This window comes from Trachurus trachurus (assembly GCF_905171665.1).
Source record: "Trachurus trachurus genome assembly, chromosome: 8".
In the NCBI taxonomy this organism is placed as follows: domain Eukaryota; kingdom Metazoa; phylum Chordata; class Actinopteri; order Carangiformes; family Carangidae; genus Trachurus; species Trachurus trachurus.
In genome coordinates this window covers 23,810,698-23,922,753 of record NC_139905.1, presented here as the reverse complement: position 1 = coordinate 23,922,753, position 112,056 = coordinate 23,810,698, and the positions used below count along the sequence as shown (strand labels likewise).

At 44.3% G+C, this 112,056-nt stretch overlaps 1 protein-coding gene across 1 annotated transcript; it reads right to left on the bottom strand.

The window, feature by feature from the left end:
- Nucleotides 1-2,552: 2,552 nt before the first annotated feature.
- On the bottom strand, nt 2,553-109,613 carry grin2ba (glutamate receptor, ionotropic, N-methyl D-aspartate 2B-a; the record flags this gene model as incomplete). The annotated part of the gene is made up of 15 exons (XM_083976379.1): nt 2,553-4,886; nt 9,191-9,429; nt 13,294-13,481; nt 14,560-14,720; nt 14,865-15,094; nt 17,730-17,855; nt 18,747-18,900; nt 24,106-24,277; nt 24,740-24,948; nt 29,402-29,516; nt 41,117-41,309; nt 47,487-47,757; nt 48,066-48,209; nt 85,737-86,447; nt 109,587-109,613. 15 exons carry the CDS (start codon nt 109,611-109,613, stop codon nt 2,553-2,555), a joined length of 5,274 nt encoding a protein of 1,757 aa, XP_083832505.1.
- Nucleotides 109,614-112,056: the final 2,443 nt, after the last annotated feature.

Here is a 112,056-nt window from a genome sequence, read left to right as displayed (position 1 = left end):
CTGTTATCATTCAATCGTGATTTGCCTCCCTCCCTCCACACACACACACACACACACACACGCATGCACACATGCACCAACCAATAACATTGGTGCATTTAGATCAGGGTATAAGATAGAAGTACGCACTGACAAAGATCACACTCTCCACCCTCTAGCAGCTCCAATCTCAGGCCAGCAATCCTGCGCAATCTCCTGCAGCCCTTGAACTTCTGACACCGGCAGCTAATCGAAGATCAAACCTTTAAATAACTAATAGAGGCTTCCTTATTCTGTACGGCAATATGATGAGTCATCATCAGACAGCTCGGGGGGGGTGGGAGCGGGAGGAAGAGGGGTGGGGGGGGTTGATGGGATGATAAGGCATGTCTACTGAGTGCCTGAACCTACACTGAGTAAAAAGGTCCTGTGCAATAAATGAGGCCTCTCCAGCTAAAAAGACTATCTACATTAGTCAAAGAGAAAAAAAGAAAGAAAGAAAGAAAAAAAGCCTGAAAGCTTTTGCAAGATGGCCGCCTTACCGACGCCTCAGTCAGTGTTCAAGAGGCCTCTCCCAAATAGACATCCTCCTCAGCTCAAGCTTTAATCAGCATCATTGTCATGGGGCAACAGCACTTCTACACATTTTGTAGCATTTCACCTACACATTAAGGACAGTGCATATCTTGTCCGGACAAAGCTTCCCGTTTGTGCCTCTCGGACTGCTTACGTGAGTGAAGAGTAATGCAGTCTACGAGATACTAGTGAGAGGCCGAAAAAAGTAAGTGCCTGGTGACTGTTGTTATGTAACCTGAATAAAAGAAGTGGTCTAAAGGCTGCCGTGTTGTGAAGTGAGACCCGTCGGTCTATCCGTGACAGTGGGACATCCTGAATACAACTGCTTCATAAAGCACTGCCCATACTTGACATATGAAATTATTTTACGAAGTTATAAAACATCTCCAACAGCGTCTTGTATCTAAACCATCGGGGTGCGGCGTCTCCAGCCTGCTGTAAAATGTTTACTGCAGTTTTGGCTCATAAACGTGAAGAAAGAAGAGAACGCTGCAGCAGCAGCAGCAGCAGCAGCAGCAGCAGCAGCAGCAGCTAAGAGCATGCTGGCCTGTCCCGGTGCTCGTCGCGTCGAGGGCCGCGTGTGAACTGGAGGACACATCCACTGGAGACCATTAAGGCACGTCCTTCCTCTCAGTATCTTCAGCCTCTGACGAAAAAAAAACGTGTTGTTCACAGTAACACAAGTTCAGACCAACAAAAACTGTATGTGTTCAAGTGTGTGTGTGTGTCGGTGTGTGTGTGTGTGTGCGCTTGATTTGTAATGTCTTGAAACATCAAGTAAGGATCTGTCAGCTCAAAACGTCCTCGAGATCCGCTTTCTCCACGAGGAGGAAATAAATGAATGAGCATGAAGTAAAATATTCTACAGGAAACAGAAAAACAGGAGTTTAAGGACTCAGTCTTTCTGGCTTGTTGGTTGAAGTAGGAACAACCTTCCTGCTGCCGCCAGGGGCAGACAGACAAAACGTCAGGTACTAAAACAGTAGTGAAATATCCTACCAACAGAACATAAAACAAGAAAAACTTAGTGATATCATAAGCTGTGTTATCATAATCAATACTAACATCTTTGTTATTCACAATGTTATCAATATTATTGTTGTTCTTATACCCTGTTTTTTTTCTATAAGAATATCTTATGATCATTCGTGATTGTATTTCTCATAGCAAACAAGATCGGCTCTTTTGGCGTCAGGGATGAGGAGGAGGAGGAGGAGGAGGAGCGGGGGCTGAGGGAAAAGAGGGAGAACAGAGGAGTGGGGCGAGTGCAGGACGGAGAGAGAGAGAGATGGACAGTCCGGGCTGTCTTCTTCCAGAGAGGGAGAGAGAAAGAGAGAGGGGAGGAGAGAGAAGCACTCGTCATCTCCTGTGTCGCGGCTCTTGGTAAACGTGACAATGTCTCCTTTCTGTGGTGACACAGGGGCAGATGGGCAGTTCGCTTCTCTCTCCGCTCTCTCGCATGTCTTTCTTCATGAGTGCTCAGCGGGAGCTCCCAGGCAGCCGTCGCATCGCACCAGGCTCACACGTCCAATATCAAACTAAGATGAGGTGTCGTCTCTTTTGCGATAATAACCAAGTACATCGACTCCTGCCTCACTGGTGGATGAAGTGATGGACTTGAGCTGAGTGCGTATGTGAGGATGATAGGGGGGGGTTGTTAATCGACTGTGTTTGGACATAAAAGTAGAGTAGCTTTGGCCGTTTCTGAGGGAGGGGTCACACCCCCCACACCTCCTCAGAGTGTCCTGATTTTTTTTAACCCACATTTTCTTGCAAAAAAATTCAAGACTTTCTCATTCTCCCTCAATCTTATTTTTCCATTTCACAGTCTCTAACCTTTCAGTCTTTTCCTCGTCTCGGTCGGGCTCGGTTTGCAGTGTGCGTACAGCGTCTTTAAAATCATCCCTGATCTCCTAACACTGCAGGCCTCTACTCCGCTCCTCCTCCTCCCTTGCCATTATCCACTCCTCCTCTTTCCCCCTTTTTTTAAATTCCTCTCACACGTCAGACTCAATGCTGGACAGTTTCTCGTACACATGGCCATTGCTTCCGTTGAAGGGACGTGGGGGGCCGACCCCCAGCATGGAGCCGTGGTGGTTCATTCCACCCAGGCTGAGCTCTTTTGGGAACCGCGGGGCGACGTTGGACATCACCCCGGCCGTGGCGGACGCTGGCAGGTATGACGTCGTGCTCATCTGGCCCCTGAAGTCACTTCGGCTGTTTTTGGCAACTTGTTGCTGCTGCTGTTGCTTTTTCATGTAATACTGTTTGGCTCCGTGCATCAGACACTGGTCGTCCCCGAAGGTGGGTATAAAGGGGTTTTGGTTTACCCGGTCAGGGTAAAGAGATTTGGATAAAGAGAACGCTGCCCCTCCTTCCATCAAAGACCTATCCCTGTCTCTCATGTCTCTCTCTCCGATGGAGCGGCGGTGGAGGCCGTCTCCACCTCTGAACAGACCGAAGGGCGAGCCGGGTCCTTTCCGACTGTCGCCTCCGTAAAACAACGGGTCCCTGTCTCTTTCCCTTTCTCTCTCCGAGCCCCCGTGACGCTCGAATATGTGTGCGAAGGGGCTGGTCCCCTCCATGTAGCGTTCTTTCTCCTTCAAGCTAACACTCCTGGGTGGGGGCAGCATTCCTCCCATACCTGGACCGCTCACCCCCCCGCCTCCTCCCAGACCCCCCATCAAACTTCCCATCCCGCCCGACTCCTCTTTCTGAAGGTCGACAAACGCGTCGTACGAGTGCTGCCGCCTGAGTGGCTTGCCGAATCCTCCGCTCTTCCTCCTCTGCTGGGCCTGAGATTGAGACTGAGGGCCTGCGCCCATACCCCCTCCTCCTCCCCCACCTTTGCCTCCCCCCATCTGTTCCAAGAGGTGGTTGTTGTCCTCGCTGATATCATAGAGGTTTCCTGTCTTTTTACAGCCCTCGCAGCGCATGCAGGTTGCGGAGCTGGGGCGGCTGTTCCCTCCGCCTCCCGAGGACCCACAGCTCATACCGCCACCGTACCCGCCGCCGCCCCCTCCGTGCATGGACATCTGCTTGCCCCCTCCTCCCCCGCTGGCCCGACAGTTCCTGCACTCCCACTCTCCCCCTGCCAAGCCAGACCCTCCCCCGCTCTTTGAATCTGACTTTTTGGGTTTGCTTTTAAGAAAGTCATCCACTGGAACCAGCGAGGTGCAGGCCCCCACACCACCGTCTCTACCACCGGGACCCTCCGTCAGGTCCACGTGCTCCCACTGAGGGACGCCCTCTTTGGGCCGAAACTGGTCCAAATAAAAATCCCTAACGCTCTCCTTTTCTCTGAAGAGGTAGGAGTTCCCGTCGTTGTTTCCTCCTCCACCACCTCCACCTCCACCTCCTCCTCCTCCTCCTCCTCCTCCTCCACCTCCTCTCTTACGCTCAGCGGGCAGAAGCGGCGGGGAGGAGGTAGAGCGGTGGCCGTGGTAGTGGTGGTGGCTTATGTGGTAGGGCTTCCTCCTGTAGCCCAGCTCGATTTCATCCAGCTCCCGTCTGGACTTGGCGGAGGCTGGCCTCTTCTTCAGGCTATCGCGGTACTGTTTGCGCTTCTTTGCGTTGCCCTCCAGGTTCCCGTAAGTTACCGTGTGCGTGGAAATGTCCGAGACATCCGAGCGTATATTCCCATCGTCGTCTCCTCTCCCTCCACAATAGCCGTGTCCAGGGATGTAGGTGGAACTCGAGGCGCCTCCTTTGAAAGAGAATTTCCCGTACAGGTCGGGCAGGCCTCCTTTGAAGCTCTGGCCTGAGGGAGGAGTCTGTCCTGACAGTAGGTCAAACTTGCTCATGTTCCTGTGGGTCAGCGCTGAGCAGGGCTGGGTGGTGAAGATAGGAGCCACCCCTCCGCCGAGGCTGTCGCAGTCGAACATGCCGCCTTCCAGAGAGCTGGCGCTGCCCAGACTGTGGGGCCTGTTGGCGGGAGGGCCGGTGAGCCCCAGCGTGGAGCCGTGGTGGTGCAGGTAGTGGTCCTGGTAGAGGTTACTGTCCTTCAGGTGGAGGTTGCCAAACGTCCTCTCCACCTCACTGATGTAGTCACTGAACATGTTGTCTTCCGGTAGGTACGGAGCCTTGCAGTCCGAGTGGCCCGCCAAGCTGCGCCGGTGCTCGGAGATGTCGTAGACGGAGGACTCGCGGCGGATGAAGTCCAGGGCGCTGTGTGGGGAGCCGTTCACCCCGGACAGGGAAGCCATGTTCTTGGCCGTGCGTAGGAGGCGCATGATGTTGGAATGGGTGTTGTTCATGGTGGCTGATGGAGAGTTCAGTGCCGAGCTGCTTTTCTCTTCAATCTGCACCCCGTGGATGCAGCTGTAGATGCCCTGTGTGGGGGGGAAACACAGGCAGGAGACAGCGTTAAAGACTGCACATTGTAAACTAGTCACCACATTCAACTATTATTTCTCTCTGTTATTGTATTCTTGAGCAGTAAATGTACATTTACTCTGACCGCCCTGCCTTCTCAATGGGGTAAAGTGAGTGCAGCTCTTTCTGCTGATGCTGTCGATACCTCTCTCAGTAAATACTGTGTATGGCATGTCCATGAAATTTATGGGCAGTAGAGATAAAGTGAAACAGTGCGAGTGAGCGGCGCATGGAGATTCGGAGAAGATCGTGTAACAGGATGGAGGATGATTGATAAAGGCAAAGAGGCCGTAAAAACCCTCGAGTCCCACTGGTCAATACCTTTAATCAATGTGATTAGAATTCAGCTGACAATATCCTGAGGCAGTTATTAAACACCTCAGTTCCACTAAACCCTCGGAGCCTCCGGCCACAACGCAGTCCCCTCTGAAGATAAAGGCCAGGCCAAGGAGACACCAGCTGAGCTTTACAGTGACAGAAAGATAAACTGCCCCATTTGCATTCAGTGATGTACGATACAATATTCAGATAAAAATGGATGTACAGAGGGGAGCAAAGCAGGCATGACAGATGGGGACGGTAAAGGATCAGATCAATTCAAAACAATGATTTTACTCAGTTTTTCTGGGCGTTTGTAGATGGCTGTGGAAATAAAGGGACGCTCCCCACTGTTAGAGAGCAAAGATCAGTTCACCTCAGCCCCTGCTCTCCACGGCAGGGGTCAGGACTCTGCCAAGAGGTTATAGGGTCAGCAGCCGTCAAATATTCTCCACTGTTAAGCTACGACTCGCTCCCCGTCTCGTCCTTTTATCCACTAATATGACTCGTTGACCCTTGGTTCTCCTTTCCCCGGCCACTGGTTTCTGCTAGTTAATTAGCTGCATGGACATGGACAGTGCCTGCATTGCAGCAAAAAGGCCGACATCCCTCATTCCGGGTTTATAGATAATGTTATTACTTCTTTCAATTTCACAGTCTGTTAACAGCCAAGTATGTAAAGCTTGACACGGTGGCTAAAAGCAAGAGAGGTTAACATAAATACAAAGTGACTCAACAGAATTTGAGAGATCTGGGATTTGGATGGGAATCTTGAATGTTGCACCCACCTGCGTGATATTTTTTCACTTGGAGCATCTTTCAATGTTTGCCTGGTCCTTATCTGTCTCATCTTTGTTTCTTTTTTCCATCTGCCTGTTTGCATAATTTGTCAGCACTTCGTCTCTTTTGTTTTTCTTCTTTTATTGTCCTGATTACAGCCCACCTGTTGTTGAATCTGTCACTGATCTCCCCTCCCGTGAGATCTGTGACATAATCGCATCTTGGGCGGAATTTTTTTCCTCGAGCATCCACCTTAATCTGAGGATTATCTTTCCCCATTAGGTTTCCACCTGTATAGACGCCAAGACTGTGCTGTACTGAGCAGTGACGGTGTCGGGGGCCGCAAGGTCAGAGTGAAGATTTGTGTGCATTTTAAGCCGTTTCTGTCGGACAAACGCGCACTAATATACCGCACTCAGTCGGACAGAGTTAATACTGTAGTGCATCAAATCTTGGACATTTAACAAAGTGATAGCTGCTTCGTGTTCAACGGCAGATTTTGTCTACTCCACATGCCCACATATTGTAACAGTTGGCAAACTACTGCCTGCCTGGTGCTACAGTAGCTGGTAATTTGGAAGGAGTGTGTGAATAGCAATAATTGGGGCCTGAGGGTTCCGAAGAATTTTCAATCCACCGGGGATCACAGTAAAATCTATAAGTGATTACACTGGTACAGAGAGGCAGGAAATCAACAAATAACCAGGAGCCCACTGTGTACCATTGCGTATAGGGCATCTACTGTACACGCAGCAGCTTATATCTAATACTGGTGGAGGTATACGATGCTAAATGTGAACGAACATAAGCATGATGTGATGTGAGGGCTGTGAGAAGAGGGTTGATTAAACCTCTAATACATTTACTGTTCTAAAGTCATTAGAGGCTTTTTAAATCAATATAATTAATTTGTTTCAGTGTTGCAGGTGGGACCGGGAGGAGCAGGTAGCCAGAGGAGAGCCGCTCACAAAGCTGCCAAGCCCCTCTGAGGGAGGGAGCGTTTAACCAACCGTGAAGCCGTGACTGAAGCCACGTGACTCACGCCGACCGTGACAGATGTCTCATTTTTTACACTGCCGGGCCTAAATGTTAATTGCGGCAATAACAATAAAGTTTATTGGATTATGCTGTGAAATTAAAAAAGCGGAATCAATCTGAGTGGCAGCGCAAGAAAGAAGAGAAGAAAAAAAGGGGGGGAAGCGGCCGAGGCTGGAGAGACAACGCTCCAGCAAAGGAGAGGGAGACAATGTGAAGCTGTGGCCAAGGATTGTGGAAAGATAATAAATGATAATTTCCACCGTTGTTGTTTTGTAATGCCTGAGCTCTGTGCTACGTATGCAAATGTACATTGGATAATACTCCACCCCCCCTCCTTGAATATTCTAATATGGTGAATCGTTTGGCTTTATTTGTGGACACACAGTGTTCATTTGTGTTGTCACATTGTAGCAAAGACAGAGGTAATTTCTGTAAATGAGACCAATCACTGAATGTTATACAAAGCGTAATTGCTCCCAGATCCAGTTCCCATTCAAATTATAATGGTGTGATAATCAAAAACAACACCAAGCAGCCTGTCTTTGGAAATGAGAAGTCAACTGACATTTTCGCAACTGGTACTTTATACTCTTTCTACACAAACAGACACAGACACGCGCACACACAACCATAAACAAGGCAACAGCAACAACATAAAATTAACACCATAGAAAATAATCAAAGTTGGGCACTGGAGCGTAATATTAGAGCAGAGAGGGGAAAATGTTATGTTGTGTTTTTTTTTTTTTTTCCTGTAGCACCGCTTTCTTGGCACAAGCAGCGGCGGCACCACGGCAGCATATCAAATGGAAGGAGAGAGAGAGCGGCAGTGTGCGGCTCTGTGCTGTAAATTAGCCACGTGGTTTAGCCCGCAGCGGTTCACCTTCAGAGGCACACAGTGAATTACACTGGAGCCATGTCAAAACAATTGGAATGCAAATCAAATACCTCGGGGTGACTTTGGTCCCCTGGGATCCGGTAATCTACCCTCACCGGTTCTGTGGCTGATTTTAGTTGAGTGAAATATTGATTTCGGCTCAACATTTTGTAAATATTTACCTCATGGAAGTCAAGAAGGCCTAAGCGTCAAAACAAAACAAAAAGAGAGCTCCGGTATCGGTTGACACTCCGGATGTGACAATTTGGTTTGGTTAGTCACGTAGATGCAAGCTCACTCACAGTGTTAACACGTCTAAAGCCTTGAGGAGTCCAGCCCTGTCATTACAGAGACACTGGAGAGAGCAGAGGGATGAAGGTGACAAGGAGGATTCAGTGAGGAAGAGGTTAATTGAACCTATTTGGATGTTTTTAGTATTTCCTTCCTGTCCCTGCCTGATGATAAAAACCAAACTTAATGAAATAAGGCAAAAACCATCACATAAAACACAAGTGAAGTGCTGAGCCTGTCGGAGTTCTCACAGTAATCATCAGCTCTCACGGGGCTGGAGTTGAGCCCAAAATGGCATCTCAGATTGTGTAAACAAACTTTCAATGTCAGGATTTCTTCATCTCATTCTCCGAGCAATTTAAACGCGTGCAAAAAGTTACCACCTTTAGTTGAAACTTTGGCAAAGGAGGCAGAGTAGTTGCTGAGGGATGTGTGGAAGTTTGGATGGAAGCTTCTGTTGCTTTAATGTGTGGTTTCCCACCTTTCCTCGTCTCCTTCTGTTATTGTGCTCCATGTAATATATTGTGTTGTTTCATTTGTGTGGGGGCTGAGTGGATGATCAAGTGACCGGAGGATTTTTGTGCTATTCAGTTTTATTTGTCAGCATATAAACAGGGATCGCCTCCAAAGACATCCTGGTGTCCTCTTCATCCAAACACAACAGACACTAACTGGTTTATTATATCAGCCACAGTACAATCTGGAAAGTGCTCCAGGTAGAAAAGTGTGAATGTACTGGGCTTACGCTTGATTTTGATGCTTGGAAACACTAGCTACGTGTTATATGTGTCAGCGCCAGTGTTTTGGCTCTGTCTTGAACAGACTTTATCTGAATCTGTAAATCTGAAAGTACAAGCCGTGGCAAGCTGATTAACACGGGTAATTATGCTGCACCATCCACATCAACACATCTGCTTCAAATGTGAACAAAAGCTGTGTTTTCTAGTCATTTCTCACCCTGCTGATGGAGAAGACGAAGCCGGGCTGGCCGGAGCAGACGCCCATGAAGCAGAAGCGAAGCTGCCAGTAGAACCAGTGTTCACAGATGAAGGTGATGAGCGACAGAGCCATGGCCGCACCGAGCATGTAGAAGACGCCAGCCATGTTGTCCACGTCCAGCTGGCTGGACATCACCTCGTTCTTCTCGTGGTGGCAGATCCCAGTCAGCCACAGGGACTCCAGCTCCTCCATCTCACCTGAGGAAATGTAATGACGCAGAGAGGCAGGAGTGAGGGAGGACAAGGAAGAAGGAGAATGAGAGGATGAAAAGGAGAAACAGATGGTATGGGGAGAGAAGAAGGCAGGGAGAGGTGGATGAGGGGGCAAGAGAGAGAAATGGTAAAGAGATGGAGGAGGAATAGGGATGGACAGATGAATAAAAGGAGACAAGGCAGAAGATGGGGGCACGATGACGACATGGGGAGCGGTGTTTTTATAATTCGTGTGGGAATTGAAATAAAGGGGTGAGAAAAAAGTGGGAAGGAATGTAAAATATGAAGTAGAAAGGAGGGATATGATGTAATAAGAGGATGGGTATTGGAGGACACGAGGGATGGAGAGATGATGCAACAGAAGAAGAGAGGAGGAGAGATGGAGGGCAGGCGGGATGGAAGGGGAGTCAAGAGAGTTAGAAGTGAAACTCAGCTCAGTTTTGCGGTAGGTTTCATATCGACAGGTTGAGAGTAAAACACACACATGCTCCTGGTCACATGTTCATTTCATTCATCTGATCTGAATCTCTGTCATTACCTGTGCGTCTGTGGGTTTTTAAACACGCATCTAAATAAAGTGTGGGGATCTATGCAAATGATAAAGAACAGGTGTTTGCATGTGTGTGTGTTTGTGTGTGTGTGTGTGTGCGTTCGAGCGGCTGCCCGTGTGTCTGATGCTGGTCCCTGAGCTTGTGGTCTCTTTGTGGGTCACCTTCTGTTTCATCACGAGCTGTTCTCTATCAAAGCCGACTGTGGCAGGACAGGCCTCGCTTAATTAATCATACATTCAGCCGCTGTCGCCGCACGTCAGCGCGACTCCTGCACCGGAGCGCTGGCTGGCCTGTGAGCGACAACTACGCCGCTCCACAGCATACAAACTCAAGCAGAGGCACCGCACACGTGCATGCATGCTGGCAACAACACGCAGACACAGGCATGCAACAGCCTCCAGTCATATCTGCTGATTAAGAGAGAAGTGGTGACTGCGACCATTTTGTGTTCGTTCTCATGTGATGTTTTATGCTGTTTATTTATCATCTGACAATAGAAAGTCAGAGCATGCATTGTGTGAGAAGGCAAAACTGTCTGTGACTGGGTTTGAGTGCAGGACACCAGAGTTAGAGAGTGTGTTTTCTGTATGTTAAAATATCTTCTGTGAAAAGGACGATTACAACATTTCATGAGTTTCATTCTTGAAAAACTCAACTATAAGAACAACCATTTGCTATTTGTGCTAAAGGTAGGCTATTTCTTCATGCTAAGCTAAACTAAGCAGCAGTTTAAACTACTGTAGATTGATGTCAGAGTGATGCAAATCTTCTCATCCACTCAAAAACAAATGCGCGTAGTTGACCAAAACAGTTCCTTTCAGTTTTTAACTATCTCCCTTCCTCTGTGTATGACAATGTAGGGGAAGTAAAATAAAAGACACTGGAAGATTGAACTGATGACAGTGAAACATACAATCATATTGGACAGTTGTAAAATGTCTGATGTTGTTCATCAAATAAAATCATTTTGTGCCTTTTCCTATGACTTTTTATTGGCTGTCATCTTGGTTCCAGTTTCCCTCCTCCTGCCTCTACCCACATTACCTACTCTAATAGATAAAAGTATTCAATTCAGTCATTTACTAATGAGAATGGTTTGGACTTTAAAGTCAGATGGAGTTAAACCCTTCTACTGCTTCTTCTTACTGAGGGAAAAGTCTCATTATTTTCAAACTGATGTCTGCTATCTCTGAAATGATGCAACAGGCATTTCATTGACTTCAAGGGCAAAGAGTCATTAAACTGAGCTCAGTGACTTTAAAACTTTCCATCCAACAGCTAATTAGTAAATAACCAATCAAAACTGCAGTTTCTTTTTCACGACAGCTGTGATATATTTTTTGCTCCTGTCTGCGTCAAGGTAGCCAGACCCCCTCCCAGCCTTCGCACCAGGCCACTGGGCTTTCCACGTGAGTCTGATCACTTTCTAGGCCACCAGGAGGGGAGTGGATGGTGAGACGTGGCAAAGTGACATTGAAATCCTGTGAGGGGCGAGACAGGGCCGCTCGGTTCGTGTATGAATGTTGTTGCAGAGGCACAGGGGGGAGTGTTACAAGCCGACCCATATTCAAACACACATATACACATCATGTGCTCATACAAAAAACATGCACAGACAAACGCACACCTGAGTCTTTTATACACATTTGAAAAATATTTTTTGTCATAAATAATCAAACCTATAATCAATAAGGCAGAGACAATACACACACATACACAACTCTGAACTAACTGAACTGTATGTAGGTTAATAAAAATAAACCTGTGTCACAAATAGTCAGAATCTCTACTGCTCTCTCTTTATCTCTGTAACACACACACACACACACACACACACACATACACATACACTCCTCTCTCTTATACACAAAGGCACTCTCATTTCAGAAGCATGACCCATATTCACATGTGCGCACACACGCACGCACACACACGTGCATAAACACATATACACACACACACACAAACTCACAAACACATGCACACACGCTGTTGAAATACACCAGGAGCAATGCTGGCACCCCTAACTGGGACGCACTATAGTGGGCCCCGGAGGGCCCTTGGTTCAGGATGCTCACAACACGCTGGCCCACGCCCAAATAAACTAGCTACAACACAGAAGCCAAACTTCCATTACATTTCCCATTTTGAATTGAGCTGTATATCAAAGCTGGACATTGTGAAATTAGAGTGTTAAAGTCGATAAACTCGATGAGCGGCCGCTGTCCGTGACATTTTGACTTGTTTACGATGAGGAGTTTTTGCTTGAAAACCATAAAGCATGTACTCTATGGGTTAGGAATGGACATTTTGAACACATTTCATTTCATTCCGTGCTCGTTCTGAGATTCATTAATGCTCCAGCCAGAGCTGACAGGAATGAAGTGTGTTTCAAAAGAACAAGCCCTGGAGAGCTTGAACAGTCTCCCATAAAGGCGAGCGTGATCATAAAGCATATGGCCCCCACGGTGGAGCTAAATCTCAACTTATATTTTCAAGCAGCACCTTTTCTTTCTGCACTGGATGTTTGAGAGAGAGAGAGAGAGAGATTACTGTACTTTTGACTTGCAGAGCCAATTAAACACTAAAATTTCAGTCCCACACACAAATTCCTTACAACAAACTATTGAGTTTCTCCTCCCTCTGCTAGTTCTTATTCTGAACAGATGGGTGTGGGTGAAACCTTAAGTATGACTAACCTTGTTTTGCATAAGTTAAGCATAGCTATTCTTGCAAATATTGTGCTTTACAATGATATAGATAACAAATAAACTTGTGGGCAAACTGAGCAAATCAAGAGCTGCTAATTGGCTTATTTACATATACGTGGTCACTAGTATGACGGCTGTAATGACGCTGTTCTCAATGAGTTCATCGCTCAGATCTGAGATTGTCTCACAATGGTAAACTATCTGCAGATCCGTCAGACTTTACTTTGACTTTGACTAACTCTCAATAAAGTGGTTTAGATTAACTCTTGCCAGATTTCAGCCGTTAACTTGCTGAGTACCATGTTATCATTACAAACAGTAAACTGTTGCCAAAGCAAATAAGATAAGGACCACATTTGAAATGAACCTTGAGTGTTTGCTACAGGGCTGTCAATCAGCCTCCTTCCCCGGCAAAGTAGAGTATTATCTCAGTGACTATCTGGTGCATCGTCGAGTAATTAAATATACAGCTCATCACATCAGTGCGGCTGCATGCACGACAGAGTCTCTGCTCACTGATGGCATTAAGCTGTGCAAGTATCTATGAATAAACGAAGAAACGAAAAGAGAGCGGCGCACTGTCTCACCGTCTCCAAAGAGCTGCAGGATGGCCAAGTCCACATGTCTCTTCCAGAGCGACTCCTTCTGGATGGCGATGCCGTACCCCGTGGTGGCGAAGATGTAGCCGCTGCCAATGGTCACCAGCTTGCAGCCCTCGTCCCTGCCAGCCATGTAGTTCAGGACGGCCGCATCATAAATGAATGCGTCTAGTTTGCTAATGAAAAAGAGACAGAGGGAGAAAGGCAGAGACAGAGGGAGAGAGAGAGATAGGTTACAATTAATTAGCACTTAGGAGTCAGACATCACTGCTACAACATTCCAATTAACCTGCTAAATAGCACTAAGCTGCTGATAAGTGTAATAGACTTCCACTTGGTTTGCCAAAGGCTGGAGCTGGCACACAGACTGGCGAAAAGGCACACTCGACAAAAACTGAAGAGGGGGAGTCCAAGTATTACTGGAGTTTTTCAGCTACAATATGTTTACATGAAAACAAGTAGAACAGACCTAAACAACACACTGTTGCATTGATTATTTTTTAACCCTTTCTCATCACAATTTGCTTCTTTTTTTTTTCCAGTACATGACGACCAAATCATGAATTAATTCCTTTTCCCATATTTTCAAGATCGTGCTCATAGGCACTAGTATTTGTTGCTGCAAACTTCCTTAAAAGCTATAACAGCTGCTACAATAAAATTGATTTCAACCCTTGAATAGGCGTATAAATAGTAAAAATGAGCAGGATTATATATCAACCCTGTTAACAGAATGAAATTGCCAGCCCAACATATGCCTTGGTCTTTGGCCCGATTACAGCCCATATATTCTCCCACCTGGACAGATTCTGGCTGTGACCTTTCCGTATTGCCAGGATATTTTCTGTGTGTGTGCCAGAATTGGTCCAGATGTGGAAATAAATCTGAATCATGCTGAACACGGGCCAGAACAAGCCGTAGATTTAGACCGTAGACTGTGTACCCTGGCCCAAAAGGAAACAAGCACGCAACCCAAACATGAGCCAGATTTATTTTGCTCTCTAAACTAAACATGCACAAAAAGGCACTGGTTAATATCTCAAGATGACAGTTTGAATTATTCTTTGTCTATCAGGGGTTTGACTTTAAAGCTTTTCGACTTTAAATTCATTTTGGTGTGTAAAATCGGTGTAATGTTTAAATCTTTTTGTTGGAATTGCAACAGTCAGCTGGTCAAAGCTAATGGTTTTACAGTGGTTTTAAAATGACTAAACTAAATGAACCACAGCCCTACGTCACTGTGCAGGTCCTCACCCCGCCTTAAGACTCTGCAGAGCCTCATTGACGTTTCTCTGGTGAAACTTGGTCATGTAGCCGTGCATTTCTGCATAGTTGTTTCTGATGTTCCTCTCTGTGCTCCCATTTGGGACGGTGCCGAACCGAAACGGAGGCGAGAAGTCATTGGGACTCTGGAACTAAACCCAGAAGACAGAGCAGTTCAGAGAGAGAGGCATGTAAAACATCTTCTTTACACACTTGAGATACAGATGTGAAAGAGAAGACAGAGATTAGAAGAGTGTGGCTCTGGAACACGATCGTAGAAAAACCCTCCATCTTACCTTTTTGTCTGAGAGACCAGTTACCTGGTCCACGTATTCCTCCTGGATCATGAAAGCAGCCAGGTTGGCAGTGTAAGAGGCCAGAAAGATGACAGCAAAGAAGGCCCAGACTGACACCATGATCTTACTGGTGGTGCCTTTGGGGTTCTGCACTGGCACAGAGTTGTTGAAGACCAGACCCCACAGCAGCCAGATGGCCTTACCGATAGTGAAGGAAGGGCCGTGAGGCTCTGAAAGAAACAGTCATGGTTACAGAATATGTAACAGATCCGCTTTGGTTTCTGAACTAGTGCCTGGGACACACAACTGGACTGGTTTTACTCATGGGCTCCAGCTGAACAGTTTTATTTAGGAGAAGGAAAATGAATGTCATATGTAATTCTCATATGTTCAAGTTACTTTAGAAGGGAAACATACTGATTCACTAAGTCTATCCTGTGCCATCCCATGCTATTTGATACTTCATGATGCAAAGCAGCAGAGTAATGTCTGGTGACACTCCCACCTAACTCAGTTTTTTGTTTTAAGTGTTGGTTTGCAAAAGTTAGCATGCTAACAAAATGAATATGATAAACAATAGCTTTCTAGCTTGGTGAGCATATTATCGTGTCGTTAGCATTTTGAGCTGTTAACATGGTTTTTGACTCTTTTTTGTTGCTTTAGGTCACTTTCATTGACAATACACAAACTTCAAGTTTATTCTTGTTTATCCACCAAGGTAAAACTATTACAACTAATACAGTCTGGTGTAACAAATGAACCTTCTATTTTAGGGGCATTTGACCAGGATGCAGTTGAATCAATATCTCTTTATAGAACAGTTTTGACAACAACTGAAACTCATAACACTCAATAAGGGGAAGATTTACTTTTTAAAACTGCCTACTGAATGCAATTAATACACATTTTATTTACATAGGAACTTTGTTGATTTCATTCATCCACGAACCGACTGGTTCATTCCAGCTTTCAGGCTGTGATTAGGACTTTGTTCATAATGTTTGTGTGTGTATATGTGTGTGAGAGAGGGAGAAAGAGAGAGAGTGTGTGTGCAAGCATGTGGGCGTGTATTGTTTTATGAGTCTTTTGTTCTTGGACAAACTGACTTTATCGTGCCAAATATTTCTGTGAATTTGCAAGAAAGTGGGTACAGTAAAATGAATTGGGCAAAGACTTTGCAAATAAGCGGTCAAGCCATTGATACATTATTACATTGAATCCTTTGAGTCCAAACTTCGATCTGCACTCCTCATGATACCAAACTCCCACAGCGCTACAAGCAGATAAAACAAGAGGCACACAGAAGAGAACAGCGCTTTAGGGAGGGCTACATCTCCTCCAGAACATGATGAAGGATGAGAGGGATGAAAAAAGATAGCCATTGTCTATATATAGCCGCATCAGAGACAGAGTTGTGGGAAGACATTGATTTTTTTTTTTTTTTTTTTTTTTGATTCTTATCTTTTTGGTGAGGGAGATCAAACACAAAACTAGCCCCTTGCTGTCAGCGCTGACATGTGATTTTGGGAAATATGGAAATGAATGCAAATGACTGATCCGCTGTGAAGGAGGCAGCACTAAAGGTGTGTTGAAACCAAAGCAGTGAGACACACCTGTAAATGATAAAAAGAGAGCAGCGTGGAGGAAGAGGATGAAGAGGAGGAGTGAAGAATGAAGTCATTGGGTCAGCAGTGATGGCTGGTCTATATGTGGAGGCGGCCGGCAGTGTTTGTGTGTCTGTGTCTCTGTCATCTTTGTGCAAAAAGACAATTCATACGAGCCGATCCACAGACGGAAAGCATTAACCTGCAACGCTTCTGTACCTGCGCTTGCTTGTTTAGAGACAATTACTGGTTGGTGCATTACTCATCGAACACTCTCTGACTAAAGGATTAAACTGCCCGCTGCCATGTTCTCTGCAGACTTTGGATCCTCATCAAACCTCACCAGCTAAGATGAAAGTATTTCATGTTTTCATCCCTGGACAGATAATACTTGGCTTGATTTGGACCCAAAATACCACCATTGGATTTTTCTTTGCCAAAACTATTGTAGTGCTTTCACGTGCTGGTGGCTGCCTCACATCCAAGTCATCAGTCAAGTTGGCTGCTCAACATCCTCCCTTTGAGACGCCAATTCAGAAAATCTGAAACCTTGAAAATGTCCCAGCAGGGAACTAAACACTGGTGAGTGTGTAAAAGACACCAGCATTCTTGTCCAACATTTCATTGATCAATTATGGCAAATGGTGAAAAATGAAAAGAAAAAAAAGTAATGTCAAAAGAAAGTGATATGTCATTACATGTATTTGCTTTGGTTACCAGTTTTCCTTGAAGTATGAATCTCAGAGCCACTGAGACCGTTCATCAAGATACAATCCTGTCTCCTATACACCTATATACAGGACTCATCTGCTTTGGCAAATATGTTTTGGATTAAACATGTTGCATTGTCTGGGCACACAGAGCACTGATCTGATGGCCATTAACTGTGCTCCGAGCTGACTGTGTTCAGTATGACTGCAGTGACATTCTGCTGTTACGTAGATACAGAAATTCACATATCCTACAAAATGGACTGTGCACACTGACAATGGAAACTTTTTTTGCAAAACCAAACACATGGAAATGCAAAACAGATTCACACACGGCTTAGAGAGCTGCAACTCTAACTTTTAGTTTTCCCACAGTAAAACATCACGTCACATGTTGCAGAGGCATAATTTCACTGCTAAATTCAACCTATCGCGCCCTCCCATCTGGTGTGTTCTGCATTTATTTGCATCTATATCCTCAAACAGTAGTGTGGGTACCATGCCTGTGTGTATGCGAGTGTCTCTGTGTGTGTTGAGCTGCGGCCTCTCACCTCTGCCGTCAGCCAGACAGCGGTTGTAGCCCACAGGGCTGAGGTACTCGAATATAAACACAGCCATTGCTGACACCAGCAGCAGCATCACAAACATCATCACCCACACATCCGCACTGAAGGGCTCTGGAGGGAAGAGAGAGGGAAGAGAGGAGAGGGAAACAAGGGAGGGGAGGGATTGAGGGAGAGCGTGTGGACGGGTGGAGATAAGGAAAAGAGAAGAGAGGGGGGAAAGGAGGATGTGAGGAGGAAGAAGATGAGGAAGTGGCGAGGGACATCGGGATAGCGGGAGGAAAAGGGAAAAAAAGAGTGAGGGCGGCAAAGAGAAAGAGAGGAAGCGAAAATGAAGCGAGAGAGAGGAAGAGGGCAAGAGAGATATGCAAATGTAGTGCGCCAGATTGAGAAGAGGAAGGAAGAGTAAGAGAAAAGAGAGAAAGAGAGTGGGAGTGGGAAATATAAGAGGGCAAAGAGACAGGGAGTGGAAAAGAGATTAAATACACAGTTAGTCATATTTTCATGTACTCCATGGTATGAATGTATTAAAACTGGGCTCTAATCTCCTGGTTTGTCCAACAAAACACTTTTAACTCAACTTTTAGAGGTGAAATGACCAGACAAAGATCCATCTGACACTGATTTCTAAGTCAAAACAGCAAAACGTCAACATGTAGATACAAAGTATTTGTCAATGTGATATCTTTGTCTTTATCATAGCAGATCTTCCTGGAAATACTCATAATTTTTGTGCACATAGGGTCTAAACACGCAATTCAACACCATGCAACCAGAAAATGGAAGCATTACTGGACATGACCTAAGGTGTAATAATGATAACAGCTGTCCAATACACTGAAAGAAAAGATAACAAACCTACACACAACTGAAGGCATCACTTTTATGATACGCTCATAGTTACAACGTTCATAAATATGTCAAAATATGACCTTGAGTCTCTTCCTTTCACCAATATCTGCCGCCAACCCTCAGTTTCCAACAGATGGCTACTGCGTTTCTCACCTAAGAAGGCCGAGGGTGAAACTGTGCCGTTGCTGCGGGATACCATGACACTGATACCCGTCTCGATGAAGGGGACGGAAAAGTCGATGACCTCTGACCTCTCCTCGTTGATGGTCAAGGAGCCGACGGCCATGTGGGCGTTCTTTAACACCACCTAGGCGAGAGGGAGAAAACAGAGAGAATGAAGACCATCCATCATTTCAACTTCCATCATCTCATCCAACCGCCGACAATCTATTGAAGCACAGTGAGGTAATGAAGGGAGATCACTTTAAAGGAAAAATCTGTTCTCAAAATGTAGTTTTTCCCTCCGGGGGAATGTCTTGTGTACCGCAGCAACAAAAAACATTCAAAAACAAATTCTAGGTAAGAATAGCTTATATTTGAAAAAGAAAAGCATAAAAATAGCATCATGGCAATCAGTTCATTTGAAAGTGATGGTGCCGTCTTTGTGAATATGAGTGATTTTTGTTGAGATATTTGACAGGGACAAACTGGACATATTTATAGTGAGCACCTCGACAAGGCTGAAAATGACTTGGCGATGTCCCTAGAACTTCTGTTGCTGGTTCAGATCTTATTTCACCGGACAAATGAATGAATGTGAATAAACCTCTTAACAGCAATGCAATCTATTAAAGTAAAGATCAGGTTTTAGTGTCAAGTCCTTAGAGCTGAAGTTCCCAACCTCATTTCTTAGATCCCTTGTTGATTCACCATCTGTCTCTTTTAATTGTTGCTGTTGCTAACCAGCTATCCACTTTGGTCTGATGCCATGGATGTAATGTTCTAGGACATAATCAGACTGGAAGAGCAAACAGGTACACAATGTGGTCCAGCAGCCTCAGTAGCAGCATAAAGAGTTGGCTCATCACTTCATTTATAGGCCTTATAATGAGAAGAAAAAAGAGCAAGTGTCTATTAAGTTTAAAGTTAATTTGGTTTCAACATTTAAAATGTTACATATATAAAGATTTACACATTATTTAGCATCATTTTACACTGATGTACAACATTACACAAAGTGCTGTAGAAGAGGTAACCTCACCACACTGCCTTTCATCAACAAGTCTGTTCTGAGTAAAAGGAAAAAGTTGTTAGTGCCACCAGCTGCTGTCTCCTTCAACATGTATGAGGCAGCTGACTCAGGCCCTCTCTCTTTTTGATGGCAAAAAGCATTTTGGGAAATGTAGGAAACCAAATCTAACACGGGCGCAGAGCAGGGGACAGGGTGAGGAGACGTGTTCGCATTAAAAAAGAATCAGAATGAGCAACATGAACATGAGAGGTAAGAGATGAAGCACGGCAGGTAGAGACCAACACACCCTCCAAACACGCACACACTGACACACACAAGCAGCGCTCAGAGTGGACACTTGTGATGTTCACCAGGGGAGGTAAAGAGGGAGAAAGACAGAAGGAGGGAGGAAGAAAGTGGGTTACCACAGTGGGTCATGGCTGCTTGAAATAGCCACCCTGATGCCTCTCCTCCCTCTACCTGCCCCCCTCTCTCCCTCTCTCCACTACCTCTGCACAGGTAGTATATTTAGCCCCAAATTTTATAGCCCTACAGCACAGGGGTAAAGTGGGACGAGGCTGTCTCACTGAGTTAATAAGGCATGTGTGACTCAAAGCTCCAGTATGTGCTTCAGCTTCAGCGAGTGTGTGTCTGTCCGTGTGTGTGTGCGTGTGTGTGTGTGCATATGAGTGAGTCATAAAGGGAAAAAGACAGAGTAAGAGAAGGGAGTGAACCTTTGTTCTCCACCTGTGAAGTGGACCTTTACAGGCAGGGAGAATATTACACATCCACTCTGCACTTCTCCAAGTGTTTTTTGTCTGCTGGTATGTGTATGTGTGTAAGCGTGTGTGTTTGTGTGTGCATCTTTAACTTCTCGATCTTGTTTCTTCTATCAGTTTGTAAGTATGGATGTACATCTTCGCTTTTGCTTGTGTGTGTGTGTGTGTGTGTGTTGAATGTGCGAACGTCTCCCCGGGGAAGAGAACAAGTCCATCCAGCAGTGTACTCACTTCCTCTCTCTCTCCATTCGCTCTCTCCATCTCCCTCCTACGACTTGTTCTCTCCGTGTTATGAAAGTGACCCATGTGGGTGTTATTGAGAATGAGTGAGCGTGGATATGCGTTTGTGTGCGGGTATGTGTCTCAACTGGTGTGTGTGTGTGTGTGTGTGTGTGTGTGTGTGTGCCACCGTCTTTATGTGCTTCAGCTGCTGAGGCCAAACTCATGTAATCAAGTGTATTGCCTCTAATATTTTAGATTAAGAGCATCGGGGGCAGCACAAGTCAGTGCAGCCCATGAAATCTGACACCGACTGGCAGAATCAAATTAGGACAAAATGTAGATCTTCTCACAGCGTTCATTGATTTTTTTTTTCCTTTCTTTTTGATCTTTCCGAGCTGTGGAAAATAGCATAAAGGCCCTCAGTGAGCTCAGTGAGTGTCCATGAGTGTGCCGAGGCACGTCCTTCTGTGTGTGTGTGTGTGTGTGTGTGTGTGTGTGTGTGTGTGTCAGCATCAGTCCAGATCTCTGTCCATTAAGAGTGTGACATATACTGTAGTTTTGGCTGCATTCCAGCTGGAGAGTGATACGGGTCGGGTTTTGTTAGATACAGCAGATATGGCTGAACTACGGTGACACGTGTGTGAGTGAGAGAGAGAGGGGGGGTGGGGGGGAGAGAGAGATAAGTGCAGCCTCACTGTGCGCATATGGAAGCAGTCTGGATGTGTGTTCCTGTGTCCATGTGTCTGCATTCATGCACGTATTCTCTTATTTCTGTGATCATTCATGTGGAAATGTCCCTTGTCGGCATGTGTGTGTGTCTGTGTGTAAAAGAGAGGTAGACGGATGTGCCCCCCCACCCCCCCACGACTGCCCCTCCTCCTAATGACCATCCATCTGCGGAGGTGAGGAGGAGACGGCACATTACAGCGCTTTTAGTCAGGGTGATGGAGTTTATTACAGGTGACCACACTTACAGCTCAGCGCCCACTAAAGACACAGGCTGACTGGCGGCGTCGCTGAAATGGCTTTATATAATAGATTAAATGGGTCAGTTTAATGTAAATTGAATAGCAAAAGTTTTAATGCGGGGGCAAAAAAAAAAAAAACACACAGACACATTATCTCGCCTGTGCCTTGTGAAGGTTGTTCAAACTTCAGTGTCCACACAAAGAAGGACACGTGACGCGTGTTTTCAACCTGTGACCTTTGGGGTGCCATCGATCCGTTTGCCTCCTCCTTCATTAACAAATAGCCAAAGTCAGACACAGCACAAGCGCGGCTCGCTCGTCAAGGTGGAAGTATGAGAACTGACAACGACCTTACCTTGGGACCAATGTCGATTAGAGAGTGTTTAAAGCCCAAAGTGAATTGTTGCAGCTGACTGAACTGTACACACCCCTGGGTGCAGTGCTTAGCCCATCTGACACCAAGTGTTAGGCCTGTAAGGCAGGGGGTTGACCCGGAAAGGAAAGCTCATAATTCAAGGTATGAAAACACACTTCAAAGAGGAAATGAAGCCTCCAGGCAGCTCCTATGGAAGCTAAATATAGCACAGGTCATTGGGCTCAGAGAGGTGAAGACTGTGACTGTCTTCTCTTTGATCTCTTCTTCACCTTCACCTACACCTCAGCTCTAACTCCACCTGTCTCAGTCTGAGAAACACAAACGAAGCAAAATCCAAAATGACAGTGGCTGCATGGTGATGACTATTTACATGATCATTTTGAGGGCTTAAATAAACTCAAAACGATGCTTCACCTGCACAGACTCACATGATGTAGATTTATGGTGAAAATCTGACAGTTTTGGACTTTTGGACGATGTGGAAGAATAATTCAAACTTGCTTCAATTTCAACAAACGACCTCTGAATCTAAATGGGAGTAAATTCATCATCTTTGGCAGCAGATGTAAAATTACAGTAAGTGATGTTGAAACTGAGAGAGTGTCTAAGATCAATATTTGGGAGTGATAATGGATAATATATTATGCTGGCAACCACAAAGAAATTATGTCAAACCAAAAAAAAGTGACAATCTATTGCAGAACTGTATTAAATTAAGTACTCAGACGACTGCGCGGATGTGAAACGCATAAATCAAGTACAAAACCGTTTTTGATACTTGAAAAGAGGAGTGCATCAGCTGTAAACAAAACAACTTTTCAAAGGCTGAATAAAACTCAGAGACTTGGTACATTTTGAAACTGCACAAATAACATATAAGGTCAAGAGTGAAAGTAAGTGTGATGGCGTCTACGAAGAGAGAGTCAGTTTGATCTGAGAGCGACGGAGTAAATGTGTGAGATTAAAATTGAGCGGCACACACAAAAATGTCAAATAACAATCTAATGGACCAATATTAAAGTGTCTGATCCAACTGGCATGTTAATGTTGGTGGAGCAGTTACTCTCCAGTCAATCCCCACAGACTCCCATGTTAAAGCTTTACAGCAGAAATAAACATGTTTACAGCCTGGTGCAAAAAAAACAAACAGGTTTTGGTCTCTTCAGTTCATTTCCTCCTTCATGACAACTGCACAGGGAGTGAATGTTTTTATAGAACTCACCTGTTTAAACTTAATTCACTACTGCATTATTGAGGGCGTGGCCACTTTGAGTGACAGGTGGGTGATTGTTTGCCTGCTACAACGTCTGAGCTCCACAGATCCCCCCACCCCGGATTAGCTCGGAGTTAGAGTTAGATCAGCCAGTCACAGCCGACATGGCAGCAGCAGAGCAACTCACTGTGGATGAAGTTATGGAGGCTACATCCATCTTTAAATATATGCTGTCTATGTTACCTCTGACACTGTATAGGAAGCTTCTGCAAAGACACAGGAAAGCACAATAAGCTGCACCTTCACCTTCACACTCCACCTTTTTAGTCGAAAGGGGAGAAACTCTATGTTGCATTGTTGTCTACTCTACTTTAGACCTGAAACAGTCATTCTCTTTTTATTTCTCCACCTGACATTTTGCCAAATATGTAGTTGTGTTTGGGCGAAGCACACAGCCACGCTGATAGCCCACATGCCTTTAGATCTCATTTTAAACAGCATTAACATCAATAATGATGAGATAGTGTTGCAAAGAGTGAGGGCAAAATCTTCATTTGCAATATTTTCCACCAAATTACAAAAGACATTGTTGAATAATTTATAATATAACACGAACAAAGAGGCTTTATTTGTTGACCTGCGATATCTGGCATCCTCCCACTCACTGAACACTTGCAGTGGTGGATAGCAGGATTTGGCAACTTTGATATCTTTTAGTCAATCTAAGACATCTGCCAAATAAATAAATAGGACAAAGACACAAGACATGCGTTATCTCCTCACCTCGCCCACCATGCCGTTCCAGGTTCCATTGATCTTCTTTCCATGTTTGCCGTTAGTCACCAGGTAGAGGTCGTAGGTGAACTTGACAGTCTTGGCAATCTTCTTCAAGATGTCAATGCAGAAGCCCTTACAGCAGCGCTTGATGTAGATCCCTGAATCCTTTGTCTGATTACTGCACCGGCGCACACACACACACACACACACACACACACACGGATAGATGATTATTTAATCAAATATGTACTTCTGTCTGAACCGCTAATTGTAATCATGATTTGGTGTATCTGGCACTGTCACTCTCACACTGACTAAGTGTGAACTGATTCTACCTCTGGCTGTGCAAAGCTGCCATGGGAAATTAGCATCATTCATGAGCAACATTTAGGTGGCTGCCAGGTTTTTTCTTTTCATCTCTACTTTGGTCAGTTCTACAGGAGGTAAATCTGTGAGCCACTGTGGCAGATGGACAGAGACAAAAAGCTGCCTCTATCAATATGTACTGATGAATTCACACTATAATTCCATTCACTACTCATCGTAAATTACTGTTTTGTCTTGTAATGAATTCTTATTCGGGTTTTTTCTGGCGTCTCACTCCAGATCCTGACAGTGATTGGATATATTCGAGTCTCACAGTGTCTTGATCTGTTTCCGGCAGGGGACGGTGTTCCTCATGCAGGTTCCACTAAGCGGATCCACGTCCTCCACAATGACGAACGGAGCCTCCTCCAATGTCACAATGGACAGGTGGTCATCCTCCCTGTTTGCTGCCCCACCATACAGTTCATAGCGAGGCCACACATGGTACTTCATGGATAGGGAACGGTTCTCCCATTTACCCACCTGCACAGAGAAACAGCAAACAAGCAAATTATACACAGTTTAAGATTATAAACATTTTTCATCCAGAACTGTATTCTTGTTTTGTTTTTTAACCACTGGGTACCCACAGTTATGGAGACGTGGACTTGAGTTCTTCTGTGAGTCAGTCTGAGTCTGTAGCTCATTGGCTCAGTGATAATAAATCTAACAGTAAAGTACACAGATGAAATGATTCACTGGATAGGAATATGATTCAAATGGGATGGGATTCAATTTAAATTTTACACTTAAATAACTGCAAACATTTGCTAAAGTTTACTAGACCAAAAATGCATAGTAGAGGTTGTATGTTTGTTCTGCAAATACATCTCATTTCCCCCTGATAAGAGGAGAGGAGAGGAGAGGAGAGGAGAGGAGAGGAGAGGAGAGGAGAGGAGAGGAGAGGAGAGGAGAGGAGAGGAGAGGAGAGGAGAGGAGAGGGCTGGGACCCAGTGCGGAGAATGAGAGCAAGGTTAACATGAAGGGCGAGACTGAAACGGTGGAAAGAGCAGAATTCAGATCAGGAGGAGAGGGTGGGGAGAGAAAGCGTGAGACCGAGAAGTGGATGGAGAGATATGAGGATAAGCTCAATTTGCAGAGGGAACTGGAGAGACAAAACTATAGATGGAGCAAAAGAGCGAAGTGAGAGAAAGAAGGCTGGAGAAGATAGAGGCTCATTCAGATGCAAAATGCTGCCTCTTCTCTCGACGAGCGTCCAGCTGTACGTCTGGAGGGCCCTCCGGCCCTTGTGGCTCTACTCCACAGAAAAGCGCCATCAATTAGTCAATTTCGCCCAGATGCTGGTCACATGGAGCCATACCTGGAGACTGTCTGTGCCCTTTTCTCTACAAGTGCCTGGTCCGCCACTTTCATCAAGGGAAAGATGTGGGTGGAAATGGATATGGATCATCAGATAATTGGACACAGCATAATGGGAGATAGGGGAGGACAGGGAGCTGTGGGGCCAGTGTGTAAAGTCAGGATTGCACACTTGTAAAATATGTAAATGTACACACAGACACACACACAGACACACACTTGACTCCAGGGAGCACAAACTTGGCAAAGCTGCCTGGAGTGGACAAGCTGAGCCTGTGTATCCCTCGGGCACAATGCAGCCTTCTTCTATCTGCACAAAAAGAGTAAGTAAGTGATAGAGACAGACAGGGATGGGGAGAGGAGGAGGGGGGGAGGAGGTGGAGAGGAAAGGGTTAAAATCAGCCTGGAGGGGAGTAAACGGGACTGGACACTACAGAGTCTTCACACTACTTCAAAGGTGCAGTGGAAGGATGGTTGTAGGAGCTGGAACTCATTAGGATCCAAGAAAAGTGGTTCAGCTGGAAGTCAAGCTAAGAATTAAACATGAGTGAGGGAGTGAGAGGAGGAGGAGGAGGAGGAGGAGAGAGACGGGGTGGTGCAGGCTGCGAGAGGAGAGAGAGAGAGAGAGAGAGAAAGAGAGAGAGAGGGTAGACGAAGGGGAGCGATTCACCTTGTTCTCTGATCAGAGGACAGAATATAGATTAGAGAGGCAAAAGAAAGAGAGAAATACTGAGAATAAAGAATAGGTAGAGTCAAAGGAGTCAGACTGCAGAACACACAGACAATAGAGAGAGGGAGCATCAGGAAACACAGATGCACGCGGGTGACTTTGCAGGTGGTTTAAGGTTGTTGGTTCAGAGTGTGACTCAGGATTATTGTTGCCCAGTCTGCACCACCACCTCCTCTGACACCCATACACCCATACCTCTCCACCTTGGAGAAACATTTTCTAACCTTCATTTATCTAGACACATATACATCAGGTCTAGGTCTACTGTAGCAGCTGCTCAATACAGGCGCATTCTGAAATAAGTTCAGCACCTAAAAAGAAAATATAAAATAAACTGGTTAAAGTGAATTAGACTGAAGTGAATCTGTGCCCAATGTCTTTTTTGGACCTCTTTATTTGGCCACCTTCAAAGAGCAAAGCCTTTATTCTCCCCAAACTGTGTCTTTATTAACTGATGCTTGAAGCTTGTGCCAGTGTCAGGTTTAACAGTGTGGTTTTTTTAGAGCTTCAAGCGTTTTCAGAAACAAGATGGTAAAGGAACAAAATGTTTCCATTATGTGATCAATCTGGGAAAGCAACAGCCCTCACAACGCGTCACTCATACTTAGCTCTATCTACAGTGGGGAGAGGTTGACCAACTGTGCTCAACAAAACACCCACAGTCCATTCACAGTCTGTAACAACCACTTGTATGATAACAAATGAATAGTGGAAAAAATATCAATGTGGTAAAATCAAAGCCGCAAGCAGCATCGTGTTGGTCATCGCCGTGTCGTGTCACCATGTGAACCACTGCCAGGAGGCCACTGTCGACACGCATTGTTGTGCTTTCATTGTATTTTCTATTTTATCTGTTCTTTCATCATTGATTTTCTTTTTTTTTCATTTAAAGTCTTCAGCCCAGAACTTTTATGAAACATATAAGACACCAGGAATAGCCATGGGCAGGCCATTAAACAGGTCTTAAGCAATTTATTACCAACTTCAAGGAAGGTGTGATCGACTTGTAAAACATGATATCTCCTGTCAGCATAAGGTGACATTATGACTATTAGTGAAAATTAGCATACACATATCTTCAGGCCGGTACTCTTATCAATCATATAAAGTCTGGACAGTTTAAGAACAATGAATGGCGGAGTGGTAACAAATTTTCATGGTGAATCATCAAACTTCCTTGGACAGGCTGTTTAACGAGAACTGAAAAGCTCTCCAGTTTTTTAACTTTGCAAAGGTCCTAGAATGAGGCCAACTAATAATCTATAGTCAAATTCAGTTTAATTCCAAAGTCTGTGTTCAGAAATGCAACAAAATTGCACAGTACTGAAAATACAAAATATCTCCTTTCAATTTTTTTATTTTCAATACTAGATAGTGCCGAGGCCCTGATAGAACAACAATGACAATGCAGTCACACATGTACAGTGAAACAAGCCACCCAGTCTGTTCTTGTTTGCTACTGTAGTTACTTTAAGGCTACTGAACCAAGTGTACAGACTGAAGAATAAACTTTATAGTACTTTAAAAGAAGTAAGATTTGTTATTGTTACTAGTGTGAAGGTGAGAACTTGTTTGATGTATGATTTGATAAACGAGGCCCCTAAAGGGGCTCATCATGGTTCAATGCCACCTAAACCTGAGGACCTGCAACAATAACTCTTCAGAGTGTCACTGGACTACAAATTCTCCTTGTCAGCACGACAATATATAAACGGTTTTATAAAAGTCAAATGCTGACAATATAAGCAAACACAACCACGACAAGCTTATTCATCTTATCTGTTTTTGAGACACTTAGGGAAAACACCTCCAGAGACATACAGTAAACTTCACTTACGATCTGAATGATCATTAGTAAATACATCCAAAATCACAGCTGTTGTCTTTAGCTTACGTGTTTCGTGACTTTGTCAGACGATAGTACAATTATAAAGTCAAGATTTAACCAGCATAATGGTTTTAAAGTGACACCTGGTTAACATGTAGTCTTAAAGGTGCTATCTGTAAGTTTAGTTTTTTGCTCCATGTCCAGTGTTAACATTAACAGCAGTTTGCTCACCAGTCTACAAGAAAAGTTGCAAGTTCTGCATCAAACTTCATTCCTTTACTTGCCAAGAAATGTCTCCAGAGGTGGAGAAACTCGTGTTGTGCCTCTATTTCTATTATTTTCTTCTACTATAGTTAAACACGACATATGTGAGCACAGAGTAAAGGAGGGAAGCAAACATATAAAGAGCTGAAACCGTCTGACACCAAGAACAATGTAAATGTAACACAGTTGATCGGTACACTAAGTTTTGTCAAGTCTTGTTACTTCACTTGCTCTGTTTGTTGGTTTTCTGAGTTCTCTTTGTGGCCAACTGAGTTTAGAATGAAAAACTTTTTTTTGGCAGACAAAGATCCCCATAGTGAAGGATGATTTTGTAAAAATACTACATAAATAATGGTTAATGTGAAATAGTTTATCAAAGTTTTAAAGTGAACAGCTGTGGACTCCTGCAGCATTCTTCATGCATCACCACTCTGGGGTCTGTGCTGCAGTATATTGCTCAAAGGCACCTTAGCCTAGTTGATAATATCTAATCAGAGTTGCGCCTATAAAGCTCAAGGCTTAAAAACGCTTAAAAAGTGAAAATCAGTTGATAAGAGATGCAGATAGAGAGACGCAGGCAGGTACTGGTGGACCAATCAGGTACTGTACTTACAGAATACAGCTAACTCCCTGCTATTACTCCCACCCTGTCATTCACTCTTTAACAGGCTGTTTGTTGGACCGTTTTTGGACAAATGTAACCAGCAACATGAGAACAGAGAGCACACGCATATACACACACACACACACACACACACGGACAGTCTCTCCTCCTCTCTGAATATCTCACTCACCCTGTCCCACTGTCTCTCCTTGTTGAGCAGAATGATGACCAGCTTGGGGTGCAGCTGGTATCCGTCCTCACTGAACGACAGATTACGTCCCTCAAACGTCACATTCATCAGGTACCTGCAGAGGGACACATCGAGGAGAGAGACGGAGAGTGAGACTCATTGAGGTGTATATCACTTACTGAAAAATATCTTTGGCAGCGGCTGCTCGCAAATGTTTTATTCACTCTATATCCTTTTCTTGTTTATCGGCTCAATTTCCCCGACATTAAAGTTTCATTGCGTGTCTGTTTATTTTTTAAACATTTATCTTTTCAGACAAACACGCTGACATTACTCAAACTCATCAACTGCCAGAAAATAGCTATCCTCTGATGTCTAACCATCAGTTTTCCCATTAATAGATGAATGTATTGTACATTAGTCATCAGTCCCAGACAGACATTTGAGCAGAACAGCCAATGATGAGTTTAAGATTGAGGTAAAAGATTTTTCAGCAGATGATTTCTCCAATCATTCCATATGTCCAGTGTTACAGGTTCAGTCAGCACATCCTCTGTGTTGAACAGATTCATGCTTATTCTTGTTGGACATCAGGTGGACAGTTGGATGAGAGAATCAACACCACTCACACACACATACACATTAAATACAAAGCTAGACTCAGTAGCTGATTGGCTGTGAGCACTGATGACACTTGGATCTTCATCTGGCCAGGGGGACAAGGTGGTTAGTTTAGCTTAGCCTAGATTAAAAAGACTGGTTGCAGGAGGAAATGGCAAGCAAGGATCTGCTAACACATTCCCTCTACCAATACTTCTAAAGCTCAATGATAAACACATTATATCCAGTTTATTTGATAGCCTAATCTAAAACCAGTTGACTGTAAAAATGTATCTACAAATACCTTCTATATCTTTGATGGAACCAGCCGGATGATGAATTATACTGTAATACTATATAGCCTAATACTTTAGTTTAACACACGGGCTTTAGCATATTAATCAGTGAGTTTTAAAGGTGCTGGTAAGTGGATTTTGTCAACTGAGAACAGTCTGATCACTGAATCTGTTTCTCCCTGTTTCCAGGCTTTGTGCTAAGCTAAGCTAAGCTAACCACACTGACTGCATGGATATCTGCATGAAGTGTCATTGGCTACTATGAAGGAAGTGATAATAATACAATTACTGTAACACTCATGGATGGAGTATTGAGGTTTCTACAAATACAGCATTTTTAAGACGAATAATTTCATACTAATTAAAAGATGATTTATCCATTAACATTTAGTTCATTTGGCTGCTGGACCTACACTGTAGGTATGACTCAAATAGCATGAAGCAGTAGAACAAACGATCTCTCTTGACACATGTATGACCAGTTCAGAAATAGCTGAAATTGTATTTCCATCATGTACAAGATAAATTGACCAGTCCTGCTGTTCCCCATTGACAAACCATACAGCCAGCTCTGGAGAGAGGAAGCACAAAAATGAGCAATGCAGTTTATACTTGGCATCAAATGTAACAAAAAGTACTATATAATACACCAATAGCAGCTTGTCAGATCAGTGTGTGTGTGTTGGTGTGTGTGTGTTTCTGTGTGTTTGTGTGTGTGTGACTGTGACTGTGTATGTGTCTGGCTTTGTGTGTCTACTTCAGACGGTGTGTTTGTGTGGTGGAGAAGGAGAAACCGAGAGAAAGCAGCATTGTTTCTGTCAGGTGAAATCATTTCACCTCCCTTCAACTAAACACAACACACACAGGCACACAAACACACACATACAAAATACACACTCGCACAGTGTGTGATTATAGTGAATGTGTGTGGGAGTGTGTAAGTGTGTGTGTGTGTGTGTGAGAACAGGAATGTTTATGTCAGGTGAACTCAAGATCACTTCACTGTTATCCTACACACACACACACACACACACACACACACACACAAATACACAATCTCTTAACTCTTTCATTCCCTCACACTTCATTCTCTCTTGTTCTAGCCCTCTCTCTCTCTCTCTCTCTCTCTCTCTCTCTCTCTCTCTGTGACTGTTGCCATGGAAACACTACCTCAAAACTGTGCACACCATACATATGTAGATGAATAAATACATGACAAGAGAAAGTGTATGCATGTGTGTGAGTTACTGGTTTGCCGTCGGTGGGGGTGTAGTGTGTAACTGGACTGGGTTGTGTAACGGGACTCGACCACCGGCAGAATCTGTTTGTCTTGAGCTTTTTGTCACAGTGACGCTCAGCCTCACTGCAGTTTTACTCTGAACGTTACACACCTCCTCTCTGCTGCACTCACACTGCTTTAGCTTCACACATGTCAGACCTCTTGCTGGAGCGGTGGGAAGCATTTCAGATATATAATCGTCTCCTTTAAACGAACTTCCTCTTTGTTTCTGTGCATCTACCTCCTGCTCGAGGCGGGTCCAACGTACAGCATGGAGTGACTTAATAATCCAGAAATTACTCTAACGCCAGCTTCCTTATTCTATTTCCTGTATTAAATATTGATATTTTCAACGGGCTGTGATGAGCAGAATCATCCAGCTTCATACCGTCTCATGCAGCCCCATGTGTCCGGCTAACAGCCCCTTCCTGTAGAGCCTTGGCACTGATACAAAGTGCACAGAATCTGCTGCATAAATCATAAGCCATTTACAAAATGACTTGACGCTGCGCCCCCTTTAATCTTTACCGAGCAAGCTATTGTTACATGCTACAATATGAGGCCTTTGTGTGTGTGCGTGTGTGTGTGTGCGTGTGCGTGCATGTGTGTGTGTGTGTGTGTGTGCGTGTGTGTGTGTGTGTGTTTGCACGCGCGCACACGTCTGCATCCTACACATGTTGACAGCAGTAACTGAGCGAAACACAAGCATATGTGTGTTGCCATGGCACCCACAACCACTGTGACTTCCAAACCCAATCTGTTGCGTTACTATGGTAACGGTAATCTCGCAGAGGGTGGGAGGGAAAGAGAGAGAGAGAGAGGTTGGATTCAAATAAAGAGAGGGAGGGGATTGGACACTCTCCTCTCCTCACGCTGTGAACACTGTGGTTAAAGGACCAAACCTCCTCTCTGTCACCTCCGCTGAACTTCCTGTAGCACTGCCAATTAAACTGGACACACACACACACACATACCGTACACACACTTAAGAAGTGCTGTTTTACACTCACAGAGGTGCACAGAGTGAATCCACATCTGGAGGCTCCACAGTCGGGCCTGTTATGGGCCACTGAGCAGCTCCACTGGGGCCGCTCGGTGTGAAATGTCTTGCTTAAAGCAGGATGACAAACAGTCACTGTCACCGCCTCCCTTGCCATGCCGGAGACACAAATAAACATGTGAACATAAACCTGTACCCCAAACCCCCCTCCTCCCCTGCCTCTGCGTTTCCGAAGCTGCTGTATGTGCCACGAGATGGCATTAAGTAACATGCATGCTGTGCACATAGTGTGTGCGAATAGCATGATAAGGCGGAGGCACACATCCACCCACCTCTTAAACCCCTTGTTTTGAGATCCTGTTGAACCCGTCACTTTCCAGCTCAAGCTAAAGGAGAGTGTCTCAGCTGTACTGTACAGCAGGTGAATTAAAATTCAGAGCGCAGCAGCAGCTGTCTCCACCTGGCGAATGAGAGCGAGCGACACTGACTGGACTCCAACAGGCAGCGCTCTGATCAAATCTACACTGTCCTCTTCACACGCTGCCTCCTATGTGTTGCCATTTAGGACATTTCAGCGAAGCTAGCCTTTCTTGTTATTTGAGGAAGATACTTGTAATTGTAAATCACAACAGCACAATGACACACACACACACACACACAGACAAATAGCCATGCTCACTCCACAGCCTGACACAGATACGTTTTAGCACATGTTCTGATGTGAATAATGGACGAGTTGTGTGAAATATTGATAAGTCATTTTTAATAAATTAACCCTGACATGAATTAGTCATGAATTACACTCCTTCACAATTATTGTGGTGCAATGTACTTATTGGATTTGTAGAGGGGGGGAATCTATATGGAGAATGATAACATGCCCCAGATGGCACTGTGTGGTCGAGGCAGACAAACATACTGTGGCTTCGCTGCATGCACGCTTGGGGTATACCGCGCGAATGTGGGGGGAGGTGTGAATTTGTTGTGCATGCATGTGTAGGTGCACATGTATGCATCTAGGGGTATTCAGTACATGTGTGTGTTCAGACCTGGGAACAGAGTGTGTAAACAGTGTAATAAATTGTGCTAATGGGAAGAAAGCAGAGAGATGACAACAAAGGAACAGAGGTATAAAAAAGAGGGAGGTTGCAGAAGGCACAAGGTATCTGCTTTTGATCTGATCCACATGGACAATTGAGGCTAATTGTCGTGACAAGAATTTAAAATTGTAACCAATACTGACCCACATTAGGAGATATCATTCTTCCTCTATGAAGTTATCATCACTTACAGAGGAAGGAGTTAAGGGAATAAAGGAGTAGAGTCCATGAAAACAGAAAGCAGAGATCAGCAGCATGGTTTGACTTATATGTTTCAGAAATAGGAAGTTGCATGAAGCAGTGTTGCCAATCTGGATCTGAATCAATGACCTTGCTGCCACACAGCATATGTCTGCAAAACTACACCATCAGGACAACACAGCTCTCCATGACAACAATGCGCCGCACATATTAGTTTAGTATTGTTTGGTGGATTTACTGAGCATTACAAAGTTCTACAGTAAAGTACGACAGTGAAGTCATCACGACACAGACATGAAGAATTGCTGTGCCGGTGATCAGTGAGTGAAGTATTACACCCAGTGGACATCAGTAGAGGTCAAGGGACAGAGTTTCAGAGTTGAACCCAGGACCTTGTGCTTCTAAACAGATTGATCTCTAAACTATCTGCTCCTTTCTGTTCTGATTTATCTCTGCATTTGTTTTATGATAGTTATGGGTTGTAGCTGTAACTATCATTGACCGCAGTTAAGAAAAGTTTCACTCAATGTTTGAATGTCATGACATTTAGACAGAAGGACAACCTGCACACTGCTTTTGCTTAGTATCATCATAATGTTTGGGTCTAGAGCTACATCAGAAAGTCAGGATGGTCAATAAGCTGTGATTCTTAGCGAGTGACACTTTACCTTTACATTTGTATGTGTGAACATCCTGATCAATAGGTTTTGCGTTTTAAAGAGATATTAATACTGCCTGAGCAGTGGGTAAGGGTTTGAATGTATCTGCCTGGTTTGGTCTCTGTGGTTCTTTTTAAAAATCCAGACACTTTATGCTGAAATTAACCATAATAATAATGATAATGATGATGATAATGATGGCCACGAAGAGGACTCCAATAGCTGCAGTGCTTAGACCACAGAAAAGAAACAGAAAAGTAGAGAAGTGAATAAACCTGCTGGGGAAAAAGAGATCTGGAGACAAAGACGGATGAAAAGATTTAGGAGGAGAAAGAGAGACAGAAACAGGAGACAGCGCAGGAGCATCCTGACCTAGTTCCAATCAAGCCCCATCACAAACAGGTGCCTCTTTAATGTCTGCTGCCGGCCTGGCCCATAAACACACACTCACATGGCCTTTATATACTCAGACTGAAATAGCTAGAAGCACAGACACGCACACCCAGGTGGACACGCTGTCCATTGAGCTGGCGCACACTCATCCCTCAGCTCAATAAGGTCAAAATGCTGCTTCAGAGTATTTTGCACACACACACACACAAACACATACACATGCAAACACACAAACACATACAGCGTACACTCTATTGAAAGCATCACTGAGGCAACAAAAGTTCAGAAATGTCCACAGAGCTTAAAAGGACTTGACACCTTTCCAACTCCGAGCTCATTTGGAACCTGTCCACGCCTGGCAAGGTCAGGGCCACTGTTGTCAAACTCATGATTCTCACACTGCTGTGTATTGCTCACCAGTGGTCTCTCTTTCCCGCCTCTGCCTCGCTCTGCCTTTCGTTCTCTGTGCTCTGCTCTCGTCTTCCTCTTTCTGCTATCTTCACTTGTCAGGCTCAGACTGTAGCATTAGCTGGAATGTCACAGTGCTGGCTACAGTGGACTTAATTTACTTAGTGGAGTGACATGTCCTTCTCTTGTGGTATTCTATGAAGCGCTAAGGGCTGGACAAGGAAATGCTAAGCAGAGAGGGATCAGCATAATGTATGGCTTATAAAGTCAAGTAGATGACCGTGACCATGCAGCAGTTCTTCATCATTCAACACTGGACTTAAATGTAAACTAGATAACATTTACATATTAACACGCATCCCATACTGAACAGCTTTGTAACGCACATTGTTAATAACATGTGTGTGATTTTGCTCATGTGTTTTTGTCATAACATGAAGAATTCCATAAGGCTGCAAAGTTCCTTTCCTCCTTCCTTCATAATTTGCTGTGTTGTTCGAGATTTTCAATATGATTTTTTTCAGTGCCATGTTTTCAAATATTACAGTCAATCAATCAATCAATCAATCAATCAATCAATCAATCAATCAATCAATCAATCAATCAATCAATCAATCAATCAGATTTTATTTATATAGCACCTTTCAAAGCAAATAAATTCTGTTCAAAATGCTTTATATTTTGATTGAAAACGTATATATACACACTGTATAAGAAGTGAAACTAGAATAATGACATGGAGACTAACGCATGAAGTGACAGTGTCTTAACTTTTTGGCATCTTTGTCAAATTCTTTTGTTCAATTAATTATTAATAGGTTACTTTTGTGTTGTTTATGTGCAGGTGATGCAATGACATCACCTTTATCAATAAATATAATTTGAGGGATGATCTCATATTTGTATGTTGTGTTTTGTGGGGTCCCAACTTTTTCACGTGACTATAGTCCACTGTGGACACTGGTGTGCACTACTGTTGTGTACTAACTGGGGTATGACTGTTGCTCACCTGCCACCTGCTTTGTTCACTTGACTTAAAAATGCTTCACTGTCTTGTACTTGCTCTTTGTGTCATGCAACTTGGAAATCAGTCACCATCTGCACCAATGCACCCGCGATGTGTCCTCTTCCTCGGTCGCCATTTTCACAAGTTTGAAAACACATCAGTGGGCCGCCCCCTTCTGTTACACAGCCAAGATGGAGACTGTTGAGGGTGAGAAGTGTCCATCATTTTAGTCTACCGACATAGTTGTGTAATCAACGTGCATGAATCTTGTCTGAGTCTGGACTAGGGCTGGGCGATATGGACCAAAAGTCATATCCCGATATATTTTGTCTGAATATCGATATACGATATATATCCCGATATTTTTCCGCAAAGTGAGTGCAAATGTTCAGTCAAAGTTAAAGCCAAATATGACAAGTCACAGGTAGTTTTATTGAAACCGGCTATTTCACTGAACAGTTGCAAAATCAAATGAATAAATAATAAACAGGTTTCTTCATCTGGTTCATGAATAAATGTTCAGCTGCTCAAATAACAAAATGTAAACATAAATACTGCCTGACAAGAGTACCTTTTTTGAATTCAAAGTAATGGAGTAATGGATTTTAGAAGGCGTGATTGCATAAGGCCTCTTCTAAGATCAATGTTAAAGGTGTACAGAAATGGCCGTTTGTCCTGTTTGTCGCGCCGAGTTGTCCCGAGCTGCAACACGAGTTTACCCGAGTGAGGAAAACGAATTTGATTGGTCGTTATCGAGCGGGCGGGATATTCAAAGCTTGGGGCGAGCCCGAGCTCCGTGTGTGTGTGCGTGTCTCAGACGTTGAATGACGGATGACGGATCCAATATCAGTGGCTGGTGAATCGTGTACAGGCTGACGTATAATCCGTGCGCCTGCATTATCCAATGCGAAAAAAAAAATACACACTTTCATCCCGGATTTACTCAAAAATAGAATTTTGCACAAAGTTTGGCCTACATCGTCTGAAAGATGAGTTATCACATTAATTTTATTACCCAAAGTGGGCTCAAATTCAATTTTCTTTTCTGTACACCTTTAAAAGTTGGCTGGAAATTTGAAAATATTGTCATTATCATGTATAATTTATTATAAGACATAAAAAACTATCAATTTTCTGCACTAAAAACTAAAAAACAACAACTGCCTTGTGTCTCTGTTATTTCTCAGAGATTTCTTTTTTTTAACCTGGAGTCACGTGACGTGCCCCACGTCTTTTTCCGGTCAGTCGTCATGGAAACGTCACGTGACACTCACGGACCCACGGTTTGGACCAGAGTGAAAACAAAAGTGTGTAAACCATGGATGTATTATATTATCATAGATCCATGGGGTAAACGCGAACCTTCCGAGCTGAATCTGGTGAAAGCACCGCGGCTCACAGAGGTCTGGAGCTCTGACGCTGCTGCAGGGGACGACGTGCTAATGGCTAACGGCTAATAACAGCTAACGGCTAACAGCTAACAGCCGTGCTACAGCAGCTGACTGAGCCTCTAGAGCCGCGGCTCGGCTCGTTAACGGCAACGAGGTCGACGTGGACTCGGTGCGACTGCGTTCCTCTCGGTCAGCTGGTGAAGCAGCGGTCTGATAAGCATGAATAAAATAGGAGGAGGAGGGGCGGCGGCGCGGAGCGCGGCGAGCAGTGCAGGGAGCTCCAGATCACACAGAGCTACAGATCACAAGGATCACAGCCACATTTGACCTATATCGATATATGCGATATGGTCAAATTCCATATCCCATTAAAAAATATATCGATATATTTTTTATATCGATATATCGCCCAGCCCTAGTCTGGACGTATGTGCGATTGAAAACAGCTTCTAAATTCCATTAGCCTCAATGTCTACAAGTGAATTGTGACTCAAACTGATGTGTTGACGACTTTCCTTAAAGGTCTCTCTTTGAAAATGTATAAATGGTGCTTGAATTCTTTGGAGCGTGAGAGCGTATCTTAGGTTTTCCCACCCTACGACACAGAGAGCTCTCTGATTGAGTTGCTCTCCTTTCTATCCACCTTCCTTCTATTCATCTGCTGATTCACTTAGTAGTGAATCAACCAAGGCATCAGGTCACCCAGCAAACAGCCAGCCAAGCCAGCAGCCAGCAAGCCAAGCAACCAGCCATTCACTCTGTTTTCCTGTATATAGACTCTAGGCCAAATGCTAATCTCTTGATTGAGCACCTGAAGACAAAGGTTATCACCGAACAAATTTAGTTAAGGCGGTGAGGGGCGAAGGATCTTAGCAGCGCTCGCAACTGATCTAATCAACAACACAGCTAAGTTGATTATAAAACTGCAGGTCTGGAGCGCAGACAATGGTTGGGGAGGAGCAGAACAGTGGAGAAGAGAGGAAAACCAGCAGAGGAGAAGAGAGGAGGAGAAGGTGTGAGCAGATGAAACAGAGCAGCGTTTAACAAAAGAGGCTAAAGTGGAACAAAGCAGAGAAGAGACGAGCGGCTGTATAAAAGGGACGGAACAAAGGAGACGACTACGGGGCAGGACAGGACAGGACAGAGCAGAACATGATGGAGTCGAGAAAGAGCTGAGCAGAGAGGAGAGCGGCACAGGACAACCACAGCAGAGCAGAGCAGAGCGGAGCACAGCCAGGCACACATGAACAGAGCAGGGGAATTGTATTCTGGGGCAACGGCAGCTGCCATAAACTCCACTCTTATCTCAAAGCAGTAAGCAGTGGTGAAACAAATGCAAAGCTTCAGAAAGGAGTGAACCAGCAGACAGGGTATTGAAATGACATCTAAAGAGTTTGCTGGAACAGACAACAAAGCGTCGCTGCCATAGTGCGAGGCTGCAGTTAAGTGTGAAGTATGAGCAGAAAATGCATCCACATCCTGCACAATCCAAAAAAGGTGTGCATGTGTTCCTACAGTAGTAGTGCTGCAAGTGTGAATGTGAAAACTAGAAAGCAGAAGAAGCAGATACTTTGTATTTAGTCTTTGTAAAAGTGTCATTCTGTGTGTGTGTGAGATTGAGGTTCTGTTTAGCTGCCATACAGCCGCTTTTATACCAAACCATGAGAACAAAACAAGATTTATCAACAGCAGCAACTAGACACATGTCCTCAAAGATGACTGACAATCTCCTTAACACACACACAAACAAACTGCACAGCATCCAAACACACACATCTGGCCCACACGCATCACTCTTTTAGCACAAACGAAAAACACACAGAAGCGCGAGCAGAGCTTCCACAGCAGACAAACAGAGCAGCAGAGGGGTGAAGCAGCCCTCGAGTATAACATGTGCCGAGCTCTGGAGCGCAGCACGACAGGGGCCAGTGTTCGCCGGCTCAAACGCCATTGGGACCAATTAGGTAGCGCGCGGAGCAAAGCAGCGCCGAACGCCGCGCTTCGCCACCAGTTCAAAAGGCCTGCTGCTGAGACGGACAGCTTGGGGGGTGGGGTTGGATTTTCCCGAGGAAGGGGGGTGTGTTTGTGTGTGGAGGGTATTATTACATGGAGAGAAGGGGGGGATGATCACAGTATGCAGAGGGATAAAGGTGCATGTGTGCGGTGGTGTTTGTGCACGGGTGTTTTCGGCATCTGCTGCTGCTGCTGCTGCTGCTGCCGTGGATGTGCTGATCTACGCCAGAACGCTCCTGTTGAGCTCCACCTGAACCTGTGCACAAGCTGAAGCTGCTGTGCGTAGCGTTTTAATATCCATAAATCACTGCCTGATTAATTTGGAAACATTAGTGTAATTGTAAATAAATAACAACAAACAAATGAGGCCACTACTGAGACACGTGGCCTCTGCACTGTGTTTTACGCTGCACACCACAAAGCTGCTGTTCATTGAGTTTGTGCTGGATGGCTTTAGGGCAGAAAGTGAGCTTGTTATACTGCACATGAAGCCGGCTAACAGGACGTCGTTCCAGCAGTGCACTCAGACCTTCTCCCTGATAGACTCTACAGTGATTTAAAAGCTGATAGAGACTTTAAGTTGGACGTATAATGGGACATTCATTTGCTATACAGCTCATCCTTCCAGGGTCACATGGGAGCTGGAGCCAAACCCAGCTGACGGTGGGGAAAGCAGGGGGAACAGTCTCTCACTGGGCCGACATACTGTACTGTCTAGAGACAAACAACTATTCACACTAACATTCACACCCACTGGACATGTTGGCGTTGGCAATTAGCCTGCATTGTCTTTGTACCTGGAGGAAATTCAGGCTCATGGAGAACATGCACAGAAACGCACCACACCGGCATTATGGGACAATACCATTCAAATTCTTGAATTTTTTAAAAGGCAAATACACCAAGACGTCCCAATAAAGACAGATTTTGGGAAATTCATACAAACAACATGAAAAATAAATAGCAAACAATGAATCATTAATCTGTTAGTCATGTTTTGAAGGCTCTTGAAATGCTGCTTTTTTTTTAAAGAGTTTGACAGATGAGAGTGTTTAGGAGGCAGAGAGGGTCTAGTAAAAGATATTACTAAGTTGCATCATGGTAAATGTAGGATCCAGCATTTTTGGAGCATTTTTAGAGCATATAGAAACCAGATGTCAGGAGATGTGCCCCAAATAACAGATTCCATTAAGAAGTCACCTTGATGTATAAATAAGGTGGGACGATGTTACACTGCTTACCAACCAAGTCATTTTCTGCTGTATCATAATATGAGTTTACAACTGATGCAGCATTTATGGCTTTGACTTGTCAAACTACAGTCAAACTGCCTCCCAGAACTAAACGGCTCCATCCAGCCTCCACTCACCTGAGCACTTCGTTGGGGTTGCCTGAGATGGGGGTCTTCTTGTCAGGAGCTCCGTGGCACTCGGACTTGAGCAGGGTGTGAGGTCCACGGTCCATCATCATGGTGGAGGTTGCCATAGTGATGATTGCCACACCGTCACGAACGCGGGCTTCCAGGCCGTAGTCCCACTCGTCATAGGACACCGAGAGCAGGCCTGGGCAGAAGAGGCAAGGAGAGGAAAAGAGAAGTGATCAGTGGATATGTGATAGAAGAAAGAGCTGAAGAGATGAAGAGGTAGAGGTAGAGGGAGGCGGAGGGTTTAGGGAGAAACAGACAGGTGAGTACAGAAGGATTCGGAAATGCGCTGCAAGTAAGGTATGAGAATGAGAGAGGTGAAGAGAGTGAAGCCACAGACGGACAGATGGAGAAAAGTGAAGCAGGAGCAGATAGGGAGAATTCTGTGAGGGTCTACAGAGCGTACATGTTTTGAACACACTCCAAGAGACAGAGCACTCATTACGTGATGACTCAGAGAGCAGATGAAAAGCACTCCCACCCTGCTTGACTAAGCGTCTATCACCTTGCTGTGTTTGTCCATCTGTCTGTCTAAAGCCCTGTCTGTCTCTGTTTGTTGGCCTTTGCACTGTCTGTACGTCTGTTTATCTGTCCTTCTGTCTGCCTGAGTCCTGTTCTCTTTTGACAATCTGTCTGTTTGTGAACATTCGTTTGTAGGTCTCCCTCTCTCTCTATCTCTCTTTCTCTCTCCCTGTGTCTCCATGCCCATCTCCTCCGTTGCCCTTCCAACCACGCATCAGTTCATTCAGCTATTTGCCAGGATGCTTGTCCTTCCTCCACACTACCGTCCCTTTCTGCTGCGGATCATCAAGGAGTGAGTAGTGAGCAGATCGACAATATTTCAAGTATTCCCAAAGCTGGGGACAGCACTTGACCTTAAAAAATTGGAAGGCTGTCTTAGGATGTTCCCTTTGCTTAAATTCACACAAACACCGATGACACTGATTTATCTGTACGGACCCTAGAGGACACAACTCAGTTCATCACTGCGCTTTTTTTATTTATTTATTTATTCCTCACAAACACACGGGAAGCACTATGAGAACAGTTCATTTATGAGTAAAACTAGACCAATTATGCATCTATTCAGACAGACCTGACATTTTGTTAATGAGTTTCACTGATATTAAACAGCTGTTATTGATAATATGATTAACACACGGCAAACAATTGCCGTTAATTGATGGCACAGTGCATGCTGTCCAGCGCTGAGCCTAGTGTGCTCAATCTCTTTTTAATGACCCATCATTTAGTTCTCCTGTTCACCACTGTCAGGATTTTATCAGGTTAGCGCTAACAGGTGGGATTATTACAGGGCTTCGGCTCACCATGGGTCTAATTATTCTAGATCCATTTTAGAGCTTGGATCTTCATTTGTTTCTTAGCATTGTTATTTATTTAGGAGAATCACTGATGCACCATGAGTTTGGAGTAGGTCGAATGTCTCAACCACCCAAATACAGTAATTACAAACTTGCATTTCTGGGAAATCAGCACATCCAGCAGAGCGCCTGGACGCTCATTACCTTTCCTCAAGGTTCAATGCAGCTGTTAAGAAAGTAATTTACCAATTTACTTTTCTCTAGATGCTCTTTGTCCCATATACCTACTGACCGCTAACTGCTACATGTCTGAACAGTACTGTAAGCATGGTGCCTTATGGGGTGTTGGATGCTAAGTATTTGCTAGCTAAAGCCTTTTTTTTTTTTTTTTTTTAGCATTATTGATTTCTTGTAATGTCTTCTCAGTATAACATAAATCATCTGAAGATATTAAATAGTCCGCTAGAGACTGAGTTTCCAAACAACTGACTGAGTTTTAGCATTTGCATTAGACTTAGACTAGTTTGCTAAAGCTCATAAAATCTGCTGGCAGCAATCCACCGTCACAGGATGTGACAACCCAGCTTTGGTTCACTTTTTGTTTAAAATCAAAGCCGTATTGTCAATTTCACGTGGAGACCTTCATAAGCCCGGCCTTATCTAAATTCTCAGCTGTAACTGCCCTCAGGACTTTTTTTAAAACAGCCAATAACGAATTGTCCTCCCAGGTCGCACGGCTCTCAGTGAAGCACGTCCTGCTGCCTTCAAGTCAATTTATCAGGCTATCTGTTTCTCTATCTGCCTTTTAATCTGTCCCTCTCTGTCCATCAGTTGGCCCGCATCTATCTGACAGCGTATGACCACATGTCAGCCAGACCACTACCATGTCAGTGGGCAGAAATAGACAGGCAGCCTGGCAACCTGCTTCCTCATGGGGCCTCAGCGCTGACAGCTCCAGCCCACCAGGACCACATCTAATGTCACACACTGTTGACACTTTCTCAACACCTCCCTCACTCCCTCCCTCCCTCCCTCCTTCCCTACCCCACTCACTCACTCACTCACTCCTTTTTTACACATGTCAGTTTTGTTATTTTATGGGAAGAGTGAGTATGTGTGTGTGTGCGCGTGCACTGTAGATGTCCATGTTTAGTGTAGTGTATTCTTTTCACCATCTTGGGAAATGGTGTGCGATGTTAATATTCATACATCTCTCAGGACATGTTAAAATGTCATAACACAGACATGTCAACTGGCAAAGTTATAGCTGAACAGCGCTGTAGCAGCTAGAGTAAGGTTTTCTACAGTATAGCCAGTAAAGTGGTTACAGTCTGTGTTTATAGGCTAAAGGTTGTCTCGTTATCTGGATACGCACAAACACGCATATACACAAACCAAACAAAAAAAAAAACTCAAAAATCACATACACGACATCCACACGTAGGCAAACTGATTGGAGATCGCAATAGCAGAACTACCGTATTACTGGCTATTTTTGGAAACAGCTTATTATTGTCAGTGATGTCAGATTGGGTGGTTACGTTGGCACAGTCTGTGCAGCAGTAGTGAGTAACTCTGATCAGGAAGAATAGAGACAGAAAGGCTGTTAGTAAGAGAGAGAGAGAGAGAGAGAGCTGAGGGGGGCGATGGGGGAAAAGAGAAACTCTGACAGACATAAGGATACGGAAAGAAAAAAGAAAAAAATTGAAGGGAGCAGACAGTTGGAAGGGAGTCAGAGGACGCTGAAATACAGCGAGACAGAAAACATGGGGAACAACAGTATGAAATAAGGAGGAACGGGAAGGAAGGAGGAGAGTGGGAGGAGAAATGGTTCCCCAGAGCGCCACTTAAGGAAGGCATCAGTGGAATTACCCAGGAGAATTGGAGGCTCTTCATCACACATGGTGCAAATTATTAAGTGTGCCTAGTAAGCAAATTAGCCCCACAGCTAGCGTGCACCTTCTGCTGAACCCTGAACCGCTTGCATTCACCCAGAGAGCACTCACCACCACCACCACCACCACCACAGCGCCAGTCACATGCTGCGCCACGGTGTCGCTGGGCTCTCTGGAAGTTCACAAGTTGCTGCGGCTGCTGACTGCAGCTACAGGCCTCCTCTGATGGTGAGGTTGAAACACGGAGATGAGGCTTGGTTCACTGACTGAGGTCTACAGCTGAATGCCTAATGTCTACAAATATCTTGCTAGTGTCTTGTTCGTGATGAGTAGAGCCGTAATCCTGGTTGATTCAGCACGGTATTCTTTTAAAAATCTATCAATCACATAGAAAAGAAAAATGCACTCAGTGTCACTGTCAAGACACTGAAGGTTCTGAAGTGGCATAACTTTAAAAAAAAAAAAGTCTTTGAGATGACTCCTTAAGAATGTGAGGCTGCTCTGAGCAAAGGTTTCACAGACTGTCGCTGCTGAAGCTGTGAGGTAAAATCCTTCCATCATGTACGTCTCTTTGGCAGAGGGCAGCACTGACAAGCACAGATCCTGCAGCAGCAGCTGTGAGCAGAGGCTCAGACATTTGCATACTGACTCAGGTGGTATGCACATCCAAACTATAATATGCCTCTGATGTATCCTGCCAATACAGCAACACGTAACACAAAATGTACTAAATCAGCGACTGTATGAAGAAGTGTCTGGCTTTTTTGTTGTCAAAGTTAGACTATAGCACCGCTGTGAGTGTTATGTAAATGTTCAAATTCTGTCTCCTATTCATCATGCATTAAACAAGTGGCTGACATTTAGCCTGCTATCTGTCATTATGTCCCATATGATTAATCCTATGATAATTCAATGCGAACTCAAAGAGGTTCGTGTGTGTCCATCAACGCAGCCACTCCGCCAGCTCCACTTTGTAATCATTCAGGCAGTACACGAGCTAGTCACGATTATCTCCGTGGCAACATAAATCAAGAGGGGAGTTGTTGTGTGTGATTTACATAACTGATATGGTGATATATCAAACTTTATAGAGTGGAACCCTAATTTGGAGCAGACACACTGAAACAAACACTCGCGCACACTCGCACACAATCGTAGTTTTTGTTCACTCTGTCCTCCATGTAAACACTCGCTTCCCGTCTTATGAGGTGCACACAAAAGCACACAACCCATTTGATTACACTCAACCCTTATTTTCTCATGCAAATTAAACCATGACCCAATCACACATTTCACAGACAAATGCACACCAACATTACACACATAAGGCATAAGAAACACACCCATAGGCACACACACAGGAGCACAACACACACCTAACTGCAATTTAGAGTAAATCATCCATGGATGCCAATAAGGGAGCAGAGGTAAAAAGTTTGAGTTACGGTGCTTGAACAGCACAACGATCTCAGGTTGGGCCTGGTCGACCATTTCCCAGAAACTGCTGAGGACAGGCAGCGGTGTAATATCTCGCTCTCACTGTAAATCAACGAGCCCAACGCCGACAAATTATCAAGCTCATATGTCCACAGGAAATATACTACCTGCTCCCACGGTTTATTCACCTACAGAGGATAAAACAGACTGAAGTTGTACAAGGTTCCATTAGTTCTCGTGGAGGAAACATCACCAACAGTTAATAAGGTTTGATTCCCACTGTGTGCTGGCCTTTCTGAAAGTGTCTGTCCACCCCCAGGTGCTGAAAGTCCTGTTACATGAGGGAGTTTGACAGGTATGTCTGACAGATTGCGTGAGCGAGGTTGAGTGGTTTATGTACCCCAACTTAGATGTCACTTTGGTTCCACATTTGACCTTCAAAGGTTAGAATGACCTCCAGTGGTGTTGCAGGGAGAGGGCGGGAGAGAAATGCTCCCTGACTTCTTATTAGGAAAGGTCAGTTTGTTTTTTGGATTATTTTTTTTGTCTTGCAGGAAAAATCCAAATAGCAAAACCAAAAATAAAATTTGACCAAAATAGCATCTCAAAGGCTCGGGGTTCCTTCTGAGGTGGCAAGTAAGTAAGAAAAAGCTGATATTACAAATGGATGGAGCCACATCTCCAATAAAAAGTACATGCTTTTGTCTTCTTCTCTATCTCTGCTTAACATCTTAGCATCGATAGTCTGTATAGACCCTTTCAGAGAGTATAAACAAAGACAGGTGTGGCTCATTAGAAAACGCCTTGGTACACTAAATGGAATGGAGCCTTAATTAGTATCCTTGGTAACACCTGTATTTGTTTATACTCTCTGAAACGGTCTATAATTGTAAATTCTTCAGCATTGTATCATCTGGAGGAAAAGTAGCAGTCTATTGCAAAGCAGGTTGGAATCACAGCAGGCGATAAAAGCAAGAGCCAAACAATGACAACAACAAATCACAAAAACAAGATGGTGGTGCCTCTTCCACGCTAAAGGTGTTGCTAGATTTTCAGCCACAGTTTCCATCCTCAGTGAGGGAATAAAAACGCTCTCTGAGAGAGTCTTTTTGACAGCATAACTGTCCATTTAGCAACTTTTTCAAGACGTTTTAATTGCAACTAACAGTCGTCCATACGGCTTATAAGAGGAAAAGTCACATTCTAAGCAACACAACTCAGACTTGCTCAGTGTAAAACAACAAGGAGGCTTCACTTGGTTGAATACAGTATGACTTGAATATCATGATGGTGTAATGTGAGTTATGTTACAGTGATGTTAACTAGCTCATGAATAATTACTGACATTAGCCAGGGTCATTTTTGCTGATGTAATAACTCTTGTGCTACTTGAATACTAATCTAAAATATTATCTCCTAGTAGCACTGAGGAGACAAAGGTTAGGGATTTGACTCCTATGTAGAAAATGCATTCCTGGTATTTTTAATGCACTTTGGATAAACATCAACCAAACGCTGCATGAAATGTGATTGCTGTACTTAGAAAGGGCTTAGGATTTGAGCTCAAGGCAAGCGGACATTTTCCATTCAGGAGGTTATTCCAGATAAAAATGTAATACAAATCGTAATTTTTTTTTTTTTTTCCAGAGCACGACTTCCTACCTGTGGGGAACTCTGCGGGCACGACATCAGTGTCTCCGGCTACCAGCGAGGGCACTATCCAAGTGTAGCCGTAGCCAGTGATCCCAACAGAGTGGGCCACCTCGAAGATGGTGTTGGCCTCCTCTTTTGTGCAGTAGAGCAGAATGACAGGGCTCTGGAGCTTCTTCAGCTGGTTCTGGATCTTTGAATCTCCGTCATCTACAGACATGTCCAGGAGTAAAACCTCTTCCAGTTCCCAGCCCACAAAGCTGTTCTCGATGGTGCTACGGATCTGAACGGGGCAGAGGAAAAAAGAAAGAAGACAATCCTTTGAGTCCTTGCATGTTATCTGACAATTTCGACAAATTTATACAAGAGACTTATCCTAATTTAATCAGATACTGTACAATATAGTGCAAAAGCTGATAAATTCAACATCACTGGGACTTTTAGAAACTCTAATCTCTCTCATTTGCATCACATGTTAAAAATACATAGTTTATTTTCAGGGTTAAAATATTTCTGCTGTGACACTAAGAGGTTGAAGATAATCCGTATCGTATGGTTATGGTGCATGTTGTCTCAGCTGAGTATGGTTACCTTGGTAACAAAGTCCTGGTAACCTGGGTAGTAAGTGGTGACGATGGAGAAGATGTACCAGTCGTATTCCTCCATGATGTTCAGCATAACCGAGGCTTGCTGCTCTATGGAGGGGCCGAACTGAAAGAACATGGAGTCGTCATCCTGAAAACAGAGAGAGACACAGACACAGAGGGACATGGATGTAAATGGTTACATAACAGCAGTGGCCTGAACTTTAATTTCGTTGGCTTTACACACAGAGAACTGCTACTACTTAAAGTACAGCGGTGGTTTTGTAACATTATTGGTGTGAACATTAATTTAGCTGCCTTTATTCTCCTGCGCGCAGAGGAGAAAGGCGAGAGGACACCAGTGGGCTTGTAATGATACCGGTCATGAGTTTCATTAGCTGCCTTTATGACTTCCTTTAATGAGTTTGTACACGTGGGTGGCTGGAGCAAGTTCTGGGGACTCGAAGCCGCTGTCCTCAATCTCATCGATCATTTCCATCCGTTTGTTTTATTACAGCCGCGTTAGAGCAACATAATACCAATGTAACCTGCGAGGTGCTGGATATTAGACAATGGATGCGCTAGGACTGGCACACGCTGCACATAAAACATTCACTAAGTAAATCCCTTCCCTTGGCAGGGCTCAATCTAAATACAGAATATACAGTAAACCGAACCGCCGCACAGGCAGACACAGTCGCTCACACACACACACACACACTGATATCTGAGCCTGCCACTCGCCACCGGTGCTGAAAAGGAATATTGAGCTGGACAGAAGAAGAGGAGGAGGTGAGAAATCCAAGTCTAGACAAGACTCTGCAGTTCTGCCACACTAGTTTGTTATTGTCCATGTTTATGTGTGTGTGTGTGTGTGTGTGAGTCAGTCTATGAGACACAATGTGTACACAATGTACAGTAGTATATTTATGTTCTTGGATATTCTTCTTTCTAATTATATGAATGAGGACTTTTTGGGGGAGTTGAATTGTGAAGTGCATGTGTGTAAAACCAGTTGTAGCCGAGAGCCGGGCCTGGCAGGCAGGCAGGCAGGCAGGCAGGGTGTGGAAATCTCTCTGGCTTCTTCGGGTTCTCTCTGTGCTTCACTCAACATCAAAGGCTAACCTGCCCCTCCCAGGGGACGCACACGGGTTGATCCGTTACCTTGTTTCTGCATTAATGAGATCAGGGCTATACCGTGGAGGTGGCACGCCGAGAGGCACAATGCGCATGTGAAACACTTGCCGAACGCTGTCGCGAATAATGAGCGTAATGCGCTGCATCCTTGAGGTTGGAAACATGTCATTATCCCCATGTTGCGCTGAAATCTACAGTATAACGCGTGCATCTGATGCGGAATTCAATGCGGAGGCTGCGTTTGGAAAAATCATGAAATAATGATGCACTGTACTGATGTTGTAGTCATGTTTCTCAGCTAAAACTTGAATCCATTTGTTCCTCAGCTTTCCCATCTCTTCTCTGCCTCTTCCTCTCTCATCCTTCATCCATCTCTATCCATCTCTCCTCTCGCACTGTCGTCCCATTTATACCAGTGGAATTACTGCCAGGGCACAGTTATAATTGAATTTCCAGACTCGCACACTCCCACTCCCCCCTTTATCCTCTATACAGCACCCCACTCCCCTGCCCCCACCCTCCACTCCCCCAATTTCCTCTGGCTTTCTCCCTCTATCTCTCTCTTCTTCTTAAGAGCAGTATTAATGTACTGTCCAATGCACTCGTTCGGAGTGCCAGAGGTCTGCAGAATTTTCATTAGCCTTTGAGAAAAATACATGCTAAAAGAAGTTCAAGACAGACACAGAAGCGCGGCAAGACGGAGGGTGAGAGATAGGGGAGTGAAAAGGAAAATAGCTGGTGGGAGCGGGTTGAATGATAAGAAAGCACGAGTAAAATGAAGTGATGCAAAACACCTCTCTTCATTTACAGCAACAATAATTAGGGTCTGGCCACATTACCACCTCGGTTGGCACAAGGTGATCGATTAGTGAGCATTAAAATTCCCAGAGGGGGCGGCGAGGCCAGCGAGTCAGTCAGCCAGATGCAGGAAGCTGGCCAGCAAGGCTCTGAATGTGCTTCGGAGCCGCTCGCCGTCTTCTCTGTGGATCCACGGCTGACGTCAAGGCTGGCTACTGTACAAAGACAACAAAACACTATACACCGCACAATACAGCAGGATGAGTGGCCAGCGGGGACCGGTGGGGAGAAAAAGAGAGAGAGAGAGAGAGAGATGGAGCGATACGGCAAGATGCAGAAAAAGAGCAGATAAAAGCGTAGAAGAGAAAGCAGATAAGAGAAAAGAGAGAAACAGAGGGAAAGTAAAGGGAGAGAAAGGAATTAAGCGAGTGAGAATAAAGGATAGAGATGTACAAAAAGCAGCGAGGACGTAGCCGAGATTTGAAGCCTCCAGAGGGACAGAGGCAGAGGACAATGTGGTGACAATGGGATGAATGGAGAGAGAAGAGGGCAGGCTGGCAGACGGCTGTGATCCTGTATGGAGCGAGTGAGCAGTGAAGGGGCAGGAAGCCAGGAGTCAGTGAAGGAGCAGGCAAACGGAGGTGTGTGTGTGTGTGTGTGTGCGCGCATGTGTGTGTGCGCGTCTCAGGCAGTCAGCCAGCCATTTAGGCAGGAGGAGGCTAAGCCTGAGCTGTTCAACCACAGAGGACTGCTGCTGTCAGAGAAGGAGAGAGACACGGGGACATGTGTGTCCTCCTCTACATGAAGCATGATGTGTGTGTGTGTGTGTCGGTGCCTGATAGAGACATATCAAGCATGTATGTGCCAGTTTGTGTGTGTATCAATGAATCCAATGTGCCTGTGTGCCTGTGTGTGTGTATTTGTATAGGGTGCTGTGTTACATAAAGTATGTGTGCATTTCTGTGAAGTTTCTGCGTGTGTGTGCGTTTTTGTGAGTTTTCTGTGGATGTGGATGTGTCTGTGTGCGTTTTTGTGAGTTGTGTGTGTGTGTGTGTGTGTGTGTGTGTGTGTGTGTGTGTGTGTGTGTGTAGTCCATGGTTGGCAGGCTTTGGTCTGCCAGAGTTGCCTGTTCTGCCCCAGAGCCTGCAAATGAGTGCACTCACACACTCCTGGAGCAGTTATTTGACTTGGAGGAGAGAGAGAGTCAATAACTCAGGTATTTCAATTACACAGACAGGGGCACATCAGTGACTGCAAAAGAAATAGACCCACTTCCAATCTTGTTTCGTGAATATGCACACACAGACACACAGACACACACAAATTTGAATGACTTCGGGGCACAAACGCTGACATCCTTGCACACATACAGTATACGCCATTGAATACCCGCCCTCGACGAGAACGCACACAATACAAAGCACAAAATGATACATCAACACCGCAATCACAGACTAATGCTGGGTTGTTGCTTTAGCCACACACACACACACACACACACACACACACACACACACACACACACACACACACACACACAACGACACAATAAAACAAGACGAGGCACACTGCTGAATGGAGTGTATTGTGCGCCGATCACATCAAGCGCAGGCAGTAAACCACAACATTGAAATGCAAGTACACAAACACATTTTGCACTTTCATTCACTGCATTCTCTACATACCAAGTTAAAATATAACCAGAGGAAACACATCACTACGGCACTACACATACTCTGACAACAACATATTAATCTAACACACTGTGGAATGGCTGTAGCAGCAGATGCTCTGTTTCCTCTGTGTATACAACATGACTGGCACACGAGTCGTTTATATCAGATCATACAGTGGTGCTAGAGAATACACGCCTCTGATTGGCTAGCACAGGTGTTACCTTCAGGTAACACACTGTACATACTGTTTATGTTGGCTGCTTTATAGGCTTACAGCTCACTTGTAAGTAAAGCAACACATTTTCCAACCTGGATAAAAACAAAGTGAGTGTGAGTGTGTGTGTCATCAGTTAGGTGTTGTGAGTTTCCTGATATGAATATTAATTGTGAGGATAGTTTATAGTGATTTGTACTTTTCACCTCATCTTGGTTTTTGAAATCTTGAGATGAATCTCTCTGTTTGAGTATGTTAACGTTTGGATTCAGTGGTTTAATGATTCTCACAGGTTCACTTGGTTCTGTGGAACCAACACCTGAGTCCTGAGTGGGGTCCATATTCAGGTTAATTGGACAGATCTCCTTTTACTGCCACCATCAGACATGTCAACATGTTTAATGATGGAACAGGGAGAAATATCTAAAATATACTGTTTACATTAACATCAGATCCCGTAGTTGGTTACAGATTGTTTTATCTACTGCAGAAGGTGAAAATAGGGAATTTCTAATGGGGTGGGAATAAAAAAGAAAACCTCAGTTTCTGTGTCATGTGTTATTTTACAGTACATGCACAGTTTACCTATCCTATCCTATCATATTAATATTAAATATATTAAATCTGTCTAAAGAGGTAGCACGCACAATGTGTGAGAATGTGGAAAACATCCCAATTAGTGGATGTAAAAGCACCAGGTTGCCATTCCCTTAGCAATCATAACGATTTCAAGGCATTTACCAAGCATTAAGTGCACTATATGTATATGTAGTATTTTTTTTCTTCGTCAGGAAGCGTCGATGAGTAAAAGACAGAGAAGGAATGTGAGTAGAAAAAAAAGACAAAGACGAAGATAGAAAGGTAAAGCAAGCCAGAGAGAGATGACGGTGTCTGTTGCTGGGAGGTTTTTGGCAATGCATATTTCTATCCTGCCTATAAAGGCTCCTTTGAACTTGAGCAGTGGGGTGGGGGGTGGGGGGGCTGCTATTGACTGCTGCTGCACTGGCTGATGGAAAGAGGAGTCAGCCAGCAAGAGAGAGAGAGAGAGAGAGAGAGAGAGTGGGAGAGTGAGACAGAGGGAGAGAGGATGGATGGAGGGATGAAAAAGAGAGAGCAGGAGTGGGAGGTGAGGCGGGAGGAAGGGGGAACAGCTGGCCTTCGCTTGAATATAGTGAATTTAAAAGACTGTGGGCAGGAGATAGAAACTCACCATAGCCACAGGCGTTTTCACACGCACACACTGGGATGGATGCAGCGATACACACACACACACACACACACAGGCGCTGAAGTGTGTTCATTTCTGATAAAGCCTGTGAGTGTGAGCACAAGCCACCATCACCACGTGCGCCGAAATTACGTATTGATGACGAGCCGTCCTCTCTGCTCCCCCCTCATCCCTCTCTCTCTGTCCCTCCTTCACACACACACTCTCTCACATCTCTACATCATCTCTACCTCAATTAAACCTCCCCTCACTCCCCATCTCTCTTTTTTCCCTCTACGTCGCCTTTCTCGTGCCTCATCATCACATTTCTTATCATGGAAGCCTACTTATCTTTAATCAAACACATACAAGCTTAATTAGCTGGCACATTTGTCAGACCATCATCTAATTAACAGTGACCTTATTCTAAGTACTTTTTGAACCCTAATTTAAAAAAAAAAACACAGGTCTTCATTAAAATATTTGACTAATTTTGACTCGACGTGATTTTGGATTCTGCAGAATGACGACACCGTCAGAGCCGCCGTGCCCTTCCAGGAGTTTAAAGGATGAAAAGGCAGAAACAAAAACTACAGAAAAGGAACCGGAGGGAACAAATTAAAATGGGCAAGAAGACATGATGCAGGAGAGGGTGTTTTGTTTCACATCTTGACACAATCAGACAGTGTCTGAGTGGAAGTTAATACCACTTAACACTCAGACACACACACACAGAGACCTACGAATGCACAGATCGTTTCTCTCTGGCCCATTTCTGCTCTAAGTTTAGCAGACGACCCACCGAGGGGCCGCCGCAGTCTGATGCCTTCCCTGCTGCTGCTCTTGTTTGTCCGCTGGTCCTTGTAGAGTGGTTATAGTTCTGTCTCTGTGTGTGTCTCATAGAGTTGGGCTAAGGAGACTAAATAGGGTGGCTTGAGGGAAGGGTGAGTCTACTAAATATATGAACATAGTCAAACTTTTATACCTGTGAGTTGGTCTCTGTAGATGTATAGCTGGGAGAGATACAGAATGTGATCAATTATTGATTTATTTAGTTAGTTAGATTGAATCCCCATTAGCCACTGTGTTATAACAACGCCGACTTTTCCTTGGCTCCCCTCAAGTTCATAAACAATACTTCAAAGACAACAGATGCGTCAATATACCATCCATCATTCATACTCACAATACACAACACAGCCGCTGTGACGCACAACAATGCTGAATTGATACAGACAATAATAATAACTCTATTGAATAATCTGAATTCTTCTCTATAATCTTTGTTTTCACAATTCAATCTAATAAGTCAGAGAGAAAAAAGAGAAACAAAAAGTGGAATGAAATGGTTCCTGTGTTCATTTAAACTTGAGAAACAAAAGATAATCATAAAGTTATACAACTCCTTGTGTAAACAAATACAATCTTAACTTAAAACCCATTTCTCTGATGTGGTACTGAATTCCATGTCACCATCGCTTTATATGTAATGAGGAACAAAGTGAGTGTTTAACTATATGTGCAGCAGAGGTTTGTAGCACATTGTTATTAAAATTACAACATTACGACATGGAAACTCATGCTCTGCAAGTTTTCATTTTGAAATGCCATTTAAAGGTGAAAACAGTTTGTGTCCACATTTAGCCCCATATCAGAGCTTATCTGTGTCCATGCTAACACACATATCACCTGACCATTCACCTTCACTGGACATGTGCAGGATGGTGTAAACAGGAGGCAGATTGTCTGTTCTGCAGTTACGTAGCTGCAGACAATACTCCAAATGAGGAAAACAGGGACAGTCTTCACAAAATAGCCAACATCACACAGGAAGTAGACAGACTCATACAGGTTACAGCTCACATACTCAGTTTCAGCCATAGGGATGAAAATGTACAGATAATTCAGCTGGATCAAGCTGTTAGCCGACTACCACGTGCTTTACATAATGTCTCAGTGAAGACGACATCCAGCTTGAACTGAGCCAATTTTATAATACTACAATATTATAATGTTTGATTTAGGGTCTTTAAGGGCTTATTAGCTGGACTCATCTTGGCTCAACATATCTGACAAAGACAGTTTTAAATGTAAAAAGAGAGAGTGGATCCCAGGAGTGAAAGAGGAAGTGGGGACAGTGAGGAGGCTGAGGTGCAGGAGGAGCACAGAGTTTCCCAAGGCGGCTGTGAAGTGGTTTGGGGAGTCAGGGAGGTGGGCACTGGCTCTGCAGTCAGACATCTTTCTCACTGTCCGTTGCTATAAACAGAGAAGAGGAGGGAAAAGGTGACGGCGGTGCGGGAGGGGAGGGAGACAGAAGAGGGAGGGCAGGAGAGACGGAGACAGTAAGGTCCAGATGAAGGATGTTATTTATCCATTTATTCCCCCTCCACTCTCTCCGTCTGTCCTCTGCTATCTCTGCCGCTCCTGTCATATCTGCTGATTTCAATCTCCTGCTCTGGCTTGCCCTCAACTCTCCACTCTTCATCTCTCCCCCTATTATCTCCCGCTCTCCCTCCCTCGCTCACTTTCTTCCCTCCTTCCCGCCATCTTTCCTCCTTCCTCCTCTTCACTCTTTGACAGCCTCGATAACTTTTCCTCTCCTTCTCGCCTTCGCTTCCACTGCTTCGTTCCCCTCTGCTGTCTTCTTCTTCTTCTGTTGCTCTCTTCCTCCTTCCCTCTACTCCTTCCTTCCTCTCTCAATCTATCATGCATCCCAGGGTGCACCTGGGCTGCGCTGTCAGCTGTAGGCCCAGAGCCATCATCATGCTGGGGCTGTTTCTCGCCACTTCACACTATGAAAAGTAAATTTTCTCTCTATGTATGTATCTATCTCTCTCCATCCATCCATCCATCTATCCATCTATCCATCTATCCATCTATCTAAGAGGGTGTCTTAACCTCCCCTCACCCCCAGTTTAACCCTTTCAGTAAGTGCTACAGCTATGAAACAAGGGCAAAGGTCAGCATTCATCCTTATGACTGTATTCAGCCTATAGAAACATGCAACCACCTGATCTTCAGAGGGGGGAGGGAGGGAAAAGAGCGAGGGATGAGGAGGAGGAGGAGGAGAGCGAGAACAGAGAGCAAGAGAAATAGAGTGAGAGTACAGTTGATATGTGCTTCTGTTCTGTGTTTCTTTTCCTGGCAACAGGATAAAGGCTCGCGCTCAGTCACTGTCAGTACCAAGACCACCTTCTATCTCCGTTCTCCCTCCTCCTCCTCCTCCTCCTCCTCCTCCACTTCCTCTTCCTCCAATCCCGTCCCTCCCAAAGCAAAAACTACTCGCTCTATCTCCCCCCTTCTTTTATCTCTGCTGCTCTCTTCCCATCCCCTACATTTTACATTAACATTTCAGGCATTTAGCTTGCGCTCTCATCCACAATGACTTAATGAGTACAACTGCAGAGTAAGCCTCAGGTCCTCCGTCTCCGGCACCTCAAGAAGCAGGGGGTGCAGAGGTCGAGGCGGCGGCAGAGGCGGCGGCGGCTCGATGACAGATGTAACAAATGTTCTGTATCAATGGAATGATGAGGGGAGGAAATTACTCTAGGAGGCATGAGATAAAGTGAAAACCGAGAGAGGTTTATGCGCGCTCTTCCTGCCTCTGCTTCCCCATCCCTCACCAGCCAGGCTCCCCCACCGAGGGCTCCTTCCATTAACTGCGATGAAAATTAAAATTCAAATCTGCTTTATTGGCGTGACAGTGGCGGGTGGTTGCCTCCACAACAGAACATGTTAAAAGACGGGCTAAGACAATAAGCCAATCTTTATGCTCCTCTTCTCCTTCCTCACTCTCGCTTGTTCCAGTCTTCCCTCCCTGACTGACTAACCCTGTTTTAAAAAACCCTCCTCTTCTTGGTGTGCACTTGTGACTACCTATGCATGTATGTGTGTGTCTGTCCTCATTTAAAAAAAGTAGAGCTGCTGAAGCTTTCAAAAATAGAGGAGGAAGAGGCCAGAGAGCCAGAGTTGCATGTGAGAGAGATGTGTTGAGGTGGAGGACGGAGGGATTTCTGAATACTCCAGACTGCATCATTCCTAATCCCAGGGTTCACACACTTTCTTGTTTCCTAATTCAAATTTCCTTTATTGGCCTCACTGTGTTTCAGAAGTTACAATCCATCACACCCTCCTTTTAAAGCTATTTATGGCTGGGATTTTACTTCTATCTCTATTCAAGCAATAGCCATGTAAGAGCTGATTCAAGTTTCATGCTAGTGTAAAACAAGAGAGGCTTTTATTGTGAAAGAGTCACGTGAAATGCTGTTTGTGTGTAAGCAACTGCCATTTCTGTCTTATCTGTCAGCAGATAATTTTTGACTTTTGCCAGGGAGTAGTGGAAGAAACATGACCAGCCACAGCAACTGGTTCAAAAAACAAAGGAGAAAAAAATAATCAATGCAAAAAAAAAAAAAAAACACAGAGGAAAATAAATCAATAAAGAATCAAAGTAGCGTTCAGATTTTGAAGGAGCTTGTGTGTTTCCCTGAGGCTGTGACATGCTCTGACATACAGTATATTGCTGCTTTTACAACAACGCCAGTTTTTTTTTAATGCCGTGGAAACTGCTTGAGTGACCATGGTTACAGTGATCACACAGTCCTGTACAGATGCTGCTTATATGACTCATTTTGGGTCTTTTCATAAGACAACATACAGTATGAACCAAAAGCATTTGTAGCCTCTTAATGCGAGCTATGACATACTGAGGCTCTTTTTACTTGTTTGACTGAGCTTTTTGGAGCCACAGTGTGTAGTGACTCTGCCTGCTCCCCAAACGTGACTTCACTGTGTGTGTGTGTGTGTGTGTGTGTGTGTGTGTGTGTGTGTGTGTGTGTGTGTGTGTGTGCGCGTGTGTGTGTGTGTGTGTGTGTGTGTGTGTGTGTGTGTGTGTGTGTGTGTTTGTGTGTCACCAGCGCCATGTGATATCTTCACCGCCACGGCTCAGTGACTTATTTTGCCCTCCCCTTCCTGTTTTGGGACTTAAACAGTGCGTAATTATCGTCCACTCCGTCTCACAGCAGCAGGTGTGTTACGTGAGCAGGAGAGGGCCGCTGCGCTCTTTGTTTTGGTTTGGGTTTTTTTTTTTGTGTGTGTTTTTTTTTTAGCACAATACATGACGAAGCTGTCCCTTAATTTATTTCATATTCATGTCATAAATACAGAAATATCAATTAGATGCTGATCTGCATGAGGCATAAAGGACAAAAAGTATAATAATATATATACAATAATACAATAATCATAAACCTGTTTGCAGTGTAGCAGGAAACACTGCTCTGTCTTCACACCAGCCAGTTTTCCTGTAAAACTCACCTATACTGTATAGTTTGTTTGTTTTTTGCACTTGCCACATGGTAGGCTATTGCTTTTCAATATTGTAGTTAACTTCGAGTTTTCCTAATTAACGTCCGATTTCTGTACTTTTCTTTTTTCTTTGGGTTCATTTTAGTTGATGTGTGCACTGTACCAGGAGCAGGAAACTGCTCTCCACTGTTTATATTCATGCTACATTTGGACCATTTTTAGTTCATTATAAGAAAAGCTTGTGATGTCAAGCAAATTCAAACATTTTATTCTATTTGAGGTTATTGTTTGACAGATGATGATATGACGAAACCGATCTCAGCCCCAACAGCTGTTTGGGTAAAAATGATTTCTTTTTGGAGTGATGATATGTTTCATTTGTTCCAGATATCAGGAATGTTTCTTTCTTTTCTTTTCTTTTCTTTTCTAAAACACTGTGTTACTCTCTCAGTCTGCTCTGTTCCTCTCACACTCCCCTTCTTAAAAAAAAGATGAATAACACTTTCCTTGTCTCCGTCTCTCTCCTCCACACACATTAACCAAACACTGAGACACGTGTGGCCCGTCTTCCTTCTCCCTCTGCGTGTTGCCGTGACAGTTGTCCTCTGTGGCTGCCAAAGCGTTTTAACCACAACAATATCTAAATGGCACACAATGGCCCATTAGAGTCATCAAGCCGTTAAACCAGCAACCAGCAATCTCCAGCCTGGCAATTAGGAATATTTCTTCCACCCTCCCACTCCAGTACACACACACACACACACACACACACACACACACACACACACACACACACACTTCACCCATCCATTATTCTCTTCCTGTCTCTCATGCATGTGCTCTCCCTCTTTCATCTCTTCCTCTCACCCTCTCTTTTGCACATGCACACGCTCACTCGCACTAAACCTGACACCAATCCACTCTCTCTCGCTCTCTATCCCCTTGGCTCCTCTGCCCACCCTCTCTCTCTCTCTCTCTCTCTCTCTCTCTCTCTCTCTTTCACCACCGTCGCCCTACAACAGCGGCTCACAATCAGTGTCACGATCGATTAACAGATTTCACACGGCTGGACATGGCACTTACAGAGAACCAGACGAAATGAAAAGAAAAGAAAGCGCGGGGCCCAGGAGGACGGAGCGAAAGGCTTCAGAGTGCTGCCGTCATGTGCTGTGTTAACAGTAAGTCACATCAGACCTGGAACGCTGCTCTACAACACCCATATGTGGAGACTAGACGAGAGCCTGCTCTGTGGTGATGTGCCACTGATCCAACAATGGAACAAGCACTCGTCAGTGAAGATCGCCTCTGAACCTTAGGACCTGAGGGTGAAAAGAGAAAATTCACACACAATTTTCCTTGTATAATAAAAGCTCAGACTGTGTACCTCGCTGGGTATTTTCCATTTTAGGCCTCTTTATATCTCCAATGTAAATTTTTCTCTGCTACATTCATTTTACTGGATAATATGTAACAGAAATTCCAAATACGCTCCACCTTTGACAACCTGCTGATACATCTTCACTTTAATTACATTTGATACTAATTTATTAGCCCAGGATTTCTCAGTGATTTCCTCAAAAGACTCGAGAGGGGGGACTAGGTGAAACGTGTGATTTGCTACAGACAATTTACTTGTGTTGATATAATAAGCTGTTAAAATAATCTAGATCTCTGTCAGCCTTAGAGCCTGAAGACTAAACCACGTAATGAAAATAGTGCATCAAATGAGTGGAAAAATATTCAGCCTAACCTGACTCGAGCCTTCCTGCTCCACTTTGGTGTAAATATCAAGCAACACGGAGCTCGCAGCCAAGAAATGTCTCGATGTTATTTCTTAAAAAACACTCAGGAAAGAATCTGCAAAGACGAAGCAGTGTGTACTAAAGACACAGTGAGAACACTGTTTGCCAGGCCTGCAGTGACACATAAAGCACCAGGGATGAGAATATTAACCAAAGGTTCTGGGCACAGCATCAAACATTTTTGATGAGCAGGGTTTGATCATCCTGAATGATGCTTGTTAAAAATAATCAATCCAAACACCTCTTTCCAGCCAGTGGTTCACAGCTGGGTTTGTAATGAAGGAAAGCCGCCTATAAACCCTTTACTGGCTGATTAACCCTTAAGATGTGATTTCATATGCACAAACACCCCCTGATGGATGGTTTTCTACATCCATAAGCACTGGTTATGATTTCACACCTAGTCAGCCTGCTCCCATCCCCCCCTCCTCATCTCCTCTCTCCTCTCCTCTCCTCTCCTCTCTCCGCCTGACAGTTGGTTGCAACAGCAGCCACAGAATACACACAGTGGAGGTGCGAGCTATTCTTCCTCTCCCTCGCTGTGCCTCTGTGCACATGCAAACATGACTGGATGCACATGCATAGCTTCTGTGCTGCTGCCACAAACATGCACATTTGTATTTCGTGACACACGATGTGCACCTGTGTACATTCACACACACACACACACATACACAAACACAGCAGCTGTGGCACTAAAGCCAGCTTTTGGCAGTCACATCCGCTCTCTCCTCGCCTCCCTGCATGCTGCTGTGTCACCGAACAGAAGTTGAATCCTGCATCTGGAGACTGGTGCCGGTGACTCACACATACACACACACACACACAAAACACACAGATCCTATTAATGTCAATGGCAAATGCTTTACTGCTGTGCATCTCTATAATGGCAGGTATTTAATTAACATACTGCTACTGCAGCAGCATCCAGGCATCGTGTCAGAGAAAGAACAGAGAAGAAGAAAGGCACAAAAAAATAGAATTTCGAGTGTTTGTTTTTCCACCCAGATCTGTGTGTATGTGTGTATTGTTATCTCTCTCACACCTTGTTAATACAGCTTCTCCTGCCGCTGTTTGCTCCATCACATCACATCACATCACATCTCTCTTCTGTCTCTGTCTCCATCCAAAGAATCTGAATTCTTAATTAAAATGTATTAATTTTGAAAAGATGCTAAAAATATCTGCCAGAACATGGTATCACTGTGGTGCATGGGCACGCACACACTCACAAACACACACACACTAGCAATTTTTCCATTGCTTTGTTTTATAATCTTACAATACAAAGAGAAAATCTATCACGTAGAGGCACACAGCTCAGCACATATAGTAAAACAAACACTGTACACCGAGATTAAAGCTGTGGAGACACATTGCACTGTGTTTCTCACCTACAGCACGAAACTAACCAGATGACACACGATATGCAACCTAATGCAGGTACAGTAAGACACATGTGAGCTGTTAAAGGCGAGCGGCGGCTACATGCCAGGTGAATTAGACGGAGTCAGACAGGCAGGGCTGCATTCACCAGACAAATCCCACAGCAGGTAATGGAGGTAGAGCGCTGCACTGCCAGGCGCTGTGCTTTGCATTATAGTGAGTTTGCGTGATGAGTTGCCTCGCCCCAGTGAGAGCGCTCTCAGGATATGAACTCTGAAAAGCAGCCATAATGTATTGCACAATCACCGGCTGCGGGGTGAGCCGAGTAACTGTGTTTACTGTGCAGGTGAGTCGGGCTCCAGTCCACTAAATGAGGTGACATAACATCAATAATGGACTCATATAGATGCACATATACACTGACTACACTCTGTTAAGGACGTAATTAGAGCCAACGTGTAGAAACACTTGAGCTGCCTACAGTCCCAGCATATGCATGTTTTATTAAACACAACCAGTTGGAGTATGCTAATAGGGTCATTAAGTGAGTTAATTAATGCATTAATTGGCAAATTATTCTGTCACAAACACTTGTCCTCACATAATAAATGTATGCTATTAATACAAAATTAAATAGTAAAGTACTAGGAGGTTCTGGACAAAAATGTTTTGTCCACATTAAAATTCACAGTAAATCCAGAATCTCTTTTTTTTCCCATACTGTGTATTGACAAGAACCAAAAACCAAACGCTCTCCATTTTTGAACTATATAAAGAACACACAGTCATGAAGCAGGGGAGAGGAGGAATATGAAAACACAAGACAACAATGATGCCAGGTAAGAGCTCCGCTGCAAGGTTAGATCCAATCCCATCCAATCCAGTCTGATGCCAATTAAGCAGCAGTTGTCAGCTGTAACAGAGGTCTGGCAATGTGCACTTTGATATATGAGCTTTCAAAGCAGAATGAGACGACTCGCAGTTTCAAAGAGGCCAAAACATCTGTGTCTAAACTGCAGGTGCACTCCACAAAACAACACAAATCTATTTTCAGCTTTTACAAAGCGGAAACCAGCCAGCTGGGACGACATGGACACACAGCACAGGACACACACACTGTGGTATCATATTGGGCTTTTTGTTTTGGGTTATTTTTTTCTTGTTGGTATTTATGTTGTTTTCATCTTCAAACATGGTTGAAACTCACTTAGTACAACTTAACTACACTTATTCAACTACTTTTCTTAGGTATTTATAGCTTGATTATTATTTTAAAGCTTCTACTTCAAAATACAGTGAGAGGGAAATGTTTGTTTCCACTCCACTACAGTGAACTTACATCTACATTCACTTTTCAGATAAAGATTTTGCATATGACACTACTGAATGATTAAACCTCACATTTAGCCTGTAAGACTTTCCAAAAAAAGAAAATAACATGTTATGTGGCCCTTTGTTACATCTCATGCAGTATATGTGTGTTGTTAGCATGTTCACATTTCCCCTCCACACTTCTCAAGTGGTTTCATTCAAAGAACTTTTACTACACAAGTGTAGTGTAGTGTTACGTTAAGTGTATATAAAAAGTGTGACAGAACTTGGCTTTTTTCTTCATTCCTCTCACTAAAATAATCTGATGACATCCCCCTATGGAGGGGCCTGACCCCATATTGTACTCAGTTGCTGTCACAGTAAGGTGCTGCTTACACATGGTCTGTATCAACAATCTAATGTAATAATATACATCAGTCAGGGGCTATTTCACTGATATGGAAATGTAGCTGATAATATTTTTGTGCCTCTATTTGCTGCCTCTCTGTGAAGATACCTGTCATGTGTGTCCAGGGTCACAATAAAGGTGGAATAAGGAAAATTAAGGATTATTTAATCAATGGAATTCTCATACCTGCCAGAAAAACTATATAATCCCAAAGAGCCTGGAAAATCCCTGGCCTGATGCAAAGCATCCAAGCTGCACCTCTGCCTCCTTCTTCTCTCTGATATTAAATTATCACCTGACCAGGATTCTCATTAGACTAAAGAGGCAGGTGCTCCATCACTGGAATTTCATTTCCATCAGACCGCCGCCATGTCGCCCTCGGAGTAATGCACTCGGCATGCAGCGTAAAGCGTGACTTAATGTTTGCTTTATTTGTCTGGCCTGTGCAGTCGACAGGGCAGGGGTCACTCCCCTTCAATCAGGAAGCAGGTTTAAGAGAGGAGAGTGGGGAGGGGGGAGCAGGAATGGGTGAGGAAAGAGAGAAATGCATGGAGGAAGGGAGTAACTGAGGTGGAGGGGAAGAGAGTGAGACGCCACAGGGAGCAGGGAGCGAAAACGCAAGAGAGACAAGAGACAAATGCTTCAAACCTTGTTTAAGTTTGCATGACTTTTTTTCCTCTCGTCACACGTTTTGTTCCTCCAGCTTTGTCGCTTCACATCCATCTCCCTTCCTCCCATCTGCACTTGTCCTGCACATCCCATCCCTCCGTTTCTATCTGCCTCTGTCTCCTTTGGATGTTGTTATCCCCCAGCACACACAGCGCACACACACACACACACACACACTCGTTTCCCACGCTCAACCTTTTTACTTGCATGTCCTTAACTGTCCTTTCCCGGCTTGGCTGGTGATACCCCCGACACCCTTTCCCCTTATCATCTGAACTTTATCCAAGCCCATCTGTCCATTCTCTTTCAAGTAACGCCTGTGTCTCTCACTCTCCTGTTTTATCTTTTCCTCCTGTTCCTGATTGGATTATTATTATTCCCCAAATGGATTTTCGTTCTGACGATTCAGCATTTAGAATGAATATTTAAAGTCGAATTTCTAAAGTTATTATCCTCCAAATGGATTATTATGCACAGCACTCAGCTGGAATTTATAAAGTAGAGTTTAGTGTGTTGATTTTTTCAATTTGGCTCGTCTTGCGAGTCTTCTCAACCCTGAATGCTCTTTCTCTCTTCCTCTTTCTCTCTCACGCTTTTTCCCTTTGTCTCTTGCCATCTCTCACTCTGTCCTACTTTTGAACCCAGTTATTCTATCTATCTCTCTATCCTCCCTCCAGACCCTCCCTCCCTCTCCACTGCCAACCCGCCCCCTTCGTCCCCTCGCCCTCCCGCCCTCGTTCCTTTTCTTTCTCGCACTCTTTCCCTGCTATCTCTCCTTTGCCCCGCTTCTCCATTTTTTCCCTTCTCAATCACTCTCCCTGCACCGTTAATTCAAATTGCCTGGTTTGGGAGGACAGTACAGTTCCAATAATGCAGAAAGCACTTAGGAGGACATAATCAATCTCTCTGCGCTCCGTATCTCCCCTTCTTCTCTTTCTCTCTGTTTTCTCACCCTATTTTACATCCCCTCCATATGTGGAACGAGACTCAAACTCTCCTTCCTTTAGCTTCCTCCGTCTCAACACTCTCCTCTAATCAAGCCTTTTTTGTTTGAATTTTATTCCTGCTCTTTAAATGTGTCTCTTCTCTGTTAATATGAGCATGACATTACATACTAATACTACTATGTGTCCTGTTTTTTTTTCTTTCTTTTTTTTCTTCACAGTTTGAGCTCAGTTGTGGATTTTTCATACAGGTACAAAAGGTAGCTACACATCTGTTCTACAAGGTAAACAATGCAGGATTCAAAATACTTCAATAATCATGTTTGCAAGTGTTTTCTGATGAAGAAAAATGTGCTCCACGTACTCGTTAAGCCTGAAGGGCGCACACAGTGAGAGGTTGGTGGGAAACGGTGAATGTTTACAGGAAAACTCCACAGGGCGCCCTTAATGCCACGGTTATATTTCAGGCAGCACCGCTTCCTGTGTCATCAGGGCAATCAGTGCTCCGGTCCTCAAACCAGGCTCCTTCCAAGAAACACCTTCACCGTTTTTTGTGGAATATCTCGACGACTGTCCTTCACATCGCCTTTATTTCTGAACCCAACACCTTTGAGATGAACTAATGCGTCAGATGCAGCACACATCATCAGTGACTGACCTCGCTAATGTCCTTGTGCCTCAGTTGGAGCAAACTGCTCCCGGTTCCAGCTCCTGACTGGCCGGAAGTCAAGGAAAAACCTTTAGTAACAACAACGACCACCTATATCACAGGAACTAAATGAATCGTCCAATGATAAAAATAAAAATCTAATAGGCTAATCCATGTAACCAGAAAAAACAACAGAGAGAAAAGATGAATAACTTGATAACGCAATCTGATTTCACATAAAGACAGCGTTGATGGAGCAGGACTGCATCCTTACAGGTTGGGTAGGATCAAGACTTGAAAGCAGTTGGTACAATTTTATCTTTCTCGCCCGATTTTCAAAAAACGATTGTTTGAAAACTGCTTCCTGTTTACCGTGCTGTTGCCTAGCAACACAAAGAGCAGAAATCCTGAAGCCTAGGCGACTGTATCTTATGATATAAAAAAAGATGTTACATAAATACATGGACAACAGATTTTGATTGGATTATTTTAATGGATGGAAAGAAGCATTATACTGTGTGGTGTCAGCCCTCAGATATTAAAGTCCACGTCCACATAGTTTTGTCCATGTGGTGTATTTCTCTGCCTCACTGCTGCACACTCTTTTACATGAGCATTTGCCCCACTTAAATCCTCCTCTTTCCCTCTATCTGTCCCTCCACCCACCTCTTCGTCACGCTCAGTTTTTTTTTTTTTACCTCACAAACAAATTCCACTCCCACTCCTCTTTTCACTCTCTTTCTCCCTCTCTTCCTCTTTCCTCTTCCTCCCTTGTCAATCGGTCCCTTGCTCTTTCATGTACATGCACACCTTTTTTTCCAGGTGTCAGCTGCTGCCCTGCTGGCTTTAAGGGGAGAGAGGTGGAGAAGAGGAACGTGGATGAATTGACAGAAAGAGAAGAAGAGAGGAGTGGAGGCAGAGAGAGAGAGAGAGGGTGACAAAGTGAGAGAGAGGTTGAGAGAGGCTAAGAGAGGGAGTGAAATACTTCTAATTCACAGAGACAGGCTGCGTTTCCGTGGCAACGTAGTTTCCATCGTAACAGCCCTGCTAAGGATGCCATTAGTGGGGAACAAAAAGAGAATGCCACTCTGCTCGCACACACACACACACACACACACACACACAAGGTGATGTACACACACACAAAAACAACTGTCACCTACATGCATTTATACGTTCTACTACACTAACAAACACACACAAGCACTTAGACGACACACACACACACACATGCACCCACCCACACGGTGCTCTTTTCTGCACCTTTCAACTCACAACTCAACACGCATCCTGCTGCCACTTCCCCACTGCCCACACACAGACTCAAACTAGTGCAGACACACACTAATCTGTCTCACACCTGCCACCGGTCCTGCCGTGGCTCCAGTGCAGCGGCGGCGAGTCTTAGTTTCCACGCTCTGAGTTGAGCAGCGAGGACCCATCAGGCCGCCAGAGACACACACGGGCATCTGATCTGACGTCCTTGTGCAGCGCCGACTTGTTGGAAACAACACGCCGATGGGGATGTTAATACTTTGATACATGTTTTGCATTGCTGACCCGATGCCCACATTTGCATTTGTGCATTCAGCAGTTCTCTTATCAAAAGGGACAAAAAAAAAATAAAAAAAAAAAAATCAGCCACAAGAGGAGGAGATTAAATTTGTAAATCGCCAACGTACCAGGCAGACAACAGGAAGGACTGTGAAGGTCAAAGCACAGCAGCACCAAGACTGCAGACTTAACCTCCACCTCCCTACAATATTCAAGCTTAATGGAGACAGGATGGGGGCGAATGAGTGAGAGTCCGACAGGAAATGCTTTCCTTTAGTATTCAGAAGACACATTGATAGTTTGTTATACAGAAGGCATGCTGCTGACCCTTCGCTTCACCACTCAGTGATGCTCAACTGCATCTTGATAGGTCTGACAGGATGAAGGGACAGAGCGGAGGATCCAGTGGAAACCTGTTGTCCGTGTGCAAAACGGGAGCTCCTATTATTAACTGTTCAGTTATAGTGTCATGCAAGTGAGAAATCATGTTGTTCAGTTTCTACTTGGACAAACTGATGTGCTCCAGTGCCTCGTATAAAACAGGGCAGCATCTTTCCAGAAAAGTCAAGCATGAAGAGGTTAAAGTACCTAATGTTTTAAAATGAGCTGCTAAAATGTGCACAGTTACACTCTCTCAGCCCTGATACTAGACAGCATGTTGATATTACTGTAGGCAGCAGGCATGTTGCTCGCTATCTGCTTTGCTCCGGGGCATCAGAGACAATAACCTACTTTCCACTGCAGGGCCGAACGGGCAAACAGAGCTCGTTACCAACCTCCTGCATGTCACTGAAATTTCATCTCAGAATAAAAGGTGATTTGTTTTTTTTTCTTCCTTATTGCCAGAGGAGATCAAACAAACAAATGTTTAAAATGCTTTCATTCCAAAATGAGACTTCAAAAAAAAAAAAAAAAAATTGGAAAGCACTTTTAAAGTAATGGTATGAAAATAATAAAAAAAAATACCAGGGGTTACTATGGGTTACTAGAGCACTTTCAAATGAAATCCTTGCACTATAAATCTTGCTGTGTTATTACATTTACATTTAATCATGCGCCCTGCGAGGGAAGGTGGTTGAAGTTACACTAGCCCGGCTACAGCCTGAATTACTTATGAGAATGTGCTTGAACTCTATGGCCAGAACACACAGTGACTCACTTGCAGGGGGTTTAATATTTTTCAGTCGTCTGATACTGAGAATCATGATGTTAATACCAGTATAGGAAGCAGCACACTCCCAACTCCTGGCATCGCCTGGGGGCACTGGAGATGCCGGCCCCTCTCCATACAGGAACAGACTGTCAGTCTCGTATAGCAGAGCTGCAAAGCTGTTCACAGCCATATGGGTCAGGTGCAACCCTATGTACAAACTGTACCATGTATGCAAAGGTAGGATTTCTCCATGGAGGGATGTGTGTAGCAGCGTGTGTGTGTCGGGGGAGGGGGGTGACACGGTGTGTGTTTTTGTTGGGCACCGCATGTTTCATGACGCCAATCCATCATCAGCGCAAACCGCTCTGTTGACACCGTTCATACAGTCATGTGCGTCAGCAAGAAAGAAGTGAGGGGGGGGGCGATTATTTTCAAACTAGTGTTGCGCTAAAACGGATACGGGTGAATGGCTTCCATGATAACAGAAACTCCTGCAGGGTGTAACGCAGAGAAAAGTGATGCTTGTGCCCAGAGATACCCGAGTGGTGAAGTCGGCGACCCCCGAAGCCGCGTGTGTCTCCCTGCTGACCTTGGATCAAACACCGTCACAACAACTTTCTCTCCCCTGTTAAACTCACTGCTTTTTAGAGCCTAAATAATCAAAACCACTGACTAGATGTCCATGTAATGATTGTGGCTTTCAAAATGCTACTGAGCCATGTTGATTAGCATTTAAAGTGAAACACAGTATGTGGGTACGGGGTGGGGGTGGGGGGTGTTGGCAGGATTACACCACATCACAGAAACACCATATTACCTTCTTTTTTTTTTAAAGAGCTTTGAAATGACAAACTCACAAACAGTGAGGCGCCTCCACAGAAGGATCGCAGATTGAAGGGCAATTCTAAATAGCTGTGCAATCTTAAAAGGACACCTGACAGACGAGATTTTAATGTGCGAGTTTCAAAGCGAGAGTCGAACGATACTCCAGAATTACAGCCCTAAAATGGTCTCAGAGCTTTTGATGCAAAGTTCGACAAAGCTCGGCTGACCGCTAACAGTTGGCAGGAATCCTGTATTTTCCAAATCTCTGCTTTCAAGTCCCTCTACTGACACATCTTAAGCTACATGCAAACAAACTACGTGCTAAAATGTCTAACTGGAGTCCTCATTGAGAAATTCTGAATTAGGACTTGTGCCTGTTCAGCAGAGGAAACAGATACAGAACACAGTTATGGTGTTGACTGATTATTTCACTCATGATAATGTATGTCTTGTATGACATAATAACACCATATGGACTGTAAACAAGGTTAAAAACTTGATTTTCATCAGAGGGGGTACTTTTTTACTATTTCCTATTATTTGAACGTAGAGCTTCTTTGAATTTCAAAGTTACTAAAATGTGCTGATGAGACTGGTTAATTAGATTTATACATTAAAGAATACATAAGTTAATTCATTCACTAAGATTCACTTACATCCAATGCAAGCATTTGTAAAGTCCTGGCTTTCTACGATAACTGTTAATGGCAACTAAAGTAAGGCTAAGACTGTTGTTATGGAAACCAAATATGGTTCGGGATGGGTAAACAGAGCACTCGTCTCAGGTTAAAAAACAACAGTAGTTCCAGTTAATAAAAGGCGACTGTTAATTGCAGGTTTGTGATGAGATGAGGATGCAGATCATATCCTCCGGCTCAGCCTCCACTCTCTTACAGTCTGCCTTGCTTGATGAAGGGTGCACTACTTTCTTCATTAGCACAAAGCATTTTGTACTGGACGTAAATCACGAGGTGCCCAATTGTCCAATATACTGTGGGTGTTGTAAACTAGAATACAGGGCTCTGCAGTGGAACTTGATACCTGAAAACAAGACTCAGGGTTTATTGCCAGCTGCTTAACTTCATGGTGGCTTTATAATATATAGGCAATGTGTAGTCCTCTAGTGGGAGCTATTTGGCCCAGTGATTGCTTTGCATGGTCACACAACAGCCAAGGTACTGCATATGGTTATATTGCCGTCGTGCAGTACCCCAAGGTGAAAACACAGTTCTGTCAGGTTGTTGCTATATTTCAAAAAGATAATAGCTGCTACACAGGGTTGGTTTCATGAACATCAGCAGCTTTCCATGGTCTCTCCTATCACCATATGAAAACAGCCCTGAACTTTGGAGTGCAGAGAGCAAATATACTTCTACCTGCATCCCTCAGAGAACCAGAGTATTCTCTTCATATAGAAAACTTCCCTGCACACACATCAGGAGCCGGATTGCAACAATCGAAGGACAATAAACTAATCGGAGGTCAAAATGTGACCCTTCTCCTCTCTTACTGTCTGTTTATCTTGCTGGAATTGTACTATCTGGTGCAGACTCTGTATTTCTGTTTTGTGTGGCAACATAAATCATGCACTACACCACCTGAGATCTAAATCATGCAGATACAAATTTGCTTTTGTCTTTTTAAGTCACTTATCTTTATGACTTCACTGATAGGAGAGATAAAAGTTCAGCTATATGCTGCAGAATCTACTTGATCGAACATGATGCACTGCACGCTGTACAGTAGGTAGGTGTTACTATCACCTGGCCCTTCTCCAGAACAGGGAGAATGGTCTATTACTTCCATGCTTTTATCTAATATCAATAACCTTGGTATAAGTTGTGGGAACTATGCAAAGACACTATCGGCTGTGTCCCTGTGCCAAAGTTGACAATAAGTAAGCAGCACACCGCAAATATAAAAATATCATAAACTTTAGATGGGGTTAATGGCCTGAGATGCATGCCACATTTATATTTTTTCCCATCTTTCCCGTTACTCTTTGCCATTAGAACATCATTAGAATTATACTTAATATGTAGAAAAAGATTACTTTGAATAAAAGCAAATGGATTTATTGATGCAGGCTTATGGGCTGGATGTTCGCATGTGTACTGGGCTGTTTTTTGTTGTTGTTGGGCTTGTTTTAGTCCTAGTACACAGCGTTCTGTTTATTAGCATATTGCATTGTTTAAAAGCCCCCCTCAGCGTCAGACCGCCTCATGCCAATAAAAGTCTATTAAGCCTGTTTGACTTTGCTAATGCAAATCAGTCTTTGACGGGGAACAGAGTAGCCAGAGCTCTAGTCTACCCAACCAAGTGCTTGACGCAGGACTGATGTGACAGAGAACAAATACATAAGCTAATGCAAATAAGAAAATGCCCAGAGGGATTTGTTTTATTGATAATAATGATGATGATGATGATGATGATGATGATAATGACTGAACGAAGTAATGTGATAAAGATAATGGGATGACAAACAATAAAATGTCCAGTTGCATAACGATGATGATGATGCTTTTTAATGAGAATATAACACTATTTTGATCTTTTGACAACTAATATTGTCTTGAATCGAAATAGTCTGAACTTTTCTTTCGTAAGGAATGATCCAGACTTTCATTTGGAGTGTCTGGCTTGAACCTTAATTTTATCCTGTTGCCACAAAAGACTTTAAAACAAGGTTACATCCATTACAAAAAAGAAAGTTTGACATCTTGGCAAATAATGTCTGTTCTCTTCAGTTCCAACAGCTAGATGAAAAGATTAATACCAATCACATGTTTGTAATATGTTGCAAAAGCTGCAGCCTGCAGCAAGCTGGCTCAGCAGTAAGACTGAAAACATAAGGCTTTGCTCAGTCCAAAGGTACAGAGCTACCCTGACTGACTGCTAGCTCCAGTTTTGTACAGTGTTTACAGACATTGGGGTGTTGCCAAACATTTTAACAGTTTATTAATGTTCTCCACGTTTTTCCGGTAAATTCAACATTACGCTGCGAGACAAAATGGAAGAAAACTGAAAGGCAAAAGAAAAAATGAAATATGGGGAAACCAGAAACAAGATGCATCCTGACCTCTCCAACCCCCCCTCCCAAACCTGCTCCAAGCCCCAATCTAATTTTCCTCCAGAATGTGAGGATAAGCCTTTTTGCTGTTAATAATCCATATAAAAGAAACTGCCGTTGGTTCCTTGACAGTGTGAGTGATTGATTTGATGCCCCAAATAGTAGTGGAAGGGCATCTGGATCAATACACTGTTGGATGACCTCTGTGATGACTTCACGCCAATAACCCAGGAAGTTCGGACAGAATACATTTTTTTCAAAGGTCATAAATGTCCCATCTAAGTACAGGTCCCCTGTGGAATATATATATATACCCATTTTCTTCCAGCGTTTAAAGCCACTGTCCAGCAGTAAAGGTGGAAATGAGTGTTACTTGCTATGGGGAGTAAAGACATAATGTCTCCACACAACAGTATAGTCTCACCTGTTTCCAAACACAAAACATACTGTACATAATCAACTTACCCTGTAAATTGAATTTTTCAAGGTTTGTTGGGGGGAGTATTACAGCTGCTGTATGATGAGTGAACCACTCTTTCCATTATTTCCATCTATACCCAGTAATCATTCACAAGCAATGAGGCAATTCTGGGATTAGCAGCCCACTCACACTTTTTTGAGCCTATGACTTTTGTAATTCCGCATGAAAGGTAAAATAATTCAGTTGAACATTTTTCGAAAGAAAATAAGGTTCTGAAAGACATTTACCCGGTACAATTACAGAAATGGATAGAGATGTTCAAGAACTGAATATTTGCTTGTAGTTTATCCAACACAATGTGGAAATGTTGGGCTGAATGAGCAGTTTGGTAATTTTTCACATTAAGTATGTACATTAGTACATCAGCATATTATCAAGAGATTCTAAAGAAGAAAATGTGAGAGTTCAGAGCAGCTAAATCCTGCTGGAATAACTCAGTTTATTTTAAAGCCTTAAAAAGAGCTTAAAAGTTCTATTGTGCCAGTGATCATTGAGTCCCTAAACAGTGGTATTGTTGCATAAATCATGATATCATCTGCATATAAAATGTTTTACATGACATGGATTTAAACTTAAACCCATGAATAGATTAATGTGATGAAACTGTTACCGTTTCAACAGACACAGTAAAGAGTTACAGGGACAAGGGACATCACAGTGGACTTTTTCATGACTTAATAAAGACCAGTTTCCTGTGCTTCCTGTACAAAGATATAATTCAGGACATAAATGTATGTTCTATGTAAAATGTATGAAGAACTACAACTGCAACCATTCTACCTGGTTAAATGTCTCTTTCGCTTCCAGGGAGATGATAACCAAGTCCGTGCTGCTGGCATGAGTAAAGAGTATAGAATATTAGAGACTCCGTCCTGGAATAAATCCTGTCTGGGCCGATTTTATTAATTTTCCCAGAAGTGTATTGAGCCTGTTGGCAAGAGACTTGGCTAAAATCTTCTGAACATTGCTTTATTTATTTATCATGTGACTATTAAATGAGAAACACGATGCTGGAGCGAGTACATTCAGTGTATGGGACTTAAGGTTCCTACTGTCAAATCCCTGCTGAGAACATCATGTGCCTCACTTTTCTGAGTTGGCTTTACAGCACTGAAGAAACTGGTGGAAGTCATCAACTCATACATGTACAGTATATGTCAGTGTGTGTCATAAGCTCCACTCTCTGTGCTGGTTGAAATTGTTTAGGTTGACAAATGGTGCAGCAATATGGAGTTCTGGCAAAAGATGATAAAAAATTAAAGCAGAAGTAAGTGGTCCGGTCGTTTTCGCTAATGCTGCGTTCCAGGCAGGCTTTTGAAATCGTAAATTACAGCTTCAAGTCACAACTTACGACTTTGTAGCGTTTCAGGCAACCCACTCGTGTTTTTCCGACCTGTTTTACCTGTGAAAGTCACTATAACGGCCACTCGTAACTTCCGACCGGTGAACTCGTACCAGATCGAACTGGTACGACTTCACGGTCGGAAAAATACGAGTTTCCTTGAACGCACCATAACAGTCCTCGTCCCTACGTCGCCACATTCACGGCGTCCCTTGGCTGCACACACAGCCCTGCATGCCGTTCTCTCTCCTCATTGGATAAAAACTGTAGGATACGATAAATGTTTTCTCCTCGGCTCAGAGCAGAGCAGAGGGACTGACAGACCCATGTTTCAGTCCAAACACTCTATGTAAGTGATTGCTGTCGGAAGATATAACTATTTAAGACTTATATTAACACAAATATATCACTTACTTCTGCTTTAACTAATCTGTGAACTAGGTTGTCTTATTTAATGTGTGACTCTAGCAAACCATAAACAAATGTAAATATCACAACATGCCTTATTACTGCCACATCTATCTATCTATTCATCCGATCTACTGCAGCAGTTTGACATTTCAGATAAATCCTGTTCCCTACAGTGCTGCAGTAAGTGCAATAACTCTAACTGTAATTTCTGCTCTGCCCAAATCTGAAAGTCACAAAAAGTAACTACCGGTGTGTAGTATATATTGAAGATATAATATTCTGCTTGGTCCCAGTGATCAATATAAGTTGAGGCCAATGAGCCAAGTGCATCCAGGCTGATTGGCAGTCTAGGCCTCGATACTGTACTCAAAGTATCCACACACACTGAGCAGCATACATGCTGGAGGTGTATCTTCGTCTCTCAGCGCTGTCTATTTGTCATGTCTGACTCATACATCGGCGTACTGTATCTCTAAACGTGTTTGTATGGATGCTGAAGGCTGGGCAGATTGCCCGCTGGTCGACGTGCGAGGACAAACTGCAGGCTTGTGGGTAAATGCAGACAGACAGAGAGAGTGGAGACTAAAGAGGAGGTGGTGTTTGCTGTAATTTAGGCGAACAAGGGAGGGGAGGGCCAACATTTACATTCATAACAGGAGCTTGCCTCGCCTCAACTCACATGACGTGAGAAAGAGAGGGAGAGGAGAAGGAGAGCAGCAGAGCAGTTGAGATAAAAAAAATAGAGAGGGAGAGATGCAACCAGACAGAATGGGGTTGAGCAAAAAGATCTTTTCTGTGTTTCTTGTTTTGTTTTTTTTTCTTCAACCCCAGGAACGCTTTAGTGACGATTACTCTATAAAAACAAGGAGCCGATTTTTCAAAAGAAAACTAATACGAAATTCTTGGGATCTGTTTCAAACAATAATCTATTAACTGCGATAAGAAAAAAAGAGAAAGAAACACTTTTATCAGTAATTACAAAGAACAGACAAATTACGCTATTTCCCCCCCCCCCCCCCCCAAAAAAAAAAAAGCACTTCTACTTCTACAACTAAGATCAGTTCGCTCCTGTGGCTTCATTATATAAGAGCAGAGTGGACAACGTGCAAATCTCTGTGTTCATTCACTGTAACGATTACATTTACTGCACAGCTATCCCTCTCCGCCAGCAGTCTACCTGTGCATAGTAGTCAACAAAGAGGTTGTGGAAGGTTGTGTTGATGGTGGACTGCTCGTCTGTTCTCCCACCTGGCACCCGTCTCAGGGTGAAAAGCTTTGTCGAGGTCAGCTCAGATGGAAACAGCCTCTGACACCTAAATAGATTGGATTGTCACCTGGAAAACATACAATCGTGTGTCTGTGTGTTTGTGTGTGGAGATGTTTGTGTTTCTGTTTGTCGATACCTTTGTGCCTTTCTGTGTGTGTTGGGATGTCTGCAAAGACATAGGAACAGCCAGTGGAGTTTATGTAAGTGTGTGTGTGTGTGTGTGTGTGTGTGTGTGTGTGTGTGTGTGTGTGTGTGTGTGTGTGTGTGTGTGTGTGTGTGTGTGTGTGTGTGTGTGTGTGTGTGTGTGTGTGTGTGTGTGTGTGTGTGTGTGTGTGTGTGTGTGTGTGTGTGTCACAGCATGTGGCTCTGATGAGGACCAGCTTGGCACAGCACTGGTGAGTAATTGAGCGAGTACATTGTGGTCTTCACTCATGCCTGTCTTCTTCCACATCCCTGCCTCCTTCTCCTCTTCACTTTTTATCCCTCTATCCTTTTCTCTTTCTTTCCCCCTCTTCCTTCCCTCTATCATCCCAACTTGACACAGGGACTGTAGCAGTTGCTCCACACAGGAGGCCTTGGGCGACAATGCAAAGGCAAACAGGGGAAAGAGCAAACAGGCTGAAAACAGAAAAGCCTCTGTCTGAAAAGACAGACTGATGGAAATTAAGTTTTTAAAAAAAAGGTTGTTAAATAAAGAGAGCGTTGAAAATATGGGCAATATCAGTTAAATTCAGGTGAGGGAAAACAGGCAAGTTTCTATGGCTGGGAAAAAATCAATAATTTAATGTGTTCACTTCCACCCTAAGCAGATTTTGATCATATTACCCTTTTAAAGCTGATCAATTGATCAGTCTATTAGTCAAGTGACAAAGAAAACGTATTTTAATCATCAATAAATCATTTGTCACAGTATAGAGGCTGGACACAGAAGCTGTCTGGTCAGTCTCTCTTTGTTGTATTTCATCTTGTAATGTTGCATGTTTCTGTTATTGAATTGTATTGCATTAAATTACTATGTTTTCATTTTACAAAGATCCATTAGATAATCCTAGAAAACTACCATTAAAAATTGGAATGATTGATTTTGTGAAGAGCTTTGTCTGGTAGATGAACAATGCATAACACTGTTAGTCAATGATTTTGCTACTATATATTGTGACATATACAGTAATAATGTCTGATATGAACTGGTTTAAATTTCCAACCAGTCAAGTCACATGATCAGTTGGATCATTCAGATCCATTGTCCTATTTTCTTCCAGTTTAATTCTTTGTTTACACGGCACTGTGCTCTCTAGCAGAACACTGCTATGCTCCTTTTCCTTTGCTCATTTCCAAATCACTTTGAGGACAGACTCACTGACGCTACGGAGGATTTGTGCACTGATATAAACAGAGAAGCCGGTTGACTCACACTGAGGGATCCTCCCATCTCAAACTCTGCACCGCTTCTTTTGCGAGCTCTGGAGTCGAGTGTCACTGAGCAAACAGACCGCCAGTCTCAGTGAGTATACAGGTATCTCCCCCCAGCACCGTATTCAACAGCACTTCGATTTTGCTGTGGTACATTGTGTCGCTGTCACAGAAACCTTCCAGAAACTGACACAGTTTTATACTTATGAATATTTATGACAATGCCTTTTAACTCCAAGCTTAAAACGGAGTCAAACTTATGTATCCGTTAAAGAGGTGATTTTTTTCTTTTGTTTTTAAATACGCCAAGTCCCAGAGTCTGGTGTCTGTCAGTCTCCATCCTCTCACTTCTGCTTTTAAAATAAATGATGGATCAGTCCTGACCAGTGGGCAGATGATAAATAGCATCATTATGATTTCACATTTTTCTCTTTGAATTTCTATTTATATTGTTGGCATCTAGAAGTGCTGTATGTCATGTGCACTTTAATAGCATTTTAAAATCAATACATCATGATTGAATTAATGTGGGGAGGTGATTAAGACATAATTTCTTTCTTAAAGTTTCCCTCCTTACATTAAAATGTGCCACTTTAATCTAAAAAAAAAAGAATCAATTTGAAGTGGAGGAACAACTCCCTCGATTTATGCCATAAAATTTGGCCAAATCTGACCCTATGGCACAGACTATAAAATGTAATGTTGAAGCTGCCAGTCATAATACTAATGAAACAATGTGAACGATTTATGGATGTTACAATAACCCTCATCTCAGCTTTGAATGACACTAGGACGATTTAAAGAGAAGGTAAGGTGAAGTCTCACAGTTAAATTCTCACAGGGACACGCTGGGTGTTGGAGGGGCTGAGTCTCACCATCCATCACCAGGAACAAGACAGAGGGTTACACTGTACATGGACAGATGTAAACAGTTGGAGGCAAAATGCTCATGTTAAAGGTGAAAGACGGGGGTGTGTGCAGGTTAGGCAGGGTGGGGCAGAAGCTTGTCTTTGATCCTTTTATTGTGAGTGCTGTGGGGCAGGAACGAACCAGTCCACCATTTCTCCCTCTCCTCTCCTCTCCTCTCCTCTCCTCTCCTCTCCTCTCCTCTCCTCTCCTCTCCTCTCCTCTCCTAGTGTACTGTATATGGCTTCATAGAGAAGCTCTGACTCATCTCTGCCCATGAATAGATAGAGGTTCATTCCCTCTCCACCTCTGAATCGGGGCGGAGGCAGGCGGAGATAAGGCTAATAAGGGTCCTGGCATAGGGCTGGTGTTAGGTCCACGAGGGGATAAAAGGGGAGGATGGATGTCAAAGAAGGGGAGGAAAGCAGGGGGGCGAGGGGTTGCTTGTAGATCATTGTGGTGGTGATGGTGGTGGTGATGTGGGGAGGAGTGGGAAAAGGGAGGCCTGTGTGTTTGGCGTCTACAGGGATACGAGATAGAGGAGTGTGTAAGGGTGAGGAGTGTGAGGGAGGGAGATGAGGCTGGTGTTATAGTTGCAATGAAGAGAGAGAGGGAGGGAGGGAGGGAGAGGGTTGGAGGAGGAAGAGGAGGGCGTAAGGGCATGGCCGGGGGGAGTAAGGAGACGTGAATGGAGGGTTGGGATGTAGGGGAAGGTGTGGCTGGTCCCGTACCAGGGGAACAGAGTGAGAATGAAGGAAAAGAGGCCAAGCAGGAGGAAAAGGGAGGGGAGGGGTGTGAGACAGTGCCTGAACCAGAGAGTGGGGGGGGGGGGGGTTTTGTGGCTGGAGGTGCGGACGGGTGGAGGGATGTTTTCTTTCTTCAAATGGGGAGAATGATAGGGGAGGGAGGGGGGGAGTAAGAAGGTCAGTGGGGGAGGAGGGTGAATTACCACCTGTGCATCTGGTGTAAATCTGTTTGTCTGCCATAGGAGGAGGAACCAGACCTTTAGCAGCCACATTCATCATCAGGAGAGAGAGAGGGCAAATGCAAGAGAGCTATTGAAAACATGCAGGAGAGGAAGAGGGAGGAGACGAATGGCTCAACAAAAACAAAAAAAAAGTAAGGGCACTCCCGGTTCATCATCCAGCGTGCGAGAAATACACCATTTTGTTTTGTTTTGTTTGTATGACATCAATCATTTTGTAAAAGCCTACCTCGTCTCATTTGTATTTATTTCCCTCGTCCTCTCCAAGCACACATAACCACTATATCTGCCGGCGTTAATCTACTGAATGGGAGCGATCAGTCTGTAATGTCAAGCAAGAGAGCAGAGGAGAGAAATAGAATTTGAGATGGAAAGACTGAAAGTGAGGCCGTGCAGGGAGGGAGCGAGGGAGAGAGAGAGAGAAGGGGAGGGGTGGGGGTATAGAAGAAAGTTATGGGGTGAGTTTAAAAATGACCACATTCTAAATGGCCGGAGTAAATTGAGACCAACGGGGTTGGAAAATAGGACACATAAATTTAGGGCTCTCGATATTTCTCACTACCTCCTTCCTGCCCTCCTCTTCTCTCTCTCTCTCTCTCTCTCTCTCTCTCTCTCTCTCTCTCTCTCTTTCTCTCTCTCTCTCGATCTTTCTCTCGCCAGAAAAGGGGAACACACACAGTGGGTTGTCACATTTTCTAAACCAGGACAATGAGAAGGTAAGAAGAGACTAGCAGTGGGACATGTGGTCCAGCCACGCTACAGGAAACCCAGTTCACAGTGTGTCAGCTGATGTGGGTTCATCCCCCCTGGCTGAACCCAACGCTGGCCGCTCAGGTGAGGCTGCTCACGCTGCCAGCAGTCACGTCCGTTTATATATCAATGTTTGGCCTTTGATAAAACTTTAATTGAACAATTTGTTTTATTTTCGAGGGATTTTAGCTTTTCCATGTTGTGTGCAATAGATAAAAGATCAAAGAAACAAGATTCAATCTCAGGATATAAAAGGTAAAGTTATTTTAAAAAATACCAGATAAGAACATTTCCAGGTCAGAAGCTTAAGCAAGTGAAAATAATGATATCACATGATATAGAGCTAGAGACTGTGAGTCAGTAAAACAGCAAAGAGAGAAGGACCCAGGAATGAAACTGAACTGAGGTAACAGCAAAGGGGAAAGAAAACATATCTAGGATGAGAGCATAGATCAGAAAGATGTTACAAGGTTTACTGGGTTTATTATAGTGGACACAACAAAATCTGTGAATGAACTAAATAATTAATGGAGAATGATGTGAAAGAGACGGGAACAGAGAGAGGGACAGAGAAATAAAAAAAAAAGAAACAGATAACAGGAAATACTGAGAGGGACATCAGGCACAGGAACACTCGCTTTTAATTCTCTTATCGTTTACAAATGCTCCTAATTGCATCCATGTTCAAGCGAGGACGCGGTGCTGCCAAGCCCAACAGCACATTATATTAATAGAGTACAGGACCTCAGTGATTATTACAACAATAGGTGCTATTGTAGGACATTAATTGGGAATATAAACGCAGGTACATTTTATGTTCAACCCGGTGGTTCCAAACACCCCAAGTGGACGTGGTGAGTGTACCTCGAACAGGAAGTGGCGTCCAAACAAGTCGATTTCTTTGTTACGGAAAATTAATAGGAGGACAGTTTTCCTTTAACTGTAGGTTAAACATCACAACGCCGGACGAGGGGAAGGTGTTTCTTTGCAAAATGAGGTATGGACATTAATTGTTCCACTGATTTCACCCCTGTGAATAAGCTGTGATTAAACAGTTCGACTGGCTCACACACACACACACACACACACACAGACACACACACAACCTCCACAGCAAATATCCCTAGACACAGTTCAACACCAATTCTACACCATCATCGAGCCTGTTTCCTCCAAAGAATTAGTACACATGTGTATATACAGCACACACACACACACACACACACAGGGGCACAAAATCACTCTCACTCTCTCTTTTCTTACAAAAGCTCGGACGCCCACAGGCAAACGACCACATTTGAAGCCTGAATTATTTGGGCAAAAGTTAATTGATGGCATCCTGCTGTTTTTTTGTTCCTGGATACAGCAACTGCCACTTTTACAAAAGATGGCAGCGGGCAGATTGTGTTTGTGTGTGTGTGTGTGTGTGTGTGTGTGTGTGTGTGTGTGTGTGTGTGTGTGTGTGTGTGTGTGTGTGTGTGTGTGTGTGTGTGTGTGTGTGTGTGTGTGCGAGCATCTGTGTGTGTGTGGGTTTGTGTTAGTGTGTGTGTCAGCCAAGCAGCAGTTCATTATGGATGTAGTTTGGTATTTCTTCCTTTATCTATTTAATATTCATACATGAATTACCCTTGTAGCATACAGTATGTCTTTGTGTATACTTAAGAAAACTCATGTGTGGGCGTGTGGATGTGCATTCGCTGTTTTTTTTTCTTCTCTTTCTCTTCTTGTGTGTGGCTGCCTGCATATGTTTGCATGTGATCAAATGTTATTCACATTGTATTATAGCTTCCCTCAGGTTATCAGGCTTGGCTGCTTTTCCTTTTTTTTCATTAATTGCTGACGATCTTACATTTAAATCCTGTGCACAAGTGGATGCTATCTCTCCACTCATCTCCAGCAGCAGCAGCCTCCACCCATAGATTAGCTCGCTGTTCGTATTGTGTAGCAGCCCTGGGGTGATCGGCGACAACTACAGCTATTTGTACCACTACAAAGCCATACCTTCTCGACAAGCTGAGGAAAATGGCTCACCATGTCTTGATAATATGAGCATTAGCCAAAGCTTTAGATCAGAGTCAGACTGATTACTGCAGTACAACAGACGCTGTAGAGGGACAACTAGCAGGGTGGTGCTGGAAACCACTACTGACAAAAGACTGGCAACTACAGCCATGTTGGCTGGGTAGCGACACACACACATTCACATAAACGCACGCAAAGACACACACACACGCACACGCACACACACCCTTAAACTGTTGGATGCCTTCCCTCTCTCTTCTCCGTCTCCTCCTCCTCCTTTATCATATCCTGTCTTTCACAGATGTGGCTACAGCTGTGCTCTATCCATCTTTCTCTCCTCTTTTATTCCTCCTCCTCCTCCTCCGCTGAGGCTGTGATATCCTGAGCAAAGAGGCAGCGTCTCTTTTTCGCTGTACCATCGGCCACGCCGGATAGACGGCGATGCACCTGCTGCTGCAAACACACGCTCAGTGTCACTCTGCCTTCCCCTCTCTCCGTCTTTCTCTTCCTCAGTGGTGTGGCCATGCACTCAGTGCACTCATCCTCTTACTTACCGCCCAGCCCTCCCTCACCCATCTTATTCATTGATATAGATGTGTGTGCCCTTTGCCTCCATCCATCTCTCCCTCTTCCCCTCAACCTCCTCCTTCTTCATTCCCGGAGCCGCCCGGCCTCCTCCTCCTCCTCTTCCTCCTCCTCCTCCATCTATTTAACTCGCTTTCTTCTCAAGCTCATATACACAAGTTCACTTTTTCTCTACACTAACAGTATCTACAGCTCACACCCACTTCTCACTGCTGAGCTCTCTGTGCAGATACAACCGCTGTGGTAGCTGTAGTCCCTCTTCTCATTGCTGAGCTGCACTTTTGCTCCATCCCCAAGAGGAATCGTTCTAAAAAAACCCAGTTTTGTTCTTGTTACAGATGTCAGAAAGCTCACGGAGCTGCACGGCTGATTGAGAGACAGTGATGTTGTAAAAGTCCATATTTCTAAGTCTGGGGTGATGATACCGGGGCTGGATGGGGACTTGTAACTCCCTCTGGCAAATGCTGCTGCACTTAGCTGTGCTTTCATCACCGCAAATACCAAAGTAACACTCCTTGTAGATGCATATGTGAGCAGAAAAAATGTTATTCTGATTCTGATTCAAGCCGACTCTTCACACAGCGCTACACTAGTCCACTCCAGAGGGTACATTTTATGGAATTATCTTGTACCGTTCCTCCAAAATCTTTTGCTATTCAGGCTGCACTAAAAATCGAAACGCTGTATTCTCCGCCTTCTGTGTCGCTCCCTGTTATCATCCTTCCTTGGATGTGTAATGAAAAAGGAGGGGCTGTCTTGCCAACTGTAATAGCCGCAGTTGGCCTTCAGTCTTGATGGGTGCGCACTTTTTTCGTGTGTGTGTGTGTGTGTTTGTGTGTGATGGAGCGAGGCCATAAGATAAACACCTCATATTGCAATCCCTATTTCCCAATCTCCGTCAGTCCACTTCGTATAACTCAACCTTTCATTCTACCTTAAACAATTTCTCTTTTTTTCTCCATCTATCTGACAGAGGAAAACTTTTCTCTCCTCACTCTCTCTTTATCTCTCGGGCTCTCTCACTCAATCTCCCTCCCCGCTTTCCTCCCAGTCTGAACGGTGTCACACTCTCCTGCTGTTGACTCAGGCCTTGTCTCTACCACTCATCTGTCCATCACCTCTACAGGCTGCTCCGTCTGAACGCCACCTGATCTGGCCAAAAACCCCTCAAACTGTTCCGGCCTCTCCTTTCCTGCTCGCTCTCGCTGAAAGTAGAAATTCTTCCACCCAATCTCATCTTCACTATCTCCATTTCTCCCACTTTCTCCCCCATGTTCCTCTCTCTCTCTCTCTCTCTCTCTCTCTCTCTCTCTCTCTCTCTCTCTCTCTTTCTCTGCTCTCTCCCTCTGATCCTTCTCTATCGTATTTTCGCCACTCCATTGTCTCAGCCCATTAAGCAGACACAAATCCGTTTGGAGACTGAGCCTTAGCGCGGCCCCGTCCTCGCTCTCCTGGGCCCCGGTGCAGCCAGGAGGAAGCTCTCAGGAGACGCAGACTCTGGCTTGTGGCCGGGGAAATCCATTTAAACCTCTGCCACAAAACACTGCTCTTTCCTGCTGCCTGGTGCACTTACGGCACATGTGCTTAATGAATGATAGTGTCCCTACACATGCACACACACACACACACACATACACACAGACCCCTGCATTCCTCAACAATGCCCCCTTCACCCTGCATCCCTATATCTTTCCATGCAATAAAATCCAAACATAAATTTCCACAGGTAATGTAGCAATCCATGCAGCAACAGGAGCAGTTGGACCTCTGTAAATGATTTATATGTTTTGTGGACATGCCCGTTAGTGGGGTTGGGGGTTAAAGACATATGTGGCCGCAGCGCTGGGGCAGAGAGAACAGAAATTTAAGAGAGCAGAGGAGCCGTGTGCATGGATGGGCAGCGTGCTGCGAGAGAGCGAGAGATGTGCGCGCTGTGGAGCGGTCTTCGTGCATGGAAGGGTGCAGCTTTAAATGGGAGTGGACCGTTCCCTGCCATTTCTCCCCTTAGTGCTCTAATGAGAAGGAACAGAGAGAAGAGATTCAGTGGTGGCCGCTGGCCTGGCCGTGTCACCGCGACTCATGTCTCTGCTGGTACAACGACCTGTTGACACCAGTGGGTCAGCAGACAAACTGGAGAGACGGGGATGGCTGAGTTGACACCACGACGCTACGTGGCCCCAAATGAAACGGCGCCCAGTCCAGTTCTGGACAGCGGTGGTGTGCGCTGTCACTGTTTTAGTATAGGTTTCATTAAATAGACTTTTTCCTAATGATTTAATACAGCTGGATTTGTGTATAAAGTAACAAATGAATGAGCTGATTTTGTGGAATGGGCTACGAGCGCAGATCCCAGGCGGACACAGATAAAGCAGCAGCAGATTGCTTTATCCCATTAGGCAAGGCCTCGTAAATAGGCAGAGATCTAGCTCTCTATTCTGGTGCAATCTCCAGCTGATCCTGTCATTGGCATCAAGGGCTGTTGGCAGTTTGTCTTTCAAGTCAGACACCCCAGCTTACCCTGTCTGTCTGCACCCAGTGTTAATACTAATGCAGGATGGCGGTAGGGGAGGGGAGGGGGGGTGGGGGGTTGAGAAACCCTCCATTGTAGCCAAACCAGTCAAAATGGCTTCTCTGTTTTGGGCAGATATCGAGAGGACGACGCAGAAGAGGGTGGTTGAAGTTTTGCAGGGTACCGCTGAAGCACATTTTCTCACTTTCAAGCACACAAGTGTATCTCGCACTGTCAGTGTGAAGGAGAGCTGTGCTAAATCTAACCAATTACAGTTACACAAGTAGAGCCTGTTGGAGTTTTACATTTAAAAAAAAAAATGCACAGAAAGTAAAAGAAAAACCAAGAACGACAGATTAATCACAATTAAGCATCAAAACCTCTGCAGCAGTTTAAGCCGTGCGGCCGGGGTCTTGAAATGCATCTTTTGTTGATGGAAAGAAGTCACTGTGTGCGGTGACGTAATCCATCCGTGACATGATTTCACAGCAATGACAGCGACGCCGCTATGATTGACAGCTAAATGCAGCCAATCGAAACAGAATCCAGCAGAGATTTAAGGTCATAGTGAAGAGCAGCCGTGCAGGAGCCAAACAGCATAATACACTCCAGCAGCAAATGAAAAGTGGGTTTACAGTCCCTCCTGAAAACTAAACAATGGACAAATGGAGGTCTATTGAGTGCAGTTTGGACTGTGTTTTTTTTTAATGACAACTACTGAAATAAATGTTTAATGCAGCTATTACAGGTGAGAGCAGGACGCTATGTTTTTGAGGCGAGCCCCTTTTGTATTTTAATGCTCCAGACACGTTTTCACGCAGAATGTCTTTTGTTTTTACGTATCAAACTATTTGAAAGGGTCCAGTTTTTATGAGGAAAGATTCAAAGTGTCCTACCTTGGCAGCCATGATCATGGAGGAGCCACCGCGGACTCCGAGGATGGGGATATGGGTCTGGGCTGAAATGAAGTCCAGGATCTGGGCGATGGCCTCCTGGTCGGTGTCGTCCCCAAACACCACGCCCTGCAGCCAGTGCTCGGTCATTAGGTCACAGATGCTCTTGATGATGCTCTTCGGGTCCGTCTCATTCATGGTCAGCACCTCCACGTTGGGCGCCATGTGAAGAAAGTCCTCCTTCTCCCGGGCGCCGGCCAGCGCCATCTCGCTGAAGTTGCCCACCAGGACGACGGCGATGCTGAGGCCTCGCAGGATGTTGGGTAGGGCCATGTGGTGTGGAGGGGGCTGAGGGATGTGGATGTAGTTGCTGCCGTGGCCGCCGCCGTGGCCGCCGCCATGGCCGCCGCCATGGCCGCCGCCGTGGCCGCCACCACCACCGCCGCCGCCTCCCCCGCCCTTCTCTCTCCGTGAGTGGCAGGCGGCCGGGGGCAGGTGGAGGAGGCAGAGCAGCAGGAGCAGGAGGGAGAGGCAGCGAGAGGCGCTGGTGCGGCGGTGCAGCGATGGAGGCGGAGGTGGATGGAGGGGTCGGGCTCGCCGCTCCTGCTCTTGGTTGACGGAGGGGGTGGAGGGGCAGGCCCCGGCGCGGCCGTGAGGTGGGGAGGGGCTGCGGCCGCCACAGACAGGCATGGTGGAGGAGTGGGAGAGTAAAACCTGGAGAGACAGAGGAGGTTGGAAGGAAAAGGAAGAGATAAAAAATATAGGAAAGAGGGAGAAAGTAGCAAGAGGGAGAATAAGGGGAAAAGAAAAGAGAACGGGAGATGGAGAGAGAGGGGGAGAGAGGTTAACATAGCACCATGCAACATTGATTGAATAAAGTGAATTGCCAAGCGGCCACATGCATCATATGAATCAGTGCATATCAATGTCAGTCCACAGAAATGGGGCACCGGGGGGGGGAGAGGGAAACCTTGTGGAAAACGAGGCTTTAAACACACAGAGGGAGGAGAGACGAGGTCACACTTGACACACATAAATAGTGCATAAACACACATACGCACAGATACATGGTATGATGGCTTATGGTTTACGTATAATCTCACATGGATCAATAATTCATGTGGAATGTTCTGAGGCAGCGTTATGGTATATATTATGGAGGACATAAACTCTCCCTCCAGATGAGATGCCGGCTCCTTGATCGGTGGGGACAGGAGAGGGTGGGGTGGGGGGGGGGGGGGCAGAGAGGGAAGGAAGGAGCAATCAAAAAGGGGAACGAGAGAGGAGACAAAGGGCAGACGGAGGAAAAGACGGCTTTGCGACAACTGACAAACTGTCCGGAGCGAGATGACGAGTGACACGGCGACCTGAGACGCAGACGGACTGACTGACGCCAAAATTGATTAAGTGATTGACAGCGAAGGCGCTCCAAGCGATTCGCGAGACTCTGATATGATACCCGCCCTGCTCCCTCAACCCCTATTGGCCTAGTTTAGCACGCGCAGTCATTTGCTGTCCATCTCTCCATCCTTCCACCTCCCTCCCACGCTCTACTTGACCATATCTCTCTCTCTCTCCATCTGACTCCCTCCTCACTGTGCTTATTTATAGAGCTTTTCATTAATGGGGGGATGCAGAGGGGTGGGAAGGGCCAGGTGGCAGGTGGACCAGTGGAAAAGCAGCGAGAGGAGAATGAGGGAAATTAGCAAAATCCAGAGGAAAGAGGGGAAGAGATGACGGAGGCGAGGTGGGACAGCAGCAGCAACACCGCTGGATACAAAGACAGACATGGAAAAGAAGTTCTCTCTCTCTCTCTGACAGAGATGTGTGTGTTTCTGTATCTATACATCTACGTGTGTGGGAGGGCGTGTGTCCTCTCGAGTTTATCGGCATATCGTCGGTGTAGGTGTACAGTCGGTGGGAATAGATGTTCACTTAGGGTTTGTGGGCAGAGATACCCAGGACAGTGGGGGTGTAGTTGCTCATAAACTTGTTCTGAGTGGTGTATTGTGTGTATATCTCACACATGACTGCTTATAACAAGGCAGATGGAAGGTACAAAGAAGAACAAAAACACTAAAACAATAACCACCCGGTGACGCTGACAGCTAATAAGACAGGAAATGACAGAGGAGGGGAAAAAAGCAAGAAGGAGATTGAGAGAGGGATAAAGGGATGTATGCAGAGATGACAGAACAACTTCTTTAGGGTAAACTAATTGCTGGAGGTTCGTCAGCTCTAATTACAGGTCCCTGTGTTAATAGTCAATTGCACACCACTCTCCAGGAAGGATGGAGAGGTGGGAGGGAGGGAGGGAGGGAGGGAGGGAATGAGGGAGGGATGATAAGAGGCACGAGGAGACAGAAAAGGGAGGAGGAGGGAGTGGGAGGAAAAAAAAAACGAGAGAAAGCCAGATAGTGTAAACCCGAGGAGGACCTTGGTGAGACGCTGGAAAGATGAAAGAGAGTGGCGAGGAGAGGAGGAAGGGAGCGACAGAAGACAGAGAGAACGGCGAGAAAGAGGGATGGAAGAGAAGAGAGGAGGAATAGGAAGAAAAAAGAGGAGAGATAGTCACAGAGAGCGAGAGAGAGAGAGAGAGAGAGAGAGAGAGAGAGAGAGAGAGATGCCCTCTTTGAATCTGGACTTCTCTGGCAGCACTCTGTTTCCATGGCAACAATTAAAATAGGCCTGCATGCGCACACATACAGACACAGTTGATGGACACAGAGATACACACACACACACACACACACACACCAGCATACAGACAATTTGCAATAAGCATTGATCATGTAAATGCAGTGATGTAGTCAGTGTTTTATCACCAGCTGCTCTCACACTTTACATTTTACATGTGAACACACACACACACATAAAGGATAGCCTACACACTTTACATTTAGCCTACACCAAACTCACAATCTCCTACCCGCTGTGTCACACACACAGTAGCCTCCAGACGCACACACACACACTCACACAAATACTGGTACAGATTACATTAGCCACCGCGCTGTGTAACTCCAATGATCATTCAGAAAGATGAGGCCATTAAAAAGTCCCGTATAGTGAGTCAAAGCATGTCTCATAAAGAAACACAAAAGGCGAGTATTAAACTGTGGATTACACCAGCGAGGTTGTGACACTAAATGACCCCATTTCCCCGTCAGCCAGTCCTCGCGTCTCACCCACCATTTGCTCTATTAGCCACACCAGCGCACACAGCAGCCATATCAGTTACACACGGGTGGACCGCAGATAGCCTCCACCAGCCCAAGACCCCGGAGGTCCGAACCCCTACACACACACACACACACACACACACACACACACACTTTTCTGCCTTTTCTCAACTGCTTTTAATGTGGCAAGTTTTCTGGATGCACATGCACATATACTTTAAAACATCTAAAGAGATCCATGTACAGTAGACACAAACTAATCTGGTCGTAGATGTGTCTCATTGATAAACTCTAACTAACTGTAACAGTTATTTTACAGTATGATACAAAAAATAGACCTTGTCTCATGTAAACTAGACAAGAAATCAGATGAATAATAGCCTACATTTGCATCAGGTTAATTATTAGAAATGGAATCATCAGCAAAAAAGTCAACATATTCACATTGTTGTTATTTCAGCTCTCAACATTATATCTGGTTTTCTACTGTTGGTCAGATAAAAGAAGAGACTTTAAAGCGCCTGAAAACTTTACAACAAATGTAAATCAGGTTTTACAACACAACTGTTGTAAACCTCAGCGGTGCATCAGGGCAACAACACAACTGGCCGGACGTGTTTCCAGGTCTGGCAGATGGTTGGCTATTTCTGGGGAGAGGGGAGGCGGGACATGCATCACACAACCACCGTCTTTGGTGTTGCAGTCTTTTCTGATCAGAAACCTTTTGATCAACTTTTCTCGTCCTTCTAATGTCTTTGCTGTTATTTCTGCTTCATTCATAACTTTGTGGGTGCAGATGATCCGCCAACTGTTATCACCAACTGTCACCAGGTTGGATTCAAATGTTACTGAATCGTGATTGGCTCATACGTACTCGAGAGGCTGACCTGAGGGAAAAATGTTTTCATGTGCTCTGTGATCGGACTCTTTTTTTTTCCTCTTTGGCAACATTTCATACACCACAACAATTAACTGATTACTTGAGAGAAAGTCATCAGCAGATTTATCGAAAAGTCATTAGTGGCAGCCTTTGTTTTGTTGCCAGTTTTTAATGCTAATCACACTGTTTCGCTGTGTTTGTGCCACCCAGGATCTGCTTTACAAGCTATTGCTTATACGAGTGGCTGCAAGACACTGTGGTAAACACACATAAATTCCTGCTGACAAATCTCAAAAGATTTTAATGAGTAAATTGTTGGTGAATGGCTAATTTTCTAACTCTATGCGAGATCTATCACGCTGTGGCAACGAGATGTTTGAAATCTATGAATAGGAAGCGACGTTTCCTTTCAAAAGCAGAATATTATTTATGCATCAGGATTAAGGAGAGGGAATTTCTCTGTCTTCTCCTCTGGTCCTTTTAATGCCTGGTGGTGTGTGGATGTTTTTCATACGGCATCAGTCAATTAGGTAAGAACACAGTGTTTCAGTTAGTTACCTGCCTCGACCAAACAAACCCAGGTACTAAGTGGACCCAAATGGACTATAAATGCAGTAATAACCACTAATGAACATCCAGGCTGACATAGCTCATATTGCTGTAGTGGAAAGTTGACAGAGCAGAGGTTATGAGGCATGACACAGCTCTGTAATTGGCTCCTCTCTCTTTTTTTTTTTTTTTTTTTGTCATCTATAAATCACACAATCACACAATTATAACAGGAAGTACAGGAAGTACACAGTGGATCTCTGCATGTGTCAAATGCAGACCAGCTATTAGAGGGCAGGCCATTACGCGATCCACACACACACACACACACACACACACACACACACACACACACACACACACACACACACACACACACACACACACACACACACTTACGCAATCAGGGAAACTGGCTTTCCAGTTTATCAAAATACCAGGTGAAACAACAGGCAGCTTATTGTTTGAGTTCTGTATTTAATATATGACTGAATGGCACTCTGTTCCAATCACAGCACATTCTCCTCTCACAGTTATAAATCCACACAGGACAGGAAACATTACTGCCGTGAATGGTTTGTGCGCTCGTGGGCAGTATAAATGTGTGTGTGCTGTTGATGAATCTGGTTTGAAAGGTTGTGAACAGTGGTAGAAGTGGCTTGCTCTCCCTTATGCATTTTTAGAACTGACATTTATGTTTTTTGTTCAAATGAAAGCCGGCAGGGAATATATATGTATATATAAAAATAAAAAAATAAAAGTAACCTCCGTGCTAATCTTTAGAGATGAGATGGCTTTGATTTGAAATTGATTCCAAGGCGCACAGCACATGACAATATTAAAAACATTTTTCAATCCGTGGTAGCATTTTTTGCTACCACCACCCATCCCTTCCGCCCTGGGGGATGTGACCAGGCCACGGTGCGGGTCACTGAGCCGCATACTGATGAGAAGAGAAATCAGCTGGATGCAGGAATCACCGCAAAACCTACGATACGTGAGAATATGAAAAGAAACGTCCGTCTAATGTGAGAACTCATTATAACCTGCTCTGATAAATATTCATGTCGCCTGTCTGTGCAGCCTGCTGTGGAGGTGGAAGGTGGCGAGTATATGTACGTATGTGTGTGTGTGTGTGTGTGTGTGTGTGTGTGTGTGTGTGTGTGTGTGTGTGTGTGTGTGTGTGTGTGTGTGTGTGTGTGTGTGTGTGTGTGTGTGTGTGTGTGTGTGTGCGGTTATGTGTTTGGACCTGTGTCTGTACATGCTGTTCTGAAGCAGCCACTCACCAGCCCCCTCACCAAAGCAGACCAGCCAGTCTTTGCAATCACATGTTCTCCGAGGCTCCCGGACCGAGCTCCTGGCATAATGGTGTCTAGTCCCAGAAAGAAGGGACATTGAAGCGCCCGTCGTTCTCTTCCACCCCAGTTCCCCTTCCTCTTTCTTTTATTCCAACTTCATTTATCTCTTTCTCTCTCTGTTTTATCATTTCGTCTCGGCGAACAATGCTTCCTCTAAATTCTGCCACTTATCTCTCTCTTGAGCTTGCACTCTCTCATCGCCCTCTTCTCATTATGTGGTAAGTGTCAGGTTTGTCGATGGCGTTATTTGCATGAAAACTGAAGGACAACGGCGACGGGCAATTTTTCACATTTATTGCCCGGTTTGATATTTAGGAGGACAGACAGAAGATGGCATGGGACCACAATCTCCCTACATCTCTCTGCATGACTTCAAAGCATCTATGGTGCATGTGCATTATCTTAACCTGCCAAGTCAGGCGTGCTGGAGTGGCTTCATTTCTCCTTTTAATTGAAATGAGAATGTCATGATGAGAGGCTCGCAGCCGCAGAATAAGTACCAGGAGTTTGAAAAATTGCCCGTTACGTCAAACCCGCACACACTTGAGGCTACTTATGAGTATTATTCTTTTGTCAGTGCTATGGCTTGTGATTTCATTAGAAGAAATGAACAGACGAGGAGGAGAAACTTCATCTTTTAACGCTGAAAAGTTGTTTGGTGCCGCGTAGTGTTTCTTCTTTATCTTCCCAGGCTCAACACACAGGTGGCACCAGAACAAGCACTGACAGGTGATGGAGGGAAAAATGTAACCGGAGCAACGTCGCAGCAGTCAGATGTCAGGGGCAGCTGATCACACTACCACAACCTGTGGCACCGTGGTGGGTGTGAGGAAGAGAACAGACCAGCCAAGGCCTTAATTTAACTGAAATACTTGTTGTTGCCTTAAAGTCTCCGCTTAAAACTCATTTTTCCCTCTTACCCCGGGTTTGAATTTGGCTGTTGAAACACAAAAAGCTGTAAACAACAAGAACAGACGGACAGACGCCATTAAGTCCAAGTTCTGGTTGATCTGAAAATTAATACTTAGTCTCTGAGCTCTGGATAATTAGACGTACAGATGTTTGTTATATATGGAATAATTATGGCAGGAGGAGAACGGCGGGGGCGCAGTCACTTCCTGTGCATAAGGACTATGATTACGCCTCTGCAAAAATTTCCTACTTTATTTATAAGTTGAGTGTCTGTGTGTGCGCCTTTGTGTGTGTATGTGTGTGTAACCTGCTGTACAGTGTTGTGTCCTCCAGTGGCTTGCAGCTCTACAGCTCCCCTGCTTGTCTGTGTCCCTGCTCCAGGCTCGCCGCATCCGTGATGAACACGACAGAGTCCCAGGTGAGCCCACCCACCTCGCGTTCAGCCATTTTGGTCTGAACAAGATGCATGTAGATATTAAAAGAGAATCTCTGTCTGTCTTGCTCTCCAGTCCGGCTCAAACACTCATCAATATTATCCACAGGTCTGTGCATACTTTACAATTCAGCCAGGCAGAGGAACCAAACGCGCTTCAGGCATCATTTGGAACAAACTATCGATCTCAAAAATCTCAAAATGAGTTTCTTATTATTATTTATGCACATATTTGGTAGCATGTTTTAATATCATTCTGAATAGCTAAGGAGTTTTTGTTTGTACACATTTTATTTAGGTCTACATTTTAAAATGGGAATTATTCAGGGAATAGTTTACAATGATGCCATGAGGCGTTCAAATGTAGGACAAGAATTTTTTGGTGCCAGGCTTGTACTGTGAAACTGTATCTGCACTTTTATGGCAACTAAAAGCTTAATGGGCATACCTGTGTGAATTAGTAATTATGTGAGCCTGCAACAATTTTAAATATTAAGCAACAGATAATAATTAAGGAAATAAAAGTATGGCATTGATATACTGTATCTGTCTATTGTCATGTTACTAAGAGACCAAAGAGCCTGTGGTTCTTTCACAGAGTCTGCAGGAAGATGCCAAGAGAACAGAAGGTAGGTGCAGGAAGTGGGTGCATTTATAAACCTATTATTAAACGCATCATGAGTCCAAAAACTGGAGACTGCATGGTTTAGAGTGAACTCAATATGACAAGCTGAAGTTGATCCATACCCACAGGCACAAAGGCCAAGTCTTAACAGTCTGTAGATCTTGTCTGGGATGAAATGTAAAGTAAGCCCTGTGACAAATCATCAGCTGTTTCACCCAATTACGGGACAGTATGACGTGACCATCCTTAATAATATTAAGGAAATTATGAGGATCATAAAATTCAAGCATGGCTCCTGGCCAAAGAGGCAGGACAGAAATCGTGGAACTGTTGAACCAAAGAAGTGCTCTGTGAGAGATATTTATCTGTGGTCACTGAGTTTCCTGCGGTGTAGCCAGGAGCAATGAGCAATGGGCTGCTGTGGATGAGGCCAGGTGCTAGAGCATGTTAAAAACTAAAAGGCTCAGAACAAAAGCATATATCAGTTGTGAAGAATCCACGTCATTTTGGATATTTCCACCTCTGTATCTTGGGTTAGGGTTTGGTTTAACAGCCCTTCCCCTTTGGCACCACAGTTTGTTAACCCAATAATCTATTATATAATATTCATGATGCAAAACCTACACAATGCTCTGTCCTACTGCCACAGATCAGATAAAGTGCTCTTTGACAGCAGGATAGGTCTGTGACAATATTAGTCTTTTTAGGTGGGGGGGGGGGGGGGTTTTTTTTTTTTTTTTTCCCCAAAAGTGCTTCGAACACATTGGTTCTGTCCACAGCAGCATCCTGGCAGCTTCTCTGGAGCAAACAGTGCACCAGTCTAGATCTACTGCAGGGAACACACACATATCCTTCACACAACCCCACCTCCAATAAAACAAACTCTCCCTAAACTTACACAGGTCTACTGGACTCTAACAACTTCCCATTGACATTTCCCTCGGGTCCAATGCTATCTCCCTCTGTGGACCAGCTTTTATACATGTATTGTTCACTCTAAACTATCTATTGATCTGCACTTTATGGCCCTACAAAAGATAACATCAGCAGCCTAATCATAAGGTACACCACTGTCTACGGCTCTTATTTGCCCTGTTAATACTACTCACTACATTACGATACCTCTTCATTGTTATGTATCAGTGATTCACCTCTGATTCCTCATAGATTTCTGTCCTGCTGAATCATCAGGCAAAGCCTCTGTGTTAACCCCTGTGTTCACTGATCAACTGTGGATCACCCAACTCCTCTAAATGTACACCGTGGGGCTTATGTACACTGTACTCAAAATTATATAAATTATACAAATACTGTTCACTGATCATGAATGCAAATGAAACGGCTTGTGGAGTTTCCACTGGTGCTGCTGTCTGACAGCACGTTTGATATCAACACTGTCCCCACCTGAGAAACAACAATGCCAACGTGCTGTTCCTGGCCGCCGAGCAGCGCAGCGAGCCCTCACAACCTTCCAAGAGCGCCAGAGCCCCGGACTCACTCGGCTAATTTACAGGGCAGACAGAGTCACAATGTGAAGCACTTTCTCATCGTTCCCGGAGACGCAGCAGCTGTTGAACGCCTGCAGCTGTTTGATGATGTCCCGGTCCTGCAGCGGACGCCGGCGTAATGCATTATCAACTTGTTCGTCCACACACGCTTCTTTCAAGCCACGGGTCATAACAGAGTAAAAACTGTTTTGTCTAGGATCAGGTGGCATGAGCGTGTGTGTTTGTGTGTTGTGTGTTGTGTGTCCAGGTCTTTGTAGTCATGCATGTTGGTTAATAACCCTTCTCCATCTACCATCAGCTGTTTATTTTTGCATATCGAGTCTCCCATAGACACAAAGACACTTAAACACTTCAGATTGACAAATGTGTTTTGACAACACTCAGGGAGATAAGCACTCGGTCTCTAGGATCTCTCCCAGGGACACGTTTCTATTTACACCTACTCTGCCTCACAGAAGAGACGCTTAATCTTCTCCATGATTTGTGGCTTCAGCACCGAAATCCCTCTCTCCACTCTGTTCCTTTTTTCTCCTCCATCCTCACTTTTCTTTCTAGCTCCCCTCTCCCTTCTGCCGCGTTTTATCTACTTGCTGTCTCTCCTCAGCTGCCTTGCATCAGCATTAGTGCTTCAGTCCATGTGTCATTGTGAAAGACCTCTACGGGAGCGTTTATATGCACGGTGTTATGCAGCAGACTGCATTGTCTACTCAAAGGTAAAGCTAGGTACGGTGCATTGAGTGACCCCCCCGTGCCAATAACGGCGCTGTAATCACTTTAAATGTGTTTTATTGTCAGCTTTTCACAGATTAGAGCAGCAATAATCTGTCCTGCTCCATCCATCTCATTCCAAGCTGTTATTTTTGGCACCGGGATTCTGCCTTTTTGGATTAGTAGGTGTGCACGAGTTTTGATTGTTTGTTTGTTTGTTTGTTTTTCTTTGTCGGGGCCGAGTGTGCTCATGTGTGTTCACGGTTTTATAGAAATGTATCAGCGCCGCTCCATTGTGGGAGAAAATAATCTGTGGTGGATGTGGCGCAGGACGTGTTTCTTAAAAGGGAGATACTGGAACACAGCGAGGCCGCGTGCTCAGAATCTGCCTCTCTGAGTGGAAATCAGCATCTCATGGTTACGCTTGGATAAATCAAAACCCCTATCCCTGAAATATGCTTAAGCAAGAACATGGCCTAATCCACCCCTGTACTGTGTCTGCTGTGTCCGCCAGTACAATGCACACATCACTAACCCTGCCAATGGAAGACGACAAAGGAGAAAAATCACATTTTTCAGTTCATTTTTAAGGAACTTCAAATCTGTGTCTTTTTTTGTTCCACGTGTTATCCACCATATCATCTATTGTTCGGCCATATCTTGATTATGTAGTAAGCTCTAATCAAAACCATCATGTCAGCATGTAATAACGAAAACGTGATATAAAATAAAAAAACGCCCACCCATTATCTTTTACAGACCCTTCTAATTCCCGCCACCTCAGCTAGCTCACTATCTCCTCGCTCTCCCCTGAGGCTGAATATTGACTGATGACTTTCATTTTCAGCTATCAATTCTGTTGCTAATTTTACACATTTCAATTAACTCCAAGTATTCTTGCACGGGGATCTGCTATGATTAGAAGCATGCATGGGGATGGATTCCACTATCCAAGCCTTGATGCCGCCATTTTCGCTGCTTTTCAATACAACAGAGGCCACACATGTCTCCGGCGTTTCTTCCGGTGCTGTTTTTTCGCATGATCATCACAATTTTCTTGCAGACGTAAGGCTGTCACGGCTGTCTCTCCTGCAGTCCTCTTAGGCTGGTGTGCCGAGCTCCTCTCTCTCTCCGCAACGGGATGATGATGAGACTCCCCACGGGGATAATGACATCTAAGAGCGTCTCTCCAACGGATGTCCCCCGGATTTAATCCCACCAAACGCTCAGCCGTGAGAGGGGGAAGACGCCTACCCCGCCGGAGAAGAACAGGAGCGCTGCGCACCGACGTGGACGGATGGGGCCAGGTTTGCCAGTTCAACAGGCAGCAGCCAGTGAGATTTGCCAAAAAAATAAGACAGTTAGTCAGTCTGCCTGGCTCAGCGGCAGACATCCAGCAGGAACAGAGCGCAGACAGGAACAAACAACATTGCCACAGGTGAAAACCTAAGCATTGTGGGTGGCACTGGAGTAAAAACTGGTCTCCGCGAAGCTAAGACAGCTTTTCTAATCGAGAACAGTATGGCAGGATGTCTACTGCAGACACACTAGAGATAAAATGCCTCGGTGAAGCCGGATGGTATGTTCTCTGTGAGATAATATACCATCCTCCTGGATAAAACGCTGCTTTTCAAAGCACCTGTTACTAGTCAAGACATTCTTCTTTGCCCGCTCCCATCCAACAACAAGGTCAGCACAAGTGGTCAGCTGCATGTTAACAACCCTGCAGCCTGTACAGATTCAGCGTGTTGCTCAAGGACACTTCTGCAGGTCAGACACTCAGTAAAGGACAGTGCAACACCTCCGTCACTTCAGTTTAAGGCCCTGAGCATTGGTGTAGAATAGTTTAGTGATAAACTATGGGGCCGACATAAAACAGGAATAAACAGTCTCAGCTAACAGCTGATATTATAATATCATAATCAATAGTTGCATCTTTCTAAAAATGAATGTAAAATCTGAAATACATAAAATAAGGAATAGATGGACTGCACTTACAGAGCACTAGCTCTAGTCTATCAACCACCTAAAATCCTCAAGCCGCATTCACCTTTTCACATGTCACACTCATTAGCATTTGCATTGTAAACTGATTGAACAGCCATCAGTGGAGGTTCAGTATCATGCCCGAGGAAGCTTCAATACATGGACTTGGACGTGAGGAGCTGGGAATCAAACTACCAACATGGGATTGGTAGAGGACCCACTGTAACCCACTGGTCCACAGCAAATGAAGTTAATGGCTAAACTAACTTGCAGTCACATGGACGGCGTCTGGCATCGCAGACGTATGAAGACAACCCCGCACACAGCTCGGTGACGCACAAACCACAAACTTCTAATTATTCATGGATGCAAATACAAACCAAATGACAGCTCTGACTACCGAGAGCATGTGTAAAAGATGATCCGACTCCAGCTCAGGTCAGGAGACCTCCGGAGCCTTCTCTGCTGCCTGCCTGTCGCCATGACTACCAGGAGGACTCCATTTGCAGCGCTGCAGTCAGCAGAGTGAATCGCTCCAGTACATTCAATTAGCAACCCATTATCATTCATGAGTTTGTTTGTGCAAAGCTGTAAGATTGAATTCCAGTTAGTCCTTCCTCCTCGCACTCGCCTGCTGATATAATGTAAAGGGAGGCGGAGGTGACAGCGCCACGGTGGCAGCCCTGCGCTCCATCCCAGCTCCGCCGCCGTCGCCGCGCTCCATTGGGCTAATTTCTGCTTCATCGAGGCCTTGGCTCATCCCCATATCTCCCTGGGACGGTTTTAGTTGTACTTGCAAGACATGCAAAGGTCATAAATTAGTAATAGAGCCCCTTGAAGGAGACATGTTGTTAAGCTTCAACCTGGTGGTACTCCTAAGAGGAGCTTTTAAGACTCACTGTTTTGCATATAAATATATTCATAGATTTGGGTTTTATTTATTTCATTTGACAGCACAGTGCAGCCGCTGTCGCTACCCTTTGACGGCAGAGGGAAGAAAAGCAGAGCTGCTCCTTCTCCTCCCTGAGCTGCTGCTGTTGCAGTCTCTGTCCTCATGAATGGCACAAGGAAGAAAAAAAAACCAGGAGCTATTTCCATTGTTTATCTCACTCACCGCAACATGACCAGTGGACTAAAGCTTGCTCTTGTTAGCGTCATAACAACGACTGCGCTCTCCGCTCTGCTTTGATAGGATCATCCAACCCAACAACAACATGTTTCACTTGTTGCGACACAATTAAAGGAGTGCTAGCGTGTTGTAAACAGGGCCCGCTGGCCTTGCAGCTTTAGCGCTGTGTTTCTGTAACTCCTGGCTGTTTTGTGTGATATAATGGTGTTGACCCCAGTGGCGCCAGACCCTCCATATAGAGTTATTATATTTATGCAACCCGCTAAGCTCCTCAACTATTTCACAATGCTGTCAGCCTTCAGTAGCGGTGCATGGCCGAGGCCTGCTGCAGCCATTCTCAATTTCTGGTGGAAAATTGAGCAGCAAGCAATGAGAGAGAAAGAAAAAGAGAGGGGGGGGGGGGGGGTAGGCAGACAGAATGAGACAGAGAGAGTAAGAGTCAGAGGGGGAGAAGGAGTGAGCCCTGTATATTTTATTCATTGGCAGCAGAGTACAATTCATAATCAGGGCAGACTGATTCACAGTTTTAATTAAAAAGTAGCCTTATAGCGCCGGTGGTAACATCTTGATTTATGAAGACCCAACCACAGGCTCCCATCCACCAGAGAGAGTGAGTCCACCGTAGAGGAGGAGGGCCACAGAGAGGAGCGGAGGGGGTGCTGCTAACACTCATGAGGCGAGGAAGTGTCTCGTTTCTCACAGCAAGGTGGTTGGCACTTTGGGCATATAACTCAGTGCGAGTGCGTCGGAGGGTGTGTGTGTGTGTGAGAGACAAGCATATGCACAGGTCTGTCTACTACGAACCTGACGGATATCAACACGGCCGATGTCACAAGTTGATTTCAGTATCGGCATTAAATTAAAGATTAAATTGCAGTATAGATGTTTGAGGTCATTTAGAAAAAAGTGTAATAACTCTTTAGCAGCCATATTTACATATGGCTATTATTTATGTTACATGTTTATGGTCATGAAACATGTTTTTGCCTATGAATTCTTGTTATATCATACAGCAGAAAAACACAAATTTGGATCCCAGCACATGTGCAGCCTCAGTGGGCCTCCTTCCACTTTTAACAATTATTTCTTAGCCTGTATAAATAAGGGTCCTTTTAAGTTTCACATGTCCTCTCTCAGTCTTCTCTGTGGAGCTCTGGCAACAACAGGTTGATGTCAGCCAATCAGAGTAGAGGAGGCTCTGAGCCTCTCGTCCAATTGGTTGACTGTTTTCCGAGTGGTTGAATAAAAATATAACAGAATTAAGGTAAAAACATACAGTGAAAACAAATCTTGCAAAGTTCGATGATGGGTCCAGGTGGGCGGGGCTTAGGGCATGAGAGTGGCAGCTGTTTTGTTGTGACATCACAAAGTTACAGCAGTCCTGGTGGCGGGTTTTAAGGTTCAACGTCTAAACCATAGACTTTCACATCATTAATACAGGAGCTAGACCTGTTGTAATTATAATGAGGAAATGTAGTTTATATTTGTATAAAGTACTTTACTTTAGTAAACACATGAATCCAAGTGTGTGACACTGAGGTTATACAGCGTTATATTTCTGTCACTGTTTGTGAAATCATCATTACCTGTTTTGAGTCGGGACGGGGGGGGGGGGGGGGGGGGGGGGGGGTCTCAGTCTGGTCCTTACACTCAGAGAACATTACTGTATTTAATAATAAAAGAAACCACATGCGACTTGCCTGACTTTCTGTCATGTTTTATTTTTTACCACTAAGGTGAATTAGTTTCCATTAAGGCTTAGCCCAGTCTGTTACACCACACAACAGTATAATACAATTGAACATATAGCTGCTTCAGCAACAGAAGGCAATGCTACTAACCCATTTTAATATTAGCTGGCTGGTCACATTAATATCATTACATCAACCGAAACACTGTGCGAAATATGTGTTGTGGACAGCTGTTGTAGACATGATGGCAGGAGGTGGGTCCCTGAGAGGCTCTAATGTTGTTATAGAAACAATTAAAAGTTGACTTTTTTGCTTGTCATAACTGCAGATAAAGTATATTTTTAGTTGTAGGTTTTTGAGGCTCTGCTCAGTATTGAAGCCTTGGTTCAATGCTCCCCCTATATATCCAGATCAGTAACAGCCTCAAACATCCAGGATGAGTCAGACCCCGGTCTGCGAGTATGTGAGCACTTCATGATGCATGCCTCTGACCTTACACACTATGGATAACAAAAGCAACACATGGAAATGTATTTGTGGAAAAATACTTAGGTGGTGGTAGCTATAGATGGAGGCTGTAGAATAAAAAGCCTTCTGGAAAATGGCCAGTGCTGCAAATTTAACCAGGGCCTGTAGAATTTGTGTTGGTCTGACAGTAATGTTAAGTTTATGTCAGCCCCTCAATTTAAATCACCGTCATAACAGAATCCCCTGATACAGAGAGATTTTAATTAAAAAACTGAGAGTGAGAGAGAGCGAGAGAAAAAAGAGAGTGAGGGAAAGATGGACCATTAGATGAGAAAGATGATGCAGAATGAGAGAGGAGAACACAGAAAAGAAACAGGAGGGGAGGAAAGAGATAAGTGGAAAGTCAAAGCTCGTGCTGCACCCGAGTGAAAACTGAAAAGCATAGTGTGTCTCTACGTTCCTTATGCTTGCGTTTATTTTCAATGGCTCACTGCAGTGTTCTAGGACTTCACTCTGTGTGTGTGTGTGTGTGCGCGCGCACATGCATCTGTGCATTTGTTTTTGCTTCCTTCTATGCTCTCCCATTCGTCACTCTGGCTGATTGATTTTTTCTAAGGTCTGGCTCACTCACAATCAGGCCAGAAACCACAGTTAAAGTACATACAAGCTCAAACACACACACGCACACACTGACATGTGCACTGACCCACCTCGTACTCTTGCACACATACACACAGTGGCGAAGGCTGCATCAATTTGAATGATGCATACACATATTATGAAATAATCCATTTATGTATAAGGCACACAAGGCCTCAGTGTAAAGTAATGAACATGCAGACACTGCTGCTCAACCTGAACCATTTGCGCATATCCACACCGCCTCCTCAATTACACAACTGATCTGTCACAAAAGACACACACTCACAGAACGGTACAGCAAAACACAGCTTGGAAAGCAAGTAGATACCACTGCTGTAAAGCATTATAATTAATGGAGGCTCTCCCCACTCTCAGCGCTCATCTAGAATTATAAGAATCCAAAAAGCTAGATACGGCCAGATGTGTATCTACACCACACCGTCAGCAGTGTGTAGCTGCCTGCAACTATGTAAAAACACTAAAGATAAAAGTCTTTAGCAAAGAGTCACCTATAAGTCTCGTCATATCGTCAGTCTTTCTCTCGCTCTTTTCCCCCTTTTCACACATACACACAGACTAGAGAACACAGTATGTAGATGAGAACCAACACTCCACTGTGCAGCTGAGGAGACAGTATCTTATGTCAGCCTCAGGCTTCCCCTACTTCATAATAGATATCAGATACTTGGGCAGCAGATCCAGATAATGTCAGAGGGCAATTTTGTCACGACAGATTTGATAATTCCAGTGGACTTAAAATGAAATCTTATATATGATTATCCTGGTGTCAACACAGAGCTCGCCCTTTACAAATCAGAAAAGCCAATTTCCCCATGTTTGAAGTTTAAATATGAGACTTTTCAGCTTCCATTAACAGCAGTGGTCTCTATTATGCAGACATCACCAGTGCTTTATTTTACTATTCACCACTGAAAATGTCACAGTGTAAAATGAACATCACCAAAAAACCTGCTGCTTCTGTGCAGGAAGTCATATCTAGTAGAATCGACATGTTTATATACAGTAACAACACTCAACCTCGTCAAATCTAGATTTTCTTTTTTATTCACACACGGGTGTATACGTCATTTTTTGGCAAATTAAGTCTCTTCCTCGTTGCCTCCATCACCTGCCCCATGTTGCCTTCGGCACGCAGAGTTTTAGAATGGGACCTGTCAATCATGACCGCATTTCCATAAACTGCAACCGCTATCAACATTTATGATCAAAACTGCCACTTGTAACACAAGCTGTGCAGCTAAGATAAAGCTCTGGAAGGATTTATAGTTATAATTACAACGTGTGAGAGCCCTGCGAGGCCAAACAGCTTGAATCCTATGTTCTATGCACGGGTCTGTGGATTAATATGGACCATAGACGTCCTATAGACCTACTAGCCTGGGACATTTTAAGGCCGATTGCCTCTCTACCCTCCACTGACTCTTATGATACTGTTAACTATGTGTTTAATGGAGCATCGCGGTGACCTGGCATAATGTCGTGCATCATGTATTTGCAACTTTACCCTGCGTCTTTCTCAGGTCAGCTATGTTTGTCAACTGTGTGGCCAGTGAAGAAATTGGAGTTTATAATAGTTTTAAGTGTAATATCTTGTGGATTCAATTAAAAAAAAAGCTTAGAGAACTTCTTATTTTGAGTAAATCTACTTGTTTTCAAGCTGCTCTAAGTCCCATTGATCATCAAAGATTCAGTATGAGAATTCGACTACCACTCACAGCCAATCTCTCTCTCCCCTTTCTCTCTCTCTCTCTTACACACACACACACACACATATAGGCCTACACACTTCCTTAATGAGGGTGCTATCAGGGTCTGGCTGTGTGAGCGTGTTCTAATTGTCTCGTCTTTTGAGGTGGCACATTCTTGAGCCAAGGTTTAATTTAACACCCGGTCCTCCTCTCGTGTTGCTGTTATTTACACCCCGCCCCATCGCCGCCACACATGCACACACTTACACCCCCGGACTCGCCCCTCCAAAAGTATTCCTGCACGCTGCACCGTCACCCCTTTTCTCACACCCACGCCGCTGCTCACTCTGCGCCCTCTCATCTTTCCCTTATTGCTCCATCACACAAACAACACCCCATCTCTGCTCATGGTAAATTAATTGCCAAGCTGTTGTCATGTGACACCGACTGTATTAGAAACTGTGCGCACTCATCCCCTCGATATTCTGTTCGCCACAAACAATACACCTCTGAAACAAAAGTCCAAAGTGTTTAGCACCTCTGAGTATTTGATAACTGAGATGTTTCAGCTGACTGGTTGTCAGGGACCGTTTCAGAAACACACAGGTCACGATGCTCGTTCTTTGCACAGGAGACCAGAATTTACAAATACTATTATAATGTGTGCAAATAATTTGTCTCTTTTCCTCTGAAACATGTTGAAAGAATTAAAATACCTGAAAATTAAAGCAGCTGTGATGATAATTCTGATCAAATGACATGTGACAGTCATGTGACACATCAATGTGAGGGATATACCTGACCTGAATCTGCAGCTGCCATCAGCGTTTGTAAGGAGTTTTATCTCATTACTTCTCTGTTTTGGTGCACTGGTTCACTCTCACTGCTCTGATAATGTCACTTTGGCTTTAAAAACTAACATACAAATGAATTGTTTGCCAAGGAGCTTATTGTGTAAACTGAAAAAGTGTTAAAACAAGTCAATGTTTTATCATAACTTGACCAAAAAAAGTGAACAAAAAAGGCATTATTGCAGGTTTAACAAAACGAGGTATCTCACATGTTGTCACCCAAAGTACAGTCCCAGATCCAGTCTGTATCTGCAAAAGTCTATCAGTGCATGGGGCGATTGTCAGTTTAAGTTTAAGTTTGGAAAAACAACTGATGAGGGAAACAAACAGTTGCACTGGCAAAAGGAAAGTTTCAGAAATATGTGAAGGCTGATCTATACGTTCCTCCAGCATTTTCACAATGGTAGACAGAGACACAAATGACAGCATGTGGACATTGATCCGTAATTAATCCATGAGTTTGAAATCTGCTGTGCAAAGAAATGTTTGCCGGGAGATTCCACAATTGAACAATCTTACATCGGCGCTTACATCGTTTTCAGTGGTTCTGAATCTCTGGTTCTGGCTTTCAGAAATCAATGCGAGATGCAAACAGGAACAATCGACTGAATACACAGAAGAGGTTAAATGGCTGAATGAGAGCTGCATCGTCTTCAGGTGCATTGAGTTTAATCAGTCAGACTTTGACAAACCTATTATGTTTGTGTGCCTTACAATAGCTCACATCACAATCTCTCTCCTCTCTCTTTTGTCCGTCTGCCAAGTAGGAAGTATTAAACCATCTTTCTGTTCTATACCAGATGCACTGGCACATATGAACTACTCTCTTCTTCCCTCCCCCTCCCCCCTCCCCTGTCTCCCTGTTTCCCTCTCTCTGCGGCTTCGCTGCCACATATCACACATTTTGACAGTATGTGGATGAGGTCCCTCAGGGAGGCAACAGCTCCCTATTGGGACTTCTTCCGCTACACTCCTGGCGGGCATTTTCCTTAACATAACACAATCAATAACTTTTAATGTTATCTACTGGCAAACAGAGTCAGAGGGAGAAGCAGCGGGAGGCTTTAGGGACAGACTGAGGCTGAGGCTGTGAGGCTGTGAGGCTATGGGCAGGGCAGAGCTGGCTGTGGACTTTGCCTTGCTTTGCCGGGGCCACTGAAGCGAGGGGAGCATTAGCTATGACATTTCAACAGCAGCAGGGCCAGGAGACGCTGCCTCGCGCCCCAGTTATCTCCTGCTCTGCTTGCCGGAGAAAGCGCGCACAGGGATGGTCGAGGGTCACTGCCCATGCTTGACCATTTCATCTTTGCAACATCACAAAAAGGCTTTTAGAGATTTTTGTGTACGTGTTTGTGTGGCTCAGGTGATGATGCGCCATCATCCAGTCTCATAGCAGGGGGGGGGGCATGGCTCGCTCCTGGTAGAACAGTGTATCGGGGAAAGCAATCCTTCCTCTGGTATGGGCTGATTTATTGTCCAGCGCAGCTTCCATAATGGGAAAGAAAAACGTAGCTTAGCAGAGCGGAGATGAACAAAAAGAAGTTTAAATAGCGTTACTTAGTTGCAGCTTCTATACAACGAGACATTAATCAAATTCTGTGAGTATAACATTTATCATGTGTTGTGACAGAAACGCTATTATTCCGAATTAAAGCTGGATCGGAGGAGGTGCCCTTAGATCAATGATGACACCAAGTCACTGTATGTTGTAGAGCGTTATGTAAAACCTGTACTCAGTCTACTGAACAACACAAGTGCACTGCCCTGCCCACTGTACAGCGTTATACTCTTTTACAGTACTGTACAATTGCAGACTGAGTTTGTTTTATCATTCAACCGCAATCATCCTTCCTCGCTGCTCCACAGCAAAACCCCCTGACTCTCTGCATTGTGAGTCCTCCAGGCATCGGCTCAAGTGATTCCTGTCGATCGCAACTGCGCAAAAGATGCTGACCTGTAGCGTATACGCACCGGTAACAAATCATTCACCGGCTCCAACAACAACACCACCACACCTCCGCATGAAGCAACAAAACATGTCAGCCCATGTCGAGTATCTTGTGCAGATATGTGCATACTGTGTACATTTTCTACACCGTGGCATTAACACAAACAGCCAGCCACGAGAATAAACAATGGTGGAATGCACGTGGTATGCACAGATACGCATTAATCTATCTAGGACTGTCACTAACAATTATTTTCATTATTGATTATTCTCTATCTTTACAATGAATCGATTACTGGTTTGGCCCAGGGGGCAGGCATGGAGGTAGAGAGGTGATGCAAACTGCCTGTGTGAGATGAGAGAGACAGGTTTAGTCTCCTGTTGTAAAAACAACATTTGTCCTTGTTGTTTGGTCCGCTGATCAAATCAGACGACACTTACATGATGCACGTACACATCCATGACTAAATGTGACCTACCAAGATACCAGATATCTTCTAAGGATAGCTCTGTCTCTGATGTCGATGCAAATAAATGTCAAAAAACCCTTAGATCATAGGGAAAAAATACCCTATACTTAGAAGTCCACAGAAGTTTGCCTGAGAATCATCAAGTTTTCCTTCAGTATCAGTGAAACCAGTGGTAGCTGTCTGAACATCCATGGGTACACTGGGGGAGGAGCTGCTGATACCTAACTTGGCATACTTTGATAGTGTTAATTTGCCAAAATGTAAATAAATGCTAATTTAAAAAAAGCAAGGTCCAAAGCTCTAGGGCAACGATAAATGTCCCGTTGATAAGGAGGAGGGTGGAGGGGTGTTATCATAATTTAGTCTGACGGAGGCCCACAAGTGAGCTCGCAAAGATTTTGAAGGTCACTAAATTGTGAGACATGCTTCACATTTCTCCACACAACAGAACAGGGCGGTGCCTTGCAGATTGCTTTGCTTTCCTTTGCTCAACCACATTCACTTTACAATCACGGTCAATGGCAAAGCTGCAGTTTTGGGAAGCTGGACATTCTCCCATGGCTTCATTTGTCAATTTAAAAATCGCTTGTCAATTAAATTCCTGTTGATCAACTAGTTGTCTCAGCAGTGGATCTGTCCAACAACTGGAGCCCAAACCCTGACGACACCTGGAGCCTCCTCACAGCAGCATCTGAGGACGTGCCAGAAAATAACAGATGCCACCAAAGCAAATGTTGGAAGTGCAGCGCTCAGCTAATGATTGGATCTGCGGGCCGTTTTCCAGGTGACTTATGTTACTGCTCCGCTGGTGGAGACAAGGATGAGTGACGCTGTATTGATCTGCTGTTTTGCAATGCAATCGATGCCACCACACAGATCTTAGCTGTGTTTTCGGGTTATGCTAACAACCCACGTGATCCTGCGGCTCAGATTCAATTAATATTAACTGATAGCATTGCTCTGCAATAAATAACCACCTCGTATGATTGTGCTGCATCGTGCGAGTTTATTCAATTATGAGATAATTGCACATCATTGGAGCCTGGGCTGAACAATATGATTGGATTCATTACAAAGAGAAACGTGCCGGGGTGAGTTTGTCGTGACTTCAAAGTTTCTCCCAGTAAGACTGAGGGGTATTGACATGTGCTCACACGTCGCTGTGTGATTTTGCATATGGTGACCAAACACAATAGACACGATTGTCTTCCAGAGGAAACGCACAGCTGCACTCTTTCTATCCTCTACTCCACATCCCTAGAAACAACAACCGAAACACTTCCTCTCTTCTCCTCCTCTCCCCCGTTTCTTTTCTTCTGTCCTTTTCTCCATCAAAAGCCTACTAACTCCCCGGCTCTTGAGTTTGCTCTAATTTAGGAAGTCACAGTCGAAGAAAAGAAGAGGAAAAAAACCTTTTTACTTCAGTTAAAAAAAAAAGCATAAAAGAAGAATGATGTCAATTATGGATATTCTCCCAAAATGAGCACATAAGTAGACGAGTCTATTCAGCAGAAGAATGCAACACCTGACTTTAAAAAAAACACTATTGGAGGACATACAGTATATACCCAAGAGGTGCTCATTTATCTCCCTGTTACGCTTCAATACAGATGCCTGCCATTAATTACACTCAGTACATCAGCAGGGGGCAGACAGGTGATCCTAAATTATTTCATAACTATATTTCACACATCAAAGATTGTGGCCTCAATATATTCTACTACATTTGTGCGTTGGCTATGAATGATGACATGGAGTCTAAATAAGAGTCTGCTGTTAATTGGATTTGGGGGGGAAAAATGAATGAAAGGCAACGCTTCACTTAATTAATAGTACTGAGTGGTAGTGATATAATGAGGGGCTAAAATCCCATTTAGGTTAGGTACACAGGGGTTGGAGATAAAGCTTTAAAAAAAAAAAAACAACTCATGAGACATTATTATTCTAATATGTCCTCATTTTCAGCATTGTTCCAGCCAGTGCCTTTTCTAAATAGTTTATGTAAAAGCAGGAAGCCAGCCGGACGTAATAATAAGCTTAACAGACTAATAATTGGTAACTGTAAGAATGAATATGAATGCTCTCTCTTGTTTTTTTCCAAAGACGGCTGGGCAGCGTTGTTAATGAGATTCACCATGCTAATTCATATATATGGTAATGTTTAATGACGTAAGGCAATAGTAGACAGTATCTGCAGCGTCAGCGTTAGCCAAGGCAGCTGTGTGACTTTCAGCTAACGACAGAAGGCCGAGGCTGAGGCACTTCATTACAAAACTGCACTGTCGCTCTGCTGCTGCTGCTGCTGCTGCTGGCTCAGGCTGTGGCTTCAATATAATAGGAGCAACTGTGTAATGGCAGCATTTGTAGTGTGCTCACACAGTGTACGCACAGTCCATCTCATTCAACAAATCCTTTAATTGCCTGATCAATGCCTGTAGAGCCATGCAAATGAAGCCAATATTCAATAGGGGCTGGGTCGGGTTGAACGTCCACGCGCTGACGCATGCCATTGATCAAAGTGCACACTGTGCTAAAAACCCAGGATTAAACCATTCGTCTGTAAGGCTCCACCTTGAACCATTCTCCTGACCCTCAAGCAAACCTGGCATTAGATACAAACCGAAAAGAAAGTTTAAGACCATCCATCACTGAGCTTTAGGGAAAGGCGCGCATGTAGGGAGGTTGCAGACGCACAAACACATACAGAGGGAGATAAGGCAGGTTGTTTCAGGGGTTCTCTATCGGGACAACACGAGGGAACAGCTCGGACTGCAGAGAGGACCGACGCATCAGTATTGTCTTACCTTGTATTTTGCCAGCCAAAGTCTCATCCCAGCTTCTCAGAAGTAGCATGATGGTGCCGCCTGGGACTCCTCTCTCCCTCTCATAGCCTCAGACTGAGGGAGGCTGAACTGCAATCGCCATGGGAAGAGACAACATGGTTAATGATTGTTCACAATTACCATATCTTAAAAATGTTTCAGTTTCTACTTTGATTGTTTCTTTGTCAGAACAGAGCCACTGTCTACATATACCACACTGAAACTACGCTCCTGTTCAGACTTGGTGTTAACATCCATGTCAGGTACCTATATCACAAGTGGTCAGCTCTAAGTACAGGTGTGAACACACATTGAGAATGTATTTAACACACATGTGGCCACATTTGTTTAGCAGTGTGAATGCAAACGCGTCCTGAGCCACATAATTTTATGCCTAATGTCCATTGTCCAATATTTTGCATTCCTCTGGTGTAAATGTTGCTCCATAACATGTATTTGTAGATTTAAGCACCACAAACCATTACATTATGTAGTTTTACATGAACAAAGCCTCAGTGTAGCCTCACCTCGGACTGAGTGTTAAAAAAAACTAGAGTAGAGTTTAAGTTAAACCAAATCCTGACAGGGTGGATGGTGGGTCTGACTGGGGGCGGGGCTGGGGTCATGGATGACAGCGGAGACTTTGAGGTGACATCACAAAGTTACAGAAGTCCTGACGGCTGTTTCTAAGGCTCAGTTTCTGAATACAAGCTGAGTGCATTTCTCTGTGGACTGAGGCTTTGATATTTTCACAGTGTCAAAACAGAACCTAGATCTGCTTGATAATCAAAACATATATGGAAATGTACCTTTAAATTATCTAGGACCTTTAATCCCAGGTCTGAACAGAGCCTCTGAATCTAAATTTAGAGCCTGTCCTTGCTGACTAATCACCTGGGATAATACCACCTGTCAACATCACGAGTTTAATTAACTCGTGGAAGTAAACTAGTCCCTTATCATTTTCTGGTGTCACTCCACCAGCCAGATTGTTTGCTCTAACCAGCTGCACTTTATCAAATCAACGTTTTAGGCTTCACGATTAATTGAATTACACATCTCTACCACCTCATTAGGTGTGTGGGATTTGCAAATACAGATGTTCATGAATTGAGAGGTGAGATTAAAACTGAGGTGACGTTGCTGAGCATTTATCTCTTTTCCACATTGTAATCCTTTCAGTATTGATTGAGAACGAGGAAGGTTTGCTTTTTTGGGGGGCACCTGGAACTTACAGCAGTTTTAGGTAAAATCCTCGACAGGTCAAGAGGGTAAAGCAGCAGTTTCGAGGTAATTGTACTCCACAGGAGCAGCTTCACTTCTGTTCCTCCGAAGAGATGTTTGGCGTTGCTTGTTTTTCTGACGTCTGCCAGTCTGTTGTTGCAAAGGGAACAGGGAGGACAGAGGGTTAGAGGCAGGTCACTGGCACTTAGACTCTAATAAAAGCATACTGCACTTTGCAACCTATGACCGGCTCCCCTTAGAATTAATGAGGTAAAATTAAATGAGGGGAATTTAAAATGCATAATTCACTGCTTAAAATGGTTATCTGGATACAGCTTTCTCTGTTATTGTTTACAACCCTAATCCACTGTCAAGGCCATTTCTTCTATAAAAAACAATGTGTCTCTACCCTTAATCTGTTTAAATCCATCTCACAAGTCTCTTTAGTAAACTGTGTGTGCAATGCATGTATGTGTGTGCAAAGATAAAACAGTCTGATTTGAGGCCAGTCCAGTGTGATAATTTTTTTTTCCAAATGTATTGTAATGCTAAATTGTCTTTTCTTCCCCAACAAAAGCACCCAGTATGTGCTAGATCAGAAGAATAACAAATAGCCTCTGTTAATCCTGATTACACATAACTCATATATCATAAACACCCCCTCCACACACACATACACACACACAGTATATGAGTATATGACGGCCTAAACTGGAGGGGAGGGGAGCTTGGGCCATAATTTAGGTAAATGAATGATTAATTGAAATATGTTGATGAATAATAAACCAGTCTCTGCGGGGTAACAGATTGTACTCTTCATATTTAATAGAGCAATGGGCCTCACACAGACTCACAAAACACGGACACACACGCCGCAACATTGTAATGACAGACAAACACACTCATCACATGTTGGGCTCCACTGGCCACTTCAGTCGACACGTGAAACAAACGGGAGAGTTTAACGTACAGCAGATTAAAACATCAAAGAAGGCCTACACTGCTCACTTGAAAACACCCAGCCTCTTTCAGCTTGTTTCTTAGATTAGACTAACCCCCACAAAAGAGGCCTAAATGTTGCCTCTCTGTACACACAGCGCACTCCCATCCCCTCTCATGGACAGAGTCTGTGTCGATACAAGTCCTCTTAATCAGCTCCGATGAATTATTGAGTAGCCTTTTTATATCAGATCATGACCCGTATTCTGCTCGCTTGAAGTGAATGTGC